The 123,981-nt window shown below is 43.6% G+C and overlaps 2 protein-coding genes across 11 annotated transcripts; one reads left to right on the top strand and one right to left on the bottom strand.

Annotated features, from left to right (window-relative positions):
- Positions 1–3,745: 3,745 nt before the first annotated feature.
- Positions 3,746–11,210, top strand: FBXL22 (F-box and leucine rich repeat protein 22). 2 transcript variants are annotated; one of them, XR_014785300.1, is made up of 3 exons: positions 3,746–4,169; positions 5,628–6,496; positions 9,599–11,210. XR_014785300.1 is itself a non-coding variant. In XM_084816661.1 (2 exons), the coding sequence occupies exons 1-2, from the start codon at positions 3,835–3,837 to the stop codon at positions 5,968–5,970; spliced, it is 678 nt and encodes a 225-aa protein (XP_084672787.1). In that variant the 5' UTR covers positions 3,746–3,834; the 3' UTR covers positions 5,971–7,739. The 2 variants fall into 2 exon arrangements, 1 of the variants encoding a protein (XP_084672787.1); XM_084816661.1 differs by lacking the exon at positions 9,599–11,210 and having other exon boundaries at positions 5,628–7,739.
- Positions 7,532–121,266, bottom strand: HERC1 (HECT and RLD domain containing E3 ubiquitin protein ligase family member 1). 9 transcript variants are annotated; one of them, XM_084816648.1, is made up of 78 exons: positions 121,121–121,266; positions 108,719–109,674; positions 103,876–103,971; positions 102,981–103,175; positions 102,446–102,757; positions 100,518–100,614; positions 98,920–99,063; positions 97,802–97,929; positions 96,443–96,587; positions 96,171–96,342; positions 95,490–95,624; positions 93,142–93,307; positions 92,458–92,583; positions 90,292–90,513; positions 89,416–89,568; positions 88,787–88,919; positions 87,166–87,357; positions 86,342–86,563; positions 85,903–86,076; positions 84,988–85,102; positions 84,776–84,896; positions 83,188–83,359; positions 82,703–83,009; positions 81,655–81,775; positions 80,671–80,722; positions 75,484–75,752; positions 74,696–74,911; positions 69,253–69,373; positions 68,864–69,101; positions 67,969–68,165; positions 64,860–65,015; positions 63,975–64,081; positions 63,279–63,389; positions 62,967–63,143; positions 61,735–61,974; positions 61,180–61,263; positions 59,700–60,223; positions 57,597–58,375; positions 54,357–54,555; positions 53,724–53,884; positions 51,746–51,862; positions 49,549–49,780; positions 48,206–48,330; positions 47,408–47,628; positions 45,001–45,269; positions 44,092–44,144; positions 43,793–43,993; positions 43,098–43,272; positions 41,194–41,464; positions 39,875–40,088; positions 37,295–37,551; positions 36,038–36,165; positions 33,841–33,968; positions 33,507–33,707; positions 32,233–32,363; positions 30,611–30,810; positions 29,197–29,311; positions 28,773–28,919; positions 28,434–28,535; positions 25,274–25,447; positions 24,176–24,469; positions 22,163–22,228; positions 21,958–22,083; positions 21,312–21,450; positions 20,574–20,755; positions 19,212–19,367; positions 18,663–18,785; positions 17,823–17,925; positions 17,013–17,182; positions 16,509–16,647; positions 15,820–15,989; positions 14,574–14,743; positions 14,271–14,436; positions 12,486–12,562; positions 11,079–11,331; positions 10,535–10,687; positions 9,647–9,952; positions 7,532–8,180 (listed from the first exon to the last, which is right to left on the bottom strand). In XM_084816648.1, the coding sequence occupies exons 2-78, from the start codon at positions 109,646–109,648 to the stop codon at positions 7,995–7,997; spliced, it is 14,649 nt and encodes a 4,882-aa protein (XP_084672774.1). In that variant the 5' UTR covers positions 109,649–109,674; positions 121,121–121,266; the 3' UTR covers positions 7,532–7,994. The 9 variants fall into 9 exon arrangements, with proteins under 9 accessions (XP_084672774.1, XP_084672779.1, XP_084672776.1 ...); XM_084816653.1 differs by having other exon boundaries at positions 37,295–37,500; XM_084816650.1 differs by having other exon boundaries at positions 47,429–47,628.
- Positions 121,267–123,981: the final 2,715 nt, after the last annotated feature.

Raw genomic sequence — 123,981 nt, 5'->3', positions numbered from 1 at the left:
TCCATCAAACATCATGGAAGCAGAAATCTTGGAGGGTTGTAAATGCAGAAAGAGACTAAAGAACAACAGGTGTAGGCTTGGAAAATGAGTATATCATCTATGGTAGTCTTAGCAGCCCCCAACTAAGACTGATGCCCTCAGTAATGTTCTGACATGCCACATGTTGCAACACTGTATGTGTGTCCCAGTTCTGATTTCTTCCCCCTGTATCTCATGTTTTTTTTGCAGCAAATTAGGTTTACAGTTGCAGGCAGTGTGGGCCACCTGCGATTTTTGCTCTTTGGTTGGCTGAAATGAACAAAGATTTGTATAGATGTGTGCTGTCCTGCAGCTCTAGCTGTTTTGATGAATGAGAAGCTGTCCTCATGCTGTGCCCACGTGATTTATGCATAGTTGGTCTGTCTGTCTCTGTCTCTCACATAGATGCGCGCGCGCGCTCTCTCTCTCTCTCTCTCACTCTCACTGCACCACTATATGGTGCCATTTTAAAAGGGCAGCTATGGGTCCTCCAGCTCTTCTCTAGGCAAGTTGGCCAGATAATTTATTTGCTAGAACAAGATAGATGCCTGAACCTCAACTTTAAATGTTGCCTTCAAATATGCACATTGCAGAAGGGTCCACAGCAGAGGTATAAACAATCTTTTGGGCTGTAACCCTGAATTGGCATCTAACCTACGAGGCAGAGGGGAAGCATCTGACCAAGGACCTTTGCTGCTCTCCCCTCCATAGTAGCTCCCATTGGAATGGAGGACTAAGGTTCAGAAAGTGATGTAAATGTGCCTTTCTCGATAACTGAGTAACTACCACCGCCACAAAAGAAAACCAGCTACATGACATAGCTGCCCCCGGTTCTTGCTTCTCCTCTGTCTGTCCTTCATTGCTCCCCCACCCCTGGTTCTTGTGCTGGGATTCCCTCCCCTGTGACACAGCGTTTCCTCTTTTGGAGTGTGGCACTATAAATGGAATGCACTTACTCATTGCTCCTGTTCCTGAAGCAGGCTGTAGGGTCGCTCAGGCACGTGGGTCGGGCAAGGAAGCCTTTTCTTAATTTAGTTCCCGCCCACCCCCACCAACACACAAATGGACAGTCTAATCAGTGCGTTGTGGTAACACAAATTATTTCTCTTCCTGGTGGAGATTTGCTTATCCACTGGATTCTACTCAGTGAGTTGTGTCAAAGTGACAGATTAGAAGCAGTCAAAGTGTGTACTGCACCATAGTATTGGATTTTTAACCCTTTTTGTATAGCCTGTATCTAAGCAGAAAGGTGAGGGGGCTTTTTTTCTTCATTTCTGCCAAATGAGCTGCTAGGTTTTGCACTGCTGTGCCTGTTAGAGCCACTGGCAGGAATATGCAGAGGGTGATGTAGTTAAGCACCATAAATGCTCTCTGAAAAAGCACTGGCGCTCCCCGCCCCCCCTCTTGTTTAGAGAGACAAAATGTGCCCTTGATCCCCCCTGTATGCCTACTGCAAGATGAAGCCTGTTTGCTGCCTGAAGGCACAACAGCTCCATGCAAAAGGTGCTCTGACTCTGAAACTGTTAATGGATTCGAATTCTGCTGTTCCATGGAAAAGAGGCGGTTCGAAAAAGAAGCATTAGCAAAGGTAAGACACAAGCCAGATTTCAAGGCATGCGTGGCAGCTGGCTGGAAACAGCACTATGGTGGTTTTCATTACAGGGCTATGTGTCTCTCGCTGCAGTAGTCGTGTGTATCCTGAACACTCTGGTTCCAGTGTGCATTAGAGGGCCTCAGGGCTGCAGTGCCGCAGCTGTGATTGCACGCGTGCCGTTAAAATCCTGTATGTAAGCCTTGCTGAGGACTGCTGAGCTTGTCTTTGGAGCATTTGTAGGGTGACTATTGGCCACAAATCAAGCTCCCTCATAAAATATATTCCTCTGGAAAATCTGCCATTAAAGTCTTTCCTTCTTTCTATGCAGGGTGTGCTAATTGAGGGTCAGGATCTGGTTTTCCTGGCCAATTGGGTGGCTTAGCTTCTGGAAGAGGGACTCTTTAATCAAGCAGCTTGATAAACAGCTAGGTGGCCAGGGTGCCTGGAGCAAGAAAGGACTGCTGGCGGCAGGCAGGCAGGCAACTGTTGCAGAAGTGTGATGGGTGGAGTTGGGTTTTTTGTTCTTGTTTTTAGGCTGGATTTGGCCCACATTGGCACATGGGATAGGTTTGGCTACTAGATTCTTGCTTGTGGACTTGAGTACAAGGTGACATTGTGTGTTTTCTGGGGGCAGCTGTGTGTGTGTGTTCGTCCCCCTCTCAAGCATATCATTTAGAACAGCTGGATGGAGCCTTCCTCTAGAAAAGGCCCTGTTGTCCAGTGACTGTTTCCTGCTCCACGCTGGAGTATTAGGGAAGACTTTCAGGGAGATTCTGAGGGTGCTCCTTCCTCATTTTGTTCCTTTTTGTAGGGAAGAGTTCTCAAATGTATCGGGTGAACACTAACCCTAGGGGGCTGTTGGCTGTGTATAATATGACGAAGCCAGCTACCCTTACTCGCAGGAAGCACCACGCTGAGCACAGGGATGGAACACACCGAGAGCTGTGCTACTCAGGCCTGCTGCACAGGGGCCCGCCCATTCTCCTCCTACGCTGGGGCTGTTTTAGGAGAGGCTTCAGCATGAGGCTGCCATGTGCTTAGCTTGGCCTTTGCAAGTTCACAGTGCCTCTAACACAGCTTCTGGGGAAGGTAGCGGTAGGATGGCTGTGGCTGGCGGCAGCCCCGCTGGGACAGGCAGGAGGAAGCTGGGTGTCAGTTGGTGCGTGTGACACCCCCAGTTACAGCGGTACACAGATTATGCTCTTTTGGTTGCCCTGTTTGCCTTTTGACGGCCTCACCCGCTCCCAGCAGAAGAACATGTATTTATCTCTCTCTGAACCTCTACATGCTATGAGAGAATTTTGGCTACTTACCATTTTCGTTCTCATGTTTGGTTACGCGGAGCTCTTTCTGATGAAATGGGAGAAACTGCAACAGGCTTTGGGGGGATACTGGGGGAACAGAGCTTGGTCATGAAAGGTATCTGACTCCACACGCAGCCATACGACATGTGGAGTGGGACGGTGATCCAACCCTGCCCTCAGAAGAGGACATCTGGGGTTCCTGCGCAGTCGGCTAGCAAGGGAAGGGGGCAGGACGGAAAGCAGCTCCGGGGCCAGAATCTCTCCTACATGCTCTGCCTCACTGCAGTTTCCAGGGGGAGCAGGACAATTTTGGCTGCAGCTCTAGGAAGTGCCCCTCCCTGCCTGAAGTCTCCTTTCTCGCCCCGCCCCGCTTTGGCTAGCGGTGACCACCCAAATGCTTTGAAGCCAAGATGCCTATGGTTTCCACCACTGCAGTGTGTGAAGCTCTTCTCCCCCACCCACCTCCCCAGGCCCTCTGTGCGTACACTGCCTGTCGCAAGCCCTTCTCAAAATGCCCCTGCAGGATGTGAACGTTCTTCAGACCCTTTTTTGCCTCACGTGATGGGCGACACCACTAGTTCCCTTCCAGATGGGTGGATGGGGAAGTGCTCTAAACAAGCACAAATCTGCTCCTAAACAACACAAAGAAGCTCAGAAGCAAATCCTTTTAAGGCAAGATTTGATTAAGTTAAGCCATTTTGTTCCTGCTGTAGCTGTTCCAAGGGGAGAAGAAACTGAGGCTGCAGTCAGCCTCCCCTTGATCCTTGCCCTTTTTTGAAACGTCGTTCCCAGCTGTTAACCAAAAATAACCCCCATTCCACACCATATTTGTGCAAGAGACAAGGAGTGACTCGGAAGCAGGTCTGGCCTCTGGTGAGGTTGCTGCGGCATGCTGCTTTCTTTCTGCACTCACAGGCAATGCTCATAACACAGCTGAACTGGGAATGCCTTCTGCACATTTTCTCTTTTCTGGACAAAAACAGCAGGAAGAGTTTAGCCCAGACATGTCAGAGGTTGCTCAGGGTGTTTCAGGACCCCTCGCTGTGGCCTTTGCTGCACTTCCATTCTCCTACAGAACTAACAAAGGATAACTTTGTTCTGGGACCGGCCTTGCGTTACCTCTCCATCTGCTGGCATTCCAGCCAAGTCAAAGTGTGCAATGTTGAGGACTGGATGAAGAGCACCTTACAGAGGGATATCTGCAGCGTACACAGACACATAGTCAATGATTTTTTACTCCAGGTTTGCAACAGGTAAGTTCTTGAGCTGTGAAATTCCTCAAATGGATAGGTTGCATAATAGATAGGACTCACGTTGGCTACAGACAAAGCACTCATGACTATGGATGGCCTTTTGATTCCTCCTAGACTTACCCAGGAGTAAAAGTATTCTTCAGAGTCATGGCATTGTTGTTTAATGCACATCCTAAATTCTCTTAAGACCTTATAGCTTAAAATACAGCAACAGACTTGTAGGAGGGTCCCACAGTTCTGCGTTCCCATGGGATTTCTTTCAACCGCTTTTAAGGTGAAAAATCTGGCATACCAGTTTTCTAAAAGGCAACTTCTGCACTCTTCTAATCCCATGGAATTTCCAACCGCATATGCTATAGCTGCCCTGCCATTCCAAGCATTTTTCAGTTAGAAGTTCCTGCTCCCCAGCTAAAGCGAAGTGGTTTTAGCCACCCTCCTCCCTCTTCCCCATTTCACAGCAGGAAGATTAACTATTTCATTGGCCTGAGCAAAGAGTGAAGACAAAAAACAGGTACAAATAAGTTGTCAGGCAGCACAGCACAGAAAATCTTGATGGTCTTATTTCTGGTGTGGTTAGAGTCTGTATCTTGATGTAACAGTCTTGTGTTTAATGCTTATAATATTCTAAACATGTAGTCCTGGGCAAAGTGGACCAAGAGGGGTACATGCATGAAGCAATTCTCCCAAGGTGAAGGTCCCTCTAACTAGCCTAAAATTCAATCTGTTTACAAGAATCGGGGTAAACATTCTGTCTAAGTTACGTTAGGAAAAGGAACGGCAGTGCAAGGTTATTGCCTCACCTGTGGGAAAAGTTAATGTGAACCATATAAGAGGAGTGCTGTTGGATCAGACCAAAGGTGTGGTCAACCCAATGCCTCTGGAAAGCCCACAAGTAGGACATGAGTGCAATAGCTCTCTCCTGCTCGTTTCCCAGCAACTGGTATTCAGAGATAGTACTGTAGTCATTATGACTAGTAGCCATACAGCTGTGTGGAGGCCACTACTCGGTGGTTGCTGTGCTATCCTCTTAGTTTGCAAGCCAATCTAATATCAAAACATACATGAGTTGAGACTCTTGATGCAGAATGACAACCTTGAATTATCAGCCTCTGTAACTTCCCTGGGCATCATAGCCTGAGAACACCTCCATGGCATCTGTGTGAAAAGCTTTATATCTTAAAATTAGGTTTAATTTATTTCCGCTTTACAGTATTCTTCTGCAAACATTGCTTTATAAAGACCTCCTCTGTGTGTACTGGGCAGCAAGTGATTTGAAGTACCACCTAGTTAGGTTCTTGTGCTTCTTAGGTTCTTGTGCTTCATATGTAGATATGAAATAGAGTTTGGGGCAGCTTTAGTGGCCTGAGGATGGGAGGGAAGAACAAACTTGTTGAGCTGGTCTTTGAGATGGCCTTTGTTCCCAACTCATAAATTAACCTGCAGTGCTTACACTTTCAGGTGTCCAAACTTGCTGTCTTTGACGCTTTCTGGATGTGGCCATGTCACTGATGATTATGTCACATTGCTTCTCAAGAGTTGCTCCTGGCTCAAGACTCTCCAACTAGAAAACTGTGTCCAGATCACTGACCAGACTCTAGAAGCTGTAACCCTCTATGCTGACTCTTTACAAACTCTGCATGTGGACTTTTGCAGAAATGTAACACCAGCTGGTTTGCAGCGAGTCTGCAAAAAGCGTCCATCAATACATCTAAAAGCAGAAAGAAGTGCAAACATGATCCCAGACAAAAAGCCAGGCAGCTGGGTGTCAGAAAGAGCATTCAAGAAACTGCTGTGGCACTAGCCATAAGAACAGTAGCGTATTTTATGTGCCTCTGTTTGCATGTATTTGGAGTGCCATGTCCATGCTTGCATCTATATAGAAGCAGATATGCAAACAGGGTACAGCTATCAGGAAATTCTCCTGTACAAAGTAACTGAAATGTGAGAATGGCAAAGCCCGTCTTGTAAGACCTGGAAGTTTGGCTACTGGGAATGAGCTCTATCAGATTCTGGATGTCCCATTATTGGATGATTTGGAGAGCCAGAGGGTTCTGATCCATTTCCCAAGCTAGTAAGGAATATTTGTGAAAAAGTGCTTTGTTTTCTGAAAAACAGTACATATTGATAAATAAAGGTTACTGAACAAGATCAAGAAGCCACCCTAACAACGTGACAGACAAATCATTTTTCTCTTTATGGAAGCTTCTTTAAGTAATGCTGGAGTTTGGAACATTTACTGAAATCTCAACAGGTGATCATCTCCAAAATACCAAGAACTGGCAAAGGAAATTGTGTATCTCAGCTCACAATGGCGCAGTCTCTATCAGGTGCATTAATTTCTTTTAAGTCATACTATTTTAGTGCAAATGACTAAACTGCAATTATCCAGAACTCTGTTTACATTAGTCGATTCCTACCAACAGAGGCCCATTGACATGTATTGCTTCTTTGAGGGGCCCTCTTAAGTTGTGTAGGGGACGGCAGAGGACGAGATGGCTAGATAGCATCACTGATGCAATGAATATGAACTTGAGCACGCTCCGGGAGAGAGCGCAGGACAGGAAGGCCTGGCGTGCTCTGGTCCATGGGGTCACGAAGAGTCGGACACAACTGAACAACAACAACTTAAGTTGTGATTCCTATTATTGTAGAGGTTTGACGAGCCTTAGTGCAGTCTCTTCCCCCCCTACCCTCCCAACAAGGTTTATCACAAGCAGTGTCTTAACTGTTAACCCATCAGAAAGGGTGAATCATAGAATAGTAGGGCTGGAAGGGGCCTATAAGACCATCGAGTCCAACCCCACACATTTAAGAAATCTCCTTGGATTTCTCAAAGTGCTTTATGTTATGTTTTATGTGCTGGATTTAAGAAGGTTGAACATGCTATGCAGAATTTTGGAAGTTCTAAGTTCTCTAGGCAAAATACCATGGTTTTAATTTAACATTAGCCTTTTTGCAGCTATTCCACACCCCCTAGGTCTGACAGGCATTCCTTTGTACTGCTAGACCCCCATACCCTTACTTGCCAATGCTTTAACCCTTGTGACAAAAGGTTATTAACCAGCTGAATTCTCAGTCTTTCCATATTGCCTACCTGTCTACCTGTGAAGGGTCAAACACAGCTTCTTCCCCTCTATCTTGCTTAGTGGTTCCCAGGTAGGAGCCTTGACCTCCATACCTGGTTTCAGCTATCAGTGTCATCTTAAGATAACAGGGGCAAAGGAGAAAAAAACTAGAAATAATGTGGTGGAAGATTTCTGTAAGAAATAAAACTAATACAATAAACAGAAGAATGAAATGACAAACCACAATTCTAGGTCAGCTCCATTGCAAATGCTGAATAAACTACTGGGAAACGACTATTCAGTTCTTGAATTTGCTTTATTTTCTCTGCATAAGGAACCCTGCACAGGCATTTCAAATTAAAACAAAAATAAATATATGAATATTCATGTAAAACTGTCCTTTCTAATGAACAATTATACACAATGTACAACTCTTCATGTTCACTGGGAGGGCTTATAAATGTACCATTCCCAACAGAAATGCACCGGAAAGGCTCCATGCAAACTTATCAAAAGTGAACAAAAACGGGGGGGGGGGGGGTGTGAAGGGGGAAAAAACCTTACTGATCTCACTTTTTTGTATTTTTGTTTACAGTCACAAAAAAATAAACACATCTAAGTTTTGTTACATTTAGAGTAACTAAAAAGGTGGCCACTGTTTATGTTCCTAAAACATCTATCATTACCATAAAATGGTGTCAACATTGAAATCTGACATGAGCACTATTTGCAAGAAAGGAAGATGATTTTGTCCACAGAGTTAATAATCTGTGTCTGAGCCCTCAGTATTGTCCACATTTCGGGACAGCATGTAATTGTCCATATCTATAGACCTGCAATTGTTGATTGCATAGCGCAAACGCTCGGCCATGATTAGCTGACTGGAGTAGGGTGGGAGCCTCAGTTGAAAGAAGCACGTCTGTGAGGTAGGCAAGCTGTCGTAAGGCTGCAGAGAGAGAGAGAGAGAGAGAGAAGGGCGGGGGCAGGCTGCTGTTAAGAATGCAAAGGACTTCTCAATGAACGCTTCCCGCAGAAAAGCACACTTTCCTGTAGGCATGGGTGAAACAACTAGTCTGTCAGTCTGGAAAGGACTGCATTTTTCCAAGACTTCGCAGAGCAGTCTGAGGAAAAGCTCCATTTCCTGAGAATCCTCCAAAGCTCAGAAAGAAGCTCCATCACCCCTCTTGCCCCCCAGCTTCCCTCCTCCCTACACTTTTCCAAATATAAGAAGTTGCAGGGGAGTGAAATGACAACTAGGACAGTGGGTCCAGCTCTCTACCATGAAGGCTTCTAAGCACACTTTGGATCCCCTCTTGCTGACAAACTCTGGGGACCTTTTAAAAAAACCTGCCTGCTATAAGAATAAAAAGAACTACTCTTCCTTGAGTCCATACTGGCCATGCAGGAACAGATTAAAAGCAGCCCTTTGCCTTAGAGGCTTCCCTCCCAAACCCCTCCCTTTGCAACAGGTAAGGGAGGAGGGAAACAGGCAGCGAAGAGGACTGTTGCCAAGCCATTACAAGCCAAGGGGCAATTCAAAGGGTGTGGGCTTGCCTTTCAATGGTTTGGGGAGTGCTTTGCAGAATGCTTTTCAAAATTCTCCATCCCTAGTTTTCTCTTACATATAACCCTTCTCATTCTATTTTATGAAGAAACCAACATCCCTCTGTAGCACTGCTCTAGTCACCTCACAGGATAGAAGAGATGTTTTTAATACGATTGTTGCTGTCATGCCCACACTTGCTCCTCCCTTGCCACTCTTGCACAGATCTATTATCACGCCTTTCACCAACAGCACACTCCCCTCTCCAGTGGCCTCTCACCCTAAATCCTACTCACAGTAAATGTTCAACTCGCCCTCCCCCCACACACCCCATGCATCTCTTCCTTCCCCAATGGTTCCCCAAACTAGAAAATAGGATGAAGAGATCCCATGGGCTGGATAGGGCTCTGCCACTATAAAAGAGCTGCCCTTCTCTGGGGGCTAATGTGGGGGTGGGGGGCTTATCTGCCCCTTATCTTCCTGTGCTGGCTCTTTTCCACTGGTGGAAATTGCTGAGCAAGAATATTAGTGGTGTAACCACATTTAATGGCCTCTTCCTGCACAGAAGAGTTCCTTCATACACTTCATTTTTCGGTGTATCCTTGGGGCTTGTTTCAAGCTCAGGCTAGAGAATCTTCATCTAGAGGGGGGTCTTCACCTCCTCCACCGCACAGGCACTGGCAGCACAGGATAAGCATGAACACGAGCATTCCACATGAGCAAGAACAGAGTGGCATATTTTCCCAGATCTATGTATAAGACACCTTGTGTTTCAGTTCTCAATGATACGTTTTCTTTTTACTGCTGGCTTCTATCGTCAGATTAATGACACAGGACAGCAATCAAGAAGAGAAGAACTGGCACCTTACCCTATCGACCTTCATTATTTGGAAACGCTGAGAGATATCTGCTGTGTTGGCCGGCAGGCGAGATCTTCCCGACACGAATCTCATGAAAAGGACTCGCTCCTCGTTTGAAAACTCTTCTAGAGTGTGCCAGAACCACTGAACTAGCTGGTGCTGCTCATCGACCTCTCTGTACCGTACAACCTTCTTGAGGACGTCCACAGAAATTTCTGGCATACCGCAGACCATTTGCTCCAACTGCTTAGCAGTCAGAAGGGACAGCAAGGGCACAGGGACAATCCATGACATCCCTTCTCGCACTGCAGCCACCTGCAACTCCAAGAGAGGGATTTCTGTGTGATCACACGCGTGCATCTGCCTGGCAGCAACAGTTAAAACTATCGTCAAGATGCATCCAGGTCAGAGATGGGGAACCTTTTAATAAGTCTGATAGCGGTGCAAGGGAGGCATTTTCAGGAGGGCGGAGAGACAATGTGCAGGGGGCCACATGCCAGCTGTGGGGTCTCCCCAGCAGGCAGTCCCTGAAGCACTTGCTTGGAGGTGATTTGGCCCCTGGGCAGAAAGAGGCTCCCCACTGCTGATCTAGACGTTAGGCAGCTTGACTGGACATTTTGCGAGGGGGAATGTAAGTAGCGATTGCACTTTAGAAGGAAGTGGGCTCAAGCAACGTGTGATCCTAAGCACAAATGACATCTATGCTGGTGCCAAGAGTCCTTAAGCCAGACCTGGCCCCTGCAACAGCCAGTGGTCTACATAGATAAAACAACAAAATAAAGGTTTCAAATAAAAAAGATTCACACAGCTCAAGAAAATGGAGCATTCAAAGTAAACTCAAGTTCATCTTTATAATTAAATCAATCAACCCCACACGAATACATTTGGGATTCTTACCTGACGGTCCATTTCATGGAGTCTGTACTCAATGGCCCTTTCCACATATTCCTTTCGGTTTGAAAAGGTGAGTGGGATGCTGTTCCCACCAGGGATTATGGGAACCATTTTTCCATCAGCACTTTGGCCAACAAAAGAATCTAGAGGAATCATCTAGCAGGGAAAATAATGGTTTAGCCTTGCGACTGTGGCAAGCTTTAAGAAGCAAGATACCTCACCTGTACTGGATCACCACCATTTCAATACTATGGATGTGCTGGTATGCACTTCATCACAGAGTTCAACTACACATTTCTTGCTTTTCCAATCAGATGTTCTATCATCAGACTAAGTCTCTACCTCACAAATACCACCCTAATTGGCAAGGTCCCTGGAGCACCTTTATTTAAATCAACATCACATCCAGAAGGGAGGTTCAATCTGCAGGCCACAAAACTGTGGCCCTGGAAGCAAAGTCATGGCAGCATCTAGTATGCACCTTCTGACTGCAGGAGAGGGAGGAATCCACTGAAATAGTGTGGCGGAGACTGGCTGCTTAGCTTACCTCATGGAAATTCTCTTCTGTTATCCCACTGTCTTCAATGTGAAGAATGCTGTTCAGGGTTTGCACATAGAGAAGATCCACCTCTTCCAGGTCTTCCAGGGTGAGTGGGATACAGCAGAGCTGCTTCCAGACCATGGGAGCCAAATGAAGATCCAAAGGCTTCTTTGTACGAATGGCCACACCCATCAGAATGCCCAGAAACTTGAACTGCATCAGATGTTCATCTAAGTAGGCTGAAGGGTTGAAGAGGAACCTTGAAAGATACCAAGACACAGGAGTGAAATCAACACAGAGGCTTCAATACAATTGCTACCCAAAGACCCCACCAACCCACCAAGGCTCAGCAGAACTGGCTGCAACACGGTGCCCAGAGATATAGGGCACCCACTCAAATCCCTGAGGGTGTCATAGACCAACCTGTCTGGTGAATTCTTCTACGTAGAGGTTAAAACCCCAACACAAACCCCCTAAAACCTACAAAACTGTTCTGATTCTCTCTGTAACCATCCATCATGTATATATACGCCTTTGAATTTGGCAAAACAATTCACATAACCCTTTTTAACACGATGACGCTGGCCAGAGTTGACTCATTCTGTTGTCCTGGCACGCTGAAGTGATCATGTGAATGCCTCGACACTTGCCCAAATGGCAACTGCACCCGCCCTGAGAAGAAAGCTTTCAAAAGCTGGATAAAGGGGGCACGGTGGAGCGATCCAATGTGCGGCAGCATTCACAAGAGTAGTCACCTTATGAAAAACATAGGCATGCGACACGAGTCTAAATGGTTATGCTCCATGATGAAGCCAGTGATCGTGTGCATGTAGAAAACAGGATGACTTTTGAAGGCATTTTACTGTGTTTTCTTCTAGTGTGAGTGTGCTGTTTAAGAGATGGAGGAACTGCCTCTTCTGGTTCAGTGATTGGTAATTTTCATATGAAACATTTTCTGAAGAGGAGCTCCGATGAACTTGAAGAAAGCTTTATCCCAAATGAACACAGCTGCCTATGGACAAGATGTAGGTCTGATCCCTATGAGCCGGTCTACAATGTAAAAGCGAATGGAGGTTATCTGATGGTGGGCTGTGAAAATATAAGCAGAGTGGCAGCTGGGAGAAAATATGACTCAGAAACTGTCTGTGATGTGTATATATGCCCTTGATTTCACAAAACAATTTGCATAACCATTTTTAACATGGTGAAGCCATCAAGAATTGATGCGTTCTGTTGTCCTGGCATACTGAGCTGACAAATTTGTTGTGAGTCACTGACTTGCCTTTTATATCCCTGAAGCAAAAACTGTACTCAAGATGATTTCACTAAACTCAAAGGCTCATTTCAATTAGACCTACCTTTATCTCAGCGCTCACTAGTGGCCTTTCAAGAAGGAAATGCCTTGAAGCCTACCTGTCTCTGTTGTAGCCCACTTCAGCTGTTGCGTTTGGGGAAGGAATTAGGAGGTCAACCGCCCCCGTTTCAAGTTCCTTATAAATTAAGAAGAGAACAGTTCACCTGTTATCTAACACGCTAAAGCAAGAAAACAATTACATTTTCATATAATCTCGGTATTACAGAGCTACACAAATTCACTTGGGCGGGGAGGGATTTGGGAGCCCACTCTGCTGCCTTTAATAGTCTCTAATGTTTACTACCTGACTTTGCCTCATGGGAGGCCCACTCATGAAAATTATATTTATATTTATACCCCACCCTTTTCCCAATACTGGGACTCAAGGCAGCTTTACAACATTAAAACTTATACAATTAAAACCTATAAATATAAATATAAATACAAGTGTACAAAAATTAAAAATATAATTAAACCACCAATGTTAAAATTGTAAAAATATCAACACATTAAAAGACAACAACAAAAATAGTATCCATCTGTCATATTTTCACAGGTCCAGACTAGTTATCCCCAAAGGCCTGCTGGAACAAAAAAGTTTTTATATGCCTACAAAAGCGTATCAAGTAGGGTGCCACTCTCGCCTCCCTGGGAAGGGAGTTCCAGAGCCTTGGGGCAGCCACCGAAGAGGCCCTCTCCCGCGTTCCCACCAGGTGAGCCTTTGATGGTGGCAGGACGGCGAGAAAGGTTGAATTCTAGCCTATTTTGTTGCTCTCAGGCTCTGGGATGAACATGGCAGCAAGTCTCCACACCAAATGAACAGTTGCTAAGATCTGGAGCTTCTAAAACCTGCCTCATTTGAAAGAACCAGACAAGAGGACAGGAGCCACAGATGAGTGAGCCTTATCTGCCTCCTAGCAGAGGCTCCATACAGAGGCAGGCAAGGAGACAGAGACAGAAGAGCTAAGCAATGCTTAATACTTCAGTGCAAAATACTTTTGCTCTTCCGTAGTCGAGATTATTACGGGTTGGCTCCATTCAGTCCCATGGTAAATGATGATGATGATATTATATTTATTTATATCCCACCTTTTTCCCAATACTGGGACTAAATGATCTAATGGAAAACACTCCTTTTATTAACTATTTATATGTATGTAAAAACTACTAGTATGCAAACTTATATAATAATGTTTTATACCTTATTTCACACATTTCACAGCCATAACTACAGAAGTGCTTTGATTATTATCTCATGTTCCAGTAATCAGTAAGCCTATTTTCCCACAAACCATGTTCCACATTCCATACAGCAAGGGTGCAGGACCCCCAGCCCATGGAGTCCTGCGCCACCTCTGGGGACCCCCTCAGCCTGGCCCCCTCCACAAACCCCACCCTATCAGGGTTGTGGAGAATTCCGGGAGAGGAATCTCCACTGTGATCTCCCACCACAGACAAGAGCAGGGATTCCCATGCGGTGCCACAGGTGTGGCTTCCCTGACCAGGAAAGCCCCCATGTAGCAAAGCCTCTGACAGAGGCACAAGGGGGACTCAGCTGGCTCAGCTTGGCTGCACGTGGGGCCTCCCTAATCGGGAAAGTCCCAGTGCAGCAAAACCTGGCCCAAGCGCTGGAGGGAAGACCCAGATCTTCAGCCATGGAGCAAATGGGGACAGGTGGGCGTGGCCACACCCACATGACATCATACAGCCCATGGAGGGCAGGGGGGTCATCAGCCCCCCACCCAATTTTGGTTCTGTACCATTGCTGTACAGGATAGAATTTTCAGCAGGCCAAAGATACACAAACTAAAGCAATAAAAAGCATACATCTGAAAATCAAATACCTGGCACATTTCTGTAATGGTGTCATCAAAGACGCCCCCGGCATCATCAGCACCTTCTCCAACTAATTTCACTTTCCAGGCACGAGAGGGTAGGCGAAGGTCCGAAGCATTTAGCTTCACAACTTGTCTTGCAATTTGAACAAAAATAGGCTTACATTTCCGACCTCTTTGGAAAGAGAGAAGAAAATGTCAACCACAAATATAACAAATGATGTTGCAGAACATACAGTTATACTCTTACAATTCCAGAAAGTGGTTCACATAGTTCACTGGTTGCCCCTGGAACAGTCTGAAAATACTGACCTGGTTGATATCCTTTTGACTGTTATCTGCGGCCCATAGTTCTTCCCCTGAACCATGGTTTTCCCTATGGAGCGAACCATGGGGAGGGTGTAGACTCTTGGTGCCAGCAGCGGCCTCAGCTGTCCTTGGACAATCCCCCAGGTTCCAGCATTGTAATGGGATGTGCTGTTCTGTAAGAAAAAGAGGAGCAACGCTGGAGGCCAACATGCCCCGCAGGCCCACTGCCAGCTCCCCTCCCTCCTCCTGAGGAGGCAGCTCTGACAGCTGGCCCATGGCTGGTGTCACCCTGCTTGCTTGTCTCCTCTCCTCAACAGCCTAAGAGCTGCTCCTGAAACGGCAACCGCTGTAGGGTTGGAATAGGCAACATTGTGCTTGCGGGCACCAATGTACCCTCAGACACCTTCCTTGGTGCCCACCAGTTTTTGTTTCTCCGAATTTTTATTTAAAAAATATTTTGATGCTCTTATTGGCAGCTGGGATTGCTTCAAAGCAAAGTGGGAGCCTCTAGCTGCCGCCCTTGTGATTTCCCATTAACACCTCTGGGCAGGCTACTTCTCTGTTGTGACTAGCCAGGGCAGCCATTTCATCTTCTGCCCAGGACAGTTTCTCAAATGTCCGAATGTGCCTGTGGGCCCATACGGGTTGCCTTCCCCTGCTGTAGGGGTTGGCTCAGCAAGGGCATCCCCTCCCCAAATGCTTGCAAATGAAAGGCTGGCTTCTCCCTTCACACAGCTTAGCCTCCTCGGCCCAGCTGGTTGCAAAAATGAACTGAGTCCATCTTCTCGTATGGCACGATGCAAGCCGCCCCTGAGAGTGGGCAGGCCAGCCTTCCTTGACAAGAGTCCTGGGGCTGGGGATGCCATTCCATTTGACCTCCCCGTCCCTGGTCGCCCCATCAGACGTATGGAGATCTCTCTAGAAATGGGCAGGTGCAGCTTGTTATCACAGTCCCCCTTTCCGTTTACACAGAGTTATGGCAGGTAAAGGTCCTCAAGATTCAAGACTTGGTTTTGCTAATCCCTAGGCAGGTCGTGGACAGGAGTGGGACTGGCACAAAACACAACCATGTACCTGCACAGCCTCCCAGGCGCTTCGACAGGGTTTGAGAGCTGCCCAGTGGGTTGCTCCTCGCTTGGAGAGAAACTAGCTTCGTAGAGCATTGCTCTGCACAAGAGATCATGAAGTGTGGGGGCAGGCAAAGATATCAAATGCACCTATGACAGGGTCATACGTTGAGGAATGTTACCTGGTTATTGGGACTGAGATTCAGCAACCTCCATGAAGAGTACATGAGGTCAGAAAAATGGTAGAGCAGCCTGAGCCTTGCTCTGACGGTGTGGATGCTCACTTCCTTCAGCGCGCTGTACTGCGGTGGAACGGCATCCGGTAAGCCAAGCTGTAAAGGCACTGACACGCCTGCCAAGGGAAGCGTGGAAATTAAGAGATGGGAGATTCGATCCTGCCGGCATCCAAGGCCTTATGCACAGAACCGTTTCTGACATAATAACATGTCAATATTTCACTGCGGATGGGAAAGCATAAAAGTAGCCATGAATGGTAAGTGAGAGCATTTTGTGACCAAACTTGACTCTGGTTTATTATTCACGCGCATAATGGTTGTGTGAACTGGTGCTGTTCCATCCTGCTCCACACCAGCTGCTGCTACCATCACCATGACTTACCAGAGATGGAACTAGGACTGCAGACGTTATACGATTAACGACAGAGACCACTGCTGCTAGCAAGTTGGTGATCTGGGTCAATATCAAACGTCTGAGGAATTTTAGAGGGAAAAGATGGAGGGCTCATATCAATTCTGCTTTGGCACCTTGTTGGGACTGACAGAGCCAGTTTCTGGCACGGCAGGACCACGACGAAAGCAGCCGCCAACCATCAGGCTAGCAGGGGACTCTAATCCCCAACACTCTTCTTTACCTGGAGCTCGTGGGGGAACAGGTGGAGCCGTCCACGCAGCACTGTGGCATCGCCCTGCTGAAATCTGTCGGACAGTCTTGCCTTGCAGGAAAGTAATTAGAGTTGGCTCTCGAACATGGTTGGTGTGGCCCAATCCAAGCTAGAAATTGGTAAGGGATTCAAGAAGAATGACTGTGTGACTGGGATGCACGCAAACCAGAGTCAAATTCATTACTGGACACTATCAAGTTCTGGACTGTGGGGGTCAGGGAGATACTGCATTTATCTGAATGTGTCTCCTGGTTGAGGCATTACATTGTGTGCTTAGTGACAGGTGGAGGACACAAAGGCTCACTCATGTAAGACCCGCTCCCAACCACACCACATGGAAAAGTTTGGGAATAAAGTGCGGGCAATAATCTAAAAATGCCCAGAGGTTAACTGAAGACTCCATTCCATTTCCCTCTTTTCACATAAATGGGGAGGAAAAGCTGGTGGCTGAAATCACACCCATCTCATACATACCTGACCTTCTGAGTTGCTACCCCAGGCGTATACATCCCCAGAGGAGGACAGAGCGAGGGTGTGCTCTGCTCCGACAGCTACATCTTCAATGAAAACTCCCGACAAAGCTGGAACTTGCTGTGGGCGATTGTGGTTGCGGGCTCTGCCTTCCGGCAAGCCAATCAGCCGGTCTGCAGTAAGGCGTGAGATCCAGTTGTGTCATCAGAAACAAGAGAAACTTCAAAGGACTAGAACAAGGGCAGGGAACACAATGCCTGCGGAGGCTGTGTGTGGAGCCTGCCACTGGCACCCTGCCCACCCCCACCTCCACAGAACTGATTGTGCTGGGCAACGGCGCATGAGAACAACCCATTCCCCCACCCCATTTGCGCTCAACCTAAAAGTGATCTTCAGAGGCAGAATGTGTTTCATAAACGGAGCTGGTTTAACGAACTCCACGTTGTTTCATTCCGAGGTTCAAATCTGAATGAGTTGGGTCCAGGTTTAGACGCATGTAACTGGGCAGGTGGAAGCAGACTACTCCACCACCTTCTGCTCATGGCAGCCCCTGCAGCTCCCTGCAAACGCTACTCCTGGATGGGCTGAACCATGTTGCAGGGGCACGGAGGGTCCTAAAAAATCAGAAGAGGCGCCTTCTGTGAGTAGAGCCTTTCCCCTGGTGAAAGGCAGACTCTGGATCCAGCCCCTGGAAAAGCAGCTAAAGCCTTGGTGACTCCTTCAGCACAACATCTCCTTCACGTATTATGGACTACATTTGCTCTAAACTTCACGGAAAGTCTGCAGTATTGAAGAAGTTCCAGCTAAGCTTACCTTGCCCAAATGTATACACATGCCCATCTTTTGTCAATGCAACTGAAAACTGGGTTCCACAGGCAACCTTTTTGATTCCAATTCCACAAAGAATATCTACTTTCTATGAAAAGGATGGAAAAGGCTAAATATTACCACCCCATAAAGACAAGTTCACAATTAAAACACACACAATAAACAGATGGCTGGTACTTTTAAAGCAGTTGTATTACAATTAGATGCAATTCAGTAAATATTAATTCATTTTAAAATGTCAGTGTAATAAAAGCATATCCTTCTACTCAATGGGAATAGCACTGCTTTGAATGCAAAAGCGATTCATTTGCACAGCTCTCTTCCCATCTACGAACATGATGAAGAGCAGTACTTTGGTGTTATTTCTATTTATGCCATTACTGCGGTGCATAACTCTGCAATGGCAGAGAGCCTCAGATGCTGGACTTTATTTTATGGCTATGCAATGAACAACTCAATGATGCTGCAAATATAAACCATCATTAACCATCACATTTTAGCCCTCGGTAGTCTTATATGCAGATTAAACGCTGAGCATGTGATTCTAAGTCGTTAGATTGGATTTGTCAACCCAATTGTAAATGTTTAGAAGTAAGCCCTACTAAATACAATGTGATTTACTTCTAAGTAAACATGCATGGGACCAGGATGTTAAGATACATTCGCTCAGGTCAACTTCCCACTTTTAGGTCCAAGGCAGATAAGTGTTAGACAGCAAGTTGTATCACTATAACAATAGGCAAGAGAACATACCATTGATAGTAAAGGGGAAAATCAGAAAATACACTGAGATGTTATGGGAGACATTATGCAGGGGGTGCTAACCTGTGGTGAGGATTTTGCGGTTGAGTTTCCCAAGCCCAGCTTCCCATAGTCACCATCACCAAAGGCCCAAACCATTGCGCCATCTGTGGACACAACTATGGTGTGGTTTAGCCCACAAGCAACCTAGTTCGGAAAAGTAACGTTTAATTAGATTTTTGCCCCAAACAAAAACACACAAGTCTCAAACAGCTTCTACTTGATACATCAAAATTCCTTCTGGGCATGCAGTTCGGCAGATCCAGGCCTCAAAACTGCCTTGTATACATAGGTGGATGTGGAGTGCTGGGCTACAGTGGGGGTTGTTTGTTTGTGGGCCAGGACATTTTTGTAATACTTGTCCATACCTGTGCCTTAGAATACAAAACATGCAAAATATTCAATGTAATCTGCCAGGACCACCAGCCCCCTTTGAAATCCCATTTGGAATTGAGAAGGAGATATGCGAGAGGTCTTGACAATTCCACGTAGTTTCAATGGTGTTTGGAGGAGACATTTCTGGGAGACTGGGGCCCAGCATGCAAGAGCGCAATTATATGAACCAGGCCAGACCTCTCCAATCTGATAGCCCTCTAGTGCCGTCACTCTTTCAGGAAGCTTCTTGTTGGACGTGTTTCCTAGTCCCAGTCGACCATAGTCACCGTTTCCAAATGTGAACAGTTTGCCATCTGCAGTCACCACTGCTGAATGTTTGAAGCCACAAGACATCTGGGAAATAAAATCAGAGCAAATCACTATTGTGAAGGCTGTTTTTACAAATCTTGTTTAGATTCAGGGTTTAACACAGCATATAGGACACACGGCCTGGATGCTGCAAGAAAGGAAGATGATTTGAGTTGTGGCCTTGATTTCTCCAGTACATTCTTTGTAGCAATCTTCACCTGTAAAACCTTTTCTCAGATTTTAGAAAACTTTTCTCCACTTACTGACCCAAACCTTTGGAGAATGATTCACCTGCTGTGCTAGGGATACATTTTTCACTTCCAGGATTAAAATTTTAGCTTTCAGTCTATCTCATACAGTTCTGCTGTTGTGGGAAAGGCCGTAGCTCAGGAGTAGAGCACCTGATTTACACGCAGAAGGTCCCACGTTCGATCCCTAGCATCTTCAGGCAGGGCCGGGAACGCCCTCTCTGGCTGAAACTCTGGAGAGCCCTTGCTGCCGGTCGGAGCAGACAATACCAGCCTAGACAGACACAGAGTCTGATTCTGCATCAGGTCCCTACGTTTCCAACCACGCTGGAAGTACTCAATGCCCAGGGGGTCAGCCGATTAGCTTCAACAGCAGGCAGTAACGTCATGGACTCGTAGCGGAACTGGGTACTATGCCAGAGAGGAGGCTGCTGCCCAAAACAGCAGCCCAGTGTCCAGTTCTCCCACTTATCCCCACCCCACCATTTAGTTTGAATATTTATAGGCTGCTTTTCAGCAACAAAAATTCCCAAAAGCAGTTTACACAGTACAAGGTGGCTTACAAACATGTTTGTACAAAGTCGCCTGTATTCTCGGTGGGGTGGGGGTGTGTGGCTAAGTTTTCCTATGCCCATCTTCTGCCCTAGTACAAAGAAGCAGATGCCCTCATCCTGTGCCTGGTGTTTTAAGCACAGCGAACATGTTGTGCATTTGTCTGTCTCTAATCCCCTTGAGTGGCTGCCACTGAAAGAGAAACTGCAAAGACAACTGTGCCTAAGCATTATTGGGGAGATGGGGAAGACGGGGCTACTGTTTTTAGTGGCTGTCCCATGGGGAGGATAATACCTAGTCTACCCTTGGCTAGGTAAAAAGGAACTTCATCGCATTACCCAACCGTCCTAAATTCAGATTAAAGACTCCATCGATGCCTGTAAGAGGCTACTAAGTTGATGTGGCATCTAATCTACATGAAATATATGAAGAAATAAATTTCGCCTTAAACCTGCACCACTTCTTCTCCTTGCAAAGCCTCTATCTGTCTCGGTCGGCGTTGCCGGTCACTGTTTCCATGGCCCAGTTTGCCATAATCTCCATCCCCCCAGCTGAAAACTTCGCCACTCTCTGTCAAAGCCATGGAATGCCCATCAGATCCACAAGATGTCACCAGCTGGGTCACAACGAAACCTTCAGTAAAAGCAGAATAAGGAGCAGAATCATTCCAAAGGATAAGTAGCTCATTAGCCAAATGTCTGATAAAGTTACAAGCTAGAGTACTACAGGTGGAACTCTTTTTACATATACAGCAGTGTAGTGCAGCAGCTAAAAGGCATGAGCTGTGAGCCCAGGCAACCCGCCCTCTCAGGATCAGCTGCTACTCTGTAATATGAGGATACCTACTACTAGCCTACAGAGCTGTTGTCCTGTGGCTATCAACACTATCCATAGGTTTACTTGATCTTCTGCTCTGGGAAGAGATTTTAGGAATATCACTAATTAAACTACATAAAGCGTCCCAACAAACATAACAAAATCAATTTGTCAAATATAGGAAGCTGATAGAAAGTGCTTGGTGGTGGTGTTAATTAAACCTATACGTTGTGAGAGAGCAGATCGCTGCATATTTAGCTCCTGATATGAAACCTGATGCCAAACAAAAAACGAAACCATCTCATTCCATTAAAAACAATGGGCGATGGATTATGCCTAAAATTCAACTGCAGTATATATGTTTTCTTTTTACCTTGCAGTGCTGAAATAACAGTGAGCACATGAAGATCATCTGAGTTTCCTTGTCCCAACCGACCATAACTCCCTTCACCACACGCCAAAACCGTTCCATTAGCTTGAATCACAAATGTACAGTTTTGGCCACAAATTACCTATGTAATTAAAGGGAAAATTAAAACACTTAATTTAAAAACAAAAACAACAAAGGTCTTACAACCAGCAAAGAGGCATGAACACAAAATACAGCAAGCTTGGCCTGTTCCTAACTTGCACATTGACCATTAAATATGTAAGGAGGCTTATGATAACCACAGAATCATGGAGTTGCAAGGGTCCTTAGAGATCATGTAGTCCAACCCCCTGCTTAAACCTTCAGGCTCTGCAATGCAGGATGCTGCTACAGCATCCTGCCAGATGGCCTCCCAGCCTCTGCTTAAATAACCTCCAGCCTCGAAATATGTGAAAATATGAGGTACAGAAATCCAGACACATACCTCTTTCTATTTGTTGCCTACAATTATGAAATACTACCCAAGGTGGTTTGTATGATTAATGGTTTGACTTCCAAACGTTCCTGCTGTTGAATCAAACTGTCACCAACAACAGCTTTGGTCAGTCAGTTATGGACAGAGAGATAAGGAAAGCCTTCATGTTGTTACCTGCTGAGCTTGCGAGAATGACGACGCTGAGATGGGCACCATGACGTTTCTCCCGGCCTCTGCTAGCTGCCCATGCCTCCCGGCTCCCCACAGATACACGTCACATTTTCCACCAAGGTGCCAGTCCTAAGAATCGGCACAAGAGGATTTTCAGAATGGGGCTTCGGCACTGGACAGTTTTAAATCCACCATCCACTTTACTAACCTCAGGCCGTGATGTTGCCCAGGACATAATCTGCTCATCCATCCCATTGATCCATTTGCCATTATCCTACAAAATACGGAGTAAGTCTATCAGGGCCAAACCCAGAAATGGCGCAGTCTCCTCCTAGGACCCTTCTGCTCTCTGAGCACCTGTTTCTATGTGTTTCAAAACCCTATAGAACAGCTACTCTCAAACCGGGTTCCAACCCACTGGGGGACTGCAATATATTCCTGGGCGGGTTGCAATTTGAGGGGCTTTTCCCACGTGCCAGAAGCAGAAACCTAAGAGCAGCACACCAACACTTGCGGAGCCCCTGCGCATCACGCTCAGCTGCGGGAGGCAAGCACATGAGGCAGTGGGGAGGCAAGACCTGCAGCAGCAGCATGAGCACGCCCCCTGCCAGCTGCATTTTGCACTGGCCAAGGCAGCTGCTCATCTTGGACAGGGCAGAGGTGCCAGTTTCTAGACCCACGCCATGCATGCTCACTCAGATGTTACCCCACTTCTGTTCAATAGGGCTCCCCTAACCCTAACCCTAACATAACAGCCGCATCCTTCTCAGAGGCTTCTCTACACAGCATCTTTTCAACTGTGTTAATTTGCTTAATCTGAACTGTGAACTGCATTGATCTGTCAACCCTGAACAATGTTGACTGGCCAAATCTGAACGATGATCTTGTGACCCATTGAATTAGGAGCCATATATCATGCTTAAATAATATTCAAATGCATACTGCCTATATATAACTATATTAACATTTAACATTAAAAATAAAATATAAAATTTGTTCACTGTTAACTATGGATGTGATATTTGTTTTCTGATGCAGAGGGGGAAAGTTGGGCTTATTTGGAATTAGTTTACAAGTGGTTTCAGTAATTTTCAGGCAAGTCCCATTTCAAGAAGCACTGCTACAGAACTTGATCTCTGATGGGGAGGGAAGGAGAACTTCTGTGAATCCACCATCACTTGCTTTTATATTCCATCATCCTTCCAAGAAACTCAGGGTGGTGTGTTGAGGGCTTTCCCCCCTTTTATCCTCAAACAGCCCTGTGAGGTAGGCTTGGCTGAGACTCAGTGAATGACCCAGGGTCGCTCAGTCAGCTTGCAGAATCCCTGCTTTACAGCTTATGTAACTGGACAATGGGAAGTGATTCTGGGTCACTCATCCCTCAGAGACCGGTATGAGACAGCCTCAAAGCTAGTGAGACACAGTGGTTAGAAGGAATGCATGATGGCTAATGTAGCAGAGAGCTAGAAGTGAGAGCTAGAAGGTTGCCAGTACAAATTTCACTTCAGTCATGAACATGCTAGGTTAAGGCAAGCCCATTTGGGCTGGACTGGACGATTCTTCTGCTCCAATCCAGTCCATCACAAAGAAGGGAATGAGAGCATGCTTGCCCCACCTTCAATATCTCCACATGTCCACATGGGCAGAACATTCAATTATGGTAAAATCATACAGCTGATTCCCCAGGAAAAAAATCCAGTAATCACCCGTGCAATTCTGGCCTAATGCACGCAGGCTGTATCTGAACATTCTGTCCCTGCAGGAATGTGTGGAAAGCTGGAAGCAATATTTCGCTCCCCTCTCCATGTAAAGGGTCAGTTCAAAGGAGATGTTTCATCCAATCTCTGCCCACACCTCTCAAATTGTCAGCCTCACATCTGCAACAGGGGGATAATACTGACCTACCTTACAGGGGTGTTTTAAGCATTCCAGTATATGAAATACTTTGACAATGCAAAAGTATTATTATTATTATTACTTTTAATAAGAAAACATGGGTTATTAGATGGATTAAAAATATAAAACATAAATCAATATTATGTCCTAAGAGTAAGCTGGGCTTTGTGTTGATAGTAACATGAAAAATGGTTCCCTGGCTGGGAGAGGGAGAATAAGCAGTTGTTTTCTTTTATGATTCGGGACCCCTTAAACAAAACCACCCCATCCCCAAGTGCTGGTTCCTATAGGCTCTTCTGTGGTAACACCACACAGCGCATTTTACCATAAGGAGGGCAAGTTCGTCCTCTGGCACAGGCTCCAGGTCTGGGACTGTAAAGGATTCTGGGAAGGTGGCTCCCTTGGCCAGAGCTTCAGCAGCTTTGATTGTAGTTGAGAAGCATTCCAGCCAGGCCCATTCCATAGGATTCCAGGTCAACGGATCTGGGAGGCAGGTCTGGTGATGAGGTGGGACTGGCGGGTTGCACAGGAGTTGATCCAGATGAAGCCCCACTGCAAGCGAGGCCAAGCACTGCATGTACGGACTGTGAACCAGCTGGTCTCCACAGACCACGTAGGGCTGGGAGAGAGAAAAGCCAACATTCACTGTTTAAGTGTACACACAAGGTCACAGATCCAAACAAACTGGTAACCCTTGGCTTTCTGCTACTACCTCAATCCAGAATGTACTTATTTGGAAGTTCTGTTAATTGTGTGAAGGGTGCTAATGTCTCTTAAACAGTTTAAGTAAACTTGTGTGTTCTCATTTCTGAGCCTAACAGTGAACAGAGATGCCCTCAAAGTTCACTGAGTTCTTGGGGGACGGACGGACCCAAATTGATATGACTAATAAAGCTCCCCCATGCTCCCCAGTCCCTCAATTTTTTCTGAATACCTTCCTAGTAAAAAGGTCCAAGTGGAAAGGACTGAAAGAACGGCATATTAATTTAACCTAAGATGACCTTTTACATTGATCAGGGCAAGAGGTCTAACTTTTGTTAGCTTAACTAAACTATGGTAACCATGGCAGTTAAACCTGACAGCAAATTCTTTCTGTATCAAACGCTTATACAGAAGCAAGTTACTTGGCTAAAAAGCAACAATAAACTGGCGAAATACTTTGCTTATATCCCAGTAATGCCAGAGATGATAAATTTCATAGGCTTTCTCTTCTTAAATAGAGACTGGAGAACCAGGAGTAGTATGATAAATAAGACAGATATCTATGACAGTATGAGAGATAAAACCATGCTAGATAAATCTAGAAACAAGCATTTCTGCAAAGATCTTATGTTAAAAACATGTTAACTACGTACTGTGCAGAGTTCAACAGCACTTTACAGCTATCTAGTCTTAACAGGTGACCTTATCCAAGTTCTCTCACCTTTTCATAAGCATATTGTTCCTGAAGCATTATGGGCAGACGTTCTAGGAAAGCTCTCATGCAAGGGGCCGTGTTTAATCCAATAATACCCTGTTGTTTCAAAGCTGTCCTACATGTTGCAAGGACATGGTTGGAAGAAATCCATTCGGATGTGCAATTCACCACCAGCACGTCCTGATTAAAAATTTAAAAATGCCCAATTCAGAAAAGTATGAAGAAAAATGCAAACTTTTAATAATAGCTTGTTTACTGTTTACTGACTTTTGCAAACATAGATATATATGAGCTATACATAAATGCACCTGCTCTCGTTTATTGTTAACAACTTGTGCACCCATACTGGCTGCTTACAGTGCAAGTTGTGAGGGTTTCCTCTTCTTTTTTTCCTTCTTTATTTTGAATGTATTAAGAAGATTAAATAGCAGAGTCTTATAGGACCTTAAAGACTAACCAATTGTTTTGTGGCAGACACTTTTATGGACTAGAGCCCAGATGCATGAAGTGTTAGTCTTGAACAGCACAATCTACTCAGATGCCTGCTCAGACATAAGTCCCACTGAATTCAGTGGGACTTACTTCCAAATAAATTGATACACGTTTGCAACCTAAATCTATTAATCTTTAAAATGCCAGAACAAGAGCGCTGCTTTTGTTTCAACCAAGCAACATAGGTGACCTTCTGATATTTGTCATTAAGGAGACTGTTCTATATTGTGATTTAATGATGCTCAAATGTATCAATCATCTATTAATGCAAAATACGTTAACAAAAATATGTAAAACATTGTGTTGCGAGCACAAGAAAACTATGTTAATACTTCCAATTGCATTCACTCCATCGTTCATTAGAAACTAAAGGCAAACAGTTTGAATTCTTTTTCTAAACAATAATTGCCATTTATGTAGGAAATAAATGCTCTTGGTAAAGTTCTATATGAGTAACTGACCACTGCTGGTTCTGCAAAATTCTAGGAACTGAGATTTTCAAGTTTCAGGAGAAAAAAATCCTCACTGATTTGCAAAGCTGCACAGAAACCCAAAAAGGAGTTGTAAGGATGTTCTGGAGAACAGCAGCAGTGATGCTACAGCCACGATGCACGTTCTGGGCAAGTGGCTTGTTAGATCCAGCGTGGATCTAAAAATGCCACGTGAGAAGTCTGAGAGCAGCTGGCCCCACTTACAAGTACACTGCCAATATTTCCTCTATAAATCCTCTATCAGATGACAGCTTAGAAACGAGGTTAGTTAAGAATATGACCCAAGTGTATAAATGCCACCACCAGCATTTATACACTTCTGGCTATGAAGACACAACACTACTTGGTCTGCGATCCAATGCAGCGATCCAATGCAGCAATCCAAGTGTGAGAGCACTTTGTGGAACTCTCCTTTGTGGAACGCTCCCCCTCAAAGAAGCTCACTTGGCATCTACCTGATGGCCTTTCCCGCACCAGGTAAAGATCTTCTTGTTCTCCCAGGTATTTAAATAACTGTTTTAGTGCTTTTAGTACTCTGTTCTGCTGCTGGTCTTTGTTTGGTTTTGTTGGGCGAATTTGCATGTCACGCTAAGCCACTCTAAGAATAAGCCACAGTGGGTAGGTGGCTTGTCCATTACTCCCAACAGACCATCACCCACTAGCTGTGACTTGTTTCTCCCTCAGTCCCTCTCAGTTCTCCAGGCCACTGCCAGCACCTATCCCAGGGGCCTTTGTGAGAGAAATCCTCGTTTCCTACATCAGCACACTTTCTGCAACTGGTCTGCTGGGGTTGTCAGCTCACGAGGGAAACTCCTTTCCCCCACATCAGATCACCAAAGGGATTCATGTTTCTAAGTGCTTATTTTTTATTTTATGGGTCTTGCGCAAGTGCGCAGGACAGCAACACCGCCTGTCTGCTACTGAGTCCAGCAAAGCCTGTTGTCAATGTCCTTCTCAAATCAATCCTTCACTTCTGTGCTTCCTGAGCTAAACTACCCACCCACCCCACCGCGTAAGATTGCAAAAAGGAAATAATTTTCTGAGTCTTTATGAACCCAGGAATGGGTTCGCAATTGTTATTTTTTGGGGTCTCGTGCAACTGCACAAGACCACCTGTCTGCTATTTAGCCAAACATACTAACAGCCCCAACTCTCCTGCAGCCACCAGCTGCTTTCAGCTCCACCCACCCACCGTGCTTCGTGCTTGTCACTTTCCTCTACTGGTCTCCATTGCTAGCTGTCAGATGTACATGAAGATTACAGGGCAGTGATTGGGACTGCTAAACATATGCGAATTTCAAGGCAGAACAGGGACTGAGAGGGTAAAGATGTGCAGAATTCAATGCAGACAAGTGAAGCAGATCACTAAAAATATGCAAATTTCATGGCAGAGCATTAAAATGGAGGGGGAAATTGTGCAAATCTCAAGGCCCTAAAACTGAGGGGGAAATTACACAAAATTCCTAGCAACAGACATTCACTCCTGCACACTTGCACAGGATCAGAAATATTTTTTTTCCCATCTGGGACACTCTCCAGTGTCTTTTCTTCAAGATTTCTATGAATTTTTTTTAAAAAATCCATACTGAGGCAGAGGGTGCTGAGAAGGGATGAGGGAGAATGATGGCAGCACTAGCAATATCGTGAGGAACAGCAGGGTTTCTTTTTGCTGCTCTTGTCGGCAGATCTCTAGCCATTCCTGACAACCCATGATAAAATCACCCTGCCAGGTTGTGACGTCATGACAAGCCACCCTAAGTAGCCCTACTACAAGCCATGGGTTCTCAGGGTGGCTTGTTTGAGAAAAACAACCCGGGACGGAAAGAACACTCTGGGTTAGGATGTCACACTAAACTACCCATGATAACAACCCACCATGGCTTAGCATGATGTGTGAACCCAGTCATTATGTTGTAGTGGTTTTATTCTTTGCTGCTCATTTTATCTTGGTTTATTTTGCACTGTTTTTATTTTTTGTTTTAATGTTTATAGCGCATTGTTTTAATTGACTGTATACCACCTAGAGAACTTCGATTATTGGGTGGTTTAAAAGTACAATAAATAAAAATAAATGAGTAGAAATTCAAACAAAGGTTACACATGCTAAACGTGGGCTAGACCATGCCCACAGTGGAGAGGAGACAGACATGTAAGACTTTTTATTCAGACAAAATGAATAATACCTTTGATCTACTAGAACAAGCAGCTACTCCAACCTCAGGGATCCATACAGTAGTCTGAATAGCTCCAGAACCTATCACAACACTCTGTAAAACAGAGCCATCCTAAAAAGAAAGCATAAACCCACAAAAGCTGATTTAAGGACATGTAGTTGTATCCCCATGATCAATAAAATTAGCATTTTTCAACCCAACACCAATTTATTTTAAATTATTTCCTGATCTTTAGACTGGGCGCAAACTTACATGCCAAAGTAGAAACATTATAAGAGCAAATGTATTTGAAAGAATTACTGGAATTAGGCTTTGCTTCAGTTTCCTTACACACCCATGTTTGCTTACCCGTAGAGACCAGATGTTCATAAGCCCACCAAGTCCACCGGACACTAAGGTCAGTCCATCAGAACTGAAGGCCACCGTCCGAACGGGCGTAATGTGCCCTTTCAGTTGATAAATGCACTTGGTTTCTGCTAGTTTCCTGAATGCATCCTGGAAATTAAATTTCATTCTCAGGGTATCTTATCGATTAAGAAAAATGTCAAACACTTTTACTACAACTATGTGACATAACAGGAGCTAACCTTGTCCTCTATAACCTCCCCGCACAATATACATACACACTCAAATACTTGGAAATGTGGCAGCTTCTTCAACTAATGTGCATTATTCAGCCTTCCCCAGCCTGATGCTCTCCAGATATGTTGGACTACAACTCCCATCAAGAGGCTGGAGCCTTTCCTTCCCTCTTGCCACCAGCTATCTTTACCTTGCCGTTGGCTTCCTCATCCCACCATCCTTCAGAACAATTTAGACTGGACTGCAGTAAGACCAGCTCATCTTGTGGAACAGTCCAAACGCAAAGCAACCCATTCTGGCATCCTCTAAACAAAAGTTAAGAAAAGCTGTACTGAAAAGCTACAATACACCAGTCAACAAAGTAGAGCATATAGGGTAACATGCAATCTATCACTTTTCCTTTAAAAAGTGTTTCTTTTTTCTTTTTTTAATCACTAGAAATCACCCAGGCCAATGATCTTTCCAACTGTATTCTCAGCATTTTGTCAATGCCATACAGGTAGCAGGTAGGAGTCAATAGCAGAGGGAACTCCCTCCTTCCACCTGGTGTCCAAGTGAGGGGCACCACAGATGATGGGTTCTTCCTGCTGCTATTGTAGAAACATGGCACAGCTATTGGCAGAAGACTGTGAAACTATGCACTTTGTGTCCAACATTATGATAGCATGTCTCAATTCTTTTACTTCTCATTTAGTGGAAAGTATGCAGAATCATTTGGATAAAAAATATATACAGCGGCGATAGGGAGTTCACATTTTTATGTTTAAGCAATAGTCATTTTTAAAATAAGCAAAAACAGAAAAATGTCCCAGAAATCCATGAAAAGGCACATTTGTGTGTTGATGTTGAGACAACCTGGTGGCAGTCATTCATGTTCTGGTAACCTCCAGGTTGGACTACTGCAATGTGTGGATTTGGGGCTATTTCTGAAGATGATTCACAGAAACTTCAGTTAGTTCAAAACAGAGCTGCTAGGCTACTAACTGGGACTGGCTGATATGATCACGTGATGCCAGTGTTTCGTCAACTGCTCCAGCTTCCAGTCTGTTTCCAAGCACAATTCAGAGCGTTGGTGTTGATCTTTAAAGCCCTAAACGGCTTGGGACCAGAGTTCCTAATGGGACGCCTCCTCCCACATGTAGCTGCTTGGACCCTTAGGTCATCTTTGGAGGCTCTCCTCTGGGTGCCCCTGCCGAAGGAAGCAAGGTGCATGGCTACAGGAATCTCTTCCCCAAAGGTTTGCTTGGCACCTACACAGTTATTTTTTTGGCGCCAGGTAAAGACCTTTCCTTTTCTCCCTGATGTTTTAGGAGCTAGTTCTATATTTTTATGGCTATCTATTCCTGTGCTGAATGTACCGTACCGTATTCTGTTCTTTTACATATTTGTATTGTATTTTATATTTGTAACAGTTTGTATGACATTTTAATCTTTTAACTGTTTATAGTCGGCCCAGAAAACTTATTGGGCAGATTAAAAATATAATTAATAAATAAATAAATAAATATAAAATAAATTGATACTATATAAGCTTAATCTACTAAATAGTGTAACAGCCCGTTACAGAGGTGAGCCAAAGAATTTCAGCAAAAATTTCAACTTACGTAGCCAGCAAGAGCTGCAGCTTTGAGCCTTTCCCTGGGAGGCTGCACCAGGCGATGGTGTTCACAACCGCCTGGTGAGAAAGGGAGTACAGATGCCGCCAGCAGCCCCCCATGTGTCCCCAGAGCTTGACCGACTCTTCCTTGGCACACGTCATGAGAATCTTTCCAGTCGGATCCCATTTCATGTTGACAATGGTGTCCTGAAAAATTTGAGTAGCAAGAACACATATAATAGCATCAGTATACAACAAGAGGGCTAACTGATGAGTTTCATTTGAAACGTAGCTACCTCCTTTAACATGAGACAGAAGAAGCGAAGACAACTTGAATGCTTCTCTGGGTCTTGCGCAACGATATGCACCTAGCGCACACCTCCACGCCAGTCTTGTGAACCTGCTGTCCCCCACTGTGAAAACGCCGCAAAGAGTCTGCCAGCACAAAAATAGCATTTTATGCCACTCAGATGCCAAGTGAACTCTTCTTCTTTTCCCACTCTCTGGATTCTAGAGGATACTTATGGGAGAATGGGTCTTGTGTTTAAGGAGGCAGCCAGAACATCCATAAGCCTGTGTGCTACTCTGGGCCATTCCCGGAAAAGAGTGAAACTGCACCGCATACCTGACCATTCCCAGGTCAGCTGAATTCAACTCATTCACATGAACTGTATATCTACTCGTCCTACTGTTCTGACCCCTCCCATACCTACAGGAAAGGGTCTGGAGGATCACGGGGGAAGGAAGTGCCAACAAATCCCTTGCCGCATTTCACAAAATAGTGACACCACAGATGATGACAGTGACGACAGCAGCAGCAGCCCCCAAGGGGAGGGTGCTGAGCCAAGGGCTTGACAGGGGCCCACACAGCTAGCAAGGCTGTCAGGCCAAGTCTGCAAAACATCATGCAGAGTATCTTTAGTCAGAATCAGATTTTGCTTCTTTAAAAGAAAGGGTTTCTTTCACAAAGATTGTTTGAAATGTCTACAAAAACTAAATGACATTACTAGGATCCAGAGAAAGGTCCTTTTCGGTGGGGGCACTGACGATCGAATGGTCTCGCCAGGGAGGCTTGCCTGGTGCTTTACATCATACTGCTTTTGGCATCAGATGAAGAGTTTTCTTCTCCCCAGGCATTTTAAGAACTACTTTTAGTGCTTTTAGATCGCTGCACTGTTTTAATCCTGCTGCTGGTTTTACTTTTAGTTTTATCTACCGCTGCTGATTTTGTTGTTATTTCGTATTTTGTGCTTTTAAACTGTATACCACCCAGAGAACTTTGGTTATTAGGTGGTTTAAAAACGTAATAAATGCGTACATACATTTAATCTGTGATCTTAAATACAGAGAAAAACATTCTTTAACATCAGTGTGACTAGCGCAGAAGTACAAACCTTCAGATGCACTTCCATAACATAATTTTTAAAATCCAGAAATGATTAGGATTTAATACAACTCCAGAAAAGGTGCAGTGGCGTCCCTTAAGAGTGGACAGCTCTGGAGCAAACCAGGCTTTTGTTTAGAACATAGTTGTGAGGCTGGGCATGAGGCTTCTAAGAGTCCTTTGGTTTCAAACCTGTGCATGTACATTTAAATCTTAGGCAGGTGAATGTGAGCATTTGGCATTACCTTGTGAGCATCAACTAAAACAATTCCTCCTTTCTCAAGTGGCTCTTTTGTGCCAATGAGTAGTTTCCCATCCAAATAACCAATCGCAAAAGGTTTGTCTTCACTAAACCAGGCAAGGCAGGTAACAGACACTATGGATGCAAACCAGAAAAATATTGATACATGACTTAATTTGGATATTCCATTATAATCAAACCACTTTGTCCTGTAGAAAAGCAATAAGAATACTGTGCATGTTCAGGAGGATCTTATAATGTGCCCATCACTACCAATTCTACTAGAGAATTTACTTGAAGACTAAAGGGTTAGGGCTAACCCTAAGATAGGGTAACGGAAGGAAGTTCACGGAAGACTCCAGCCTCCTTCCCCCAGCAGCCCACTGCATCTCCCCAAACGCCTCTCTATTCAGGAGGGGTCCCAGACCCTCCAATGTTGGATGGGCCATGAGGGAGCTATTGGGGGAGGGTGGAATTGCACACAATCAAGCTTGGATCTGAAGATAAGTTAATTTAAGGAAGTTCAAGAAAGGACAAATTTCCCCTCCCCTCCACCCATCCCATCTTGTTCAGGAAGGGCCCCTGACCCTCCAGAGAGGCTTTTTAGAGGGCACAGGGGCTACAGGGAGAAGAGGGGACAGTAAACTTTCCTTCGGTGAACTTCCTTAAGTTAACTTACCTTAGGACCCAAGCCTAAGTGCCCAGAACTTTCCAAAAGCAAGGGCTGGTACTTACTGGGTGGTTCAATATTTTTCCAGGAGATGGAAAGTAAATGTCCATGTTGCTTCTGTAATGGGTAGTCATAAATATTATCAGTTAAGGAACTGAGAATATTGTGCAACACAGGGTATTAGAGGTCATAAATAAGAAATGCAAGATCAGCCAAATGGGGCCTCAGTGAATGACGCTAGTGAGAATCAGGGACCAGGTGCAGATGTAACACTGAGCTCCCTGCAGGCCATAGTTTGCAAATGAGGAGCTGGCATGGGGAACCCATGCTCCAAAGTAACTCCCTCTTTCCTGTCTATTCCAGCTTAAATCTTGATTTTGCACGAAATGGGCATCAACGCAAACCTCAGCTGAACACAAATCAGATTACTGCAGAACCATGGTTGGTGTAACTATGGTCAGAAGAGTCACTTCAGATGATGGTTGCAACTAAAATTCCCACTTACACACCTGTGTAGAGTTCTGTCAAGACAACTGCTCCAAGGAATTGGGGCTTCAAGACATAATGTTTTTTAAAACCTTAGAAACTGGTCATCAGCAGTTGCCTACCATCCTTTCTGTAGCAGTGCTCCAGTTCAACTCTGTGCATGGTGGAAATGTCTAAAACTTCAATCAGCCCAAGAGATCCATCCATACGACCTACAAGCAGTAATTCTGGAGAGTCTCCTGTCCAGGTTGCAGTTGGTCCTTCTTCTGGCCATGCTAGAGCAGACACCCAATGAGGCTGAACATCCAGGAGTCCTTTTCCTCCTAAGAACACATTTTGTTTTAAAGATGAAATGTTCTTGTCACTCCTTAATCAGTTTGCATTCTGTCCCACCCCAAGAGGCGGACTCCTCCTGACTATAAGCAGGCAATGCTCAGCAAAATGTGTGGCTCATACCGTTGACTTGCCATATGTTCACCATCTTCTCCAGGGCTCCAGCCAGGTACTTGCCACTGACACTCCAACAGGCAAGGGACAAGCTAAGATCACTGGGTGACCCTAAGTTTTCCTCTGCATCACCTTCCCTGCAATGCAATTAAGACATCACCTTCAGAAACACAGTTTTCAGTTAGAGCAAGTTAAAAGAGAGTAGTTTTCAAAGTGAGCCACTTTCTCAGCTAGAGCATTATTCACGGTGCAATAGGATATTCTCCTTCATTGGTTTTATCATAACACAGCAGCAAAAGCATTAGCAAAAGTGTGAAAATGAAGTTCCATTCTAGACAATATTATCTTTTTCAAACTTCATCACATTTATTTTTAAAACCTATAGGCTATTTTGTGACAAGTTTGAGCGTTCAAGGAATCCTATGGAAAATTAAGCCATCATCCCACAATTAAGATATAAAATACCGCTCCAAACTTTCATTCAGTTATTAAAAAGTTGTACTGCTCCAGAGGATTCAACCTGCCATAAAGCAAGCTAGTTCCCCTGTTTTACAAACATTCTTTTATAGGGGGCCTCAGCCAGTGCCACTGTGACCACAATAGGAATAGTTTCCCCAAGAATCCCAGATATAACTGGAGCCCTTTGCACCACTTGGAGATGATGCAAGCTGTGAGTACTTTCCCAAGCCGTTACATTTTTCATAGTTCATGCTGCTGCACCCATTACAGACTTGCATAATTCAACACTCCTAACGTAGCTAAAACAAATAAGATTAGGATGGCATTGCCTTCAACTTCACACTGTCTAGAGACTACAAGTCAGGCACCTATCACAATTCATACATTTCAATATCCGGGGATCTGTTTTATGAGTACAGGGCAAACCTGATGCAATCCACGCCTTTTAAAACCAGCAGACAGGCTCAAATGTGGTTAGACAAGACTGTCTGCCGAGGTTACAATGTACACAAGTGTTCTGGGGGGGAAAAGGCAACATAACTGCACAGGGTGTACGTACAAAACTGCCATTCCTTTCCAAAAAACACCCACACTTAGCAATAATATTAATACCATTTACAGATTAAGAATATGGGATGGAGATGGTAGTGGTGGCTGTTGCCTGTTTGAGCTGGTCAGGGGGAGTTCGTGGCAGTTAACTGTAGGTGGAGCCAGGTTTAGGGGTAGATCATGAACGCAAAGCAGAGCATTTGAGGGGAGGGGTCTGATCCACCCTATAATACAGAAAAGCATCCCTCTGAACCCACGTGTTTCCGCTCCAGCAGCAATCCATTGCACAAAAAGGCAAGCTGAAGCTAGGTTAAAAAAGATTTTTTAAAGAGAATCCTTTTTTTAATTAAAAATTAATGAGGCATAGGGGGCTCCAAGTACACCCCCCAGATTGTCCCCTCCCAACAAACTAAATTTAGAACATAGGGGGAAGTAGCAAGGGGTAGTGGGTGTCCACTGGACACCCCACAGACATTCCATGATTGCTCCAACATACCTAGCACGCAGGTTTAAAAAACTGGGGTAAATGGGTGTGTGGGGGGAAATGGCAAGGTTGGGAGCTCCTTGGAAAACCCCCATGATCGCTACTGCAACCCATCCATATAAGGTTATAGTTTTAAAAAAGAAGATTCAGAAATTATATGCTTCAAGCTGGCCACGGTGCTCTCTCTCCCAGGGGTGGCTTCCTTGCCTGCCTGCCATTCCTCAGGACCCTGGGCTCTGCCTGCTCAGGATTCCCATGCACGTCCGCCAGGCAGAGCGACCTGGAGGAACGCTCTGCCTGGCTCAAGGGGTCAGGGATTCTGAGCAAGCCCAGCTTGCAAGAGGCAGAGCCTGGAGCCAGGAGGGGCTGGAGGCAGGCAAGGGGCTCACCCAGTGGAACAGACGGGGAACTGCAGACTGCAGGCCAGGCACAGAGGCGACTGAGCTGCAGCAGAGGGAGCGGGATGTTCCTGGGAGGGTATCTGGGCAGGGCAGAGAGAAAGCAGGGGCAGCCGGGACGGTGGGTGAGGCCTCCCCTGCCCTTAACAAGGAATCACCTCTGAGAAGTGGTTACAGTATACTAAACATTAGGCGAGAAAACTAAATTTAGTGTGAAAACATGCAACTGAAAAGCTTTTTCGTAACTCTCCTATTATTTTACTTACAAAGTTGGCATTTAGGCTGACTGAATTTGACACCTCAAAGAATCACTTACAGTTTGTTGAACACACATGTTTGTTGCAATGAGTATTGCTTCTTTGTAACATTCCACACCCGTATAGTTCCATCGTTGCCACTTGTTGCCAAAAGCCCTTTTTTGTTGCACCATACACATGTCATTACCTGAAGGAAAAAGCCCCAAAGACTGTGAACCTGCCAGACAAGCATTTAAATATTTGTACTCCAAAAATGCAAGTAATACACAATTATCGAATGTCAAACCTCCTACACAGTATCAACCTGCTACTGGGGTCCAACAGAAAAGTCCTAGCTGGAAATAAAGATGCAACTGTTTTCAAAGTGACTCCAGCTTAACATAACAAACAGATTTATTGGTATCACATTACAAAAACACAGTCTAACACAAACATTGTTGGGATACACTGGACCTCATGATGCTTATTTTTTTTAACGCCAATTAGACCATTCTCAATTAGGAGGCCCTGGAAGAGAAAACAAGAGAGAAACCAAAGAAATGCCTAGGTGAAATACCAGGCTCACAGAAAATAACGGAAGGGGTCCAAGGTACTCCAACAGCCTAATAGGTTTGTGGTTGTTCATTTGTTTCAAAAGATAATTACAAATAAGAAATAAATTTTGCAATTTACACTATAAGAGTGTTAACACCAGTGTCAAAGTAAAGCCAACTTCAAGCAGAATTAACCCTCTAAAATGTATTCCTGGGGTCCCGCTACAGGGCTTTGCAATGTTTTTGTTTTTTGTACATACAGGAATGTGCAGAAAAAACTACTCCAGTGCCCTTCAAGGAAACATAAAAACATGGAATTTATCATATAGGCAAATACATGCTGTTATTTTCCTAGCCTAGCTTGAGAAGTTGCTGGGGATAGAAAGGACCACAATTAGTTAAGGCATTTGATAGTTTTACTTCCCTGTTTACTTCAATAGGGGTAAATCACATCCTTGACAGCTTATAGCAAGTTAAATGTATTTTTTTAATTGAAAAGTGGGGCATGTGGGATATGAGACACCACAGGACAACTGGCCCTATATTTGTTGAAGAATACATGGAGTATGAAGTGGTTCAGGTTTGCTAAAAAGTTTTACAAATGTTTCAAGCAATTGTTGGGAACTACAGCAACTCCACTGGCTGTGTGGGGATTAAATTGTGCAATAAAGACAAGTCCAAAGCTTAACAGATATGGCAGCAGTTTAAAAAAGGTGTTTCCTACAACTCAAAGAGAAATGCCATCTTAAAATAATGATGAAATTATTCCGAAGAGATGATTACCCTGTTTTGATGAGCCTCCAGCTTGATGAAGGAGCATTTGCGCAGATCTCCTCCCATATCTGCCAGTGTCTGGGGGCTGGTTTGGTTATCTCGGTCATGAGCTGCAAGCGTCCGCACAAGCTGCTGTGCAGCCCACTGCCTGTGTTGCGAGGATAACCTTGAAGAAAGGCAGGAAGCTGCTAGTGCATTAGCCAGCTCCAGAGGGCCTACAGCAGAAGGATCATAGGAAGGATGGGCATACAAATGGGCAATTATACCTGCTTAGACAAAACAATGAGATGATGCTCAGATGAGTGCCAAGAACAGACAAGGCTGCATAGTATTACTCACAATCTCCAAAACAAATGAGAACTGCAGGGAGGGATGGCCCAACCCATACATCTACAGTCTCCAATGAGCTGGAAAAACCTGGCCCTAGTTTACATGTGTCCCTTCTACTCCCTGGACACAAAACCAACACGCACACAGTGTCCTCAAAGACACTGCTAAAGCACTGTATTCTAACAGACAGAAATGATGACCACACACTCTCCAAGATGTCCCTCAGTCTTAAAGCACCGAATGCTCAAGACTATGCTGCCATTTGGAATTTTGCAGGAATGAACAGGATTTCATGAAGCAGCACCGTGCTGGACAAGATCAAAGACTGATGTAGTCCAGCATTCTGTTTCTCACGGCGGCCAACCAGATGCCCCAATGGGAAGCCCACAAGCACTGGGCACTGTGTGAAGAAGTACTCCCTTTCATCTGTCCTGAATCTCCCACCATGTGACTTCACTGGGGGATCATGGGTTCTAGCACTATAAAGAGAGGGAGAAAAAATTATCCCTTTCCACTGTCTCCACACCATGCATATTTTTATACAACTCTATCTTGTCCACCCTTACTGACTTTTTTGCTAAAGCAGGGGTAAATGAACCCCCCCACCCCCAAGGCCTTAACTGCAGCCCCTCAATGGGGCTAGCCTTCTCCCCACTTCCTCCCCCAGTGATACTAATAAAGGTCACTCACTCTTTGCTGCAACCAGTGTGGAAAGAGCAATCTGTATCAGGATAGCTGGGGAAAGGGGTGGAGAGAAGATGCTCTTTTCCCTCCCCCAGAGATCATCATACAGATCAATGGGGGAGGAGATGGAGAAAAGGCTCCCCACTCCCTCCGCAAGAGATCGTCGTGCAGATCACACTTTCCTCACTGTTGTAAGTAGCGAGGAAAAACTGATCTGTACCAGGATCACTGGGATGTGTGCGCGCGTATATAATTTGTATGTATTGGTGTGTGCATGCACGTGTGCGGCCCCCAACTCCCAAGCCAGGATCACATGCTGCTCTCCGGGCCAAAAAGGTTGCCATAAAGGCTAACAAACCCCAAATATATAACCTTTTCTCATAGGAGAGTTGCTCCAGCCCCATGGCCATTTTGATTGCCTCTTTCTACACTTTTTCCAGCTCTATAATATCCGTCTTGATAAGCAGTGAACCAAATGCAAGGAGAAACTTTTAGGGAATGCAAAGCTACCAACTGCTTAACCATGGTTAAGCAACAGGCTGCAGGACTGCAACATCTCTCCTTGGTTTCAAACCCTTGGTTAGAAAAGGAAGCCAAGTTGGCCTTCCTCATGATGATTGTGGCTGTCAGCACAAAGCTCAACGGGGGGAGGGGGGGTATGGTTGGTGGCAGGAATTTGCGATCCAGAAGGGAAGGGCTGATGGGACTGCTTAACCATGATTACCCCAACTGCTTAACCATGATTATACAAATCAGTGGTTTTACATCTGCACCAGCCTTGAGAATACCCACGGCTGGAAGTTATTATAAGTTTTAGGGTGTACACTTAAATTCAAAACATATGCATGTCCCTTGGTGAATAATGTGGATGTTATTGCCAGCAAATGAAGTCCTGATCCAAAGTAACCAGTGGCTTGAGGGAAATGCTGGCAGCTTCTATTAAGTCATACAAAAACAGCAGATCACCTCTCAATTGTTCAAAAGTACCGAACACCGTTTTGGGCTGGACTGGACCCAGGAGGTTTAGCATTTAAATGGTTATTGACAACTATCACAAAAAAACAATCCAAGGCAAAAAAAAATAAAAAAGAAAGAAGACAAAAGTCATGGAAGAATGTGGCTAGTTATTACATTTTTAGAAGAGCCATCAAATTGGCTAACCTCAACAAATATAAAACCATATATTTGTGCAAAAGCTTATCATGATAGGCATAGTTTTCATTTTATCTCCACTCTGAATGAGCAACGGGGGTGTTTTGAGTTGTTGTTTGGTTATGATACTATCTTTTAAACTATAATAGCAAGTTTTATAAAAGAAATTAATAGCCAAGTTCCCACTTCAATAGAGCTGGAATTTCTCATTCATTTGCACCCCATTTCTCTTACCAAAAAGGAAGCCTAAAGTGAAGAACAACATATCAACACAAGTACAATAATGTCACACACACACACCCCAGCCAGGAAAGGTTCTCAACTTTAATCTTACCATGAAATGGTAAGAAAAGTATAGGGAGTTCTCATTTACAGTTCTTGCAGTTCTTGTAGTAAAACTGCAGCATGTTAAGGAAAAAATACCTTTCTTTTCAACTTCAGCTTTATCATAATTTGGCCTCAGTTTTGCCCCCTTGTCTGCCAACAAAGCTACAAGTGCTTGAGTCACAACAAAATTTGGTGACGTTACAAGTTTGTTCTCTTCTGCTATTCCTCGCAGAAAGCTTGGCAGGAATTTTCGTTGCACTGGATCATCCACTGTAGTCAAATTCACACCAGTTGCTGCTGAAATCAAATTCTAAAAATAAGGAAGAAAGGCAACACTGTAATAGCCAATTTTGGTATTTTCTCACACACACACACCCCATTTCAACCATACTGATTTTTCAACCAGATACATACACCTAGAATACAGTTATTAAGGTGTTTCATATTACGGAAGGTGCTGCAATTACATATAAAGCCTGAGATAATCAACAAATCACTTTTGTAAATTATGACTCATTAAAATTTAGAGGCCAAGGGAAAAAAGTGTTTCCAATTATTTTGCATTAATGCAAACTTATGGAGAATTGGACCTGATGAACATTTAAAGTTAGAAGAAGGGACTGTAACCTTTGGAAAAACTAGCCTTCTCTCCAGGTACTACAGTTCACAACTCCCCAGCTGCACATTCCAACACCACAGCAGCAAGACTGCTTATTACACTGTGGGCTTCAGAAGTTAAAGACATTATGGAACACCATGATTCAAATACTAATATCCAGTTTACAAATCAGCACTCTGCAAAGCAAACTAACCTTAGTACACTGTACTCCTTTTATACCAGTTGCTTGGTTATTTATTTGAACTCCTTATTTGTTTGGTGCCAAAAGACTAATATTGTTAGCGGCATAGTAGTTACTGCTACCATTGGGAGGTGAGTGGATTTTGTCCATGTACAATGTTAAGTGGAATGTGCTGTAACCTAACTATTGGACAGTTGAAATGCAGGGAAAGGCTCACTTATGCCCATAATTCTTCTCCTGTTTTCTAAAAAAATATATATGCATAAAAGTATGGATAACTATTTAACACAAATCAAAATAAAATCCTATGCCCGTATTAAATCAAGCCAAGGTGCTCAGGGGTTGGTAACTGCTACATGCAATACTGAAGCCAGGGGGTGGGAAGAATCAGATATGGCAAGGGGCCAGAAGAGTCAACATGATCCCATGGTCTGCTCCCAATGCCCTAAACCCCAGTTTCCTTGTATGTCTGCACTAGGCCAAATGTGCAAGATTTCAGACTTTTTAAAAATATAAAAGACTACCTACTATTATTTACCATTTCTTGCGACACTGTGGTAAGAAGAAATTTAACAGCAGAAAAATAAAATTCAGAGAAAATATGGTTGATCCTACCTGGGTACACAGTTGAACCAGCAGTTTTGCAGCACTTGGAGTATTTGAAGCCAAACAACCAACAGCTGTGCTCAGATAAGCCAAGCAGGAAATGGGCTTGCTCATTTTGCTATGTACACCTCGAGATCTTTCAGAAGGACCAGACACAGTACAGGGACTCGTGGAGAGGCCGGCTCTCCCTGCTGCAGCCAGGCACATCAGTCGGACCAGGGTCCGGATATCAGTTAAGCCCAGGGACTCAAGCCCCGCTGCAAGACTGCAACTAGAACCACTGTTGAGGGAAAAAAGGGAAGACTTTTCCGCCTACAGACCACAGACATGGAAGACTAACAGTTCAAAGCTCTTATCTCACTGCAGTTACAATTTGAAAAAGCCTAATAAACCAAAATCCCTATTAGGGTAATATCTTAATCATAGAGTTGGAAGGTATCTCTGAGATCATCTAGTCCAACCCCCTGCTCAATACAGGCTTTGCACTGCAGGGTGCAGGAACAGCATCTCAGACTGATGGCCATGCAGCCTCTGCTTAAATGCTTCCAGCAAAGGAGAACCTACCACTTCCTGAGGCAGCCTGGTCCACTGCTGTTAGGAAGCTTCTCCTAATGTTTAGCCAAAATCAGCTTCACACATGCTTCAGGCCTTTTAGCCATGGGATCCCATTCAACTTTTCCCTGAGGATTTTGAAATTAGCTTTTCTAAAGTTTAAGGTACGCATCCAACTATACTCAGGTTTCACAGCCCTCTATCACGAATGCAAAGATGAAATGGTTACTTTCCCCTAGAGTTCCCGTCACTTTCACTTCAGTTACTATTTCTTCTTCGATGGGTCAGGATTAAGTTCAAAACAGCAGATCCCCTTGTGCCTTCTTCCATCTTCTGAAAGGTGAAGTTGTTAATAGGGTAATACCACCTACCAAGGAACCTGTGTTTTTCGCCCTAGGACAGAGGTAGCTCTGAGTAAGGGCTGGATTTTATACTTTCAAAAGCAGGGCATCAACCTTGGTTTGTTTCATTGTCCTGGTAGTCCTAGGGACAGTCCCAGGTCCAACCTGAAACCATCCCATCATCTGGTAGACCTAATTTGAATGTCTGCAGCCTCCTCCCACAGTTCATCTTAAGACTCTGACCATGCGGACTTAATTGTCAGCCTTTCCCGCCCCCCTCCTCTCTCCCCCCACACTGCTTTTTGTAACATCTTGCTTGATGAAGAGACCTTGATATCCTGGAAGCTTGCACATTTTTGTGACCCTGAGTTGGCTTTTATTAGGTATTACCTAATATGTATTTTGGCATTTTTGGCGAACACAGCTATGAGTGCTTTTTAATAACACAAGTGCAGGATAAAGAGTAGGGAGTTACTGCTTTGCTATCAAATGAGATTATCAAGTCAGTTCTCTAAAGGCCAGTGTCAGAGCCACATACCATCATCACCTCTGCAATTAAAACCAGGGAAAAGGTAGGACAGAATGCTGACAACCTGAAGAGCAGGAGATTAGCCTTAGAGAGGTGGTGGGAGGTCTCCTGGTCCAGCCCCTCAGCTGTGTCATTCTTCCTTTTAAAAGATGCTCTTCCTCAAGGGCAGAACAGAGAGCACCCATCCCAGTCTCTGCACTACTGGATGGCACCACATAGACAAAAGGTTCATATTTTGAACTAACTTAAAAAAAAAAGATTATAATCATTTAGAAAAACTGTATTTTGAACTTCACATGTGTATAGTTCTTAAAGTTTGCTTTTGGCCTGGAAATAGATCCTCTAATACACTATTTTATTCCACTAAAAACCTGACACCAGCTAAGCAAGGTGGAACCATTTTGCATTTGATATTGTTTCAAGTAACAAAACACACTATCAATCATAGCAACCCTTAGGCGTTTAAATGGGTCCTCTAGAGCTTGACAAACCTGACAGAAAGTAGCGAGAGCGCTCTCATGACCATCGTTCTTGCCAGGAGGACTTGGGCTGCTGCTGTCACCCTCCGTAATGCCATGACACGGTCATGTGGATTTACCAAAGCAGCGGCCTGTTCTCCCAGGGTAATTCTGCCAGAAGAACTTTTCTCTATGGAGCCATGGCAACCTTTGTATTTGGGAGGAGACAAGAAAGGGAAATGCTGCAGCATGTGGGAATTTACGAGATGCTCAGAATAATTAATATTTTGTAAGTCACCTTGATTAAGATGCCCTTAGCCAAGGGTGGGCAACTTCCAGGGATGGGGCCACAGCACTTCTCCCCCTCCCGAACCCACCAGGGGCTGCACCCCACCACTGCTGCAAATTTGTGGCAGCAAAAAAAGCAGCAATCTTCCTTGCAAACAAAGGGCCAGGTGAAGCCCTTTTCATCCCAGGCATTTTAACAACTGATTTAGTTCTTTTCCATCATCGCACTTTTATTTTGCTGCTGGTTTTTCTTTGGTTTTATGCGCTGTGGAGTTTTTACTCTTTGTTGCTGGCTTTATCTTGGTTTTATGATGTGCTGTTTTTATTCTTTGTTTTATTGTCTGTACTTATTATTTAATGTCCTGTACACCACACAGAGAAATTGGGTTATTGGGAGGTTTAAAAGTGCAATCAATCATCTATCAGTCTATCAAGTTTACCTATTTGCATCAATGTTTCCTCCATACTGTTGGTGGCTGTGACCATGGCAATAGAGGCTCCCAGCGGATCGCTATCTGGAAACTGAACGGGCTCAGGCACGATGCGGCGATCATTCAACCCAAGGGGTCCGGCCAACAGTTCAAATTCCTCTTCACCTGTCAACTTTTCATCCTCGTCAACATCCAACATGTCCCAGTCTTCTGGCATTAGGTAAGTAAACTGTGGTTAGGTATAATATTTTAACGCAAAATGAGAACTAGGCACTGGTGTCATTAGAAAGACCTACATAAAGAAGTACCTTCATAGACACTGTCTTGCTTTCCTATTAGATCGGGGGCTTGCCCTTTATATCTGCACCAAAAAGAGAAGACAACGATCAAATACTCCATCAGGTCACGTACATATTAAATAATTAGCTATTTTCCTGTTACAAACTTAAATGGGAAGAAGGAATCTACCTTTCAACAATAGCCCATTGTTGGATGCCTCCTCACACCAAACTGAGAAAAGCAGGTACTCACATGATCTGTCAGGTGTACCCCAGGATCCTCTGCCGCACTGCAAGGGAATCTGGGATGTACCTACAGCTGTCTATACGCTAATATTTCATTTCACACATTTTAAAATGTGGCAGTTACATGCTCTCTCCAGAAGGAGAGGAAGAGTTATAAAGGGTTTCATCAGCTGTTCGCATTTGCAGCTCCGGCACAGATCACACTGCCAACAAGTTTTGTCACCTGTGTATATTGAGGCAAACCACTGGTCCGTCTAGCGGAACCTCCTCCACTCTGGCTGCAACAGCCGCTCGTGACACTGCTCTCTCGAGCGTCAGACCGCCGCTCAGTCTTGTCCAGGGTTGTCCAAGATCTCACACGAGAAGCTTTACCCAACCAAAATGCCCAACAGCCTTTTAACTGGGGATGCCAGGGCTTGAACCTGGCACCTTCTCCATGTAAAGAATATGCTCTACATCTGAGCTACGGTTCCTCCTAGGACATCAAAGTGGACACCCACCGGAATTTCATGGGTGAGTAGATTTTAAACTGAGCTTTCAAAACCTAACACTCTAGCAACTGCACGATATTAATCCATGAAGTTCAGCTCTTCACAATTAAGTGCTTCATTTTTTTCCTTCGAGAATCAAGGAAAACCCCAAACGGTTCTTTCCTTCAGGAAGGAATATCACAGGCCACATTGTCTCTGGTACCTTTCTGAGGCAGATGTCTTAGATTTGTTCTTCAAGGTCAAGTATTTTTCCCTGCAGCTGCCACATAAGAGGTAGTAAGGATTCCCACTTCCACATTCGCCACCAAACCACCCATCCACATAGGAGCCGTTGCTACGGTAGCCTTGTCGATTTGCACTACGCCCACAGCCGGGGTGATTTCTTTTCATGTGTTGATTGAAGCTGACAACGCTGGATTCACACAACTCGCATACTACTACTTCTTCCCTGTCTTCAGATTCACACACATGCTGCACAACATAATTATGCAGTTATTTTCATTTATATGAAAAATTGAGTGTTCCTACTTTCTTCCATAGGACTGTCATATCCACACCTAAATCAACAGTTCTCAGCTTAGCTTAGTATCTTGGCAATATCATTACTTGGCCATATGCTAGGTTGCCATAGGTGAACAAGTTTAACTTTGTGCACATCAAAGCACGCAAATTAGCAGTTCATATCTGGAACCTAACTGCAATGTGCTTTTTAATGGTGAAATGCTTAAAATCTACAAGATTAATTATCTGGCTACACATCCCAAATGTTCCAAGGGAATACATAATGAAAACTAGCCTGTATATGCTTAATCTTCATGATCTGCATAATTTACACAGCTGCAGAAATAGTTTTCACATGTTTGTTTGCAACCAGTTTCTTTTGTGCAGAACTTTGCTAGGTGGGGGGAGGGGGATAATAGGCCCCATGAACTCTGGGAAGTGCTGCTAATTCCACTGAGTAACTCCACCCTCATATTAGCCAAAATTGCAGATCTACTTTCAGGTTTTGCTTCACAACTACAAGGACTGGAAACTTAAACTGAGAACTGTTCTACACATTAAGGCAAAATGAGGAAGTAGACTGTGATGGTAGAAATCTGTATTGTACCACTTCAAACTGCAGGGGGGTGAATCATGTTTTTCAATGCTCACCCATATAAAGAACTCCCTCCATGTAGTAAATTCACAGGTCATAAAGAATGGTTTAGCATAGCCCTCTCTCTTTACTACAGGCAGGGTGGGGAGCATTAAAAAAACATCACCCCTACCTCCTGCAGTTTGATTAAGACAGTCTATTGCCTCATAATGTACAATGTGCAGATCAGCTCTAAAGCTCCCAGCATTCTGCAAACACTTTTCATCACAACTAATCAGAGAGACTTCTAGAACCCTACTCATAACAGAAATAGAGCAAAATCAAGGCCAATACAATAACAACCACTGGAATGAACTGCATCTTTACTGTTCAACTATGGCATCTGACTTGTTTAGGAATACAAGGCCTAAAGTTTTCAGTGCCTTAATCAAGATGCTCAGCCAGACACTTGTTTACTGGAAGCAAAGCGGCAGCAAAAACTTAAGCACTTTTATGGCAATGTAGATGTGCACAGTTATCATCTAAACATGAAAAGCATGTTAACTGGATGCTGTTGCGTTGAACCATACAGAAGAAATTCAGCAAGTTCATGAAAATTTATCAAAATCTCACAAAGCATTAAATGAGGAGCAATCCACAAGAAACATCTCCTGCGCTGATGTGCTCTTCTGTTAACTCACATTCATTTCAAGAGAGGAACCTGCCTGCAGCGTATAGTTCTAAAAGGTGCCAATGACCATATTGGACCATTCCTATTGCGCATCATTTTAGTTTTGCCCAGTACTAATCCTAATATATTTCCCCATGCATGCATGTTTGATTCTACTGGAATGGCAAACACAGGTCTTCCCATTTCTTTTCATAGTAAGCCTGGATTCCTGCTGTCCCCCACCTTATTGTGCCTCCTGTGTGTGAGATGGGGGGGCGATGCGTCTTCTGTGCAGCTAGCAGCTTACGTGGATCTTTTGCTCACCCATGCTTTGCCATGTACAAAGGTTCACTGCCAGCTGTTCAGGCCAGGATGGAATTTGCCCTGCAGTCATGACTGGCCTGTGTGAGTGGTTTTTGCCTTCCCCACAGCAAGGATTGTGGATTGTCTTTGAATGCTGCTGTTACATATTCCTGCCACTTTTCATTGCAGGCTCTGGGAGTATTGGGCCAGATCCACAGCAGGGGTAAATATGAGTGGACTCCCTGGTTGCCACTGGAGGGCTCTCTGAAGGCAGGGGAGGGCAACCAAACTTCCTGCCCAACTGAGCCAGCGACTGGAGCGCTCCTTCAGCTGCCAGCACAGTTTCAGACACTTGCCCACATGGTGGCTTTTCCAATGGGGAAAGCACTGCATGAGTGAGTCCCCCACCCACAAGCATCCCTTAGTGTTAGCTGTGATGGGTGATGCCAAATAAGTATTAGCAACAATAATATTAATATACGATTGCTTAGCAATGCACGTTACTCCATTTTCTAAAGAACAAGTAGTAAGCAAAGCAGCCCCAGCTGCAATCACACACACCCAGGTAGGCCAATCCAATACCTCTGGGATCCACATTCCCAGAATGTCATTATCACTGGCCAGATCCTGCCCAAACATGGCTTCCATGGCTTCGTCATCCAGGTCGATTTCCAATTCCTCATCCAAGTTGAAGTCATACAACGCTCCAGGGTCTTGTGGCAAAGAGATCCCTTCTCTCCGGCTCTGATTTCTGTGGGCCTGTACAGAGCGGTACAATCCCGCTTAAACCAGAGAAGAAAACCACATACTTTATTTTGCACGTAAATAACAGCAGTGCATTCTAGCTACCACTAAGGTTATATATTAGCAAAACGGATGTCACAATAGATGCAGCAGTGGGGAGAGGGAGACTGAACGGGAAGAGGACACATACTGTAGGGACATCTAGGAAGGGATTGCCATGCACTTTATGGACTGAGACATATTGTGCCCCTCTCATTGGAGGCCCACCACCACAGCATCAGCAATGGGAGGAAGGGATTTACCCCATAACAACTTTATCTCCAAGTAAGTGCTTTATTTTACCCTATAGAGGCCAGCTTTTGTTTGTAAATATTTATATTTTGCCTTATCCCAAGTCTGAGAAAGTTAACAAATACCACTGTAAACACAAAATGGCTGCATTTGATTTACCTGTGGGTGCGTGTGTGGGGGGGATAAACAACTGTATTCAGTTACACAGTTGGGGTGGGGGCTAAATTAATCCCTATAATCTATATAGATTCTTGGGTGAAGCAGGTTTTTCTCCCTCTGCCCCACAACAGTCTTGCTCATGGCAGCACATTTTTAGACACTTACCGGCACGTGCCAGCAGCGTCCGAGCAGCTAAATCAAATTTGTGTCTTCTGGTTACTGCTGACCGACCCCTTGAAGTGGGTCCACTTCCAGATGCTGCATTTTCTGCATGATCCATATTATCATGGCTGAAAGTATACGCAAAAGTTTAGAAACAGTGGGTTGGATAAACTTGGTAATACTCAGAGAAGACCCACTGAAATCAATGGGACTTAGTCACGACTAAGTCGAATCTCACTGATTTCAATGGGTCTACTTTAAGTATGACTGAATATGGTTCTAACCAATCAAAATGTGTTGAGCATTATTAGCATCCATCCAAATCACCATATTCAATTTAAAATCACCTCTCTTTACTTTTAAATCTCTTAATCGTCTGCCCCCTGATCTCAGATTATGCTCCTGCTCTTTTTCACACCTCTCGCTCTTTTCTCCTTGCAACATTCTCGATCCTAGTGTTACCAATAAAAAGGCATTATCCAGCTATTCCATCCATCCTTCCTTCCCTCCCTAACAGATTTTCTGTGGTAAGAAAAAAAACCCCAGAACAAGCAGTTGAAAAACACAGATGGTTACAAAGAGATGATGTTGTCTGGAACCCCTGTAAAATTCCATGAATGAAGCAGGGCAACTGCCCAATGAAAGCCTCATCTGGAGGCACCTCAGGTCCTATCTTGACCATTTCCTCTGCTTCTCTTTTCACACAGAACTTTATTCCTCTCTAGTTCATCATTCTCCTTCTCTCTCCTTTTAAGAAATGGCTAAAAAAACTATTTTTTAAAGTTTCTGCTTCTTTTTATTAAAATATATAAAAGTTAGATTTACCCTCCTCTTCATCTTATGTAAAATAAGGGTATACGAATTATACAGTTTCCTGTTCCTTTACCTCCCCTTGTTCTTCCCTTTTGTGTCTTGTCTCTTACGATGTGAACTTTTTCAGCTGGAACTTAAGAACAGTTCTAACAGTTCTACTGGATCATACCACAGCTCACATCCTGCTTCTCCCAGTGGCCAACCAGATGCCTTCCGGAAACTCACAGGCAGGACATGAAAGCACAATAGCTCTCTCAAACTATTCAGAGACAAATTTCCTCTGAAGCTGAACATTCCATGCAACTATCATGATTAGCACTGATGACTTAACTTAAATGAATTTGTCTAATGCCCTTTTAAGCTATCTAAACTTGTTTGACTTTTAAACTGTTGCACAGAACTCAATTTAATTTTAATAATTAACATTTAATAGTTTTGTGCTATTAAATATTTATTTAATACTTAAAGCATAGGAAAGACTTGTAGTCCCAGTAACAGGGTTTGGGTGCATCCTGAAGGAATTAGCATTTTACCTTTCACTAAAGCCTTCTTCCATTTCAGTGGCATCAGCTGAAGGAATGTCTCCAGGAGATTGTAAGTAACACTGATCGCCTGACTTCCCACTGCCCCCAGAGACTACAGTACCATGGCGGGAATCACCCGTTTCTTCCAATTGAGGCTCTTCATCTTCCTCATTCCCAGGATGCTCTATCATCCACATTGCCAGGACTGTAATGTTCTGAGCATCTGCTTCTCCTCTTGCACCTAAGACAAGCAGAAACATCTCAACTTACAATTAAATCTCATATATATATATATATATATATATGAATGAGATATAGATATGTATTCTATTAAAATATAGATATATATTCAATTAAAAATGGCTATAAAGTTTGCAAACTTCAGAAGTTCACTGACAAAGCTCTTTGAGAAATTTCACAACATTAGCTGAAGCAGATCTCGACATTCAGAGCATGCTGCCTTCACCTAAGAAGCCAATGCCTAGCTCTTACAACTACAAAGAAAAGCTTGAACATGCATGGAAATCTGAAGAAATTTATCAATGGAACGGGGCAAGGGAAGAATATTATTTCCCCTTTGTTCCTGGGCTATCATTCCTTGTCTAACCACAATGAAGAGTTCTTCCCATTCTCCATTATTCTTTACCAAGTTGGCCTTGCCAAAGTTACAAGCTATTAGACAAAAGCAAAAAAAAACGAAGCTATGACACTAAAGGGTAATTGGCTTGTTACAGTACTGCTTGTTGTTGTTGTTCAGTCATTCAGTCGTGTCCGACTCTTCATGACCCCATGGACCATAGCACGCCAGGCCTTCCTGTCCTGCACTCTCTCCCGAAGCGTGCTCAAGTCCATATTCATTGCATCAGTGATGCTATCTAGCCATCTCATCCTCTGCCGTCCCCTTCTCCTTTTGCCTTCAGTCTTTCCCAGCATCAGGGTCTTTTCCAGAGAGTTTTCTCTTCGCATTAGGTGCCAAAATATTTGAGCTTCAGCTTCAGTATCTGTCCTTCCAATGAGCACTCAGGGTTGATTTCCTTTAGGATGGACTGATTTGACCTCCTTGCAGTCCAGGGGACTTGTAAGAGTCTTCTCCAGCACCACAGTTCGAAGGCATCAATTCTTCGGCGCTCAGCCTTCCTTATAGTCCAGCTCTCACAGCCATACGTTACTACTGGGAAAACCATAGCTTTGATTAGATGGACCTGTGTCGGCAAGGTGATGTCTCTGATTCTTACTATGCTGTCTAGGTTTGCCATAGCTTTCCTCCCAAGGAGCAAGCGTCTCTTAATTTCATGGCTACAGTCACCGTCTGCGGTGATCTTGGAGCCCAAGAAAATAAAATCTGTCACTGCTTCCATTTCTTCCCCTTCCATCTGCCAGGAAGTGATGGGGCCAGATGCCATGATCTTCGTTTTTTTCATGTTGAGTTTCAAACCAGCTTTTGCACTCTCTTTCACCCTCAACAAGAGGCTCTTGAGATCCTCTTTGCTTTCTGCCATTAGGGTAGTATCATCTGTGTATCTGAGGTTGTTGGGAATTCTCCCGGCAATCTTAATTCCAACCTGAGAGTCATCCAACCCGGCATTTCTCATGATGTACTCTGCATATAAGTTAAATAAGCAGGGCGACAATATACAGCCTTGTCGTACTCCTTTCTCAATTTTGAACCAATCGATTGTTCCATGTCGGGTTCTTACTGTTGCTTCTTGATCCTTGTACAGGTTTCTCAGGAGACAGGTAAGGTGGTCTGGTACCCCCATCTCTTTCAGAATTTGCCAGAGTTTGTTGTGATCCACACAATCAAAGGCTTTAGCATAGTCAATGAAGCAGAAATAATAAAAGAGAAGACTCTGTTGGAAGCCCAGCTCTCTGGCAGGGAATCCGCTGGGAATGTGCACGCAGGTTGTATTGTAGTGTCCTGGCTGTGATAAGAAGGCACAAATTCTAGGACTAAACATTGCTCAAAGCTCAAAACCCTGCGTTTTTACCCTTTTACTCTTTTTGTAACTACAAGCTAACAGGGCTAACTCTGGTATAAATAATTTTTAAAAAGTGAATCTTGGAAGCAAAGTAAGTTAAGGCAGTTTTCATTTTATCCCAAGCACAACATCTGGGTCTCTAAGTAGAAACATTTAGCTAAACTTTAGAATAATGCTCTTTCAGACTGAACTGTGCAATGTATAGCTCTTAATAGCAGACAGATTACCTGTGGCTTCCATTGCTTTTGCAATCTGCCGGAGGGAGAACCCCATTTCTAACAATGGCACGGCAATAGCGGGTGGAGGAGGGGAAGTTGAAAGGCGGCTGCTTGGGTCTGACAAAGCTGTGAGTTGTGGAAAAGGAGAATTAATGGTGAATGAGCAACATCCTTAGATTAATCTTGCATTTCCTCCAATGTCTCTGGTCAGACAAGCTACAACAGTCTACCCAGAAAGGAAGTGTTGCATTGCAGGTGGCTCTTAGCCACTCATCTCTTAAGAGGAGGAAAGTGAATTTGCTTTACAAAAGAACCAAAAAAGGCCCTTAACATGAAAATACTTGTGAATCCCACTTGCCCTTGACACAATAGGTAGAACTGAGGTTGCAGTTATAAAAAGGTTTCTAAAGAGTAGCTGATTCTTTCACTGCATAAAAGTGAATATTACAGCATGACCCACAACAAGTAAACTTGTCTAACGTACATTTTTATACATTCTAGCATGTAGAAAGTTACTGAAAAATCTCCTTAAGATCTTTAAAAAATCTGGAAAAGTTGTTTATTAAAAGCCTCCACACTGGCTCAAGTTCAAAAGGGAATTCTAAAATGTATGGAATAGCCAACAGTCTTGCTGCCTATATAAATTCAGAGCAAGTTCTCTGTATTCTGCAGATCTACTTCTAAGAATGTAAGAGTCATGCTAAATCAGAACAAAGGCCTATCTAGTGCAGCATTTTGTTCCACAAAGGCCAACCAGCTGCCTCTTGGGAAGCCCACAAGCAAGACATGAAGGCAAGAGCACCTCCAGCCGCTGGTGTTGACTGCCTCTGATACTGGAGGTAATATGTGGTCATCATGACTAGCAGCCACTGATAGCCTTCTTCTCCATGAATTTGTCTCATTTCCTTTTAAAGCCATCCAAGCTGGAATCCATCAGTATGTCTTGTGCTTGGAGATGTAACATTTCCAGACATTTGGAAGCCATGGGAAAAAAACAAGGTCTTTCCATTTTTTCTGGGTAGCAACATATGAACACCTTGCCTTAAACATTTTAGTCATCATACTAAAAGAAAATATTTCATAATCCAGAACTGTTTGATTTTTCTGGAAAGAAAATATTTTTAAATGTCCTTAGAAAAAAAATAAAATTTCCCCCCGAACTTTTCAGGTTTTTTCTGGGTCTTTACATCTCTATTTATAGTCAGGAATTCCAGTTTAGCTATGCACTGTGTGAAGAAGTACTTTTATCTGTCTTGAATCTCCCAGAATTCAGCTTCCTTAGATGACCTTGGCTTCTAATATTATAAGGGAGTTTTTCTCCCTATCCAGTCTCTCCACACTACTCTATCATGTCAACACTTACCCTTTTTCTGAGCCAAAAAGCCCCAAATGCTGTAACCTTTCCCCATCTAAGGTTTTTTAGCTTAGGAAAAACGTCATTTGTATATTACTTTTTAGCTTGCAAATTATTTTACAATCTTTACTGTGCTTTGTCTGCAAGGTAAGTTACTGCTGTACCTGTTTTTCAGATGAGGCACTGATGCTGAGAAACAGCAACCTGTCAAAAGCCACACAATTAGTCCATAGCACAGGTATGTATGCAGCCCTCTATCCTTGGGGACTAAAGTGGAACTTTTTACTACAACTGGCAAGCACCAGGTTGTATGTTTCATATGCCTGTCAGAAAAGTTTATCAGGATATGCTTAGAGCCTAGCTAAGATGCATAAGACCAAAAACTAGGAGGGTCACACTGGTTCCAAACTCCTGGAATGGTAGAAGGAGGAAAATCTTGACAACTGCTCAAGAATGATGTAGTATTAAGAGGCCAAGCAATTAGCAGACCTGGGCACTGATCCCTAGACTTACTGCGAACGCACACAGTTATATTAACAGACAGATTCTGGTACAGATTTAAAAAGGCTAAAATGAAGTCGAATGAATTTAAAAATGTTGACACATTGGACAAAGGCTGTGGTCAAATCCTACCTGTGCGATTGGCAGGTCTTGCCGATTGAGAGTCAGGAGAGGTGAGAGATTGTCTCCTGCCCACCTCATCAGAGGGAGACGTTGGCAAAGAGGATATTGGAGGTGTTTGTGCACGTCTTGTTGGAAGTACAGTAGTCGTCGGGTAGCTAGAGAACATTTGCCTTTTTTTAAAAAGTGAAAAAAGAATTAAACAATAAGTTAAATGCCTGACTCTCCAATGTCATTAGGAAGAGCTGCAATCCACTAAGGGGATTTATATGGACGTCAGCAACAGAAGCCCACTCTCTGGACATCCCATTTCCTCCTCTAGATCTCTCCTCGCTGAACAACTCACTTTTTATCCTTACCCTAATACTATTAAGACTGGCACCAATAGCTCATCAATTTTAAATAATGGGGTGGGAGGGGGGTTAGAGAAACAATTTTATGGCTTAAACTGACTAGAGAGGAAATGGATTTTAAAAAGAGGGGCTCACAAGCTGCTTCTCACTTACTATTCTTGTCTAAATCTCAATTTATTAAAATTGTTCACATATATTTTCAGAAAATGAATATCTAACTTCAAAAACAGACAGCTTCAAGAAGCGAGATGATTACAAACTAGCTGGACCATTTATGGGGGGCAATCCATACCTAAGAAGGCTAAGAGGCAAAACACCCGGTGACTCAGAGGCGGGTACGGTTTCTGTATCGGTTACTGGAGTGGTGGCAGTTGTCGTATCTTCCAGAGAGCTGCTCATGAAAGATGTAGTACTAGAGGCAGAAGGACTCGTTGTCACAGGTGTCTGGGCCTGCTGAGCTTGGTCATTTTCTTCTCCTTGCTGATCCATTTCTGCAGAGCAATGTAACCTTTTTCCATATCATTTGACAGAGAAATACATCTACACACAGATAACTGCAGAAAAACACACTAGTGACTGAGTGCTTGTGGGCCTTATAGAGGCATCATCTTAGCAAATGTAGTGAATAGGATACTAGATAAACTTTTGTCCTGATCCTGCAGGGCTCTTCTTATTTGTGGTTCTAAAATTCCAATTGTTGGATGAAAGTTTAGGGGGCTGCTTTTTATTCTCTTAAACATGTCACATCACAGGGAGCCTTCTTTCGCTCATGTCTGGTTCTAGCTGTGCTTAGAAAGACAACCGTAGCTACTAGATCAGACCAAAATGGCCACCTGATCACACATTCCATTTCCAGCAGTGGCCAAAGAGAGATCTTTGAGATGCTCCTAAGCAGGACATGAAGCCAACTTCCCTCCCCTGTTTGTTTCCTGCATCTCATACCTCCCAGGTGTTAGAAGAGTGGGATTTATTTAACATTAACTAGAAATTTGGCAAAGGAGAATCATAAAATATTCCACTGTGAGAGCCAGTGTGGTGTAGTGGCTAGAGTGTTGGACTGGGAGTCAGGATATCTGGGTTCTAGTCCTCACTCAGCCATGGAAGCTCACGGGGTGACTTTGGGCCAGTCACAGACTCTCAGCCCAACACACCTCACAGGGTTGTTGTTGTGAGGATAAAATGGAGGAGGAGGATTATGTATGCTGCCCTGGGTTCCTTAAAGAGGAAAAAAGGTGGGATATAAATGTAATAAATAAAGATGTGTACGACATCCCAGCCACTAAGTGTACCTTCCTTTTGGTTGGTATGATTAGTTACTAGGACTTCAGCCAGAATGCTCTCAGGGGAAGATGATTCTTCCAACTATAACAACGTATCAGGGATGGGCCCCAGTTCAATGGTAGAGCAAATGCATTCCATGCCAAAGGTCCCAGGTTCAATCCTTGCTTTGTCCAGTTCAAAAAAAAAGGTGGGGTGGGGCCAGGGCAAGAGTTTTCTCTGCCAGAGACCATAGAGAGCAGCTGTCAGTCAGAAAAGACAATACTTTGGACAAGATGGACAGACAGATTGAACTGATATAACGCAGTTTCCTATGTTCCTAGTATTTTGCTTTTCTCTTAAAAATGATTATTAGCAGCTATGAAGATTAAGGACAGGAAAAGCTCTTCCAATTAATCTGTTACAGATGCATCTTTTTCAGAAGCTTCATCACAGAAGGAAGGGTTGGTTTTCAATGAAGAAAACGCTGACAAAACCCCAAACTGTGAAAGTAACACACGCGCCTTCTTAATATCTGAAAAGTCTGGCTTGGTGGAAAACAAAATCCTGACAGTCAAAAGCTCTTTGTAAGCTATTCAGATCGTTTCCCTCTGGCCCTTGTATCTCCAACAGAACTGACTTCTTCTGGGGCTTGGAATACACACAAACACACACACACACACACAGGCCAGGTTCCGACGACACACTTGTCGTAGGTAAATAATAACCCATTGTGGGCTGTCGTGTTGTGCAAACAGCCCCACACTGTATTTCTCTCTTACTGGGAAAACATGTCAAAAGAGCACTGTGCCAGTCAAACAATGATCAGAATAAACCAGCGCAGATTATCCTCCACATCTTATCAAATCTCCAGCTAAATGAGTTGTCAACTCTCATCACACAGTCCTGAACACCACTTGACACATCCCTTCAGGAGAGCTTACAATGTGCTTAGTTACTTGGCAAGGATGCAGAGGTACGTCCTTTCACAGGTTATTGGGCTGCCCCCCTATTCCTAGGCTTGGATACGGCTACGCTGTGATACCATGAATACAGCGTTTATACATTGTCATTCAGTGCTGTATGGATAGCTACAGCGTTAGTGTGAGGCACAGAGCACGAGGTCTTTTTGGGACAGCCTTGCATCCGCTGATTGTGGGTGGGAGACAGAAATGTCTCCTGCTCCACAGAAGGGCACCGCAGCACTTCAGGGAAGCCTGAAGATAGGAACCGCATGATGCCTTCAGAAGACTCGGTGAGGAATTAGGCTAGGCCCAACACTACTGTGGAGGCAGGAGAATGGGTGGGTATGAGGGCAGCGTGCTGATTCCGAGCAAACACCCACCACAAGCCTTTTTTAAAGGGTTTTCCCCCAGCCAGATCGGTTAGGGGGTTGGGGTGATCTGTGGGAGAGAACTGACCAGTGAAAGACCATTCAGCATTCCCCTCTCCTGCCAATCCTCTCATGTAAGTGTCCACTCACCCCTGCATTCCCCATTATCTCAGCAGACGTGGCGTTAAAAGCAAAGGAAGGAGCACTGGAAGGTCCAACCACTGGCCATCAAAGCTCAGTCTCATCTATGCTGACAGCAGCTCTCCAGGGTTTCAGACAGGGTCCTCCCCAGCCCCAAGGAATGAACCTGGGGCTTTCTGCACCTAAGCATGTGCTCTGGTCCCTCACCACAAGCATGATAGGAGCCATTCTCAGACACACAGAATTCAAATGATCAACGAATCCTGTGATGTACAGGGAAGCGAAACAAATCCACTTTGTTCTGTGTGTAAACTCACTCAAATTGTGCTTGGCATGACTGTGCAGGCCACTGCTCAACACTGATGTTATCGAGAATAACACCATGCAAAGCGCTATGCTGCACTGGGGTAATTTTAAAAAGCAGTCTTTGAATGCCACATCCAAGTTCAATTTTGAAAAGAAGCCTTTTAGTTAACTTTTATTAAGCTAAAGGGAGTGAACAAGGAGAGATTATTAATTAGCATGATTACAGTGAGCTTTACTAATGGTTCAGATTAGTAAGAAAGCTTAACTAATGGAAAACAAACAGCCCAAAGACACAAAGTAAAGACTTAAGATGCTGCACACCAACTGCTGCTCTTGCACCAGAGTAGCACCACAATGCACAACATTATGCTGACACTGCAAGAACAACATAACAGCATTGCAGGCTTTGCACACTCAAACATTAAAAGAAAAAGGTATCTGGTATACTAAATGCACTCAAATTAACATCTATATATTTGCGTATTTACAGCATACCTTGCTTAATTTTGTTACCACACTGGTCCTCCAACAGCCCATGAACCACTAATTTGTAGATCATTGCTTGTGCCCGTTCCAAATCTGCCAGTCCTAGTGCCCTCTTGATGGGCGAGCGCATGACTGCCCGTTTCACCATATGGCGCATCAAGAACTGCAAGGCAGCACGCATTTCCACATCTTCATGAACAATGGGGGAACTTGCACAATCAGAATTATGACCGCTATCTGCCAGGACTTTTGGTATCAGTAACAATTCAGCATATTTACTACAACTGAGGAGAGTGCTAAGTGACTTCATAGCACCAAGGTAAAGATAAGACAACTGCACCGCTCTGATTTCTGATTGTACAACATCGTAATTCTTCGAAGCATGTTCATGATTCTTTCTTTTGCCTTCAGCGTTTGGATGCTGGCACTCCATGCCTAAAGAAATGGAGTCTAAAGAAAAGGAAGTGATTTCATTTTCGGATTTTGAACTCACAGCTGCTCCATGGCCTTTGACCTCCTCCGCACTTGGCACAGATCGTGCATCTGATGTAGGGTCGCCTTCTGTTTTCTGGTCAACGTCTCCTTTGTCTTCAGAGTCGTGTTTGTGTTTCTTCTCATGTCGCTTGGCACTTTGCTTCCCCATATCTTCATGGATGCCAGTCAGATAGGTTAAGTCCAGCAATACAGTGGCTGTCAGTCCACGGAATCTTGCAACATCAAAAGGCAGTGGTTCACAGGGTTCCAGATTATACAATGGCGTATCACTAGGCGACCAAAAAGTTGGGAAGCTTTAATAAAGATCAGAATGACACAGGAAGAAGCAAGTGAGGGATAGACAGGAGGAAAGCACAGGAAATAATGTAGGCAAAATAAGACGTAAAATATACTTAATAAAAATCTAAATGAACTGACAGTCTGAAAAGTAAATGTAAACAAGGGGAAAGAAATGAGGTTATGATCAGATAATGGGGAGAGGTGATACTCAACACAAAGGTAACAAAGCATGTGTGTGTCTTTAAAAACAAAACATTTAATTCCAAAGAGCTGACATAGTTAATCATTAAGTAATTAGGGAGCTTCTGCTAAATTAGACATATATTTGTTTTGGAAACTGCCTCCTAATGGAAGGAGTGGGAAACCACCCAAGGGATCTGGACTACTGACTACTCCCTACCAAACAGGAAGAATGCAATGCCCCTGAAGAGCCGGGGCAAAGGAGCTTCTCACAATACAAAAAATCACCACCAAGATTGGTAGCACCTTATAAAAGAGAATAAAATGTCACTCTTCAAATACTCAACAGATTGCTCAGAAGTTCTTAAGTTAAATATGCTCGGTTACCATTCCTAACAGGTAAGAGAGTCTTCTCCAGCAGCTAAATAAGCTCTCAGTAACTTTGCCTTCTCAATAGATTTCCCTAAACTCCACCAACCAATTTAGGTTGGCAGAGTTTAGGAAGAGATGCAGTATACCAGCCTTCCTCTTCCTGCTTTTCTGATTTCTAGGATGATTTAGAAGTTTCAGGGTTTACTTGCTGATGTTCCCTCTGGTAAGACATAAAACAGGAGCCTAACATGTACGTATTATGCATAACTTGGTTTGCTGATAAAATGATCATGTTCAGTATATTAAATGTAAAAGTACCATTTACTCAGACAATAATTACAAATTTAGTGAGTTTACTTCTAATTTAATTAATGCCCTTAATTTTAATGATAATTTTATGAGCAAAACCAAGTTATACACAATACTTTTTATGTTCCTAAAACAACGAAATGCTAAAAAAATAAGTATTGCATATGTTTCATTTGCTCCCCAAATTTCCATTTTTTTCTGAACCACCATGAGATAGACATTCCCCGCCCCTGCCCACAATGGCTTCAAAATTTCTGGAAGTTTTACATCTCTACTCAAGTGTCAACAACGTAACAGCCTCAAAAAACAAAGTAGTTAAAAGTTACACCAAGCTACATTTATTTCCAGGTTGAGCTATCTGACCTTCAGCTAGCTACAGATATCAGCAACTGCTATCTCCTATTTAAAATGTCACTGACATTTCCTAAGCAATAACCATTGGTCCCTTGTCTGATACCAATACTGAGTACACTGTACCTGATTGTGATCTCTGCTTCATCCCATTGGACTTTGGCGGACGTGCTGCCTTCTTTGACCACTCCAAGCAAGGTGGCGTGGCGTCCCGTTTGCTTGTGAACACAGCGGCCCCCCACACGGAGCCCGGCATCAACTCCACCGATCACTGCCAGTACCGGCCACACCTCTATACAGAGAGTCCTCAGCTGGAGCTCTGAGAGATCAGCCAGCCCATGCCGACTGCTGTGCTTGCTTTTCTCCTCTTCCTTGCTCTCTTTCTCTTCCCGCACCTCGTTCTCCTCTCTGCTTTGAACAGAGCGGCTTTTCTTCAGCTTCTGGCCTGCTTCTTTAAGGCACGGTTTGATCTTGTGCAGCCGCTCCATCATTTTTTTGTTGATGCAGTGCGTCCACCGGTCTGTTCGGTGGAGGATGCGGATAAGCTGTATCGTGGCCTCAGCAAGCACGGCAGCCACAGGGCTGCAGATGGGGTCTCCTGGCAGCAAGTCCCTCGGGGTGCCACGCATCTGCATGTCACAGATTTTGACCTAGGCAGACACATGCACACGCACACAGAAATTAACTAAGCTGTTGTTCTCGGGATTTTGGTAAAACAAATCTTTGCAAACTAGACATCTTCTAACTGAACAGATAAGCTTTTGTAATTTTGTCAATACTGCATCCATCTGCAAAACACCCTCCTCTGGGGCTTTGTGGCAGGCTCATAGTGATAGGAAGTACATTTTACTCAGTTATGCTGACAGACTTGTGGGAGCAATTTTTGTCTTCTTAGCAACTTCCACGTTGCTATAAAATATTTCAAAATACAGAAATATTTACAAGCAAAAGTTTAACCAGTTACATTTAAAATAAGGCTAAGTTTAGGAAATGAGATATAAACAAACAGAAGCCAGTTCTCCACTTCCATCATGCTCCAGCACTCTTTCTCACTAGAAGTAGAGCAGGGGGAAGTGTCATGAGCAAGCTCTGTGGGCAGAACCTTCCCCACTCTTTGCTATTCCTGCCCATGTTGGACTTGGACCACGCTCACACCTCAGCAAGTGCAGGAAGGCAACTGCAGAGTTGCCGGGATCTCCTGGATATCTCCATCTCCCTGTCACACCAACTTTGGAGCATTCTCAAGCTGGCAAGGGTGGGGAAAAGGTTTGGAACAAGAGAGGGGCCATAGTTCAGGGAGCTCTTTGCATACCAAGGAGTTCCAGATGGACAGGAGTTCCTGACATCTGCAGTTATAAGAATTTCAGGCAATAGGGCTGGGAAAGACCTTTGCCTGAGATTCTGGGGAGCTTCTGCCTGTGAAAACAGACACTACTGGTTAAATGGGCCAATGCTCTGATTCAGTATAAGGTGGCTCCTCCCTATGTTCTTAGGACCTCACCTAACCTTCCACCCAATATGCTTCATCTAGTCCACCTGTCAAATGGATAGGCCCTCAGCAAGTAAAATATTAATCGTCCTCCCCACCACTAAACATTTCAATTACCTTTTCTCCAGGATTACTGCTATAAAACATCACACAAGGGTATAATTCTGCAGCATCCACATCTTCAAAAGCCAGTTTTGGTTCCTGTTTGGGGAAAAATCAGGAGAAAGCAAGCTTCCTAAATTAACTATTTCAGGCACCTGCTTTACAAGGGAGCATTTCCTCACTATGACCCCACCACCATCACGTTCTGCTCCATATTCCACCAGTTGGGAAGCTACTGTTGATGAGGAGCAGGGTCTGTTAAGTGGTGGCACCTAAGCTATGGAATTCCCACCCTATGAGATCAAACTGGCACATTCCCCTCCTTTCCTGTTGGAGGGGAGTAAAGACCTATTTATTTCATTGTGTCTGTTTATTTAATTTTACTTTACCGATTCAGAGCATGATCATATTTTATATATAATATATTTTGCCATTGTTATCTGCTATATCACTTTTTTGGAATTGCTGATTTTATGTTATAAGTGATATTAATTCTTTTACTATTATTGTGAACTGCTTTTTAAGCAGGATACAAATATTGTAAATTAATAATAAACTGAAATGCCATACCTCTCCATTTTTACCAAAGGAAATAGTTCTCGCTTCCATATCTAACACGCATGTTATGAAGTCTCCTTGGGTAAAACTGGTCAGCGTCAACGTCTGCTCCCCATTATGGTAGAGGTTGCCACTATACGCTCTGTACAGCCACATATCTGAGGTAGTGCGATGGTTAAAATCATGAACTGGCCAGCGAGACACTCCTACACATGTTCCTTCATTGCCTCGATTTTCCTTCACAATATAGAACTACAAGGTGTAGAAAAGCTATTAATACTGTGGAAATGCTTCAAATACCGCTGAGCAATGATAAATAATACCAAAGTAACGGGGACAAGGAAAAAAAGTATTTGAAAAGCCACTTCAACCAGCAAATTAACTCACTGTTGAATTCAATTTTAGAGGCAGTGGGAGTATTTACATACTACAAGAGGCGTTCTTCAGAGTGATGGAGAAGAAAGGATAGCAAATGTTTTAAATCACTGATAGGCGAGGTCACTGATTAGTTACCCCCCAAACTAAATTTGGCAGTTGATTTATGTTTACACAAGAGCAGAACCACCAGTGAGATTTCAGAGGTTCCAGTGACCCTCTACCTTTGCCACACAACTCACCCAGCCATTAAGAGACCTTTGCAGAGACTTCTTGAAATGGATACAGGTACAGTTAATGCCACTGGCCTGCATCACTCCCCACAGGCCTGAAGAGACCCATCAAGTCATGGATCAAAACCTGAAGCTGAGAGAACTCTGGAGTTCAGCTTCAAAGGCCAGAAATTATGGGCAAGTCCAGTGCACTTATTTAGGCTACTAGCTAGAACCCAATGAAATTGGAACCACAGATCCAGTTTGTTTCTCCCCATTTTGAGCAGGATACAGCTTAGGGGTTGGAAATGTCACAAATTTTATTTTTATTTATTTATTGCATTTATATCCCGCCTTTTTTCCGCTTGCAAGGAACCCAAGGCGGCTTACATGATCCTCCTCCTCTCCCTTTTATCCTCACAACAACAACCCTGTGAGGTAGGTTGGGCTGAGAGTCTGTGACTGGCCCAAAGTCACCCAGTGAGCTTCCATGGCTGAGTGGGGACTAGAACCCGGATCTCTGGACTCCCAGTCCAACACTCTAGCCACTACGTCCCACTACGTCACAAAGATCCAGTGGCCTGATACAGACAAAACAGATTGGTCTTTACACCTTCCCTCCCCCCTGTTTTAAAATAGCCTCTTTGTTCTACATACCTTCCATTGGTAACACCCAGAAGTGACTCCAGTGGATGCTAAGCCATATCCCTTTCCACCACTGCCATGTGTTAAGATCTGGCCATTCTCCACTATGCAGCACTGGGCCTTCTCGGGATCAAAGGACACTTCCTGTATAGGAAGATTCTCATCTTCTTCTTCGGATTCACCCGGTTTCTTTCAGAAACAGAAGAGAAACACCTCACAACGTGATCAGTTGAACAGATCTTTGGGGGGAGCCATCTTGAGTGCCATGTTTTGGTAGAAAGATGGGGTACAAATAAAATACGTAATCACAATTAAAGCTAGTACCTGAAGCTTCATTTCCTGTTCTTTCTCCTTGACCTGAATCACATGCTTGGCTTGTGCAACTGGACTCTCCCACATACAATCAGACAGAAGGGAGAATAATCGTTCAATAACCTGTTGGGCAACACAGTTTCAGAACATTTAATTCAAACACATCAGCGATAATAGTAAAACTATATTCTACCATCCTGCTTACAGGGGATGGAGCAGCAAGGGATTCAAAGTATGTAACTGAAGGAAACTTCTCACTTTCTTTAAAAAAATTCATCTCTGAAGACCTGTAATGTACATGCAGACATTACTCATGAGTAACACATCCGGTGCAATGCAATGCAAGTTTGATGGAGCAGCTTCCAGACTTTTGACAACTACTGTGGTAAAATGTACATGCAAGCGGTAATTCTGAAGGGCTAGGTGCACCCATCCAAGCAGCAGCAACAGCAGAGCTGGCCCCGGAACCAGGAGAGATCTCTGTCTGAGATCCTTAGAGAGCCACTGCCAGGCAGAAGAAACTGCACTTGGCTAGAGGGACCAATGATTTGCTTCTGTATAAGACAGCTTCATCAAGCTATCAGTGACTGGGGGTGGGGGGAAGTTAAAATTAACTTAACCATCATTTCAGAGATGTAAATTCCACTGGAATTGTCCCTACTGTGAAGGAAAAAGATTAAAATTAATGTATTGTATAAGTGTCAAGACCTGAGCCATCTGGTCATCCTCCACACCCGATTCACAAGCAGGCAACACAGCTTCCAGCACATGTAGCGCAAGCAGCCTGGTCCTCAAGTTGCCAACTAAAGGCACACCTAAAAGCAGAATTCAAAAGGAAAGTGGGTACCACCAATAACTTCTTTTAATGATTACTATTTTATTGTTATTTACATAACACATAGTGATATCATAATACCCAATACATAATAACATTAAGTACTGCTCACAATGACCACATTTTAACATCAAAGATACTCACAAATTAAAAGCAGCCTTAAGAATGTAAACACCATCAATTGTATACAAAAAGTGACATTAAATCATCCCCAGTAAAGGAAGGGGCTTTAACGATTCCTGAGCTTTATGATTCCAATAAATAATAAAAAGACTTCACTTTCCTGAAAATTGTTCTTGTATTAATCTCCCTTCTCTAGTTCTTATAATGTTGGTCAGTTTAACCAGAGTGGCCATATCCCAGACCCTGAGACACCAATCAGAAATTGCAGGTGGATTAATCTTCTTCCAACTCAAATGGACTGCCATTTGGGCCACTGCTAAGAGGTGAACCACCATTTTAATATCCTCACAAGCAACTACACCGACAACATATCCAAAAAGAACTACTAAAGGCTCCTTAGGGAGTACATATGTGTACTACCAATAACTTCTACAAACATCCCAAATCTAGTTAGAAATCCGTTATAAGTGCAGTTTTTAAAATTTCATCAGATATCTTAAAGACACAAGAAAAGATGGGGTATATACACAAACAATGTATGAATGGAGATTCTGTAATTATTCATTTGACAGATAGCATGCATATCCACATCTGTCTCTAAATATTAAACACATACATAGACCAGAGTACTGTACCTGAGCAACACTTCTGAGAAGCTATATTCAGGAGCACCTCTGTCCACTTTGGAGAAGCCATTTTTGACTGAATGGCTTTTGAAGAAACAACCCTTCTAAGAAAGACTAGAAAATCTCCTAGATGTAACTCTGCAGCATGCTGTTTCCGGAGGGCCACTTTGGATTTAAAACAAGAATTAATATTGCCAATAGGAAATGAATTCATATTATCTTTTAATGCCCTAGGTTGCAAAAGTGCTTCCTGAGAGTGAACGGGAAGAGATGACCAGCTCAGTATACCCTCCTCCACTGATAGAAAACACATCATGGTTTGATTGCCATTTTGTCACTAAACGATTACTCTGCTCCACTTTTATAGTCATATAGACTGATTGTCACTGTTTATGTAAACTGCTCCAGGAGGTTTCTCAGCTGAAGAATGGAATATAAATATTTACAGTAAAAGAAACATGGTAGTACTATGTGATATAGTAGCATCTTATTCAGTTGTGTAACAAAATTCTTATTATGCTAATATTGTTCCTCCTCTCTAAGCAGAAGAGACAAAGTAGCTAATAACTGCCAAATTTGTTCAAGAAGAGGCACTGTTTCAGCGGAGTGAGGAAGATGGACACAAAGATTTTATCATGGGTGGGGGACAAAATTCTTGGCAAGATTTGCAATCCCATTCTTCAATACATTGAAAATAAAGTATAATGCTTAATAAAATTTTAAAACAATTCATTTTGGCTCCCTTTTTATACCTCTAACAACTATGGCAATGTTGTCAACATAGGTCAAAAAACCTTTTTTTCCTGTGCTTTTGGCATGTATATTTAGTACGCTCCACACATTTAACGATTTATAACAATAGATTCCCAGTGCACAAAACAGAAATATACAGGCTTATATAATCTGAATATACAGGAAAGATCTGAATGTCCCTGATAGCCATGATAGTGCGGTCACTGAACTTGAGCCGGACATCCTAGAGAGTGAAGTCAAGTGGGCCTTAGGAAGCATTAGTAACAACAAAGCTAGCGGAGATGACAGTATTCCAGCCGAACTATTTAAAATCCTAAAAGATGATGCTGTTAAAGTGTTGCATTCAATATGTCAACAAATCTGGAACACTCAACAGTGGCCACAAGACTGGAAAAGGTCAGTTTACATTCCAATTCCAAAGAAGGGCAATGCCAAAGAGTGTTCAAACTACCGCACAATTGCGCTCATTTCACATGCCAGCAAGGTGATGCTCAAAATCCTACAAGCTAGGCTTCAGCAGTATGCGAACCGAGAACTACCGGAAGTACAAGCTGGGTTTCGAAGAGGCAGAGGAACTGATCGCCAACATTCGCTGCATCATGGAGAAAGCAAGAGAATTCCAGAAAAACGTCTATTTCTGCTTCATTGACTACGCTAAAGCCTTTGATTGTGTGGATCACAACAAACTGTGGCAAATTCTGAAAGTGATGGGAGTACCAGACCACCTTACCTGTCTCCTGAGAAACCTGTACGAGGGTCAAGAAGCAACAGTAAGAACCAGACATGGAACAACCGATTGGTTCAAAATTGGGAAAGGAGTACGACAAGGCTGCATATTGTCACCCTGCTTATTTAACTTATATGCAGAGTACATCATGAGAAATGCCGGGTTGGATGAATCAGAGGTCGGAATTAAGATTGCTGGGAGAATTATCAACAACCTCCGATATGCAGATGATACCACCCTAATGGCAGAAAGCGAAGAGGATCTAAAGAGCCTCTTGTTGAGGGTGAAAGAGGAGAGTGCAAAAGCTGGTTTGAAACTCAACATTAAAAAAACTAAGATCATGGCATCTGGCCCCATCACTTCCTGGCATATAGAAGGGGAAGAAATGGAAGCAGTGACAGATTTTACTTTCTTGGGCTCCAAGATCACCGCAGACGGTGACTGTAGCCATGAAATTAAAAGACGCTTGCTCCTGGGGAGGAAAGCTATGGCCAACCTAGACAGCATAGTAAGAAGCAGAGACATCACCTTGCCGACAAAGGTCCGTCTAATCAAAGCTATGGTTTTCCCAGTAGTAATGTATGGCTGTGAGAGCTGGACTATAAGGAAGGCTGAGCGCCGAAGAATTGATGCTTTCGAACTGTGGTGCTGGAGAAGACTCTTACGAGTCCCCTGGACTGCAAGGAGGTCAAATCAGACCATCCTAAAGGAAATCAACCCTGAGTGCTCATTGGAAGGACAGATACTGAAGCTGAAGCTCCAATATTTTGGCCACCTAATGCGAAGAGAAAACTCCCTGGAAAAGACCCTGATGCTGGGAAAGACTGAAGGCAAAAGGAGAAGGGGACGGCAGAGGATGAGATGGCTAGATAGCATCACGGATGCAATGAATATGAACTTGAGCACGCTCCGGGAGAGAGCGCAGGACAGGAAGGCCTGGCGTGCTATGGTCCATGGGGTCACGAAGAGTCGGACACGACTGAACGACTGAACAACAACAATAATCTGAATAATCTTACTTGTGTGTGTTTTTTTTGGGGGGTGCCCCTCTGTTCTTCAGGATTACTGCAAACACAAATCATTGGGACAGAAGTTCCATTCAAGTCTACAGGTGAACATGTTGGGCTTCAATGGGAGAGAAGCATGCATGCCCCGCCCCAACATCCCTGCACACACCGCTCCACTTTTGACCGTCGCACATACATGAAGGTCTGACGGGAGTTCTATGTGGAGTTGACTGAACATGCTTAGCATCTTCCCCATGATTCCAAATCCTGCATTATCAACTATAGTGGGGAGGATGCTAAGTGTGTTCAGCCGCCCGCATGTAGAATCCCCCTTCAAAGCTACATACTGAACATGCAAAGGTCAAAAGTGGAACTGGCATGCATGTTGGAGGTAGGGCTTGGATAAGCATCTCCACCCATTTACGCCAACGTGCATTCATCCGAATCCATGAATAGGGTTAGAGAGAGTATTCCGATGGAATCAAAGTGAACTAGCACCTCAATAATTACTATATAGTTTAAATTAGTCTTTAATGGCATACATTTGCAATGGAATGTAGTATTATAGACTCCTCCTCCCGCCAGGAATTCTCCTTTCTTTTAAACAACACATAATAGGAACGTACAATACCTCTGAAGTCTTTCCTCTCACTGTCTCCATTTGTCTCTGTCTTCTTTTCATCCTCTTGCTCCTGCTCACCATCTTCTTTTTCCCCAAATGAAGCCATAAGCATCACACCAGCTTGTGATAACAGATTTTTCAGCTGACTACACAGCAGATCCAGCAAAGACTGGACCACTTTCGGGCTCAGTTTATCTGCATACGTTCTGCATACGAATGTGGTAAGCAGTTAGCAACAATGTGAAGATGATGGGCATTATAAAAGCTTCAAGTAAAGCACTGCAGAACATATACGATTCTCCGGATAAAGGTATGGATGTAAGATAGATACGGGGGCTTTTCATGTATTTGGGCCAAATGTACGGCGGCCAAAGACCCCCATCAACTCTGAGAAAAATAAGCACTCGACTGATCTTCCTTCTCTTGGAAGAGGCTAAGATTAACGCAGCTGTTAAGGTAACACTATTGATTTGTTTGTTTTTCTTTGATGTTTTAATGTGGGTTTTTTTCCTCTCTCTCTCCCCCCCCATATTGTTCTCCACTTTAAGAACTCATTTGAATTAAGAAGCAGATTATAAATGCTCTAAACTAACTAAACAATTTTAAGCTGTTTACTAACAGAATGCAGTTTTACCATATGCTGCATAAAACCCAGCATACCAACATGTTTCACTGCTAGGATATAAAGGTAATTGCTGAGAGAGAAAAGGAACCCTGGATCATTTTTAAAATGAGTATTATCAAAAGTGAGCTAGGGTTCTCCCCCACAACTGCCTCTCTGTTTTTTAAATGTTTCCCCATAGTGATTACTGATTAGCTAGTTGTGAGGAAAGTTCTACTATCTTTACACTTGAATAGTTGAAAAGATGAAATATTACCCAGAAAATAAACTGCCAAGACTTACCCTGTGGTGATGGCCAGGATCTGAAGTAATCTAGTGCTGGCTACTTTTAAAGCAGTGCTGAGCTGGGAAATGCCACTTTTTGGCAACAGCTGCAGTGGCTGACCAAGCATGGTATCTGTTCCGCATAACTGGGACAGGACATTTAACAACCCGGTGGAAATGGCCAAGGACACATCGACTGGCTGATAGTGTACACTTAGAGCAAACACCGTTACCAACAGGAGACGCTGCTGTGCCTCTAATACACACATACGCACACAAACACAAAAGATGAGGAAAATACTTAAACATGATTTCCATTTTGAGCTTGCCTAGGATTAAAAACAACAGCAACGAGCAACATGTGACTTGTTTTCTGTCAGCAGCATGATTCGATTTGCTCCTCTTACCTATGTGGTGTTTATTTGCTTGGAGGGCTCTTTCCAAAGTTGCAGATAATTGCTGGTAGATCTTGTGCACAGCCATTTGAATTTCCGTCTGAATATTCCTCTTAGCTGCCCTGATGCCATCCTATGAAAAATTAAATACAGTAAAACATATCCACATGGATTTCCCAAATGTTCAGACTAGGAAAAGCGCCATCCAGGGATTTCAAAATAAAACAGGACTCCCTGCTTGCTTGCATGGAAGCATAGAAACAACGACAGTGAACCCTGTGACATCTTAAGAGGGTAACAAAATAGTGGAAAGAGGGTGCTTTCAGAGGAGGCTTTTATTGTACCATAGTCCAGCCTCACTCATGGAATTTTTCGGTGGGTCCAAACGTTGTCTTCCTCTTGTAACCCTCCCATGTTTTCATACTGCTTCTTCCATCTTTTTTTTTTTTTTTTTACTGTGGAAAATCCATAAAGGAACAAATCCAGAATAGCTGCACAATGCTTTCTGACTGTTAGAACAAAGACCCCTCTGTCTGGAGAAACTTTGGAACCCTCAGTAGCACGCTGTAACGAGTTTGCACGGCACTTTGAAGATAAAGTTGCTCAGATGCGTCATGAATTGGACACCACAATTAATGCAGTTCCATTGGTAGAAGTGTTCAGAGCACCGTCTGGTCCAGTTTTATTGCATTAGTTTCAGTTATTGAGGCCTGAGGATGCAGACAAGGTGCTTGGCCAAGTCTGGCCGACCACTTTTGTGCCTGACACTTGCTGTTCATGGATTATTACATCAAACAAGGAGGGGATGTCTGGCTGGGTCCAGGAGGTTGTAAATTCCTCCTTGAGAGAGGAAGTGGTACTGGTCTGTTTAAAAGAGGTGGTAATCAGGCCACTCCTGAAGAAGCCTAACCTGGACCTGGAGGAGGTTAACAACTATAGGCCAGTGGCCAATATCCCCTTCCTGGGCAAGGTGCTTGAGCGGGTAGTTGCAGGACAACTCCGGTACTCTTGAATGAAACAGATTATCTAGATCCATTTCAATCAGGCTTCAGGCATGGTTTTGGAATGGAAACTGCCTTGGTTACCATGTGGGATGACCTCTGCCAGGAGAGGGACAGGGGGAGTGCAACCCTGTTGATTCTCCTGGACCTCTCAGTGGCTTTCGATACCATCAACCATGATATCCTTCTGGATAGGTTGTCTGGCTTGGGAGTTGGAGGCACGGAACTGCAGTGGTTCCGCTCCTACTTGGATGGCCAACTCCAGAAGATGATGCTGGGGGATTACTGCTCTGTGCCATGGCAATTATGCCATGGGGTTCCACAGGGCTCTATTTTATTCCTCATGCTGTTTAACATCTACATAAAACCACTGGGGGAGGTTATCCGGAGGTGTGGGCTGAGGTGCCATTAATATGCGGATGACACCCAGCTCCACCTCTTTTACTCATCAAACACAGGTGAAGCAGTGGCTGTTCTGAATCAGGGCCTGGGCACAGTAATGGACTGGATGAGGGCCAATAAACTGAAACTCAATCCAGACAAGATGGAGGTACTGTTAGTGGGTGGTTTGTCTGCCCAGCTAGGTGATATTCAACCTGTTCTGGAGGGGGCTGCACTCCCCCCTAAAGGATCAGGTTCGTAATTTGGGGGTGGTCTTGGACCCAGAACTGTCACTTGAGACACAGGTGAACTCAGTGGCATGGAGCACTTTTTCAGCTTAGGCTGGTATACCAACTCCACCGTTATCTGGATAGAGATAGCCTAGCTACAGTTATCCATGCTCTGATAACTTCTCATCTGGATTACTGCACTGTGTTATATGTGGGGCTGCCTTTGAAAACAGTTCAGAAACTTCAGCTAGTCCAAGGGCAGCAAGATTGTTAAGAAGGACTGGCCAATGACATCACATTACGCCAGTACTTTTCCAGCTGCACTGGCTGCCAGTCCATTTCTGGGCCCGATTCAAATTGCTGGTATTAATGTTCAAAGCCCTTAACAGCTTGGGGCCATTGAAGGATCGCCTCTTCCCATATGTGCCAGCCTGGACCCTAAGATCATCCTCAGTGGTCCTTCTCCGTGAGTCCCTGCCAAAGGAAGTGAGGCAGGTGGCTACTAGGAGGAGGACCTTTTCTGCTGTGGCACCCCAGCAGTGGAATGAGCTCCCTAGAGAGGTTCGCCTGGCACCTACGTTGTATTCCTTCTGGAGCCAGGTGAAGACCTTTTTATTCTCCCAGGCATTTTAGCATTTTAGCTTCCTAGTCTTTTAGCTTTGGTGTTTTAAATCTGTATTTTAAATCTCTGCATTGCTGCTAGGTTTTATTCTGGTTGTATTGTTATATTGTGGTTTTAATGCTTTTATATTTTATATTGTTTTACCCTGCCCTTTTTGGTTTTAATTTTTGTAAACAGCCCAGAGAGCTTTGGCTATTGGGCAGTATAGAAATGAAATAAATAAAATAAAGCACCCAGAGTTGCCTCACCTGGAAATGGAAGGAACCCATCGGTCATATGATGTTACCAAGCACTTCAGACCCTGGGTTATTTTTCTAAAATATATATTTTTCCAGAAGGAAACTTTTTCATTTAGGTGCTTTATCTCTTTGTTTATAGCTTGTGTATATGTTTATACTCATATGTCAGGCTTTGTTTATAGCCTGAGTTCCATCATTCTCCCTCTACCCTGTATTGAAAGAAGCCTGAAGACATGGAATAAGCAAGGCTCTGACAATAACAGTTTCCTCGGCAGTCAACTTGAAGAAAGAGTTCTTTGTTATTCAAAGGTGTACTCTGAATGTTAGCTGGTTCAGATACAAGATACCTTTCTAACATGCTCTGTCTTGCTTGCCTAGAGGAGCACAAGCCATCATTTTGGGGGCATGTGGGCAAGAAATGAAAAGAGGCTTCAACAGGAAATTCACTTATTTTAACAACTGCCTAAAAGGTCATTTAAAGTCACAGAATCTTGGCAAAAGCTCTAAGTAGCTGGATTCTTCTCTCTGTAGCCACTAAAACTGGATTTCAAAGGGAACATTAGACTTTGAAAAACATGAATTTTATTACTGGCATTAGCTAACAGTGGAGGAATGACAGTAATTTCATGAATTTACGGCCATACTGAAATATAGATTATCATTCATGTTGTGTTCACTGTAAAGGCTGCATTCCAACACTAAGCCATGGTTTAGCATTATGAGTAAGAGCAACCTTGTGCTTGAACACTTCCTCTCCCCCTTCCTCCTCTTCCTCAGTCTCCTCTCACAAGGAAATTAGAAACTTTCATTCCTGGTTTGCAGCAAGCTATGGTTTACACAATCCAGGCCTGGAAGCCAGGATCAAACCATAATTTGCAATCTTAGTTTATGGGCTAAATATGGAGGGAGGGTATCATGCCCAGGTTCGTGCACCATAACTGAGCAGGGTTGTTAAGTGCATTTTCAGTCCAAATATTGTATTACACACAAGAAATTGGTGTAAATAATAGATCAAAACACATCTCGTGCTACATTTCATAGTATTTAACATATGCAGTTCAGCCACTTCTAATTTTATGCTAGTACTTGAATGCTAAGCTCACCAGTGTCTAACACTGGCTAGTAACACAGGATTCCTGTCATGCTTTTACCTGGCCATGTAGGCATCTGTCTTTGCAGCATATGGCTATCAGCACACCGCACTGTTCCTATCATAAGGAATTTCTTAACACTAATACAACATATTGTATTCAAAACATATTCAAATCGTTTTCTGAAGTGATATTTTCCCTAGCTTGTCCACTTCTAGACTTCGACCAGCAACTATTTCCTCTATCTCCAATATTCAAAATAAGTCCTGGTGTTTCTGTAGTCAAAACAACACAATCCATGTCTTTTAATATCTACGTGAAACTACTGGGGGAAGTCATCTGGAGGTCTGGGCTGAGGTGTCATCAGTATGTGGAGGATACTCAGCTCTACCTCTCGTTTTCATCTGCACATCCCAGGGAGGCTGTGGAACCCTTGAACCAGTGTGAGGAGGCTGTTTTGGGGTGCATGAGAGAAAACAAGCTGAAACTTAATCCAGACAAGACGGAGGTACTGTGGGTTGGGAAAAAACTACTCTGGATAGAAGCTTACAGCAGGTCTTAGATGGGGCTGCACCCTAAATGACCAAGTCCACAGTCCGGGAGTCCTCCTGGACTCTGCGCTAACTGGGGAAGCCCAGGTGGCTGTGGTGTCCCAGAGTGCTTTTTACCAGCTTAGGCTGGTACACGAGCTGTGGCCCTATCTGGAGAGGATGGACCTTGCCTCAGTTACCTACGCACTAGTGATGTCCAGGCTGGACAACTGTAATGCACTGTATGTGGTGCTGCCTTTGAAGACAGTTCAGAAACTTCAGCTGGTGCAGAATGCATCTGCCTGAGTGGTGGGGGGAGGGGGGAGGCAATTTAATCACATAAGGCCTATACCGGTGTGTTTCTGAGCTCCATTTAAAGTGCTGTTTTTGACCTTTAAAGCCTTAAACGGTTTGGGACCAAGTTATCTAAAAGACCATCTTCACCCATATCAGCCTGCCCACACTTAAAGGTCAGAAAGAAAGACCCTTCTCATTTGCCCACCTGTGAGAGCAGTTAGGTAGGTGACCACATATGAGAGGGCCTTCTCTGCAGTGGCCCCACAACTTTGGAACAAGCTGCCACCGGAGGTCCACCATGTTCCATCATTAAAGGCTTTTAAGAAGGCCTTGAAAACATTATCTCACCTTTGTCTTCTCTTGATGGGTCTGCTGCTGTTGCTGCCACTGTTGCTGTTGCTGGTTTTATTGTTGGCTTTTATTGCTATTTCATTGTATTTGTTTTTATCGCTTTTAATATTTTAACTGTATTTATGTATTTTATTCTGTAAGCTGCCTTGGGAGGGCTTCTGCCCCGAAAAGCAGCCAAGAAATATTTTAAACAAATAAAATAAGTAAAACCACACACAAAAAGGGGTGTCAGCAGGCTCAGGAAACCCCAAGGCGTGCAGAAGTACAACAGTGCCCCGAACACAGCCAAACGAGGAATGGCTGTGCTCACTGGAATTAAAGTGCTCAGTGGCCATGGAGTGCTGATCGCTGTTGGGGAGAAAAACAAGTAAACCTGGTGGGCAGGGACTGGACTGGAATATCCAGGAAAAAGGCTTGGCTGGCTGGCTGGCACACTGAACAAAAGTATTTCACACTGCAATATTCTGTTGCAGTTCCCACTTCTCACAATTTTAAATGTGGAAGTTCTGTCTACAGCAGTTTACAATAAATTATGCTGACAGAATTCTAACTTCTGGCCAGAGGTACAACAAAGCATCCTTTACCTTTTGCAAGATTGTAAGCCTGAGGGCAGGGACTGTAGTTCTACTTATCTTTGCAAGCTGCTCTGGAAAGATTTTTGGCTAAAAGGCTGAGTGTAAATGCTGTCAATAAATAACTAAATAACAAATTACCTGATAATGATGTAAACGGATGCTCTCTCCTTTGGAGCCAGCATGTCCTACAGTACCCAAGCCAAAGCACCCAGCTAGGAACTGCAGCCTCACAGAAGTGAGAAGCGAAGAAGACTGAAACCCCAGCCCTTGGCGGCTTCCTACAGATGGAGTGCTGCCTTTTTCTTCCATCCCAGAAAGCAGCACCAGGATCTGATGAAGTGCCTCCAGACGCAGCTAAAAGCAATTTTTAGAAATGTCTTGTGTTATACCCCTTGGAAAACAAATTTACTCTAGCATATTGATACCTACACCAGAATATGGGCTTGCGCGCACACACACACACACACACAGAGTATTCTAGGAGCAGAAGGCAGGAAAAAATAACAAGGAGAACAGAGGAAGAGGGATGGGGTACACACTGCATGGAATGAGCACATCCAAAACTGCTTCTAAAAACCACCCTCCTTTCCCAGCTGACTGCATGCACATCCTCACACAGAGCATGTGTGCACCAGACAACACTCTCTGGTTGGTTGGCTGGTTTCTACATTCCTCAATGTTGCTTTTATGATGTCCACGTAGAAAGAAAGCTGCATGTTGCGGTTGGGAGGCCATACCCACTTCCTCTGAGACATATAAACAACCACGCAGAGGCCACGACTGTCCATGTGCACCCGAACAGCCCTTTGGGTGGGTGTCCTGAAAATGCACCTCCCCACAAACCACACTTGGGTACAGAATGCCAGCTGAAAACTAAACAGCATGATTTAGTCTGCAATTAATAAAACAGTAATTCTAAGACACACCTCTGCTCTCTGTTGCTGCTGCTCCATGGCAACGATATAGGCTTGGGGGCTCGTTGACATACTTTCTTCGGGCTCCTTAAAGCCTGGGGAGCTCCCCACATCCCCACTCACAAAACTAATAACGTTTTCAATCAGAGTATGAACTCCAACCGATTTTGTAAAATCAAAATCAGACTCCCCAAACAAACAAGAAGAGCTATACAGCCAATCTCTGTGTTTCAACCGAGTCCATGAATCACTTAGCGCTTCAACTGGGCTGTGAACTGCTCCTAGAAACACACAAGAGGACTGCATAAATTCCAATGCTGTAATTTGAAAAATGACACCAGAAGCAAATGCTCAGCTTGCAATTCAAAACAGATGAAAATGTCATCTCATGCATACAGTTAGCAAACTATACTACATCAAAGGAAAAGAACTTCAGCTGTGTTTTTATTGCGGTAAATCCTTAAGCAACATATTGCCACAGAAGGAAATTAAAGGCAAAAGCCACTCATACTGCTCAGCTTAAAGCTATAACACTGAATAAGATGGTATGGAAATAAAACAACAGAGAGTGGTCAAGGGGGGAGAACAGAAAAATAAATAGTGCACAATCTTTTTTACATCCAATTGTAAAGCAAGATTTGCGTTTAACTTGCATTATTGTACCACTATGGGCAAAGCAAGGGGGATGATTTATAGGTTGCTTTGAATGAAATATTTTTGTAGGTACAGGTATGGGAAAAGGGCAAGTAAACCAATGCAAATTGTTTCTCTTCTGCTGTCCTTTAGAACTGCTTTCCATTTATTTGGTGTCATGCAGCAAATTTGCTTCACTGAACTCAACCGTGTATAAGCATTAAATCAAACTCTGGTTTTCACTTCAACCCTGTGAGGGACACCTGCGTGGAATGAGATTTCCATGCCTATCCTTTCTGTGGTTCATTATCCAATGCTCAAATGGGTGCTGTGCACACAGTTCCTGGTCGCATCCTAGGCACTGCACAAGCAGATCACACGGGGGGCGGGGGGGGGGATAGGGATGGATTTCAGCCCTACTCTCCGCCCTCACAGATGATCAGGGACCATCTCCTGTGATCTTATTATAGCTGTGCATGCACGGCTGCTGCACTCAGTTGGGATCAGGGCTTTTGCTACCCAATGAATGAATAATTTGCGATACTGATAGAGTAACAGTGCCCAAAAAATAGTATTATGTATTATCTTATCGATTCATAATCTGTTTGTTGCAAACTGACAGCTGCAGATCAGCAAAAGCAGGTGCAGGACATGGGTACTTGGGGATACCCATGTCTTTTACGGAGGCCCTTCCACTGCTCTTTCCTTAATGAGCTGCATGCCCTGGATGTACTCCATCATTTCTGATGCTACCATGAACCAGTGCTCTCTCTCACACACACTGCAGCAGCATCTTCCAACAGGAAACTTAATTCCCCCAATCACAATTTGAATATTCTTTCTCAGAATGCCCTTTGTTACACTAACCTTTCACATTCATGGAAATATACATAAACACTCAGTTTTTCACAAAGCCAATGGTCTTCACATAAACATGTAACAATTACGAAAAACCAATACAGTGATCAGCAACCTTCCCTGCCTTGAAAATATGAAAACTACAGACTGGGGGCGGGGGGACGGGGACACCACACATTACTGATAAATTCTAGCAATAATTTCACTTATACTATTTTCAAACCATGTAACTGCTTCAGTTTTTAAAAACCTCATTTTACTGGGTAAATGAAATTTTAATCTGAGTGAAAATTCACTTCATATAAGCTTTAAATCAGGGTTTTGAATTATCTTGTCTAAAATTTCAAAACCAATGACATATTCTTCTGTAAATTTACACTGATTTGTGGACTTGATGCTGTGTGTTCAGTACAGTTCTCCAAATTTCTTATTATCTGACTGTTTGGAGAATCACCCAGACATTCAAATCAAGGAAACTGCACAAAACACAAGTATTTAGCAAATGATTACAGATTTGTTTTTTGAAATGTTTTCTTTAAAGGAAATAAAAAAGTGTCCTTTATTGCAAACAAGTGATTCTGGACGGACAAGACAAAGAGGGGATGACAAAGCTCCACGTCCTCATGACCCACACTTGGAGGCTTAGGGTCACCTTGATTGCCCAGTGCGGTGCAGTACTCAGTGTCATACTAAAAAGGTAAAGGTGTCCCCAGCCAGTCGTGTCCGACTCTAGGGTGTGGTGCTCATCTCCATTTCTAAGCCGAAGAGCCAGCGCTGTCCGAAGACGCTTCTGTGGTCATGTGGCTGGCGTGACTGAACACCGAGGTGCACGGAACGCTGTTACCTTTCCCACCACAGCGGTACCTATTTATCTACTTGCAATTTCTTGCTTTCTAACTGCTAGGTTGGCAGGAGCTGGGACTGAAGAAGGGAGCTCACTCCGTCACACGGCACTCGGGTCTCGAACTGCTGTCCTGCCAACCTTCCGGTCTGCAGTTCAGCGCCTTAACCACTAAGCCACCGCGGCCCCCTATACTAGCACCAGAGAAATTCAGCTTCAAATTCTCACTCATCCACAAAGCTCACTGAGCGAGCCGCTACCTGTCAGTCTAATCTACCTCACAGGGCTATTATGAGAATATAATAGAGGAGGGAAGGGAGAACTATGTACGCTGTCCTGGGCTTCTTGGGAGAAGGGAGGGCTTTTCAAAATGTAATTAAATTATAGGCTTCTCATACTTGATTACAGGGCTCTGGGGAAGCTTGAGAGTAGACAAAGGAAAAAACTCAAGAGCTTTATTATTTTCTACCCACATTTCCTTTCCAACAGTGACTGCTGGTAGCGCCATGTGACAGCTTTGTTTGGATGCAACTACATGGCTGTGAAAGCTTGCAGGGGCCCTGGTCCACCTTCACATTTGAATACTAGAAAGTTATTCTATTCGGTTTTTCAGGATTTTAAAACTTCTTTACTCCCATTTTAAGGTTTCTTCTTCTTGGGGGCAAATTATTTCTTACAAAAATTAGCAGTACAGAACACTGAAAGTAGAGCAGCAAAAGATAACCATCTGATAAAGCTGATGCAAACTCCTTCCTCCAAAGGCAAAAAATCCCATGGGACAAGATTTTATTAGCTTGGGGGTTGCAGAACAAAGTGATGCGGTGGACAGAAAATTAAAGATGGTCTAGCATACTTCTGGATTAAGGTAACAAGCCTCCTCAAGAAATCCTGGGGGAAGCTGCCTGTTGCTATGAGCTAGCAAGCTGTTATATTACAAATGCATTATAGTCACATTCAAGGCTTATGGTTTATCTTGCTCAGTATTACACTGGCAGCAAATCTCAAACTTCATTCTCTAGGGTCAGCATACAGGGGATTGTAATGAACCTGGATTCTGAAACACAACAAGTACACACTTCATTGATCTTCTCAGCTGCGATGCCCTAACCATAAACAGACGTACACTTAATGCATTCTTATAATTCCAGTTTTAGCTCAGCGCTATGAATAGTTATGCCTAAGAGCTCAATCTATGCTTGAACATTAGACAAAAAATAACCCCATGTTTACTTGTCCTTATATGCCAGTTTCTAGCAATGGAATTTTCAAAATGAATGTGGAACAGCTGCTATACATATTTCATGTTTTATAAAGTATGTAGGCAAGCTAGAGAGAGAAAATAAAATCAGAACATGCCATCATGTACTTGCTTGAAGCTCTTCTTTTTTCTGGGGCTCAACTGGCCAAAAAGGAGTAAACACACTACCACACAAGAATCAGAAGACAAGAGAGACATTTGGTACAGAAGACAACATTCAATCTGCATTCTGTCCACACATGGAAAACAGCTTTAAGGAAGGGGGAAGTGTTCATGTTTGAACAATGTCCATAAACGTGCAGCTTCTAAAACCTCCTGCAGTAGGAAAATGATGAGGGATTACGCCATTTTAAACCCCTTACCACGTGAATAATTAAAAGGAACTATGCGCTAATTAACTGGGCACTTGTGTATACCATAGTTCTTATCCCCTACAAATTAACCCATAAACTCTTGTAAAACAGTGTGCTAAAGACAAGGTCAGGCAACTGGCTGGGCTCAATGCCTCCTCTTGGGATAGGAGCTGCTCAAAAGGGATGCATCTCCACAGGGTCAGGATCAAAACCAAGAGTAATTTAGGGGCTAGGGACTGAGCATGTCAGAAGTCACAACCAAGAAGGCAGACTGCTGAACAATCATTAATTGACCCAAAGCGTGATGAGCGTTCAGCCCGAAAGTACTTTCCAAGGACAGCAGAGCAGGGACAAGGGAAACAGTCACAAGCACAGAACTGAGCAGCCTCTCAGCTGCCTCTTCCACCCAGCTCAGTATTGCTTACACTGACTGGCAGCAATTCTCCAGGGTCTCAGACAGGAGTGTTTCCCAGCCCTACCTGGGGTAAATTCATCCTTGCAACTTGCCCACTCACCTGGGGCAAATAGCAACTGCTCACCAGACAATGGGCACAAATCACAATGGCTATATATTACTTCCAGTATCAGAGGCAGTATGCCTCACAAGACCAATTGCTGGGGAATGCAAGCAGGAGGGTGCTATTGCATTCATGTTCTGTTGTGGGCTTCCCATAGGCGTAGGCCTTTGGTCTGATCCAGCACATCTCTTCTTATGTTCTTTAAAAGCCAAGTGGCAAATTGCACCTGCCTACACTCCTGCCACAAATTACATTTCTAAGCCTGAGGGAGCACAGCACAACAGCAAAGCCTCCTACCATTGTGTTCTAGTGTCAGAAATCCAAACTTAGAACCAACTTAAAGCAGTGGGTTCTCAAACTATCATGGGGTTCCTCAGAAGGGCTTTCCTCAGTAAGATGATCAGTATTGGCAGGGAAGCTGCTCAAAAGGCAGCTTGTCTGCCATTACCAACATTCTCTGGCAAGGCACAGCTGCAGAGGTGGCCTGAGAATATTCGGGAACGTGCTCAAATCCCAGAAGGAGCGATGGGGAAGCCAACAGACCTGGTCAATATCCTAGTGAACTGCCTATGTGCCTCACAGAACACTTTCCAGAATTCCTAGCCTCACAGAGGGGCCCTGTAGCAAACCAGTGAACATGGAAAGGGTTCGCTGAAGCTAAGAAGTTTCAAGATTACTGCTTTAGAGAAACTGAGTGCTATTAAATGGCTACAATAAATTCACACAAAAAAATATTACCCCTCTTTCTATGGGATGATGCCAAGTCCAAATCCACATTTCGCCTTCCATTCTACAGTGAACAACAATAAGAGTGTTAGTGTTATTCCTTGTTTACTACATTTATATAATGCCCACCCATGCACTCAAGCTGGTTTAGATTTTAAATAGCAGCTTACACTTTAAAGGACATGGCACAAAAGGGAAAAGGGACAGGGACGGAAGAGGAAAATAAGCAAAGGGAAATATCCATGGCCACTGCAAGAGACAGTTCTAGGAGTAGAGGAGCCATATGGTAGCTGGTCCCTGCCAGGCCAACCAAGATGTCTTTGCTGGCTTACCTCTCCCTTTGATATTATCAAATGGATTTCTTTCCACCATAAAGCAAAAAAGCAACTCAATCATTTATAAGTTATATACAGTGGCTTACTACCAGAGTAAATAATTCTAAATGTTGTACATTGAACACAAAACACAGTAGGAACTCTATAAAGAAAGCTTCCTCCACGCTTCTGGAGATGTTCCATTGAGAATTTGAACATACATTTTTGTACAGATTTCTCAGTTTTGAGAATCACACAATAATCCTGCCAAAGCTTTCCCGTAATTTTAGGGATACTTCTACATTTTTATTCTTGATGTGCTAAGTTCTTTTGAATCACATGCTTTTTTTATTGTAAAAGCTAAGTAATGCAGTGCTCTGCACCACATCACTAGCAACTATTCAAGCTCCAAAGGAATTTTGAAGTTTGCTTGTGACACAGCATAGTGGGCAAAGGAGAACTGAAATTCACCAATGGAAATAACGAAATCCCATCACATGCTATCTCCCCATGCACATTTTTGGGCCAGTAGTTTGCCCAAGCCCACCCACCAAGTCCAGAGCTGATTTGAAACTACATCCCTGTCCTACAAAAATGATGGACTTCCAGCACTGAAAGCACATTTCGAGTAATTGCACCAATATGAGTGACATTATGAAAGGCTTCAAATTATTTTGCCTACCAGTGAGTAACCTTCTTCATCTGATTCGGGCTGAGATAAGTCAGATTCACTCCTTGATTTTATCAGTTTGTAACTGGATGTGGAGTGGACTGAACGACTCTCTGCAGTAAGACTTTCACTTCTGCTTTGTACAAGCACACAAAAGAGAAAAAAACCATGCAGAGTAAAGAAACAGCTGCCATAACATTTTCATTTGCCTTGAATGTTCCGTTTCATGCTATATATGGTTTTATACTTGCATGCACAGGGAGCTCTGATGTGCCCTCTCAAACAAGGATTTCACCTTTCACTACAATGTCAGGAACAGCTTCATGCACACACCTTTGTTTGTGTAGAACCAACACAAACCGTAGCTCAGTGGTAGAGCACCCGCTTTGCATGCAAAAGGTCCCAGATTCAATCCCCGGCATCTCCAGGTAGGGCTGGGAAAGAATCTTGCCTGAAACCCCGGAGAGCCACTGCTACCAGTCAGTGTCGACAATACTGGGCTAGATGCACCAAGAGTCTGACTCGGTATAAGGCAGCTTCCAATGTTCCTATGGCCCCGGGGGTCTTCCCAAAAGCTTTATAATATATTTGCTTCCCATTTTTCTATATTACTATCATCAAAACATCTAACAGCCTGGTTAAAACTGCACCAGAATGCATAACAAGTAAATCCATAAAATAAAACAAGGAATCTTACATAATTACTAATGTAGTAAGAAACTCAAAGAACACCATAGAAATGACTAGACTGAAGTAACAATGCAACAACAAACAATAAACAAAAGCGTGCTGAAGCAGATGGGTCTTAACTGCCCATCTAAGTGCAATAAGAGAAGAGGCTTAGCAGCTTTCCCCTAGAAGCACATTACACAATCTAGGTGCCACCACAGTAAAGGCCCTGACTTTTACATCTGCCTGCTGTACCTCTAACTGTGGCGGGACATACAGCAGAGCCTTTGAAGCTGGTCTTAAGGATATGGCAGGTCCACCCCACCTTAGCTGGTCACCTAGGATTATTCAGCAAGGTTTCAAAAACTGTTACACAATTCATAAATCACACCTAGTCATGAGTCCGATCCCTTCTGGAGTACCACTTGAAGGCTGCTGCAACTGTCCTTCCTCCCTTCGCTTCTGCAGCTCCTCAATGACAGGGCTGACTCCCAAGATCAGCAAGGCACACCTATGGATCACAGAGTTGCATGCAGCCGTGTACACATCTTGTCCCTCAGGAAGGTCTCTGCTGACGCGGCGTTCTTGCTGGGACTGCAGGGCCTGGTCATCAAGTCGAGCCCCCGTCCCACCATTTATTCTCTCTCGATCTCGGCTGCGAGCTACTTCACGGGCTGATAGAAAACATTGAAATATTTCTGTAACATGCAACACAAAAACAAAAGTCTTAACTTCTAGGCAGAGCTTAAATGGCTGTAAAAATTATTCAGGTGAATGTATTTGCCCACAGATAAAACTCCTGTTGAAAGCTCCATTCATTTCAATGGGACTCCCACTGAAGAAGCTTCTGCGGGACATTGCCCAAACTTTACTTACTGCCAGCTGTCATAACTTCATGTTCTCTTTCTTCCTCTTCATCTTCTTGTTCGGGATGCCCCTCTTCTCTCTCTCTTTCTGCCTGCTCTTCCATCTCCGCTTCTTCATCAATGGTCCGGGTAAAGGAGTTTTCTTGGGCATCAATGTCTGAAGATTCCGGATTTTCTGACATCTGGGGGGATTGGGAGAGAAGGGTACATTTACATGAAGAAGCTGCCCTTTTCCAAACAATGAATTCTGTGGAAAGTGATGTGACTGTAGCAGGAGATAATGATCACTCAAGGATTGAACTGAGCAGTGGCTGAGTCATGCAATCCTTTTGGGCAGTGCAGCTGAATTCTTAGCAAAACAATAGTTTTGCAATGAGCACAGGTAACAGGATGCTGTCACTGCAAACATTTCTGAAACTATAATGCGATGGTATGGTGGGACTATCTGCCCTTGTATGACTAGATGCATACACCCATTTTGTACATGCAATTATCACACAATAGCCTGATAAGTCGCTTATTTTGGCTTCAACCAAAATGGGAACTTTTTAAGCTGCCAAGAAATTAAGAGTAGCTGAAATAGCCACTGTATTCTAACACTGTATCATTTGAGAACAGCAAAGTTTTCATATCTGGGAACCCAAATGAGGTTGTCTGATCCAGTTCTATACAGCTTTCATTGGTGGCTGAACACTTAACAATAGCTGGAGAAGAGCAGCTAAGACACAGTGACCCGGTTCGCATGTAATGACTAACCATGGGTTGTTTAAACCATGGGTAGCCAAGACCATGAAGGAGCAAGTGAGCATGCTACCTTCCAACCTCTCACGCTTTGTTTCCACTTCGGAAAACAAGCCAGGAGAGCCCCAGAAACAAACCAGAAATAGTTGAGTGGTTGGGAGGTAGCACGCTCACTCATTCCCAACTACCCATGGTTTAAATACCCCATGGGTAGTCATTATGTGCAAACCAGGCCAGTGTCATCGAACCTTCAAGGGGAAGGGAAATGCCAGATGAGTGGCACTGCTATGACAAGTTCTTAACTACTTTGACAGCTCAGGAACGCAAGAGGAACCCAGAGGAATCAGACCAAGAGCCAACTGGTTCAGCATCCTGTTTCTCACACACATGCAGGAAATAAGGGCAGCAGAAGAAGCAGTGGGAGAGGAAGGCCAGCAAGAAAAGCTCCCACGGCTTGGTGTTAAAGGGTTCCGTTTCCCTCCTCTTCAAGCAAATTGACAGGAGAGTACAGGGGCTGTTCCTGCAACCAGTCACAGGAAAGAACAGCTACTGGCCTTTATTTTAAGTACTGATAAACTGCTCCTCCAGACAAAACATAAAACACCCTGTAAAGTGAAGTAAATCAGTATAAAAAACTAACTACAGAGAAAACAGAAGAGAATCTAACAAAAGTTTTTGATAGAGAGATCAATACACTGGGTGCATTTAAACATGATTTAAAATGAGCAAAATGAAGACAAATGCTCACACCATTTTCGGCCTCAAAGAAATAACCCATCTATGCAGTCTTTTAAAGTTAAAACAATGTTCTTGCCCTGCAAAATAAGGTGAAGTGAGGAGATGCTCTTTAGCCTTACCCATCTATCTCTTGAGGACGACCTAGTCTGAATAAGTTCCATGTTCTTGCAAGCGAGCAAACGACTCCGAACTTTATAGACACACCGATATACTTCTACTAATGCTTTGCCAGGCTGATACCTAAAGGCACAAAAGTTCCATACGGATGTGAGGACAGGCAGTCACCACAAATGTAAGATAAAATGTCTCAAGATAATTTCTGGGTACTTGCCTGCTCTCACCACTCGCTTGAGTGAGCAAATTTGTATGTTTCAGGAGGGCAGCAAGAACAAATCTAGACACAGTATCCAAAAGCGACTCGCTACTCAAGGTGGCACTGTCCCAATCTGAAAGGGGGCAGAGGAGAAACAAAGTTATCCAAAGTCAAAAAACCAGCATCAATAAAATCAACAACCTAACAGCCTGCTTTTCTGTCCTAAACAGTATAAGCCAGTATGTCAAGATATATAGAACACTGTTCCCCCGCATTTGATTTTATTTAGCTTAAAAGCTTACTCAGCTTGTGACTTTAATAAAGCTATTACTCTACTGTTACTTTTTGATTTACCCAAGGCACACTCAAGATGGCTAGAATGGATTGAGAAATACATTTGCTGAAGGTACCCTAAATAGATCCCAGTCCATTTAAAAAAAATAAACAAAGTATTTTTTTAAAGATGCTAATAGCATTAGCTAAAGTCCACACCAGATTTAATAAGGGGAATGTAATAGCTGGCATTGGAGAAAATTGATTGTTTAAAATATTTAATTTTAGCCTTGTATACTTTATTTTTGGCTTGGTTAACAGACACTTTTATAGAAGGTGGAAATTAGTATCAGGAAATTTTTATCATTAACTTTAGTTTGTTAGCTCCAAATTTTTAGTCATTTTCTTTGAACTGTGTTTAATTTGTCCATTTCTGCTTTTGTAATATTCTGGATATATTCTGTATACTGTGATGACTTCGGTTTATAAACAATAAAACTTAAGTGAAATAAACAAAAGGAAAAGACTGCTCCCCCAAGACAAGAATAAATAAATCCTATGTCTATTATGTTCAGCTCTGGGTCTTCACCTCCCTTTGCCACTTAAGGAGGGCGAAAGACTCTACTCACCAATGTGCCTCTTCTCCTTCCAAGAGCTCACCTTTACTAACGGCATAGTCCTGCATGCTGATCCAGAGGCTACGAGCAGGCTCCTTTGCACACCCCAGGGCCAAATCCACAAAGACTGAGATTTCTGGGCACAGCTTGTAATCAAATGGCTTTTCTTCTTCATTTCCAGAGAGGGCTACTTCCAACAGGGAACTCATGGATTTATCTAAAACCATGTGAAAAGTCAGGTGTTTCATCATTTATTTATTGAGTTATCTACAACTGGGACCAGCAACAAAATATGACAAAGGAGAGTGCTTGCAAGCTTCTCAGGGGAATCTGGCTGGCCACTCTGAGAGACAGGATGCTCACCCGCCTGACCCAGCAGGACAATGATTCTGTTCTAACAAGTCAACAACACTGCACCCATAATATATCTATATACCTGTGCCCATATATCCATACACTCATATCACAGTTGAGCGGATTACCTAATTGTGGAATATCCATTTCAACTCCATCGCTAAACAGTGGTGTTTTCAACCAGTAAGCAGTATCTTGCTCCTCAGGTGACACGGGAGATCCTTGAAGCATCCCACCAAGACAGCGTCCGATAAGCAAAGCCACGGTTCTCTCGAGGTCAACAAGCCACACCCATGATTGTGCAGGTTGTGGTAAGGGCACTCCAGCTGGATCAACCAGTTCTGTCCCACCTAGAAATATTAATAGCCAACATTTTCTATGCCAAGGTGTTTTCAGAGAACATCAGTTTGCCCCTCTCCAGTGATGGGTTCCCAGTACAGGATATCCAACACATACACAGGTTTCCCCATCCAAAACAGCTTCCCCATTTGTTTCAGTGGAAGGAACCACCCTATGTGTGCATTCATTCACATATAGTTTCCTCCACTGAGGTGAATGGGAATCCCTGAGGGCACATGATCTGCGTTGCAGTGTCCATTTCAGAAACAACTCATTTAGGAAAAAAAGTTTCTGGGGAATAAAGCTCACTGCAATTCCCTTAGACTTTCTTGAAGAGGTAAAAATAGCCCTTACAATGTTTAAAAACAAAATATATTAGTGGTGCTTCCAGATGAAGCATTTCCAGCAGAATTGCTCTGCCCCGTTCACTCGCATTTCATGGGGGTCCAGATAACACAGCCATCCTCCTGTAAACCTCCCATGTTTTTCCAATGCTGTTTCTTTTTTCTTAACCAAAAATTCCATTAAGGAGGTAAAGAAGAGAATAGCAACCCATTCACATTCTGCACTTCCTACATTTTAAAAGGGGGAAGTATTGTTCTGACTGCCTTACCATGAAGAGGCCACTGTAGCTCTTGATCTTCTAAAAGCACAGCAGCTGGCAACAATCTATTAAGGCAATCCAGAGGAGGCAACAGATCTAGCAGGTAGCTCAATAAAGGTCGGGCTACTGATACAGGCAGTAGTAGCAAAGAATTAACAATTTGGCAAAGCATGCTTCCTGCTGCAGAAACGTAAATTACATCTGCAATGGGAAGAAAAATACTGTCATTAATAAAATCCAATTAATAAAATCCAAAATCCAACAGCCATGCCCTACCTTGGGAAGTGAATTTTTTCTGCACCATTTCCATGATTAACCATAAAAAGCATTTAAGATAAAGCTTTTCTTCCACTGTGCCTCTCCTTCCTCAATAGGAAGCAAGCAGGACATAGGAAGTCCACCAAAGCCCACTGCAAGCATCAGGTTTCTCATCCCTTAGCCATGCTCACAGGAGTGGGCTGTGTGCTCACATGATCCCTCCCCACTCCTGCCTCTCTCCTCTCATACACAAATGTTTCTCCAGCTGATTAACTCTGGCTGGCACTGACTTTGACCATGATTAACACTAACCAGGGTTCAGTCTAAACCAGGAATTTTAATCAGCTTTGCCTGACCTAGCAGTTTGGTGGTCAAAGTGATTTCATATATTTGGGCATTTATATCCTGCCTTTTTATAAAATCAAAGCCAAAGCAGCTTACAAATAAAAAATACAAATCACAACAATTGAAAATAGCATCTTAAAAACCACATCAACAGCAGCAAACTAAAACCATCGAAGGTACAACAATAAAAAACATCCACCAGAATAAAATTGCCTTAAGAGCCCACATAAAAGCAGCCTGAGAGTGGGCCTGACAAACATCTCTTGGGAGGCTATTCCACAGTTTAGGTGCCACAACTAAAAAGGCCACCTCTCTCTTCTATCTAGAAGCCACATTTCTGTTGGTGAAGGAACACGGATAAGGACCTCGGGAACCAAACACAGATCTCGAGTAAGGTTATTCTGACTTGGAGCAATTGTAATTTGAAGTAATGTTTATACTGAGTGGTCATTTTGTTCTCCTCCCATACTATCCTACCAATCCACTGCTGTCAGCAGAAGAGACCCTTCTGTGTATCCCACTGCCAGCTGGGAATGAGGGAAAGTGTCTCTTCTGTAGCAGTACCCAGAATGCAGAACACCCTGCCTAGAGAAATTTGTCTCACCCGCTCTTTGACATACTTATGCCAGCCTTTGAAGACCTTTGGGTCTGACCCCTGGCTGATCATTATTTTTTTGTCCCCCTTTGGCATTTTTATCAGGTCACTACTGCTGTTTTCTGTTGGTTTTATTGTAATTATATCTCTTGCCTTTGTGGTATAAGCCAACTTGAGCACTCCATTTAGTAGTGGGAAAGTGGGCAGAAATCTTGAAAATAAATAAATATTCTGATTTGTTGCCATTTCTTTTAAGTGTTGTTAACTGGCACAATTTGTCAGGGTGGAGACACATCTAAATAAATGGATACAAGCATCTAGCAAAAAAGGGACAATTGGAAGGAAAACTGAGCAGCAGATATATTCTTTAGCTAGTCCAGTTTTTCAGCTAGCATTCCTTATTTTAGACACAATCTGATTAGCAGCACACACCTCGTAGTTTTTCCCCGACACTTCCATTCCAAGAACTCTCCTTCAACAGAGTAGCAGAGCGGGAATAGATATCCGTAGCATGAGGCAGGAGAAGCTGAAGGTGCTTGTGCAGGAGCGCTACACTACTGGAGTTCTGGCAACAAAAGGAACATGCAAAATATGCTTTACAAGTGGAGCCTAAACAAAATGTTGCAGTGTGAAGTGCCCCTTTTCAGTGTGCCAGTTGGTCAGCCATGCTACGTCTTCCTCCAGGATATTCTGTTCCATTCCATTCCCCCTCCCATCTGGTTTTCTTCTATCCACCACCCACCAGTCAGCAACCAGTGGTCACTGAGCACGCTCAGTCCTCATTGGGGTATTTAGAGGGATTTTCTCCCTTAGGGCTTTTTTTTTGGTACTTCTGCAAACTTTGAGCCTGCTGACACCTCAGTCTTGTGCATGGATGGTGCTGTTTTGGCTACATAGGAAACTGCACTCAGCTCTGAACATTGAAAACAGAAGAATTATGAACTTTGTCTACAGAAGATAATATCTAAAATCAGTGCCAAATATCTTGACTGCTCTTTATTGTTCCAATTTCTGTGGAGAAAGTATGCTTATCAACGTGTACGAAAAGCCATGGCACTAACCTCACTCACACTGTTGATGTGACAATATGCCAGAAGTTGTTTCTGCAGGGAACACAGCAGCTCATGAAGATGAGCAGGCTGACTGTTTTCTGATGATGATGTCCCAAGTAAAAATTTGTCACTGTTCTTTTCCAGTTCTCCAAATGCTTGATCCTAGAAAGACACAAGAGTCATCACCTAAGATTTGATATAAACCCTCTCTTCCTTTTTTATTAGGCCTTCCTACCCAGGAACATATGAACTATATTTTAATAGCTATTGGTAGCCTATGAGTAGGTTCCAGTGGTAACTGACAGATTTTCAATTTTGCTTCAAAAAAGCTGAGGTTGGAGGGTCAGAAACCTCTTCAGCTAATATATGATTTAAAAAAAGGATCTAACAAATTTCTGTAATGAGAAAAAACTTCAGAGGACCAAAGCACTGGTAGTGTGCGTCAGTGAGCGCGCGCTAAAATGTTCCCCTCAAAATAAAAATGCTTCTTTTTTTCATGCCAGGTTGGTGCTTCTCTTAACAGCTGCTTCAACACCACTTTAAAGAACACACACACTGCTATCCTCTTGCTGGAAACCTGATCCTAGCCAATCCATGATCATGTTGCCAGTGGGGTGGTATCACAGCATCACATAGTCCAATATGGTTAAATGACAATGTCACAAAGCCAATTCAGAGTGAGGGCAATACTTTCAAGCCCTCACTCTGAATGGGTGAATGTTGTTGCCCTATTCACAGTCCCCACTTGAAAAGGAGGACATTTTGGGGGGGGGGACAAAATTGTTAAAAGAAGCCCTCTTCTAACTGATCTCAGCCCTAGCTTACAGTATTAAATTATTCTAAGATGATTGGTATTTCATAATACAATTCAAGCTCTGAACTTACAGTATAAAAACCTAAATTGCGCAGAAGTGTCTTCATTAAAATTTCAGCCAGATGAGTGTCCGGATGGTTACTCTGAGCACCATATGTTGGATCAGAAATATTTCCATAGGCAATACATAGTGAAGAAACATCTGTGGCATCAGATGGTGAGCTATAGCCAAGCAAGGAGGCTACATGAGTATGGTCTTGCAAACTTGTCAGAATAATATCCAACTGCATTCTCTGAAGGGAAAAAAGAAAGGTGACTTTCTTCACTTTTGGATCTTTAGACAAGAACTCCAAGTTAATAAATCAAAATGGAAAATAGTCCATCTTGGGGCAGGTAACTTGTTCAGGATTGAGGGCCAAACTGAAATATAATGTGGGGCATATGATGGTTGTTGATTTACTTATGGTCAGTGTTTGTAATTAACATAATGTATAATTTTATTGTTTTTAAACTGCTTGTATGATTGTACATCACCCAGAGTGGCCGGGTGACCAACCAGATGGGCGATTAAGAAATTTAATAAATAAATATAAGAATAAATAAATAAATAATTTGCATATCATTTTCAGCAACATGATTGTTGCCATTTTTGCTTGAGTGAGATATCAACACTGGTGATTGTACCTTTTTTCTATAGTATTCTGACGTCTTAAATAATTTAATAAATGCAAGATGAACTAATTCAGCCCTTGAATAATTTTGCTATGGATCTGGAAAATAAATACGTTTATGCTTCTTTCGCTACCTTCTTTGTTTCTAAACCTTGAGCATTTTTCTCTTTATATTTTCAAAAACATCTTCCATCATGAAGATTAGAAACACCCTTTAAAAAAAGCTGCAAATCTCAGGGTTCAAGAAAAAGATCACACAACTGCACCTTAAACTGAACAGCCTCCAATGAAGCCAGTGAAGTTAACTTCCTTGTCCATATTCAGTTTTAGGCAGCACATGTCTGCACCACAGCTAGCTATATAAAAGGATCAAGCATAATAAATGGGCTGCATTCAGCCAGTCCTCCAAAGCATGGTTTGGAGGAGCAGGAACAAAAATTGTGCTCACATGCTCCTCCCTCCCCTCTTACACAGGACTTAATTACTTCCTGTTTTAATCAAGCAGCTGGACTACCAAATGAAGGCTTGACCAATGCTTCGAAACTGAGATCACACCAGATCACACCCTGGCTAAGAAGTAACCAAGGAAAAATCAAAATGAACATTTCTCTGTAAACACTGACCAAAGAGCCCTCAGCCTAGAATATTTGCTAAATGGCAACTATTACTCGAAGGACTGCATGGGAAGTTTGCCCAGGAGACCCCTTTACTTACTTACATGCCACACCTCCTTCCTAGGTAGCTGTGCCATAAAGTGCCTCAGACTGGGAACTCAGTTCCAGCACTGCTCCCTCTCCTGCAGCCTGACCAGAGTCTTCAGCCCAGCATCCAGTCTCATGATGCTCCTGTAAGTCAGCTGACCACCAGATACCACTCTGACCCATATAACTGCATCACACTCTGGAAACTAAGGGAGAAAGCCTATGGCCACTAGACACAGTCTGGAGGGCCGCAGGATTTTTCAGTTTCTGGAAACCGAGGTCAGAGCCCTGGCTCTGACCATGGTTCCCAGACACCACACTCCCCTCCCCTGCTCCCTTGCAGCCGGCGCAGCTCTGTGCTGGCTACTTCTCTGTGCTTGGAAACGGAGTGTGGAGAGAGTGAAAATGCACCACACAGCCTCCCTCCTGCTCCAAAGTCCTAGCCAAAAATGCAGGGTGGACGGAGGCAAGGATCGCCTCTGTGCTCCGGCTGCCCTGCACTGGATAAGCTTCAGCCTCTGAGTTTGGAGGCTGATGTCTACCTCCACAGGATTGCACCCCACGTTAGTGATTTTCCAATTAGCTGTCCTTTTTAATTAATCCACAACAATCCACCCACTGAACAGCAATGTAGTATGAATGCCTGTGTGTATATGGAGACTTTTATCCTGCCCTTGTAGTGCCTATGCACTACGGATAACTATTTAAAACCACAGTATCTTAAAATACAATAAAATACATTTAAAATACAAGAAAAATATTATATGTTCTTCCCAAAGTAGCCTCACATTATCCTCTGTAGTAGCACACTGGTAATGCTCCAGATGCACCTTCAAGCAAATACAGATTCCAAGAGACTTTTTACCTGCCCTTTTGATAGGCTCTCCCATCTGTCGGGACCTTGGGGTAGAAGCGAATGCAGCAATTCCATTCTCTCTCTCAAGGGAGGCAGGAGCATTGTTGCTCCAACTGACAGAGTCTCAATCACAACCTAAAGTTTGAATGAGACCTTATTGTAAACATTTCAGCATGCACTTGAAAGTATTTTTATATATTTTACTTAATACATTTTGAAATTATTGCTCTCTAATGCATTCCCTGCCCCACAAACACTGAACACACTGGTTTAAATCTACTATTTCAACATGCTGTCCCCCATGGCTTCAGAGGCCCTAAGTTCAGCCCTCTAGCCCCATCCAGCTCCAAGAGGCTCTGGAGCAGATGTGATCAAGGAGTGGCTGTGGGTACATGCACTGCCACACTAGGCTGAGTACACATTCACCACCTCCCTGCTCCCATGTCCACGATGCTGTTTTGTATTTTGGCATACTTTGGGATTCTCCCAAGTATCCGGATGCCTCTGTCTTGTTTGTGGGTGGGGTCACTTTGGAACAAGGTCACTGGCATTGCCAATTTAATTCAGCATTAGAGGGAGTGATAATCAAACCAGCCAGAGGGCTTGATTTCAGTTCCTAGGTGTCACATTTTTAGACTGCCTCCCAACTTAAATGAATGGGGCAAATGTCAGGAAAATGCTGAAGACACTTACTTCCTGTATTTCGTCTGGGACAGAAGAGTCCATCAATCGAAACAATAAATTCCGAAGGGGACCAGCCTGCCTTCCAAGAATGCTTGTAGCTACTCCGCCAGCTAATGCAAGAGCAAGGTGGTTAGAGAGCAACTTCAGGCACAACTTCAGGAAATTGTGATGCTCCCTGCAAAAACAAGATGCTGCCATTAACCCAGGCTTAATGGCTATCCTCAATTCTTCCTCTCCATCTACTTTCTCTCTTCTTCAGCATCCACGCCTAACAGTTCTACATAAAGTTCCATATACCAGAAAAAGGCTTATGACTGTTTACTCAGAGTCATTGCCACAAGCCAACCAAACTATATTCAAGGCCTCAGTGATGGTGCTGAGACTGCAGGGCACCTCCCCATGAGCAAGGCTCTCAGGGCCCCTTCTCTTACTGAAGACTTTTTTGATTCAGCCTTTGGCGTGTGAGTTCTCTTCCATCATTCTGTGTTTGGATCTTCATCTGCTCCTTTGAATTTGCTTCTGCTTCTTTTAAAATCAGCCACTGCTGGCTGAGGATGGCGGGAGTTGTAGTCCAACACATCTGGAGGGCATTGGATTACGGGAGGCTAGTTTATTGTGTGTTTTTTTAAACATTCTTTAAGTCACTTTGTGTCTCTTGGGACAGAAAGGCAGGATAAAAAAAATCAATCTAAAATTCTAATTTAACTTTTTAAAGGATCGTTTCACCAATTAAGTGTTGCTAGATACTTCTGAAAATGGAAAACTAAACAGCAGAATTCTATGCATGTCTAACCAGAAATAAGCCCTACAGAGTTCACTAGGATTTACTCCCAGGTAAATGTGTTTAGGAGTGTGGCCTAAAACCGTTAACCTTAGAGTCCATGTTTCTTCTGCTGTATCTAGGATTTGCTCCAGGATACGTAGTTCTCTGCTTCAAACAACGGAAGTTGAAGGCAGGAATAGGGGGAGCCCCCCCACAAAGCGCTAGCAGGTTTTACTACATGTGGATGATACGTCAACAACAGAAACCGGCTGAAGTCCTCCTGTTCGTAACATCAAGTCAGCAGCGAGTGCTATCAGCTTTCCCCCAGAAGCCCATAAATCACACTGAGAGAGAGACTTCTCAAAATCAAAAACAAAATCTTAAAAGAAAGCTCTAGTGGGGCACATTCTGCAGCCCTCGTTCCTCAGCTAGATGATCGCAAGAAGCAGAGCTTACTCTGGGCTCCTCATATTGTCCCATAGCAACAATAACTTCAGCTGATAAGCAGTATAGCCACCAGGTGAAGCGGGGTGTCAGTGAAACCCTCTGTTGAAACAGCATTTTCTTAAAATTGCGGTTTCTATATTATGTGATGTAATTGCTATTTTCATATTCTTATGACTTTTTGTAAGCACTTTGAAGATGCAATCCTACTGGACTGATATCCACTAGATGGAAACCTCCCAAGAATCCTATGCTCTGCTGGGCTGCTGCCAGCATGGTGGGAGGAACGATGGGCCTCTGAGCCTGTCTAGTGGATATGCGCTGCCGAGGGTGGGGCCAGGGCTTGAGAGGCTTTAGGATCCTGCAGATCCTGGCCTCCTGTCTTCCCTCCCCTCCAGCATAGTCCCCATTTCCTCTCCCTGTCCCCCCTTGAGGTCATGACACTGACCTTGGAAGAGTAGCCACTGCAGAGCTTTCCGTGGGGGCTGGGAGGATGGCAGGGATGAAGATCCGAGTGGGAATTTTCACCTCCAAGGCCGTAGCTCTGCCCCACAAGCGAAAGTCCCCAGTATCCTATGGCCCCTCAGACAACATCTAGGGGCCACAGGATTGCTCTGCTAGTTATTTTTTTAAGGAAGCAGGATACAAGTTTTAAAATAAATAAAATACATAAATTCCTCCATAGGATCATCTGCTCAGGGAGGTGTCCCAAGTGAGTCCTCTCCAAGCAGATAAATGGACCACAAAACAACCTCGAGGAGGTGGGAACTATAGCTCAGTAGCACATGTTTAGCATGCAGAAGGTCTCAGGTTTAATCCCTGGGAGCATCTCCAGTTAAAAGGATCAGGTATCAGATGAGAGAAAAGCCCTATCACTGCCTGAGCCCATGGAAAGCCATTGCCTGCCAGAGAGACAAAGCTGGGCTAGATGGACATATAATCTGACCTGGTATAAGACCTATGTTCCTATTCTCGAAACACTAAAAGTGCAAGGAGTCCTGTTGATTTCAAGGTATTAAATCATTAACATGAACTCTAGTCCTCAAAATGCAAGCCAAGTACCTCCATACTTGTGTCATAACACATAATAATAGCCAACACAGAGAATTTAAAATCAACAAGGTTTCATATATGCTTTATAAATCAATACCTTGAGGAAGGAAATGGAAGAGGAGGAATCTCACTATTAATTTTGTCACAATACTGCTCAAGGAAAGAACGGAGATGGGAAAAGGTGCTTTCTTCAAGATCCACACAGTAAGGTCTATGCCAGGCAACAACTTGTCTGCAATCAAACAAAAGGATGTCATGAAGCAAAATTTCCACAAAATCAAAATAATGATTCATTAAGAACAGAAGAACGTCTTCCTGCTAAGACAGATAAAATGGCGATATCTGGTACAGAATATAGTGCCTAAAAACCAACCATCTTCATGTGATGCGAGTCAAGAGCCATTTTCATTCTTCTAGGAAGTTGTAATTCTTTTAAATCCCCCTTCCACTGCGTTAGTTGAGTCTTGCTAAATAAATGGGGCATAACAACACTGCAAAACACAAAGTTCTGCTGCTGTTAGTCCAGTGTTACCAGCAAATGTGCTGATGCAAGCGATTAAAGGTAGAATGCCAGGAGATACTGGTAACTAAGGAGGTATAAAAGCACACATATGTTTTGAAAATTGAACAAGGTCCCTTGTGGAAAAAAGAGCCACAAGAGAAAAAGGGACACCGCTCAAAAACATCACGCTGAACTATTTTTAAGAAAGTGTTTTGATCAAAAGACAGATGTGTAAAAGCACATAATTATTTTTTAAAATAATATACAATCACTTACCTGTCTCTGGGAAGGGCTGTCCAGGCAAGACTGTGGGATGTTCCAGCTGAAATCTGTTGAATTGCTACTCCATCTAAACCACTCACTTTCTTTGGTTTAGTAATGGGACCTGTGGAGTTCCCTTGGCCACACTGTCCCATGGAATTGTTACCCCAAGCATAAACTTCATTATCTAAGCAGAAACAAACAATAGCCACAATTAAAAACATATTTTAAACCCCATGTACAATTACCAAAATAAATCTTAGCATTACAGATATACTATATTTTACCATGAGAAAGTGCCAAACAGTGGCTGTCCCCAATTGAAATATCTACTATCCGTGTAGCAGCCAGCTCTTCAATTAGCTTTGGCCTGAGAGCCGTAGCTTCCGAGGAACCACATCCTAGGCATGCGCCACAGCCCCAGGCATACACCTAGATCAAAATATACAGAATATAAAAAATCTCATTGTTATGAGTCCAAAAGCCCATGCTTAAACCAGCTAGGACTGAATAAAGAAATTCTGCTCACACAACTGATGTTTGAGTCAATTAAATTTGCATACAGGTAGATAGTAGCTCTGAAGATAGAAGCTGACGATATTTGTTTTTAAGATGGTGCACACATGAGTTGTAGCATGCGTAATCTTAGAAGAAGCATTCCCTCCCACATAAAGGACAAGAGAGGATGCCTCTTTAAAGATAGCACAGTTTTTAAAGGTACTTTTTATTGCAGATCATCTTCCCTGTTAGTCAGAGAACTTTTTAAAGTAATTGTTTAGACGATGGAACACTGCAGCCCTCCCTCCAGGAGCTCAAGTACAAATTTCTGCCTGCAATCTTTAATATCTAAGAAGTATCAAACTGTACCCCCATTTTGTTCTTTGCCAGAGAGATTGGATGCTTGTTAAACTTTTCTCTATTGTTTGTATACCTATGAATTGTTACAGGAAGACCCACAATGTATACCTTTAAAAGAAGGTTAAGACACCAACTCTGTGCATATATTAGCTATTGTAATACACTTAAGATGTGCATTTTATTATATCGTAATGTTGTAAGACTTTACTACTCTTTATTACTTGGTCTTTAGAATACTGAACGCCACTTTTCAAGTAGAAAAGCCGCGTATATAACAGGGATGGGCAACCCACCACCCTTGGCCTTATTCAAAAAAGCCCTCTGCATGCAGTTAGTCCAGACCTCTGGCAAGAATCATCTGTCCCTTCCCTGGCAAACCACTAGGTAGGAAAGGAGAGAGAAACAGAGAGAGAAAGGAGCGGGCAGAGAGAGAAAAGGGGTGACCCACCCACTTTTGGTTCTGGCTCCACCCACCTCTGGCTTCAGCCCCACCCACCACGAACATGTGGCCCCCAACAGATTACTGATCAGAGAATGCAGCTCGACAGAAAAAGCTTGTCCAGCCCTGCTATAAAACATAAGACACGGGAATTGAGCAAATCACAAATCACATCTTACCAGGTTTGCAAATATTCTATAGTAAGCAGGTAGGAAAGGTTTTGTAAACTGAATGAATTTTCTCTTTTCCCAGAGTACTGATAGGTGACAAATGACTTGCACTGGTATGAATGGCTATTTCTGAGCTGGTAACTTCTGTGTATTTATTTGTAAAGTTGCTTCCTGCTTACCTGCCCTGTTGATGTTAGAGCAAGTGACGACTGGCTTCCAGCACAAACTTTCCGTATGAACATTCCCTGTAGGGCTTCTATAACTTTAGGCTTATATACTCTGTTGGTGTCACCATGACCAAGTTTGCCTGTTGGGATCACACACAAGAGAACAATGGCATTTATGATGCAGCCTGCACCTCATGGGCCATCCAATAAACATAAATCTAACATAATCTACAGTTTTAAACTGGAAGTATTTCAATAATGTGAAAATTTGGCATCACTTCAACAGTTTTACAGAGGAAACATCTTTAAATACATCTCAGGACATGAATTGTTACAACGTACTATTTTACTTATTGAGGCCACTATCCATAAATCCAATCAGCTCACACAACCTTTCCCCATTGCCTGTAAACCTAGGTCACACACAGCACTATTGTGGGAGGAGCCCACCAAAGCTCCCAGACCCAAGCAAGAAGCTAAGATGTAGAGGTAAGAGTACTCTAGATGATCTACCATCACCCCCTCTCAGTTTTGCTTCCCTCTCAGTAATTTGAAGTCACATAAAGACCTCTTCAACTCAGCCATATTCGAACAATCAAATGATCTCAGCCACATCTGAATGACCTCACCCACACTTCCATAAACGATGGTTTACAAAGCCTTGGCTGAGCACCTTGGCCACACACTCCTCCCTCATCCTGGCTTGCTTTAAGCCAGAGTTACCTGCTGCATCCAAAGGTAAAGAATGCAAGACCCTGGCTTGCATTAAGCCAGAGTACCAAAAAGCAGGGATCTCTGGCTTAATTTAAGTTAAAAAGTAGAAAAATAAGCCAGGATGATCCTGGTTTGTTAAGTGACATCAAGCCAGAGATCACCAGTTTGGACATACAAAGTTGGTGAGCACCAAAGGAGTGGGAGGACTGTGCAGCCAAAGCTTGATCAACCACAGTTTATGAAGCTGTGGATGATCATCCAAATGCGACAATTGGCTTTTTCCGTGCTTAAAAGATGGGCAGAAAGCCAGGACAAGACAGAGCATAGAAGCTGAGATTTCCTCACTTCTCCCCAACAGACAGCACTCTGTACAATCCGACATATCTTAAGAGAGAAAAGGTGTGAAACTACGTTACCATTATCTCCTCCTCCAAATGACCAAACGGTTCGTCCATCTTTGGATAAAGCGATTGTATGTGAGCTGCCACAGGAAACCTCTCCAACATTGCTAATATCTTTTACTAAAGTTGGAATGTTACGGCTGTTGCTATCACCGTGACCTTAGAAAAGAAAAGTAAGTACAGTTAATTTGAAAGTTTCCTTCTCCTCTTTTTTCCTTGTAAGCAAACCAAAACCCATCCTAAAAACAAAGTTTTTAATCCACATTAAAGAAATATAATCCTTTCTTCTCCTGGCATGGAAGCTTTGGGTAGGTAGAGAAGAAGGTATGTTCCTTGAATACTGCGAGTCAGCACAGGTTAATGCATCATGTTTCAAACACTTATTGAGTCAGTGCAGATGTAAAATATTATTTTTCCTTATAGTCTAAAAAACTGGGAGGTGCTTCAAAGAGAATAAGATAAGGAATGTTATCATGAAGAAAAAAATAAAAATTAGGGTTTTTTTTTAACCTGAATGTAAAACATCTGGTAAGAAAACAGGAACAGAGATTAAACTACATAAAGGACTGTTTTAGTTCACTGACAGTTGCAGCAATTGCTACATCTCTATCCTTTTCAAAGCAAAGACTTTTTTTAGATAGGCAATAAAACCAGGAAGCTTTGGTTCACAAGGTGTATTAGAAAGTTAAGAGAGCGGTATCAATTCCTCACCTCCAAACAATGAATGGAATTAAAGTGAAAGGAGGGGAGATAGCAACAGAGTTTGAATGTATTATTCAGATTTATATACTTCAAGCAATCCTTTGAAGGAACACATAAATGAGGTGTTTTGATGGAATTCCATTAAAATAGATAGAAACCAATAAAAATAATATTTGAATACGGATGTTACCCAAGGAGAGATTTTAACAATGAAGGCTTAACAAGGAATAAAAGCCCTAGAATGGATGGACTGCCTGGATATACATGTTCACACACACACACACGCACATAGACATATAGGCTTTCTAACTCAATGTAGTTAAAAGTATCCTAGTATCTTGGAAACGAGATCAAATTAATATAATTTGGAAGGATTTACACTCCTGAAAAAGGATCTGAAAATGTGAAGTAGTGAATGGTCTATATAATGCTATCTAGAATTATAGATTAGAAGAGTAAGGAAATAGGTAGTAGGGGGTAATTTGAGGACTTAGACTGATTTATTTAACTGAGGTTGTGGGTCAGATGCTAGTACTGAACTTCATATAGAATCAGTTTTAATATTAGGAGAATAAAAGCACCAAATGAGATACTAGTAATGTTCCAAGTTATAGAGGAGCTCACTGATCCAACAATGGCATCATTTTATTTTATAGAAAAATATGATTTAGGCCTAGAAAAAATGCATGAAAGAAGTGTGGTCAATAGTTCAATATATTGTAAATCAAAACATGTCTTACTATTATTCAGCTTTGACAAATGGGTTGGTTACAAGTTCATACCAAAGTTGATTTAGTATTTTCTTCAATCATTGTTTTTTTGTTTTGTTTTAGGTTACAACTTCTTTCAATAAAATATTAATTATACTGTTAAAAGCACTAGGACAGTATGCTGGAAACTATTTCCATTACCTAGTCTACCAAAGTCTCCTTCTCCCCAAGTATATAATTCACCATCTTCTGTAACAGCAGCACTGTGACGGTATCCAGCTGACACACATACCACTACCTATATAGCATGCAAAAAAGAGAGAAAGAGAAACAGTTAAAGCTCAACTGCTGCTGGAAATGCTACTATCAACACAGAACCGACATTGAGATATTCCTCATTACTCTCCCCCTCCCTCCCTTAGCAATCTCCAATGGCACCAAGGCATTGCTCCTGCTTTAACTGCCACTAATCACAAAACCACAGACCCCATGCCGCTCCCAGCTCTGTCTTCATTCTGTCCCTCTACATATTCCATAATAAGGGATGCAGCTGTCCCTGTCATATTTCTAACTGTTGAATTCAGCTTTGGCAGAATATATCCTGGGAAAGACCAACTTAGCCAGAATAGAGAAAAAGCCTCCAACTTCTCCTCATCAACAAAATTGGTGATGAAGTGTGAGCACTACAATTGGTTCTGGGAAATCTGATACATAGCTGAATTTTGAAGCATAAGCTGTGAGCACAGCAAAGGAGAGCCATACATCTTATATCTAACGTTAACATGGGAAGAAAAACAAATGGGAGACCCAAATGGGCTAAGGTGTGGGCTCGCTTGCCAAATCCTGGGTTGCTTCCAGCAATCACTGACATTATAGTAAGACGCTACAGGAAGTTTCGGAGCTGCAAGGCAGCTGTCAGGACCCCAGCTGATGGCTACTACAAATCTACCTTTGTGCTCACACCCATTCTTCTTACCTGCTCCACCTCTAGTCTTAGTCTCAACACAGAAATCCTGCACTGTAACTAAAATATGGCTCAAACAGCTTTTCAGCTGCCTTGTGATAGCAACTGGCAGCACCTATCCCTGAAAATGCCCCTTCCTAATCTATGGGCAAATCGGAAGATTGTGAAAGAGAACACTACCCCTACATTCTTTTTTTTTACCCTTTTTTACCAGCATTTTTGTATCTGTTGGGAGTACCTGTGCAGGAAAGACAGAAATGATATGATTCTGCTCCATCTAATATTTGTAGGAATTATATTAGTGAATTTGAAAACAAATGAACTAAGAGTTAAACGAGGTGAAAATGGCTAAGGAAATCAAATGAACTCTGAAGACAGCCCAAATTCAGCAAAACCATCTAAGGCCAAATGTTACCCACATACACCTCCCTCTGAGCAACAGAACACAGCATATGTCTTCAGTCTGTTCATGGGGAACAGCTCCATGCCAGAGCCAAACCTCCACAGCCATGGCTGACATTAGCATTCCATGCACCTGGTCCAACTCAACTGGCAGGTGTAATACAAACATTACATGCCAGTACGTGGAAGCATTTTTCAGCAGCCTCCACAGCTACAAACCCACTGTTTTACTTTGTGGCTTTATGACAGTGTATTTCCTGTTGTGCTTTTAATTCATGTAAATCACCTTGAAAGTGAGAAATGAAGGCAGTATATAAATATTTTAAATGAATAAAATTAGTACGCCTGCAGCTCAAAAGAATGCAGAGAAAGCTCACATCTGACTTGGATTCCTGCATTGAGCAGGAGGTTGGACTCGATGGCCTTGTAGGCCCCTTCCAACCCCACTATTCTATGGTTCTATGATTCTTCGTCACAGGGGTCCTCTGGACTAGGACATTTCTACCACCCACCAAGGGGAAAAACTGGCTCTAAGGATGTGGAAGGTGCCTCCTAACCCAGCCAAGTCTTTGTTTCAGAAAACAGTCTGCCTAGCGGACAGAGAGGAGAGCACCCCAGTATTCTGGACCACTGGATGGCACCAAATAGGGAAAAGCCAAAACACAGATAAAAAGAAACCTTAGGTCCATGAAGTCCTCAAAGCAACAACATTACTGAAGTAAGATAAAATGAAAGTGACAGTCAACTCCTTTGTATAACATACCTTTCCTTGCAAAGGGCCCTGGATAAGTTTTGGGTATTTCTGTGTTGAGCTATTTCCGTGGCCCAGTTTCCCATAGTCACCATCACCCCAGCTGAAGACTTCTCCTTCTGTTGTGAACGCCAACGTGTGGCCATCAGAACCTTTGGATGATGACACTTTTTTGATAGATCTGTGAGGCTCAAATGTCAGCTTTTTCAGAGCGGATTGATTATTGGAATCGCCCAGTCCTAGCCTGCCATAACTGCCTTTGCCGCAAGCTCGAACAGAGCCATCCGTAGATATTACGAAGGTACAGTACTGGCCAGCTTCAATCTATTGTGGGGAGAAGATTAAGGAACGTTAAAGATAATTTAGAATTGGCTATCAATGTTTTAAGTTAAGCACAAAATACCCTCACACAAATCAGGAATCGCAGGACTGTAATGTGTATTTTTTTTAATGGTTGGAGAAAATATTTGAAGGTGTCCAACACTGAAATCTTCTACTCCTTTTTACTATGCAGACATACTCCTCCCCCAACGAAAAAAACACTCACTGTCTGAGCATCAGAAAAGCTTGGTGCCAACTTGGGCTGAAGGATTTTCTCTTGTGTTCCTTCCACAAGTTGGTGGCTGCTGTTGCTACCCCAAACATACACTTCACAGGTCTCAGAAACAATGGGAGCATCACCCGTCTGAATGCTGTCTGGACTGGCACACGTCCTAGAGTAGTCTGAGGCCATGCGACAAACCTATCAAAACAAAGATGTATTTCAGGAAATTGAGGGAGAGCTGTGGTCAACTACCACGTTGTCATCTTAATTCAAGCACACAGTCTAGATTCTTTATTCGCTTTAGTTTAATTTCCTGTCTCATGCACAAAGTTCAACCACAGAAATTAAACATCACAGACTCGTAGTAACAGATATTACCACAAGTATCTGATGCCTAGCTTTCTACTTCCCTTTTGTAAAATGGAAGTCATCATTCCCCTTCACAGTATGTATGCCATTATATTTCATTACAGCCCACCAACATCCGCTGAAATCAACTTCCTGATTGTTCACCAGCAAGGACACATAGAGAGGTGTTCTCTGTGATTGCCCCTTCATCTGTGGAATTCCTTTCTCCTAGCACCCCACTTTTGTCTGGCCTGTCAGAGTTAAGCAGATGTGGGGTCATTTTAATAATATATCATCACACACACACACTTCATTGGGTTAATTCTATTACTCTTTTCTTAAACTGTTAACCAGTTCGAGCCCTGAGAAAAGGCAGGGCAGAAATTCAAGTGACCAGCAAAATAAAATACCAGGGTCAAAATACATGGAATCACTGTGACAGCTTCGGAGTTATTATTTTCACACTTCCAAAGTAGTAAGAAATATACAACTGGAAGAAATGCAAAACACAGATTAAAAAAAAACACACATTATGGCTAGAGAGACCTACCTCCTCAAAGAGGCACAAAGCTGCCTCATAAAGAGAGCACAAACCATCAGATGTTCTTGTTGGTTCCCTCCACTGACTCCGATCAGCAGATGATCCCTGTAAGGTAAAGCATTACTGGGGGAGTAATCATTGCGATAAAACTGCACACACTTAAAGCATATACGAATTATTTTACCCTCCATGAAATCAAGTATTTCCCTAAACCAAATGAGTGTATTTTCCTCAAAACAACAGCAACAGAGTATTTAGATAGCACTTTCTCAACTACTCAAATAATTGTATGCACATTCTCTCAGTCATCCTTAAGGTCAACCGTATTATTATTAGTACAGAGGAAGGCTGAGACATCTGCAAAATATTGCATGGCCACCCTAAAGCCATCCCAGAAGTTCCTGGCTAAACTGAGATTTGTACCATGAATGTCTTGCTCACAGTTCTTGTTCTTAACCATTACAATTACACCAAGATGCTTAAAACAACACACACCTAAGATGTATTTTCATAAAACTGAAGGTTTTGTACAAAATCACGCATCCCCCTCTGTTCACTGCCTTTACTCATGCACTGAGCTCAGGCTCCCCAAATATGCTACAAGGTAAAGCCAGCAATCTGACAGACATATCAAAACAAAAGGTATAAAGGTGCACATATTTGGGGGGCTCGGGGGAAGGAATGAAAGCAAGATTTCATTCACTCACCCTACCCAATGGATGCTTCTGTCTGCAATTGCCCAACTTCCATGTATTGGCAGTGAAACTGCAGTTAGGGTTATTTCCAGCAAGGTAATTGGAAGGGCCCCTTCATGGATCACTGCCTTGTTGTGGCGAAGGGGCTTGCGTAACTCAGTGAAGCCATAAGCTATGCCGTGGAGGCCACCCAAGACGGACAGGTCATGGCAGAGAGTTCTGACAAAACGTGGTCCACTGGAGAAGGAAATGGCAACCCACTCCAGTATCCTTGACAAGAAAACCCTATGGAACGTATCACAAGGCTACAAGATATGACGCCGGAAGATGAGCCCCTCAGGTCGGAAGGTGTCCAATATACTACTGGGGAAGAGCAGAGGGAATTTCCAAGTAGCGCCAGAAAGAGTGAAGCGGCTGGGCCAAAGCTGAAAGGACACTCAGCTGTGGATGTGTCTGGTGGTGAAAAGAAAATCCGATGCTGTAAAGAACAATATTGTTTAGGAACCTGGAATGTCAGATCAATGAATCAAGGTAAGCTGGAGGTGGTCAAACATGAGATGGCAAGATTGAACATCGACATCTTGGGAATCAGCGAACTAAAATGGACAGGCATGGGTGAATTTAATTCAGGTGACCATCATATCTACTACTGTGGGCAAGAATCCCTTAGAAGAAATGGAGTAGCACTCATAGTCAACAAAAGGGTGGGAAAAGCAGTAGTGGGGTACAATCTTAAAAACGATAGAATGATCTCAGTACGAATCTACGGCAAACCATTCAACATCACAGTAATTCAAGTCTATGCCCCAACCACTGATGCCGAAGAAGCTGAGGTTGATCGGTTCTATGAAGACCTACAACACCTTCTAGAACTAACACCAAAAAAAGATGTCCTCTTCATCATAGGGGATTGGAATGCTAAAGTAGGAAGTCAAGAAATCACTGGGATAACAGGCAGGCATGGCCTTGGTGCACAAAATGAAGCAGGACAAAAGCTAATAGTTTTGCCAGGAGAACACGCTGATCATAGCAAACACTCTTTTCCAACAGCACAAAAGGCAACACTACACATGGACATCACCAGATGGTCAATATCGAAATCAGATTGATTATGTCCTTTGCAGTCAAAGATGGAGAACCTCTATACAGTCAGTAAAAACAAGACCTGGAGCTGACTGTGGCTCAGGTCATGAGCTTCTTGTTGCAAAATTTCAGCTTAAATTGAAGAACGTAGGGAAAACCACTAAACCATTCAGGTATGACCTACATCATATCCCTTATGAATATACAGTGGAGGTGAGGAATAGATTTAAGGGATTAGACCTGATAGACAGAGTGCCTGAGGAACTATGGACGGAGGTCCGTAACATTGTTCAGGAGGCAGCAACGAAATCCATCCCAAAGAAAAAGAAATGCAAGAAAGCAAAGTGGCTGTCTGAGGAGGCTTTACAAGTAGCTGAGGAAAAAAGGGAAGCAAAAAGCAAGGGAGGAAGGGGAAGATATATCCAACTGAATGCAGAGTTCCAGAGAATAGCAAGGAGAGACAAGAAGGCCTTCTTAAATGAACAATGCAAAGAAATCGAGGAAAACAACAGAATGGGAAAGACTAGAGATCTCTTCAAGAAAATCGGAGATCTCAAGGGAACGTTTTGTGCAAAGACGGGCATGATAAAGGACAAAGAAGGCAGGGGCCTAACAGAAGCAGATGAGATTAAGAAGAGGTGGCAAGAATACACAGAAGAACTATACAGGAAAGATCTGAATGTCCCTGATAGCCATGATAGTGCGGCCACTGAACTTGAGCCGGACATCCTCGAGAGTGAAGTCAAGTGGGCCTTAGGAAGCATTAGTAACAACAAAGCTAGCGGAGATGACAGTATTCCAGCTGAGCTATTTAAAATCCTAAAAGATGCTGCTGCTAAAGTGCTGCATTCAATATGCCAACACATTTGGAACACTCAACAGTGGCCACAAGACTGGAAAAGGTCAGTTTACATTCCAATTCCAAAGAAGGGCAACGCCAAAGAGTGTTCAAACTACCGCACCATTGCGCTCATTTCACACGCCAGCAAGGTGATGCTCAAAATCCTACAAGCTAGGCTTCAGCAGTATGTGAACCGAGAACTACCGGAAGTACAAGCTGGGTTTCGAAGAGGCAGAGGAACTAGAGATCAAATCGTCAACGTTCGCTGGATCATGGAGAAAGCAAGAGAATTCCAGAAAAACGTCTATTTCTGCTTCATTGACTACGCTAAAGCCTTTGATTGTGTGGATCACAACAAACTGTGGCAAATTCTTAAAGTGATGGGAGTACCAGACCACCTGACCTGTCTCCTGAGAAACCTGTACGAGGGTCAAGAAGCAACAGTAAGAACCAGACATGGAACAGCCGAGTGGTTCAAAATTGGGAAAGGAGTACGACAAGGCTGCATATTGTCACCCTGCTTATTTAACTTATATGCAGAGTACATCATGAGAAACACCGGGTTGGATGAATCACAGGTCGGAATTAAGATTGCCGGGAGAATTATCAACAACCTCCGATATGCAGACGATACCACCCTAATGGCAGAAAGCGAAGAGGATCTCAAGAGCCTCTTGTTGAGGGTGAAAGAGGAGAGTGCAAAAGCTGGTTTGAAACTCAACATTAAAAAAACGAAGATCATGGCATCTGGCCCCATCACTTCCTGGCATATAGAAGGGGAAGAAATGGAAGCAGTGACAGATTTTACTTTCTTGGGCTCCAAGATCACCGCAGACGGTGACTGTAGCCATGAAATTAAAAGACGCTTGCTCCTGGGGAGGAAAGCTATGGCAAACCTAGACAGCATAGTAAGAAGCAGAGACATCACCTTGCTGACAAAGGTCCGTCTAATCAAAGCTATGGTTTTCCCAGTAGTAATGTATGGCTGTGAGAGCTATACTATAAGGAAGGCTGAGTGCCGAAGAATTGATGCTTTCGAACTGTGGTGCTGGAGAAGACTCTTACGAGTCCCCTGGACTTCAAGGAGGTCCAATCAGTTCATCCTAAAGGAAATCAACCCTGAGTGCTCATTGGAAGGACAGATCCTGAAGCTGAAACTCAAATATTTTGGCCACCTAATGCGAAGAGAAAACTCTCTGGAAAAGACCCTGATGCTGGGAAAGACTGAAGGCAAAAGGAGAAGGGGACGACAGAGGATGAGATGGCTAGAGAGCATCACCGATGCAATGAATATGAACTTGAGCACACTCCGGGAGAGAGCGCAGGACAGGAAGGCCTGGCGTGCTATGGTCCATGGGGTCACGAAGAGTCGGACACGACTGAACGACTGAACAACAACAATTGTAAGGGCGCAGATGTGGGAGAGAAGTGCCCAGTGTCTGTGGTAAGTGTGTGCGATCACATCCCCCTACTCTGTGTAAACATTACACACATGAAGCCTGCATGAGCCACTTCCAACTAGTATCTCATAGAAAATGTACAGAAATCCACAGCTGGCAAACCACTGCATCCTGCCTTTCCAAGCAAGGAAAATGCATCATAAAACAAGTTTTCAGCATAAACCTTTGATTGGCAGTCAAAGCGCCCCCCCATGTCTCTATTAGGCCCCATTTTGTTGAATTTTAAAAACACATCACAAAGAGAATCATGAGCTTGAACAAGCAAGTATTTTTTTGCAACAAAATGAAGCAAGAATGTATACTTTCATTTTCTTTCTTTAAATAAGGTAGGCAGAACTAATGGGTGGAAATGTCACTGAAAAAATCTCAAGCAAGTAATGTATTTTTAAAAGCCTTAAAACCCTCCATGATTGAATTATGGTATTTTTCTAGCTCTCTTTATTTATACTGAATAATTACAAATCCCTAGTGGTTACACGCGGTTGTTGCCATTGTTCATCTTTTCTGTCAAATTAGAATGACTGAAATTAGAGCCAAAACAATCATTCAAGTATACCTTTAAGGACAATCAAACGCTTTCAAATATTTCTGGATCCGTTCTAATGCCACTAAACATAGCTCATGCACATCTGAGGGGGCAAATACGATTCACCATCTACGAAGCACGGAGTTAGCAAAACTTCTATTAATGTCAATGACATTTGTAGCAAGAATAACACTGAATTCTTGGCCCATTAAGAAAATAATTTCAAATGTACATAGTGAATACATACCAATGATCGCCTCATTTGCATTAATATATTCATGAAACAATCAAAACTGATCATCCCCTCTTGAGTCTGCAGCGTTTTGCTGTTCTCCATTGTGCTGACCACCGCCGATGCGCTTAGTGCCATCTCAATCCATTCCAGGAGATATCGCAGCGAGCCACGCTGAGCAGCCAAGCCAAGCAACAGCTCAGAAGCTAGCCTTCGACCAAGGGTGTCTGCTCCAGAGTTGGGAATCGTTACTCCTTTAAGAAATGTTGTTACCTGAGACAGGCAGTCTAGTCCCATTGGTGGGATTTTACTTTCATTGGCTAGAGATAAAGGTGGCAAAGAGCTCACAACCTCTATTGCAGTGTGAATGACATCATTGCAAAGACTAAGCCCAGTTCCCGAAGCAGGCATCATCCAGCTTTGCCGCAGCAATGCAAACAACAGGCTTAGTCCAGTTCGCACCCCCATTTCTATAAGTGCATCTGTACTCGACCTTGGCCGCTCACTGACAGAATGGATGTCTGTTGAGCCAGAACTGCTTTCTGGAGAATGCTGCTGCTGTTTCACTTTGCCTTTATCATGATATTTATTAGAAAGTGCATAAAAGATCCGCTGTAACACAAGCAAACGTTTACGAAGTGCTCCAGCGAATGGAGAGTCTGAGCAAACCATCTTAGCCAGAGCCAGCTGGCTGCTAAGAAGGGCATCCAAGTAGTGGTCCTGTTCATCACTTGATAAGGACTCTCGTTCAAAATCTGGTAACTGGGGCCCTTTAAGACAGAGAACCTGTTGAGGCAACGGTACTACTTCTTTATTACTGATTAACTTAGTGTACAAGACTGAGACTCCCTCCCTTGTAGCAATAGATTCACTATCTTCCGTGATCCAAGAGCTGTTTAGATGTTCAAGCCATTTCAGCTTCACTGGTGGAACCATGGCTGCCATATTTGCTTATTCATCTGCCATTAGTCCTAGAAATGGAGAAGAAAGGAAAAAAAACAATTTACAGAAACCTGTACAAAAAAGCTGGTTTTTAAGAAGATACACACTGGACTCAGGCCCAATATTCTGTTTAACTTTTGCTTATTTGAAGTTCAATAAAAAGAGAGCATATGAAATGGCACTGTTCTCTCTGTATTGATGTTTGAAGCTAGACTCCTACTCATCCATGTTTTCAGGGAAATCTGCCGATTTCACCAGTTGTGACAGTATGTCAGTGTGGACTTACCCAAAACTACTTCCATAAATACTTCAAAGTCAACAAGTAATGCCTCCCCTCCACCCTAAATGTTCTGAAACACATGTTCACAGCTCTTTTTAGGTACTGTATTGTTAAGGGCAGCAAGCATAGTGTCAGAATTACTAATAATCAAGGGTTTCTTTATTACAAGTACCACCACATGGATAAAGCTCTTCCTAAAATAAGATTAAGCAGTCCTTACAATCACGGAAGTCTAACATGATGGGTTTAGCATTTTGTTCCACAGGAAAAAGAAATAAGAACAGCCTTGCTGGATGAGACTAAAGATCTATCTAGATCCGCCGTGTTTACGTTCCCATACGGCCAGAGGGATTTCATTTATTACATTTCTATACCGCCCAGGTCTCAGATTGTAAACTCCTCAGGGCAGCAAGCTGTCTTTTTTGCTTATGCTAGTCTACAAGTTCCATAAACATACAGTCAGTAAAAACAAGACCTGGAGCTGACTGTGGCTCAGATCATGAGCTGCTTCTTGCAAAATTTCGGCTGAAATTGAAGAACGTCGGGAAAACCACTCAACCGTTCAGGTATGACCTAAATCATATCCCTGATGAATATACAGTGGAGGTGAGGAATAGATTTCAGGGATTAGACCTGATAGACAGAGTGCCTGAGGAACTATGGACGGAGGTCCGTAACATTGTTCAGGAGGCAGCAACGAAATCCGTCCCAAAGAAACATTACTACAGCACATAATAAATGCTTTAAACTTACATTGAAAAGAAAAAAAAACCAAACAGATGTATAACCATGTATTTTAATACATTTAAGGAAGCTCCACACTGTACAAAGAATTTGTTTGCCTCAAGTTGGGAATGAGCATTGGTTTTGTGTACACCCAAAATTATGGCCATGTACCCTCCTGCAGGCACAAACACTGCTCTCTCAATGAGTCAGCAGGGTGTTGCGTCTAGTCACAGATAATTTGCCTGAACTCACTATCTGCTTCCTGCAATCTGCTTTCCCAACCCTGCTTAACCAACTCAACGTGCAATGGTTGCTAAATAAAAGATCCATTCAACTAATCACTCCTTTCTCCATTCTCTTTGTATTTTAATACCCTTAAATGAAAATTAAGAATTCACAGGTTTTTTTTTTACTGCTTTGCATTTGTACTTCATAGCCCCGATGTCATTCACGCTGGATTCCCACTGCAACAAATACATTTCAAACTTGTTCTAAATTCTGTTTTTTAGGCTACACTTACATCTGAGTAGACATGCACAGGATTGTGCTGTTAGGCTCTCAAGCCAAGATCCCCCAAACAATTACATAGTTCAGTGAAGCAAACTGAACTTATTTCTGAGGAAATTCAGGGTTAGAGATAAATAAACAGCCTAGAGAGCACGGGACAGAAGCATAACGAGAGGGGATGTACAGTTTGCTTCGAGGCAGCTTCCATTTTTAGAAAGATTAATAAAACCAAGGAAGAGATGCATCAAGCAGATATAGCCACAAAGACATAACATAAAATGAAGCAGTGATGGCCTAAGCTTGAATAGCCCCAGAAACAAGGCGCAAAAAATCGTTCACATTTCCTAGTGCCTCAAATATTTAGGAACTAGCACCCCATTTCCAACACCAGCCCTGCACAGAGGTGGAAACTGCTAAGTACCAATATGAAATCATTTGATTCCAGCTCTGCCCCCCAACATTTTTACAAACAAGTTCACAACTATGAGTTTATGCTCACCAAGTGTCAGTTTAACAAATGGCTAACTTTTTCAATCTTCACAAATATTAATCAACAGAAGAGCAGAAATTAAAACAATGAATAATTACACATTTATCACAAGTTTGTTTAAAAGACAGGAAGAGAGCAAAAGTAAGTGCTGCTGGAAATAGCACTCCACCTCCTATCTTCCCACCACAACCAGAAGACAAGGCTTAAAATGAAGAAATACAAAACTGATAGAGCAATGTCTATTACCAATTTCTACTGACAAGAGAGAAAAAGCGCAGCATGGGTGAAAAACAGATACAGGTTTGCAACGATGTGTACATATCCTGGAAGATGAGATGGGCTGGGATTCCTAAATAAATGTACACATACTTGAAAACCCTCCATTGCCTCTCATAATGTGCTAAGTGAGCATAAGGGCTATCAATGGCTACTATGGTGAATCTAGATAGAATGCTGCCCCTCAGAAGGCATTGTGTAGTAATGCCATCTTTTTTTCCTGAATGGGTTTTCTGCAGTAAGAAAAAAGATAGAAGAAGCAGTGGGAAAACATGGGAGGAAAACAACAGTGGCATCCGGACCCTCCACAAAATCTTGTGAATGCGGCAAGGTGATGGCACTATAAAAGCCTTGTCTGGAAGCACCCACGCTCACAATGGCTATATGCCACCTTTAGGATCAATGCGAGCATGAATCTGAATACCAGTTGCTGGGAGCACAGCAAGAGAGCTATTGTCCTCATGTCCTGCCTGTGGGCTTCCAAAGTCATCTGATGGCGACTGTGGGAACGAGAATGTTGGACTAAATGGACCTTTGGCCTGATCCAGCAGAGCACTTTAAAGTGGCCTTTGCAGACCCTACTCTGTCTATTTCACATTTCTCATTCTCTAGGGCCAAGGTAACTCCCTCCCTCTATGGAAAGATTCAGTGTACAGCAGACAGTGTGTATTTCAACACTATTATTTTGGAGTATTAAAAAAAGGCATTAAAAGGTATAATTATATATATTTGCATGCCTATGTACAGACATGCAACACGTACACACAAAGAGGGAAGAAAATATTTATAATTGATAACAATACTGGAAAAACATTTATGTTACAGTCGCATAACATTAGACTCCTTTACCTGTTTTTTGTGTGTCCTGCCTACTTGTCATGAGAAGGTTACTGCAGGATGAACAACAGTCACATATACATTGCTATAGCAACACCGCAGTAAGAAATTTGCAATTCAGTCCTCAAAAGGCTCAACCAGGAAAAGCCTCATTACCTCATTTCTGCTTTGTGTGATGGAGGGTGGGGGTGACAGTCCACAGGAGAGGAAAATATAGAGATCTCTAATAATTTCACAAAACTGAAGGAAAATACTACACCTGAAGTACTGGCCTTGGTATAGTCATCTATTATTTGGACATGGTACTGAGTACTGTCCTTATTCTTTTGTCTATTTTATATAATATCTAATTTCTATTTTTTTAATATATAATTTTAAAAGATGGCAAAGATTTCTTTGCAACAATCTCATGCACCAACTAGTTGCTATAAACTAGGATTGTGAGTTAACTTCAGCAAAAAAGGAGACTACAATAAAACCTTGAGCTGCACTGTGCTAAAAATTTCCTACCGAACTACAGAAGTTAAAAACAAACGGCATGAAAAAAACAGAGAAGGGTGATACAAACACCATTATCTCTCAACACTGAAAAGGAAGCAAGGTGAACCTTCATAGAATCATAGAATAGTAGGGTTGGAAGGGGCCAATTCCTACAAGGCCATCGAGTCCAACCCCATGCTTAATGCAGGAATCCAAGTCAACCTTGATGGTGGCAAGGAAGCTGTGCTGTTCTGCAGTCAAGATGAACCACAGCAGGCTGCCTGGAGCCCTACCCAGGGCTGTGTGTGCTGCTTGTGGGCTTCTCAGAGGCATCTGGTTGGCCACTCTGGAAAGAGAATGCTGACTGCATACGTCTTTGGTTTGATTCAGCAGGGTTCTTAAGTCCTTATGCCACACAGTGTCTAAACTAGGCATACTGTCCAACTGAATCCATCTATCATGACAGAGCATATCCCAATCACCTTGCCTGTTTCATTCCTTGCCATCTGGTATGGGACGTTCCAAGGCTTGTGATCCCGATTACATCACCCCTAACAAACTCAAAGTCAGAACCAGCAGTGCAAGGTCCTTGTGATCTGAGGAGCAGATGCTTAAGACTCAACACTCCACAAAGAGATCTGCTACTATGCTTGGCCTAGCAGCGGGCTGAAGGAGGAGACATGGCTTTGGGTAGTCCAAACAGAAGAGATAATTGCATATATGTGCAGCCCAAAATTCTGCATCAAGATACTTAAGACCCTTCTACAACAATATATTCCATGTGGCTGCAGCAGGGGAAGAAGCAAGATAGCAAGACCGCTTTCTGTGGGCTCAGTTGGAATCAGTGGCCGTTCCACCTGGTCATTATGCAACTTCATTATGTAACAGTAAGAAAGTGTTGGTATCTGAACTTTCCTCGTCCCTACCTGTTCCTTTTTCCTTTTCTATCATGTCTCTTAGATTGTAAGCCATTATCGTAAAATGTAAACTACCCCAGTGCCTTAGCAGAAAGACAGGATAAAATGTAGTAAATAAAGCAACCAACATACATAGGAGCCACTCAACCTTTCTGGAAAGGGCCCTCAGTTATGCAAAGATTAACGTACTAAAGAAAGAAGATTACTTGGCAAGTAAAAAGCTCAGGAAAATAAAGGAGTGAAAAAATAATTTTAAAATGTGTGGAATAAGTGAAGAAAGAAAAATAAAACAAGAGATGAGGGGTACATTTAAATTAATACTGACATAGTTAATACACTCTAGTCTTATTTTATTTTGGTAGACTTGGACATCATCAGGGGCTGGGTAACTCTTCAGTCACCAGGGTGTTATTTCATGCTATCAATATATAATTTCATCAACCTGGATACTGCTTAATCACCTAGGCATTTTGTAAAGATCCTCAGAAGCCTCAGGGTGGAACTAGAAAATACAGGGAACACAAAGGTGAAAACATCAGCCCTATATCTCCTCTTCCCCTTCTCTCAGTAAAATCTAGTAGACCAAAAGATGAAACATGATATCACATGGGATGAACGTGAGCAAATGCAGTTACAGGTACTTGGGCAGAACTAGATGATTCAGAGAATGTGTGGCTGCCACCACAAGCACCGTTGCTTCTTGTCCTCCTACCCCTTCCCCAACAATGGGTACTTTCAGACAGAGTGGTGCTAGTGCTAACAATCAGAAGGCATTGTGCAGCTATTCTATCTTTCCCTTCTTAACAGATTTTCCACAGTAAGAAAAAAGACAGAAGCAGCAGTGGGAAAACACAGGAGGGTTATAAGTGGATGCCATCATCTGGGTCCCTGTAAAATTCTGAAAATAGGGTTATGGCATAATAAAGGCCTTGCCTGGAAGCACCCCAAATCTCATAAATCTCCATATGTGATGTGACATCAGCATAGGATGTGATCTCATTTAAATGGTTTGAAACATGTATCTTAAAGAAGCGAGGATATACACCATCAGTTTCTGAACAATGCACACTTTCCTTAGAAGGGTTTGCAGTCTGCTGACAAAGAAAAGAAACTTCTAAACTGTGCAGTAATACAATTTTTAAATTTGTCATGCTCTAGTGCACAAGGCTATAACCAAAACTTAGGTGCAACCACAGCCCTTGTAGGTACGAAGTCCAGGTACCAGACAACAAGGACATTTCACTGTTCCACTCGGTCTAGTCACATGAACAACAGCAACATGGTAACAGCCCAGGTCATTGGTAATTTCCAGGTGCAAAATGGGTCTTGTAAATATTCTAACACGTTTATAATATAGGCAGAGGATTGTGCTTAGCATATTCTGGAGAACAGACAACATATACATTCACCAACAGTGTTCCAAGCTACAATCTCAGCATGCTGGAGAAGTCATGCAACCAAAGCTTGTAGTGGCTACACAACACTAGGAAGTATTTTTAATTTGCAGGTGACATCAGATTTTTGTTGTTGTATTTTGTTTGTTTTGAGGTGCCAGACCTTCACACACTGAAAACAGAACTAAAAACACTAGGCATAGGTTTTACGGGTCTGGACAAAATCTTACCAAACAACATAAAAATTACAAAGATTTATGATTCTGGAACCAATTGTTTTTATGCTGCTGGTTGTAGCTTTCTGGGTATTTTTATTTAGAGTTCAAAATAGCTCACATCACAGAAGAGTTGGACTCTAGCACCCTTATCAGCAGCAGCAAAACAAACACAAATTTAGAATCCAGTATGCCGATAAGCTGACAAAAAGGTCTGTCAATTCTCTGGTGGGTTAGAAAATAAATTTGCTAGAGACATTCTCCATGAAAGACAGATAGGATTAGGCTTTGAGGAGTGCTACAAAAATCAACACACAATTTGTAACTGTTGTCAGTGGTGTGCCCCCCCCCCCCACGCCCGCGTACACACACTCGCACCTCTAACAAAGACCGAAGAAACAGAAAGTGTCATCTTGGTCTGTTTATTGCTCTGTCACTCATTTAGCATTTTGTCTTTTTTTAATGATGTTTTTATTTATATCTTGTATACATGCACAACTTGGCTCATTCATGTAAGATACGGATAATACAATTTCAGAGTCATGTCATAAATACGTCCCTCCAGAATTTACAGTGAATGTTTGGCTGGCCCTACCTCCCTGCTTTTCCACTGATGTACTTAATAAATTTGTTTAGGATTTCTTGAACTTCCAGCTTATATATAAAGATTACATCTATTTCAATAAAATCACTTGGCTGTCACTCATTCAGTGACAAGGTTATCAAAATTATTAAGGTACTTCTTCCTCAACAAAAAATAAAGTGGAAAAACCAGCAGCCAACATAGAATAAGCCAAGACACAAATCAAATGAGACAGAGGGTCGGTTCGCACGATCCAACAACCCACCATAGCTTATTTAAGCCATGGTGGGCTGCTGCATGGGTGGCGGCCATTCTGAGCAGTCCATGGGTAATGCAAGGGTTTTTAACCCTTGCACAACCCTCACCACCTGGGTCTGCATGACACGACAAGCCACGACTGGGCGTTTAATACTCAAATCCCACCTGGCATGCGCCACAACCCACTGTTCTGATCGTGCCAACCAGGTCAGAATGCTGAGCTGTGGAATTTCCAAACCTGCCTCAAATTGGGGGAGGGGGATTGGCAATGGCAACCATAAACACATATACTTGTGGAATACAAGCTACATTTACAAACAGATGCTAGACAAGGGCCCGGTTCGCACATCGCATCATCCCAGATTTAAAAAAAAAATCCTGGGTTGTGAATGAAGAAGTGAGCGACCGTGCTGGTACTTCCTGCCCAATCACTCCCACTGTACCCTGGTTGAGCTAAACAACTCAGGGATGCACTCCGTCCCTGGGTTGCTGATCATGATGTGCAAACTATGTAATCTGGGTTATTGAGGGAAAAACAACCCAGAGTTGTAACCCATGGTTTAACTGCCACATTCACAAAAACCCAGATCTTAAAAAAAAATGCTGTGTTATTGTAACATGCGGACCAGGCCATATTCTGCCACTGAACCTTAACTATAGTTTTAATATTCATTCATTCATTTCATTTATATCCCGCCTTTTTTCCTCCTTAGGGAACCCAAGGCGGGGTACATAATCCTCCTCCTCCTCTCCATTTTATCCTCACAACAACAACCCTGTGAGGTGGGTGGGGCTGAGAGTCTGTGACTGGCCCAAAGTCACCCAGTGAGCTTCCATGGCCGAGTGGGGACTAGAACCCGGATCTCCCGACTCCCAGTCCAACACTCTAGCCACTACACCACACTGGCTCTCTAACCAGTTTTCACACAGCATTTACAAGAATCATTCATTTGTCATCCAAATGGTGTACATGGATCTAAGAGCCCTCAAGTGTGCTAAAGTTCAGTTCATGAGAATCTCCAATCCTAGCTGACATGGCTTCTCAGATGCCTCCTAAATTTATATAATGCTAATCTGCATAATCAATACAAAGCGCATTCAAAATGTCAAGCTACCAAGCACAGGCAACAGATTGTGCCACAAGCGCAAACAAACGTGGGCACTGTAGACTCTTTAAATACTATTGTACATCACCTCCAATGTTCCAGAAAGGAACATTCTTACTAGAGTTGCCTGGAAACATTCCAACTGGCTTGATGACATTGGATCAGTCACAAGAGGCAGTCATGGAAGAGAAGCTGTAACTGGCCAGTTCCCAGGCCTCAGGCACCCCTTCCATTGGGCAGTCAACACCACAGCTTTTGGGTTCAAGGACAAAAACCTTTCATCTTTCTCCACCACCCAAACAGTACTGTGTTTACCTAGTCCATCTTTGTGCAGTCCCCACTCTGACAAGAGATCTGTGCTTGACAGCCCTCATGAAAAGAAGTAGCCTGCTTTCTGAAGACCGGAAGGCTCTTTTCACACATGCCTGTTCAGCATCTAAAAACTGCAAAATCCAGTGATGACTTCCATCACAGATATAGATTTCAAGTCACCTCAATAATTTTGAATGGAGACAATTCACATGTTCACCCACGAAACTGATAGGATATCAAATATTGGCATGTATACACGATTCAGGCCCATGAAAGACAATCCAGATTAATATCCCAGAGTCTGCCCACAGACTGCATGCACAGCACTCAACCATGAAGAGAAAAGCTGACAGGGTATTCTGGCAACCACATGAATAAGTATCTGTCTGGACACATAGAAAGGTTAAACAGTCAGAGAGATGTTAATTGTTTATTAAATTTACTAAACACCTTATAAAATAATTTTCTCAAGGTATTTTACAATAATAGCTAACAGTTAACCAGCCAGACTATGTCTAAATTAAGTACCTCACTGGCAAACCTTTTTAAAAAACGTAATCCTCTAGAAGAATATGAATAGCTAGAAGACTAATAATATAGAAATCAAGTTCTTATTCTTGTGCCATTATAGATAAGGATAAAATGTGGGAATAATCACATGTGTGGAGAGTGGCAATGTCACAGATTGCTTAAACCAGCAACATTCAGAAGGATGGAACTACAAGGGCCACATTAGTTAATTTGATTTGTACCCTATCTGTCTATCGAAAAATTGCACTCAAGGCAACCTACACAATTAAAATTGATTGAAACAATAAAACAATTCATTAAAATACAATAAAAACATAACAATCACAGAAATAAATTAAGAATTAAAAACAGCACCCAACCCAACAGACCCACTTACAAAGCCAAAGGCCTTCTTGCCAGAGGAAGGACAGCAGAGAGGGAACAGCGACTAAGCCTGCACAATGCACTCTAAGAGTTTAAGCAACTAAAAGTGCAACCCTATGCATGTTTAGATGGAAAAAGGTATTACAACTCCCAGCATCCCCCAGCCATGCAGAGGATTGTGCCCTAAAAAGAGGGAAATGAAAAGTGCATGGTGGTAGTTTCAATAAATCTATCCACTGCTCAGCTAAGAGTCACAAAAATCCTGTGTATATTTGCATGGAAGCAAGGTCCCACTGAATTCAATGGTACATTTGCCAGTTTGCATACATAAGACTACAACCTTAGTCATTCCTCCAAAACTGGACATGAGAACTCGCCAAACAAGTCACAAAGACTATGCCATTAAGGTAGTTGGAACCCTGCCTAAGGTCATCTGAGGAGAGGAAAAATCCAGGAGCTCATTTGCTCTGGTACCTACAGATCTGATGCTGGTACGGAGGAAGGGACACACAGCTGCCCAAAATTCTGATGCTAGCCCCTAAATATCTGACACCAGCAGCTTGGTATTTGAAATTATTTTCCTATCTTGAGCAACTGATATAAGCCTGTGCTACAAAAAGGCTTGAAAATCCCAAATAGCCAAAACAGCAAGCTCTCATACAGAGTAAGTTGGTACTGCACACAGTTTGTGAATGAATTTAAAGCAGTTGAGGCTGCTAGAGGCTTGACGTAATGTGGTGGACAGTCATAGGAATACACAAGTAAATAACAACACCTGTCCAGTTTTGACAACAAAATGCCAGCTACAGCTTTGGATTGGGTAACTCAAATGTTGTTTTTGGATCAAAGTAAGTGCGTAATTTTTACAGGAAAAAATGAAAAGTAACAAATGTAACAAAAATGAAAAGTAACAAAGGTCAAAGTGTCAAAAATGAGAGTACAATATATATATTCTTGTGAATCTAAGAACCGAAGGATTCCAAAAGAGAAAAGGAAAAAGGAACTAGTTAAAAGACCCAGCAGACTGTACTCTGTGACTTTGTGGAATAACAGACAGATCCTCAGCAATGGAGGCAAGCTCACAATCACTAAATAGAGGGATATTTCAGTGCCTTTTCATGCACCCAACAATTCTGAAATCCTGTACACATTATGGGAAAATCACAACGCATGGGGTATACCAATTCCATGGGAAACAGCCACAAAGTTGGATCCTTTAAACAGTCTCCTAGCCATGCAAGAGGTACTCATGGCTCCCATCAGAGAACATCTAACGGGCCACCTCAGGATGCTGTTCAACAGTAGATCCCTCCCTATCATTTCATTATATTTTTATGGGTGCAGTGCAGATACTGCTCTGTATTCACTGTGACACAATGCCCCAGATCATCCACTGAAAATAAAATGGCATTTGCGGGCCGACACACACGCCTTCACGGCCGGCCAGCCAGCCAGCGCCCCCCGCCCCGCCCCGCCCCGCCGGCGCCCCACACGCATCGCCGCCCGAATCGCCCGGCTCAAGCAGACGCCGCAGGCCAGCAGGCCGCCGCTCCATCTGCGCGGCCGGAGCTTCGGTGGAAGGGCTTCCAGCTGCCGTTTCCACTCGCGGCGGCCGATTCGGACGAGCCCCGCGCCAGGCCGGGGCGCCGCCGGAGAGCAAAGCGAGCGGCGGCCCCGCGACCGCCCGGCACCTCCCGGGGGGGAGCGGGGCGGCTCCTCGCCGCCGAGAGCGCGGAGCCGAGGAGGGGGCGCCGGCTCGGCCTCAGCGGCTCGGCCCCGCGCGCGGCGGCCGGGGCGTCCGCCGCGCCTGCGAGGAGGGTCGCGATTTCCAGCGGGGCAGCCACGCCGGCCGGCTGCCCGCGGCAGGAGCGCCCCGGCGCCCCGCGCCCCGGCCGCGTCGGGCTACAGCTGCCGGAGCTCCCGGCTGGCGTTCTGGGAGCGCCGGCCCGGCCCGGCCCGGCCCGGCCCGGCGGCTGCCCTGACGCCGCGCCCGCCCGCGCGCCCCGGGGCAGCCTCCGCGCCCCCGGCGCAGGGGGCCGGTCTCGCGCGGGGCCCCGCGGGCCTCCCCGCTCGCCCATGCGCGGCGCCGGCGCCCGGGGGCGAGAAGGGCCGCGGCGCCCCCGGCGCTGCGCGCACCGCGCGCTCCGGCCGCCGCGCCCCGCGCGGGCGCTGCTGGGCGGCGCCGCCAGGCCCCATTTACCGGGTCCGGTCGGGCGAGGGCGGCGGGCCCGGCCAGGCCAGCCTCGTCCTCCTCGTCTCCCGGCGGCGGCGGCGGCTTGTCAGAGCGGGCGAAACATCACGACGCGCGAGGGAGGGCGGCGGCGGCGGCGAGATCTCGCGGGACTCGCCTCACGGTCTCGCGAGATCCGGCGGCGGCTCTCGCGGCCGCTGTCGCAGGCGCGCCGCGCCGCGCCGCGCCGCTCGCCGGCCTGCCGCCCCCTGGCGTCCGCCGCGGGAGCGGGCCTGCAGCGCCCCCTGCAGGGGGCGGCGGCTGCCCGCTGGCTCGCCTGCCTGTCTCAGCGGGGCCCGCAGAGGGCAGCGAGCCGGCTCCCCCGCGGAGGGGAGGGGAGGGGAGGGGAGGGAGGCGACGGCTGCGCGCCCTCCCGGGCTGGGTGGGGGAGCTGTGGCCCTCCGCATGCTGCTGGACTCCAGCGCCCATCAGCCCCAGCCAGCCGCTGGGTGGGGTGGCGGGAGCGGAGTCCCACGGCGCCTCGAGGGCCCCCGCCTCCTCACCCGGCTGAGCGGAAAGCAGGGCTGCGCCCCGCCTCCCCCTCAAGGTGTTTTGTGCTACAACGCCCATCATCCCCAGGGCGGCATGCTCATGGGAGCTGTAGTACATGACACCAGAGGACCCCCAGGTTAGGGAAGGCTGGCGTATCCCGTTCTGCCCCAAACAGTCCCTCACTGAAAGATATTTGATTAAATACGTAAATATAAACTTCAGATGAATACTGATTAATCTTTTGTTTGAGGACAGGCTTTTATTGATATTATTCATAATGAAGCAAAGTTATGAACGATAACTTTAAGTCTTTAAATAAAGAGGTTAGTCCATTGATGTCATGAAGAACTAGGATGTCACCCACCTAATGAATCATTTAGAGTAATAAATGAAAAGCTTTTAATCAAGTCAGGGTGCAATCTCATGCATGGCTGGGGGGGAATGCTGGGAATTGTAGGACTTTTTCTGTCTAAACATGCATAGGATTGCACCTTAAAACAGGGCAGGGGAACTTTGGCCTTCCAGAGGTTGTTCGACTACACCTCCCATCATCCTTGACTATTGGCCCTGCTGCCTGAAACTGATGAGAGTTGGAATCCAGCATCTATAGAGCCACTCATTTCCCACCCAATAGCACTGATGCTGTTTTAATAATTTTTCCTGCATTGCCTTCGCTGTTTTATTACAGGAACAGGAGACCTACATTTTATTTTACATTACTAACAGGAGTAGGATCACCATATATTACAATATATGTTTCATTTGTAAAATCTTTTACACTTCTGTCTTCAGTGTCTGCATTGCTTCAACAACCTCCCCCTTCAATTTCATACCCATTTCACAGCTGGCAAGTTGAGGCTGACTGCCCTCAGGGTGATGGGACTGCAGCCAAGAGTAATGCTCTGCCCAGTGTAATCCACTCTAGTTTGAGGTTGCCTGCACCCTTTTGGCCCAGTCTCCTACACATTTGCAGGTGTGCGTTTTACATTTGAAGATTTGGAAATATTATCATTGTAAGTGGGTGAGATGTTTGACAACAGCAATGTACACATTTATGAAATCTAGATATAAAATCTGCATTCTTACACTGAGTATTTCAAGTCTTTGGTAGGATATGCCAGTGGAGCCTCCATATTTGTTACCATATTATGAACTCCTTGCTCATTTATTTCAACATAAGATGGGGCACTTTCCTCTGCCAAATATTTGAAGGGAGATGTATAAAAGAGGACACCTGTGACATTTATTTATTATTGCATTTATATCCCGCCTTTATTTATTTATTTATTTATTTATTGCATTTATACCCCGCCTTTCTCCCTCTCGCAAGGAACTCAAGGCGGCTTACATTATCCTCCTCCTCACCGTTGTATCCTCACAACAACAACCCTGTGAGGTAGGTTGGGCTGAGAGTCTGTGACTGGCCCAAAGTCACCCAGTGAGCTTCCATGGCCAAGTGGGGACTAGAACCCGGATCTCCCTGCTCCCAGTCCGTCACTCTCACCACTACACTACACTGGCTCACGTGGAAATTCCTCTTGCAAGGAACCCAAGGCGGCTTACATTATCCTCCTCTCCATTTTATCCTCACAACAACAACCCTGTGAGGCCAGGCCTTTGCACATCAACAAAACCCGCAAGTAATAATTTCCATAAGGCACTGAGGGCAAACAAACATACCACAGCATTTGCCCTTGTAACCATGAGAACTAGCTGCACAGTGCAGAGTCTTAAACTCTAGCTCATGGAAGCTTATGCCATAATAGATTTGTTAGTTTTTAAAGTGCCATGGGACTCCCCCTTGTTTTTGCTGCATCAGACTAACATATCCCCCTGGAAGTTTTTTTTAATGAGAGTGTTCCAAATTGCACTTCAAAGAGACATGTACAAGTAATGTGAAATGTCTGGTTACATGAGATTGGCATACATCAAAAATCTGGAAGAAGCTCATACATGCTTAGACTGTCCTGTTCAGCTTCCTCCCAAACCTTGGAGAACCACGAGGCAGAGTGGGGCGGCAAAGGTGACCCACTATGACGACATTTCTCTCTGTCATGATTGATACGTAGCCTTTGGCTCCTCCAGCCCAGGCCTGGGTATGGGGCTGCTTCGGAATGGCTTACTGTTGCAGCTCATGCAAAATGACGTGGACTGACTCACGTGGAAAAGCCACTTGGGAAGAGAGGCTGTATTAAACCAAGAGCCTCATGGTCGCATCAGCATCAAGCAAAAACGGGAGGTCGTGCTTTAAGGGTCTCAGACTAAAATCCTAAGAAATCCAGCACAAAGTATTACCCTAGGGTATCTGTAGCCATGAAATTAAAAGACGCTTGCTCCTT

Source organism: Heloderma suspectum, chromosome 11 (assembly GCF_057233095.1).
Source record: "Heloderma suspectum isolate Gila_16-S chromosome 11, 16-S_ref, whole genome shotgun sequence".
Classification (NCBI taxonomy): Eukaryota; Metazoa; Chordata; class Lepidosauria; order Squamata; family Helodermatidae; genus Heloderma; species Heloderma suspectum.
This window is presented reverse-complemented; position numbering and strand designations above follow the sequence as displayed.

Coding starts and splice junctions, on each gene's coding strand:
- HERC1 (XM_084816648.1), bottom strand. CDS start 109,648: ATGGCAGCCATGGTTCCACCAGTGAAGCTGAAATGGCTTGAACATCTA. Junction 96,588..97,801: donor CTCTAACATCAACAGGGCAG/GTAAGCAGGAAG, acceptor ATTTTGATCTAG/GTGTATGCCTGGGGCTGTGG. Junction 86,077..86,341: donor AATGGATATTCCACAATTAG/GTAATCCGCTCA, acceptor ACATGGTTTTAG/ATAAATCCATGAGTTCCCTG.
- FBXL22 (XM_084816661.1), top strand. CDS start 3,835: ATGCTCATAACACAGCTGAACTGGGAATGCCTTCTGCACATTTTCTCT. Junction 4,170..5,627: donor TTACTCCAGGTTTGCAACAG/GTAAGTTCTTGA, acceptor TTACACTTTCAG/GTGTCCAAACTTGCTGTCTT.